The sequence below is a fragment of the Cinclus cinclus genome, chromosome 1 (assembly GCF_963662255.1).
Source record: "Cinclus cinclus chromosome 1, bCinCin1.1, whole genome shotgun sequence".
NCBI classification, from domain to species: Eukaryota; Metazoa; Chordata; class Aves; order Passeriformes; family Cinclidae; genus Cinclus; species Cinclus cinclus.
In genome coordinates, this window is record NC_085046.1 from 100,949,345 (window position 1) to 101,090,545 (window position 141,201).

At 40.8% G+C, this 141,201-nt stretch overlaps 3 protein-coding genes across 6 annotated transcripts; 1 reads left to right on the forward strand and 2 right to left on the reverse strand.

Annotated features, from left to right (window-relative positions):
* Window positions 1-8,887: 8,887 nt before the first annotated feature.
* Window positions 8,888-75,260, forward strand: PPP4R1 (protein phosphatase 4 regulatory subunit 1). 3 transcript variants are annotated; one of them, XM_062488101.1, is made up of 19 exons: window positions 8,888-8,940; window positions 23,543-23,627; window positions 30,735-30,841; window positions 44,367-44,509; window positions 45,876-46,022; window positions 47,607-47,714; window positions 48,467-48,532; window positions 50,646-50,804; window positions 51,979-52,109; window positions 53,240-53,760; window positions 61,046-61,221; window positions 65,311-65,406; window positions 66,692-66,877; window positions 68,352-68,513; window positions 69,079-69,179; window positions 69,601-69,721; window positions 69,822-69,956; window positions 70,976-71,117; window positions 72,754-75,260. In XM_062488101.1, the coding sequence occupies exons 2-19, from the start codon at window positions 23,569-23,571 to the stop codon at window positions 72,915-72,917; spliced, it is 2,724 nt and encodes a 907-aa protein (XP_062344085.1). In that variant the 5' UTR covers window positions 8,888-8,940; window positions 23,543-23,568; the 3' UTR covers window positions 72,918-75,260. The 3 variants fall into 3 exon arrangements, with proteins under 3 accessions (XP_062344085.1, XP_062344065.1, XP_062344075.1); XM_062488081.1 differs by lacking the exon at window positions 8,888-8,940 and having other exon boundaries at window positions 22,735-23,627; XM_062488091.1 differs by lacking the exon at window positions 8,888-8,940 and having other exon boundaries at window positions 22,735-23,627; window positions 53,252-53,760.
* Window positions 75,261-81,399: 6,139 nt separating this feature from the next.
* On the reverse strand, window positions 81,400-112,968 carry RALBP1 (ralA binding protein 1). 2 transcript variants are annotated; one of them, XM_062488115.1, is made up of 10 exons: window positions 112,830-112,968; window positions 96,129-96,422; window positions 88,546-89,004; window positions 86,415-86,764; window positions 84,833-84,994; window positions 84,232-84,363; window positions 83,612-83,719; window positions 82,789-82,910; window positions 82,254-82,377; window positions 81,400-82,018 (listed from the first exon to the last, which is right to left on the reverse strand). In XM_062488115.1, exons 2-10 carry the CDS (start codon window positions 96,370-96,372, stop codon window positions 81,755-81,757), a joined length of 1,965 nt encoding a protein of 654 aa, XP_062344099.1. In that variant the 5' UTR covers window positions 96,373-96,422; window positions 112,830-112,968; the 3' UTR covers window positions 81,400-81,754. The 2 variants fall into 2 exon arrangements, with proteins under 2 accessions (XP_062344099.1, XP_062344108.1); XM_062488124.1 differs by having other exon boundaries at window positions 96,129-96,380; window positions 112,830-112,921.
* Window positions 112,969-118,592: 5,624 nt separating this feature from the next.
* TWSG1 (twisted gastrulation BMP signaling modulator 1) lies at window positions 118,593-138,339 on the reverse strand. Its single transcript, XM_062500938.1, has 4 exons — window positions 138,028-138,339; window positions 130,965-131,064; window positions 127,092-127,358; window positions 118,593-119,691 (listed from the first exon to the last, which is right to left on the reverse strand). Exons 1-4 carry the CDS (start codon window positions 138,148-138,150, stop codon window positions 119,510-119,512), a joined length of 672 nt encoding a protein of 223 aa, XP_062356922.1. The 5' UTR covers window positions 138,151-138,339; the 3' UTR covers window positions 118,593-119,509.
* Between the last annotated feature and the right edge of the window lie 2,862 nt (window positions 138,340-141,201).

The window sequence follows — 141,201 nt, forward strand, 5'->3', positions numbered from 1 at the left end:
AAACATAATGTATTTAAACAACTTGATTTTTAATAACGGAATTCAGGACAGGATTTTCCCTCCTACCACTATGAAGCCCTCTAAGTAGGGCTCAGTTCCTCAGTGTTAGAGCTCCTTGTTCTCAGTACGAGTGGCTTCTTAGTCCCAGAAACAAAATCAGCACTGTGGTTTTCAAAACACTGCCTGGAAAGGAGATGCAAACAGGAAGAGTGCAGGGAGGGTGAGGTACATGCATGCAAATGTATAATCACAGCATACCCAGCTCAGTATGCTTATAGATGCTCAATTAACAGCAAAACTGCATTTAAATAAAAATGTTGCAGCCATTCTGTTAGGGAACATATAGAATTTTCTTCTGTGTTGCAACTGCAGACAGTGTTCCTTTAAATCAATGTTATTTTTATTAATTTTAATACATTTCCTGCCTTTTACTTCCAACAAGTCTGACTGTAGTCTCATTGCCAATGGAATATCTGAGGGCAAGTGATGCAGCTTTTTTAGTTTTACTTTAATATTTTCAAAGGGGGATTCACTGGAATAAATGACAGTTGGAAATATACTGAGGTTCTCATGGGCTGAATCCATCTTCATTCAGAAAGAAGATTTCCTGCATGCTGTACTTGACAAACACATTACACTAAATCAGTACTTTTATCCCACCCAAATTCCAATACCACTGTGCATACTTTGTCAGGCTTACTTTATGAATCACTCAATAAAACACACCCAGTTCAAGATATTGGCAATGCCACAGTATATGTACATTAAATCTCATTTTAAACAGAAACCTTGGAACCTGGATTGTTGCCAGTGCTTGAATCCAAGAAGAATTTGAAATGCATAATGTAAAGCTTCTTAATATACCTGACACCCTTTAACTGTTCCCACAGTTAAAAAATATTACAGCTTACATGTGTACCTCAACCAGGCACCCAGGAGGTCAAGCCCTATATGACGGTAAAAGAAAAGGAAGTAATCATTTTTATATCAAGTGAGCAAAGCTGATTTGGAAATTATTGAGAGAATCAGCCTAGTTGGGAGCTGCTTTAGAGCTGTAATTGCTCTTTCACATCTTAGCTAGTTTTATTAAACAGAGAAACTATTTTTGGACCAGACAGCTCTTGAAACTTTTGGTATCTTCTATGACAAACCATCTGGCCCTGTACACAGTCAGATTTCTTAACTCACACTTTATCACTGTCTTCTTCAGAAATTATACATGGGGTTTTGTGTGTATTCGTATCCCCTCTAGTTGTATGTGTATTCACTTCAGATAAAAAACTTAATTCTTTGGATTCTCTCCCAGTTCAATAGCTGAAAATTTTGGTGTAGGAACCAGCACGTCAAGAACCATCATTCAGTTCTTCTCTTTATTTTGGGTAGCTTTTTGGTTGTTGTTTCCTCTGTTATATAATCCTGTCCTCATAGTCTGTAATCCTTTTCTAACACTGTAAATAAGATAAGCATTGAGTCTTTTTGGATATTGTCAGCCTCCACTTTGAGAGGAACAACAGTTTCAGTTTTAATTATTTCTTCAGAGAAAGAACCTCTGCTCTGTTTTGCCTATATATTTAATTAGTCTCCAGATGTTGTGCCACAGTCTGTCTGTACCTCTGTCTGGGCTCAGCACTACATGAAGTGTAATAACACAGTTGCTGATTGAGTTGGAGCAGAGGCAGAATGTGTTCACGTTTGCCCTCAAAAGACTGTACAAACACACATCTGAAGGCTGCCTTCTCCAGAGGTCTAAAATACACGTGTGTTACTGACCCTGAAATTCAGTGTTCTTCCTGCAAGAGCCAGGGTTATCTAAACAAAGGGTTCTTAGGAAGTAACCTCTTGACTTCTCCACCCCTCACATTTTTAAGGATTGACATGTCCTAGTGATTGCACAGACCAGGATAACAAGCCGTGTCCCAAAACAATCATTCTTCTGACATGCTTCCCACTGGCACCTACCACCTTTCAGATCAGCAAAAAAAGAGCTTGGCTGCCTGCATAGGCATGTACAGTCCTCCCTGACTAAATGGATTACACCGTTGTTGGCTGAATAGGGTGCCAAGAAGACTTCCAGCCAGCTCGTATTCATAGGAGTTATGAAAGAGTGCTATTCCTGAGTCTGATCTAAGTCCAGTTAAAATATGACAAAGGTCTGCAGACAAGGTGCCAGACTCCACTTCTGCCAGGATTTAGGGGTTTTTTCTGTTTTATTTTGGAAAAATGCAATGAGAGTATAAGAAAATAAGCAAGAAGATTCAAAACCTGTCAGCAAGGACAATTAAATGTGCTGTACACAGCAGCTTGCTGAGAGGAGTTTGGGATGGAGGAGAGTGCTGAAAGAGAGCATGGAGAGAGATGGAGGAGAGCTAGTGCTGACGTAAGAAGAAAAAGGATCTTAGGAAGGGACCAGTTGGAGGGATGTGAAACTCATGGCAAAGGAGGTTTGGGAGTGGTGATAATTCAGTTCCATTTGTCTCTTTGAGATACGTTCTGGGATCTCAGTAAGTCATCTCTGGTTCAGAAGAATGTGAGCCATCAGCTTTCATGGGCCAATATCTAACTAGATCTAAAGAGATGCAAATTTCAACTCAGTAGACCAGGAAGCAAAGGAGTGAATAAATGCAAATATATTAATCTGAACATCAGGTTAGGTATTTCCGGGTAGGGACTAGTTGGGTGGGTAATGGAGACTGCGTGGGCTGAGGAAAGGCTGGAGAGCCTGGCTGGCCTAAGGGCTAATCTGACAGGGAGGATGTGACCTGGCATATAACTGAGAGCTGGCACATCAGGAATCGTGCATTAGATTGCTACTGTCATATATGTAATAGCATCAGATAGCAAAAAATAGCACAGATTTTTTGGGGGGTGTATTTTATGCACTAATGGCCATCTCGGGCCTCCAGCAATTTCAAGCAGATCACTTAGTTTCTTTTGTTCTCTGTTTCTTTACCTGTTAAGAGGGGAATAATTTATTTCCTTTCAAAACGGAGATATAGGATGAAGGATTGGGGGATAAATTTATCTACTACAATAGTGTCCCAGCTGCCCATATAGGCGGTTGCTGGAATTTCTTAAAGAAGGCAAATTAATCTATTTTTTTCTCTTATTGAAGCAAACAAAACCAAAAAAAAAAACAAAACAAACACAAACAAACAAATGCTTTCCCCCTGCCTCCCCAAATAAAAAAATCAACAAATTCCCTCCCCAGGCAATTTTGTTCCCTTCTGATATGACCATGAGATAGTAACATCTGAGAACAGGTAATCCAGAGCTAAGGTAGGGCAGGGCAGTAGAACCTGAACTTTTCGTTGTTTGATCAGTGATTCAGTCTTCCTGTAACATACATATGCATGACACTGTGACTCCTGAAGCAGAACATCTCAGAGCTGCAGCACTTTAAGTGCTCTTAAAGGAAAATTTTCTTTTAAATGCTCTTAAGGGAAAACCTATATCCAGGTGAGTGCTACTAAATGAGGAATCCTGCACACATGCTGCAGTCAAACTCTGAGACCCCTCTCCTTGAAACAGCCTCTGATGCAGTAATTCTTTGTGCTCTTTCACCATCAACTTCAGGTTGATGGTGAAGGGTCAGGTACAGACAGAGACTTTCACATCATTGCTATTGAGATGACAGACCCCTCTCCCTTTGGTCTTTGGCCAAAGGAATTGTGAATTTCACTACTGGCCATGGTCTTAATTGAAAAATGAGGCATCAGGACTTGTGTCCTGACTTGCATGCCTCTCTTCCTTTTGCCCACACAGCTGCCATCTCCACGCCACCAGTGCAAGAGATTTGCTTGCAAATTAATGCCAAGAGCCACTGCAAGCTCCAGGTGCAGCTTTAATTCCACACTGGGATGTACCTCAGGTGGGTATTTCCTAGTTTTAAGAGGTTTGAGCTTCACTTGAACTTGCTACAGAATTTGCTGCTGACCTGACATGATGAACCCACAAAGGCAAACTTTATATTAACCAGACTCTTTCTCAGCAAATTTAGGTGCTAATTTATTCATGGTTGGCATACTGTTGGTTTAAAATCCTTCTGCAAGGCCTTCTCTGAGAGCAGCGGTAGCTGAACTTTAATGCTGAAGTTTTCCAATAGTCACCAGCTCAAATTCTTGCCCAGGAAACAGGAAGAAATAAATAAAGCTGAGGGATGCACAGTTAAAAACTTTTGCAATCACAAGGAATATACATTAAAAAAGCCCACCCAAACCAAACAAAACCCCACCTCTCTTGAGAATTTTTATTGGAGAGGGAAAAAAGGAGTGGGGAAGAGGAGAAGAAAAGAAAGAAAAGGGGAAGGAGAAGAAAGATTTTGTGATGAACACCTCTTTTTAGCAGAAATGTTTTCCTATATTTTCAAATGCAAATCGACTGCAAATGCCAGAATTCAGCCACTGGGATTTCATATGTATCCATACATATTAAAGGTATGTGTGTGCTTATGTGTGTATATGTACCTTAATCTATATATTTAGATATGGGCCAAATTTGGTTAAACACTCTGTAAAGAACAAAATGATGGCCCAGAAAGCAAAGAGTAAATGGTTGAACCATCAAGGACAACACATACAGGCAGACAGAATCCTGGGGGTGGCCGAGAAGACGATGAGTCAGGATTACTCAAGAGGATAAGCAGTTGCCTTGGTGCACCAACAGTGTAACCCTGATCCATTTCTTGATAGGCTTTACAGGAAAAGAGAGTTTCGTGCAGGAATCCAAAGGAGGATAGAGAGATGGCTGCACAGATGTTTATATGAAACTCTTCCCACACATGAAGGTAGCCTGAGAGAAATGCGAAGTGATTTAATATATGGACATTGAAAGCTGACACTATCAGATCAGACCGGCTTCTTCAAGCAAATAAGCAAAAATAGATAATACCTTAGATAATAAATAAAAGAACATGCATGAGTTCCATGTGCAGCAGTGTTTTTGAGCCCGAGGTCCTTATACCCGTAACAGTTTTAATTGAAAAGATGTCACAAATCAAACTACAGAATAACCTGCTGTAAATATTTCTAGGTGGATATCTTGTGTTTAACATGCAGGTTTGCAAAGATTTATGTAGTAATTTATGTAAATACTACACTTCTACTTTATGGAAATGTCTTGCTGATTGCTATGGACTCTTCTGAGATACATCTTGTAGATAACAATGCAGGTGTCTTTTATCACATGAAAAGGATCTTGTCAAGGAGTCTTCCATTTTTATCCTTCCATCCCTACCTTGAAGGAGTGGTGTGGTGTTTGTAGTGTTTTTAACTTGAGACAGAGTGTGAGAATGTGAGTTCATCATTCTTCAGTTCTTTACTTCCCAGTGCCTGTAAGGGTACTTAAGCTGACTATGAGAATTCCAGCACAAAACCTGCTAGAACATTTTGGCAGGTGTTATATTCTTTGCTCCTTAACATCTAATAAAGCAAGTCTGTCATGAAAATTTTCTTCCATAATTAGGCGTTCTGGTTTGGAATGGCCACTCATCTGCAAGAGTCAGCATCTGTCCTACACTTAAAACGTTCTCTGTCTGCCTCATCCGTGAACAGTGGCAGGGAATCTTACCATCAACTTGAACTTTGGATGAGGCCATGAAGGACTACCTCTGGATTTACTGAGACCAACAAGCTTAGAAATACCTGGTTACTTATTCATTAAATGGGATTTTTCATTGTGTGTTGGCATGAAGACATTTTTTTGGTTTTAATTAAATTATTTCCCCCTCTACCATGTGTGTGCCACTGTATGAGCCAAAGGTTTTGCCAGAGTTCCTACTCACGGAGGAAGAGACCTTTCCTGATGGCTCCTAGTGACGGTGCTGGAACCAACTGTGCCTGAGGAGCAAAGTGTGATGTTCTACAGGTAAAACCAAACACAAAAACTCCTGCAATTCCTGAACAATTATAATTTGTAATGCACTGATCCTTGTTATCTGTGCTATTTAAAGACCACATGCTCCTGCCTACAGAGAAAGAGCCAACGACATGGAAGATCACATGCACATAGGAAGAATCAAAATTAATTTATATGATCTTATGTTCAGTATGACTGCTTGCAATGTCATAGCTTTATTCAATAAATTTTGCTTCCTCTCTTTAAACAAATACACACAAAAATTTCCTAAGTAGTCTAGAAGTGATTATATATGGGGTAATAATTAATTTATGACAATTAGCACTATTAATACACTTTTAAGAGCAGTAATTCTGGTCACGGTAAACCCAGTTAGATGTATCTCATTCAGTTCCCCTTATGATGATAACCTTAATAATGCTTAAGGTAGCTTTGATCTCAGACCACAGTCATCTGTGGCTTGTGAGTATTAGTGCCCTTTCCTAAATGGTTGGAAAATGGAATCAGACCCCTTGATTCATTCGGTAAAATGAAGTGCATCAAATTTTAGTTGTGAGAGAGATTGTTAGATTCACTTCTACTGAATTCTGGGAACAAAACTGATTGTGGTGAACAATGCAGAGGGGATGCAAGAAAATTTCCTGGAAATTATTTGCAGTAATAAAGATAATAAAATGGGATCTTGAAGTACACCTAACTTTTCTGTTCTAAGTCCATTGCTATTACATCCAGCATTGCCAGAGATTTGTGATGTCAAATATTTCCCCTGAATCTCTTCTTCACTTACACTGGCAGAGAATAGCATGGTTCATATAACTTAGTAATAGTGAATTTACTTGATTTACTCAGATTTTGAGGTTATATATCTGAATAATAGAAAATGTTAGGTAATCAGTATCCAGTAAGCCCCAGTGGCTCATGCAAAAATTGAACAGGTGTGAAATAGGACAGAGCTTGTTCTGCAAGACTGTAAGGAAAGGAATGTATGGACTTAAAAAGATAACACATTTTCATTCACCTTGGCAAAGAGAATGAATGACTATGGAGATTGAATCCTTGTACTATTGACCAAATAAAACCAAAAGTTGTTAAAAAACAGCTTACAAGACATATTATCAAACACACAGTTAAAAAACAGTGCTAATGAAATTGCATCTTTTTTACAAGCCAAAAATAATTTATTTTTTTTTTTAGTGTATTAACAACTTCATCAATTAATTATTATGGAAATTTAAAACAAGACTGTTGAAGACTCAGGAAATATTCCCAGGTGGCACTAGTACTAGCAATGGTCCTTTCCTCTATCAAGTGCCCTGGTTATCAACTGAATAGAGTATTTGTTTTATCCAACACTTCTAATATTCAAATTTACAGGGGTAAAAATCCATCGAAACAATTGAAATGAGAATCATCAGCAGAGACCAAAAGATAGAGCCAAAAAAGCAGAAAACAACATACACCTTTGTGGCTATGTACAACTAAACTGCCTGGCACAGCAGTGCAATGGGGCAATATCCTGTGTGTTTAACCCACGGGACCCCAGCTGCAGAAACTTGGCAGTTCACAGAAGGATGCTCGTGGGCTACATGGTGGTGGTGGCACAGCTGCCTGTCACAGAATCCTCAGGGTTGGAAGGGACCTCTGGAGATCATCTGGTCTAAACCTCTTGCAAAGGCAGGATCTCCTAAAGCAGGTGAGACAGAAACACATCCAGGCGGGTTCTGAATGTCTCCAGACAGGGAGACTCCACGACCTCCCTGGACAGCCTGCTCCAGAGCTCTGCCACCCTCAAGGTAAAGAAGTGAGGTTCATGAAGTGAAATTTCTTGTGTTTTGGTTTATGGCCGTTGCTCCTCATCCTCATCACCGAAAAGAGCCTGGAATCACCCTCTTACCACATGCCTTTGAAATATTTACCTCCATTAATGAGACCCCCTCTGTCTTCTCTTCTTTAGACTGAACATGCCCAGCTCCCGCGGCCTCTCCTACGAGAGACGCTCCAGACTGCTGATAATCTTTGTGGCCTCTGCTGGACCCTCTGCAGTAGCTCCTTGTCTTTCTTGTACTGAGGAGCCCAGAACTGGACACAGCACTGCAGACGTGGCCTCACCAGCGCCCAGCAGAGGAGGAGGATCGCCTCTCGGGACCTGCTGGCCACACTCTGCTCTCTGGTAGGTCACGGAACCTTTTCCCCAGGTAACCCCACGACGCCGGCGGCAAAGATTCCTGCGGCCCCGCTGCCGCGCCTAGAAGCGACCCTACGGTCACCAGGGCGAGGAGCACCTTCGGGGCCCTTCCTCCAGGTGAGCCCGCAACACCCAAACTCCAGAGCAGGGGAAGCTCCGCGGCCGTCGGCGGGCGGCAGGAGGAGCCCGAGCCCAAGCCCCGATTTGGCGGAGGAGCGCGGAGGGCAAGGTGAGCGAGCCGGGGCGTGCGGCCGAGCCCGGGCGGCTCCGGCCGTGAGTCAGAGCACGGCGATGGGAGGCGCGGCCGCCCGAGCGAGGGAGCAGTGAGCGAGCGAGAGCGGCTCCGCCGGGCGGAGGCGGGGGCAGCGTGTCCGGCCCAGACCCCTCCTCCCGCCTTCCTCCGCCCGCTCCCCGCTCCCTCCTCCCTCCCTCTCTGCGCGGCTCTCCCGGGGACGCGGAGAGGCGCCGCCGGGCGCAGGGCCTGGACCGCGCGGCTGCCCGCGCTCTCCCACCGCCGCTCCCACCGCCCGGCCGCGGGCTGGATGTAGCCGGGCGCCCCGCGGGGGCTGCAGCAGCAAGATGGCGGGTAGGCATCGCCCCCCTCCTCCTTCCCGCACACGCCGCCTCCCCGGCGAGGCGCCAGCCCTCCCTCCTCTATCCCCCCTCCTTCTCCTCTCCCCCGCCCCGGCTTCGGGAGCGCTGCCCGCCGCTGTCCGGGCTCGGAGCGCAGGGGCTGCGGGGCGGGTCGCATCGGGGGGGGCGCAGCCTCGCGGGCGGGGCAGGGTCACGCGTGGCACGGAGGGTCGGTGGGCGCATTGGCACATGGTGCGTGTGTGTGTGTGTCTTCCCCACCGCAGATCTGTCGCTGCTCCAGGAGGACCTGCAGGAGGAGATCGACGGATGTGAGTGGGGACGGGGGGGAGCGGCGAGGCGGCTTTGGAGCGAGGAAGTGGCTTCCGCGGGGGAGCGCCCAGGGTGCATTGTGGGAGGCGGCGGGGAGGAGGAGGAGGAGGAAGCCATGGCCATGCTCCGCTCTTCCCGGTGTCCATGACCCGGTCCCGGTCGCGCGTGGGGCTGCGCCGGGCTGTCCCGCGGGGTGCGTTGGGGGCTCCGTTAGCGGCCGGCCCGGCGGGAGCGAGGGACGGAATGAGGGAGGGAGAGAGGGATGGAGGGATGGAAGCAGGGGAGGCTCTGCCTGCGGGCGGCGTCCCCTCATGGCCCGGGCACGGCAGGGCGCCGTCGGGGAGGAGCTGGAGGAGGTTAAGGCTGCTGCATCTGCAGCAGCATGTGGCTTGCTCGTTCCTTTTATATCTCTGTATTTTGTATATCTTTTTTGTGTCCCCCATCCTTTGCGCCCCCCCCACCCCTCCCCCGCGGGCTCTTTTCCTTGTGAAGAGTCTGGAGCGCATGTCCTGTGAGGAGCGGCTGTGGGAGCTGGGGATGCTTAGCCTGGGGAAAAGAGGCTCAAGGAGAGACCTTGCTGCTCTCTACAGCTGCCTGGAAAGAGGCTGTGGGAAGGTGGGGGTCGGTCTCTTGTCCCAGGCAACCAACGACAGGAGAGAGGATATGGCCTCAGGCTGCGCCAGGGGAGGTTCGAGTTGGACACCAGGAGGGATTTGTGCTCAGAGAGGGTGATTAGATACTGGAATTCGCTGCCCAGGAGGTGGTGGAGTCACTGTCCCAGAGGTCTTTAAGGAAAGTGGATGTGACACTCAGTGTCCTGGTCCAGTTGAGGAGGTGATGTTCTATCACAGGTTGGAAGTGATGATCTCAGAAATCTTTTCACACATTATTGATTCAGTGAGTCCTGATCCCCTGGAGAGATCTATGGGGAAGAGTTAATGTCAGGGTGCAAAGTAGCAGAATAGTGGCTGGGGTGTTGCAAAAATTACTAACTCCGGGCTGAGAAGCCTTAGCATGGCGGGCTGAGATGTTACTCAGGTGAGAATGTGTCTGTTGATTGTGTTGATACTGAAGGAGGTTCTCGTAAGCAGGGGAGGATGAATTTTGGGTGGAAAGTGAAAATGGAGGTGGAGGCAGGCGCCTGCTGTGGGTGTGCAGAGCCCTGGTTGCTGCCTGAAGGTGTTTTGTCTGCTGTGCAATCTGCAGGGCATCCCCTCTCCAGAGCTGGAGTGCAGGACAAAAACCTTGTGTTTTGTGGCTTACGTTTTTAGAAGAGATCTATTTAAACTTTTTAGGATTTAACTGATACATCTTCTTTTTCATTTTTGTCAGCTGACATTTAGAAGGCTCCTATTGTGCTTTGCCTTGCACAAAGAAGGAGCATTTCCCTCAGGCTTTTTTTTTTTTTTTAATTCAGCGTGATAAGTCACTGTTTGAAAACTCTATGTGATTACAGAGGACTTTTTCAGAAGGGACACCCTTAACAAAAACAATGCATTTTTAAGTTTCCACTTAGATTATAGTTTTAGTTGACTGAAGGACGGGAATTGAAATTATCTGTAGTCATCAGAGGGGTGGCTGAAGCTGTGGGTTCTTGGTGCTGGTCTTCAAAAATGAAAAAAATGTATGCTTGGAGATATGACTCAGTCCAGATGAGAACATCCTGAAGGCAGAAGCCATAGAAATACAAAGATTTGAAACCTCATTAAAAATTACTGAGGTTTTGATGGAAGTAGATAAAAGCAAATGTCTCAGTACTTATGCATGGTATTTTAAGAGGAGAAAAACCAGGACTGTGTGTGAATCAGTATGTGTTGCATGGATGTAGTTCAGTCTCACAGTAGCTTCCATGGTTCTAAATTGTACGTGATTTTGTTCTTGGGTGGTGTCTGTGAGCCAAAGAAAAATAATACAGATCAAGGAGACTGTACATATCTAGTCAAAAATACTGTTTCTTGTAGTATTATTTGAAACAGCTGTGCTTTGTATCCATATACAATACCTTTTACACAACTATGAAAGTGTTTCCAATTGATTGGTTGCACCTATGAAACAAGACAAATAAGACAGAAAGTTGCAACTCCTGCCTGAACCCCACCCCACAGTATCCCTCTGTTGTAAATATTTCAAATGTTTGCAGCTCTTTCAAGTAGCAGAGTTAGACACTGGTTTAGAGGTGTATTACTGGAGCAGTAGAATGCAATAGTGATAAAACTGGAAGTGCTGGCAGCTTTATTCCTGTGTGATTCTGCCAGCTGCATTCTTGCTATTAAATGTACTAAGCTAAATTTAAGGAAAAATAAGAGAGAAATGTTTGCAGGCATACCTGTAGTCATGGTCAAATAATTTAGGAGGAAGAATTAGATAAATATAAAATAGTATGATTGATTGACTGGCTATTGTGGAAAGTGAACTATGTTTTCAGTAAATATTTGGGCTTTTAACTGATCTGATACCAAGCAATAGCAAGACGTTGTGAGGGTGTGCTGTCGAAATCAGGACTGTTTAAGACTGGATGCGTATGTCAAGGTCTGGATTGGACATCTGAAGCTGAGTCTGTGCATATGGCTTGGGGCATTTCACTAGATTAGGTATTCTGTAGCTCATCAGTGAGCCTAGGTTTGAGTTAGAATCATACAATTTCTTGCTATTGTTGTATTGTTTGTTTTTATTTTTTCCCCTTTGGTAATGAGAATTTTCAGTGTGATTCAGTGTTTCCCCCTAAAAAAAGGAATCATTAAGGTGACTTAAGAGATGTCTTTTGTTGGTCGTGTTCTAAAGTGTTAGGAGAAGGTCCTGGAGCTGAGCAAACAACCATACACAGTTCCTGCTGGAAGTAATGAACCAAGCATCTGTGCATATTTTAGATAGGCAGAGTGCAGAACAGCTGTTTTATGATCTTTGTTTTTTAAGGTTTCTGGAGTCAAGTGTTCTACTGGAAAATTGGAGTTTAATCAACAACTTGTACAACTGTACAATTTGTTCTTCTCATTCATTATGCCAACTTGCTGGGTGCTAATTAACCTGAAATATAGAACAGTAAAGTATTATATCTTTGGAGTAGTGTTTTAATAGCTGCTTGTGAAACAAAGTTTACCTTTTCTCTGAAGAAAACTTGATAAATATTTAGGTTAATGAAACATTCCTAGATTTCAACAGAGAACAGTAAATCTGCTGTTGGAGTAGTGGAGACCTTCAGAAGTTATGCTCTGGAAGGCATCTGTTTTAAAAAAATAACCTTCCTTTTGTTGATTTGTTTAAGAGGTCAGAGATTAAACAAGAGCTTTCATAAGAAAGGCTTTCAGAGAGTGGTTGATAAACCAGCTGAATTGACTTTTAAATAATTAATTTTAGCTTTGGTTTGCATTTCTGTTTTGAAAGCTTCATATTATTTTTCTGCTCTTGGTTGCTTGGTAACCACTGGAAAGCTCTGATTTTTTTTTTTCTTGAGGTGAATGCATACTTTACACCTGATATATTATGCAGATGATTTCTTTAAGTAGTTACATAGCTTGTAAATGGCATTTCAGTATTTTCATTTTAGCTGATATTTCACTTCTGTAGATGCAGCTCCTGATGTCAAAGGCTGTGATAATAATTGAAGAAATTCTGGTTCTTCCAGAATTCTTTAGCCAGTTGCTTTTCCTTGTTTGCTTGTTTGAAGTAAAAGGACAAATAATCCAAAACCAAGACAGTGAGTATACCCTGGCTAAATGTACAGAAGGCTGTAAAAGAAAAAATAATTCCTAGATGTTCTTATTGTGAAAGACAACTTAATTGACTCTAACCCCTTTCAAATAAGGAACATAAAATTGCATTTCATTTATGTGAAGATAAACCTAAGAGGAATCCTTGTGTGAAATTATCCATTAAAGGAAAAACAGAGAAACAAAGGCACCTCACTCTAAAAAAAATAGGGTGAAAATTTAAAAATACAAAGTGGAAGCCTGAAGAAAACTCTACATGCCACTACTTGTGTTGTTGGCTTCCTTGTTCTTCTGTCTAAAATCTTGTACAATATATGAAAAGTCAGGGAAAATCTGGCATTTATTCAGATCTTTTGTTTTGTGCATACAAAATCAAAGTAGAGTAACTGTCTAAGATAAGTATAGAACCAAAAAAAAAAAAAAGATAGGCAGCAAAAATGGTTGAAAAGCAAACGTGGGCTTGTGGAAAATAAAGTGTTCTTTATGACTCTTGCCAGACAGTTTGTGTTCCCCCCTCCCCTGGCTGTTTCTGAAGGCTGAACTGATCAGTACAGATAGATGAAATGAAACGTACCATGATGCTGAGGTCTTTCAGTCTGACCACTGATGTGTGCAGGATGTGTGCTCTAAAAAATAGAGCCATCTGCAATTAGAATTCAGATTTGGAAAGGGGGATAGCTTTATTAAGCTCATTATTTTAATTGTGATTTAAATCAGGAGAGAAAAATTTTGATCTGATAACTGGTTTTAATATTATTTTATATTTGATTTTAGAAAAAGTCTTTGTTAGTGATAGTTGACAGCTGCATTTGCATGCAACATCAGGACTTCTGGTAGTTGCAAGTATACGTGCTTGCTTTGGTGGTTATGTAGTTTACTCAGATTTTGAAACTTTACCTTTTGCCATGCTGACCATAGTGAATTTCCTTTTTCTGTATACTTAGTTTCCAGATGTTTCAACTAAAAAATGCAGAAAATTGAGTTTTAATATCACACATTGTTTAGACAGTTCTAGTTCAGAACTATTAGATGAGTTTTTACATATATATACACACCTATGGGTAAACTTGTTTTCTTTAACACAAGTGTTTAATGGTATGATAGATTTAAAATTTAGCCATAGGTGATTTTTATAATTGGCAAATCTAATGTTACTGTTTGGATTTTGATGGTGGATGAAAGAGTTCTAAAAACTAAAAACAGTAGTAATGATCCAATATAGGTCTGTTTTTGTCACTGAGTTATTTTCCATTGATTAAAGAGGGAGGACAGGTCTTCCTAGCCTCTCCTCCCAGCTGGCTTCTCAGTGAGTGAAACACTTATTTAGCTGAGCTGAAGAAAATTCTCTTTGTGCATCTGCAGATGTCAGAAGCTGTTTTGTCATTGATGCTATGTTCTTTTTCCAGGTGATGAGCAAATAATCTGGCATTAGCAGTGAGCTTGTGTTGGTTGAATTTTTTTAATTAAATTACTGTCTTAGACTTTGAGTAGGGCACAAGTCTCTTTCCAAATGGAAGCTAATTTAAATTTAATTTTTAAGCCTTTTTAAATAATAGTTTAAGTAAAAAGATGTTGTTTCTTGCTTTGTTGTTATTTTGTTTTTGTAAAATCAGTCTGTATTTCCCTGTAGTGTCAAATCACAGTCACAGCTTGATGCTGTGTTATAGTTTTTATTCTCTGGCACTGAATTATGCTGGCATAACATGTATTCAGTATGTTAAAATTCACCTTCCCTTTCCCACAGCTGTATGTAGCAATATCAGAAGCTTTTGCACTGTGGTTTCTTTGTTCCTTCATCACAGAATAAGAATTGACAGATTTTGTTATGCTGGTAGTTGTTTTGTGTAAGGCTGCACATTGTATCACTTCTTAGACTTAATTCCAGCTTTGAGCATAGCTCAGTTTCCAATATGATGTTCAAATGCCCTGTTGCAATACTGACCTTTTGGTCCCATCAGTGTCTGAGCTCTGGTGAAAGAGTGCTGAGATAGTTTGAGTTAATGGGTTGGCATTTCAGCATTTCAAAAAAAGTAATAACAGAAATTAATGGTAGATTTTCTCTGTAGTGATTGGAATCAGTTCTCTGGTGTTACTGAGATTCTGCTCTTTTGGGAATCCAATAACCATTCCTTAATGCTAATGAAGCACACGTGTTAAGTCTGTTGCTTTCCCTGGAGATCAGGGTTTAATTCTCCCAACACTTCAGTTCATTTCTTTGTCTTTTAATGTGGTGATTGACCCTCAGAAACTGGGAGACTCAGGTGGATGGGTGTTTCCCCGTGGAATTCTGGTGTTAGTGGTCTCAGGTGGGTAATGGTTAGTCTCTCCAGCAACCTCTTAGGATCCTAGAGAAAAGACTATGATGTGAGGAAAGGATTGTGCTTGATTTGATGTTGGCTAATGAACCTTCCTCATGCAGCTGCACATTTTTTCTCCATTACACCTAGAGGATTGAAGAAGTAATTTTCTAGGCTTTCAGCTTTCTGAGGCCACTAGCATCACTTCTGATGTGGGAGTGTGCTTTTCACCCGCCACCTTTTATTATCCCATCTCCGGCAGGGATCCTCAATTAAGGTTGCCTTTTTTTTTTTTTTTTTTTTTTTTCTTCTCCTTGTCTCATTATCTTCTAGGGCTTTGGGTATTCTCCTCCTTCTCTCTTTCCCATTTGCAGCTAAAAAACAGGGAGTGAAAGAGTCATGAAGGAGCTGAAAATGTTCAAAATCCTAGGCTCAAGATAGTGAAACCTTGGTGCTTGCAGTTATTTCTGACTGCTGACCTATTGTGGAGGTGGCAGACTGCAGTGTGTTGAAGATAAAATGCTTTTCTTTCCTGTGTGTGCCTTTTCCTGCTAAGACTTTTCCCACTGTGTGGGCAAGGAAGTTTTCATTGCAAGAGTTATAATATGAGCAGAACTGGATGAAAGGATAGCTTCTGCTTTGAGAGCTGGAGGGACAGTTCCCTCTTTGGAAGAGTGAGGCAGGGACAGCTGCCCCTAAAGGTTCCCAGAATATCAGTGCTCCTCTGTCTGCTTTAGAAGGTGCAGTATAAGAGAAACCAATGTGGCCGTTCTTTGGTTTGAGAGGGATGCTGCAGTTTTTTCTGGCAGTAGGGTGTTAAAACCCTACTGATAGGTTGAAAGTGTTAGGGTATGTTTGTGAAGGGTGTTTGTTTGCAGCAGCAGAACAAGTGCCCTGACAGTTGAGACCACTGCTTTGGTGGGTTTTGCTTACTGTTTTTAAGATAAAGAAAATAGAGAGATAAATAGTACTATAAATATGCGTTATTCTCTGTACAGTTTCTGGAAAAGCTGAATAGTTTAATGTATAAAATGGACATGGTATATGAGTGATATTGCAGACTATTGAAGCATTTTTCTCTGATAAACAAATCTGCTTAGGGAATTTTTTTTTTTGTGGTGTTGCCATAGTGCCTGAACAGTTCCTAAATATTTGAATGGAAGATAGATTACCTTTTCCTTCCTCCCTAGCCTACAGGACGAACAGCTTGATTAGTCTTTAGGGATGCTTGCTTGTGCAAGTAATGTAAACATGAAATTGCATTGGAATGAACACTCGTGACTTCTTACTTGTTTTAAGAGTGAATCCACTGCGTTCTGTACTTCTCAACCTTCTCCCATAGAGCAGTTTTGTACTTTATACTAAGCACAGACAGGACGAGTGTGGAGAGTTGAAGGAAGAATTTATCTGTACGCCCAGAAAACACGGAGATTTATCCCACTGAGAGTTTTGAAAGCTATCGAGCAGCATCTCAAGAACATTGTCTGGGATTTAAGTGGAGAAGAGGAAGAGTGCAATTAGGAAGTTGAAAGGGATTTATGTTGCAAAGCCATGTTTTACATCTTATGGATATACTAGTTGTAGAGGTTGCCTTCTCTGCTGTGCTTAGCCTAAATAAGTGTATTTTAGTTACTGCAGTGATGCCGTCCAAGTCACTGCACAGTGGAGCAACACTTGGTAGCTGATACATCATAACTCATGGTGTCAGATCAAGCATTGCCAAGCTTCCACAAGTCTTTGGGGTGTTTGAGCTTCAGCTGCTTGCTTCATATCTCTCTTCCTTCTAGTTAGTCCAGTGTTAAGGCACGTATAGTTTGAACTTGGTGGTTTTGTGTGTACCAGATATCCAGTTGTGAGGCAGAATGTGAGCATTGCCCAGAGCACAGTGAATGCATGTGTCCTATTGTGGTAGGTCCAGAGAGAATGTGTTGGTTGAAGATGGAAGCAGGATTTTCCTCAGTCAGTCATGAGGTCAGTTAAAAATCCCATGAATAGCAGTGCTCTGCAGAGAGGAAAGGGATACCTTTCTTTGATGGTAATGACCATGTAGAGGAGAAAAAAAAAAGTACCTTAGAGGAACTTCCTACTTGCAGTACCTGGCTTTTGCTTTACTCCAACCTCATTCCACAATTCTTGAGCACATGCGGTTGTTTGGAAAGGGTAGAAGACAGGGACTTAAATAGCAAGGAACTTGAGTGCCTTGGTGATGGGCGTGACATGCTCCCTCCAGGAAATAGGCAGGCAGAATATAAACTGTTGATTGTTTTAACTGGTAGCTTGGATGTCCTCTTTGTTTCAGTTTCCTCTGGAGCAGCATTTGTTGCAGGTCAAACTTTTAACTGGTAGAAGGTACATTCAACTATTGTGCAAATAAATGACTAGTGAGCAATATGAGATAGAGCTATTCCTTCTTTTTCAGAGCAAATTAGGATTTTCAATGCTGCTTGTGTATGCCTGCAAGGAACAAACTTGCGTATAGCTGCACCTCTTCTTGCTTGAAGAGTTTTGTATTGCCCCTTGTTTCCTCTGATGCTTAATGACAAACCAGCTCCTGGGGCAGCTTGATAGCTATCTTTATATGAAGGCCTTTGCTAAATGAAAATATTCTCATAGTCTGTTACATTTAGAATATTGAGTCTTTGAAATTTGCTGTGCCATGCTTGCATCAGCTCTGTGTGTAATCAGCTGCTGATTTTTTGATTCCTGTGTCTTTCATCTGCCAAGTGTTCCCTGGTCCTAGCCCCTGAAACCTGTACTAAAGCTTTATTTTAAGGGTTTTGCTGTCTGTGCTTGGAGGTGTTAGCAAGCTCTGCTGTCCAAATGCTAATTAGGGGCTAATGTGGTAATTGCATCAGAGCTGCATTGCATTTCCACCTTTCTTATCTTCTTCCTGCCTCTCTATTCCTGCCCCACCCCCCAACCCAGTCCTGACAAACTTGGAGTTCAGACAGCGGGGTCTGTGCATACAGGTGTGGTAACTTGACTTTCATAAGAGGCTCAAGTCTGATGGTACACCATAGTTTGAAGGGCTAATTTAGGAGGGAAATGAAGAAGAAGAAGGGTGGTTCTTGTTTCTGCTAATATGGTAGGTGGGCTGGATTCTAAGATTATCACTGGCAGTGATGACTTTTGCTGAGTAGAATCTCACACCTTGTGGCATCTCAGTTGCATTTCCAGTCTTGGACTACAGCAGGAGGAAAACAGAAGAAAGTTCGTAAGTGTCTCCTGGAAAAAACAGCTCCTACTTGCTGATGGTGGGTCCTGTGATGACCAGTGAATGATGCTTGGATTGGGCAGGCAGGGTGGTAGGATTCAGCATGACAAGTACATTCTGTAAAATTTGTGTGATTGCCATTGCAATAGCTGTTGGTTAATGTTACTGAAGCAGTGCAGTAAATATGTGGTAGCAAATGAATCTGAAATAGTGCCACGGATGCTTTGGTCTGTGTTGTTGCCACAGAACCAGAGCTGGGACATTGTGCAGTAGGAAAGGGTAAAGAGTAGTGAGTTCAGCTGTGAACAAATGCAGATGTTTGAGCATTAGTGCTCATGCTGAGGTGAATTTCTCTTTGCAGCACATCAGATGCAAAGTGATGTTTCTTACAGAATGTTATATGGAAATTAATGTGTTTACAATATTGAAGGACTGAAAATACTACTTGTGTTCTGCAGAATCGAAGGTGAATTTATTGTTTTGTAATATGGAGGGTAGTAATTTAGAACAAAACCTGCTGCTGTTATTTTGTGGTCATGATATCAAATGTCTGGGCTCATAAGACTGCAATTCTTGCTTTACAGTTAGGCAGAAAAATTACTTGCCTGAACAGCAGAACAGAATTCAAGTTTTTTCTACATATAAGTGCTGTATTATCCTGAATATCCATATGATAACAATTGATGTAGAGTGTAATAAGTAGCTTATACTATTGACTTAAACTTTTATTATTGAAAATATTTATTATAATTTTATTATTGAAAATTATTTTATTATTGACTTTTATTATTATTATTCAGTTACTATTGAATTAAACTTATTATACTTTAATTGAATAAAATTACTCCATTTTAGTAGATATATCTGCCATGTAGATTTTGCCATAGATCTTTGAAAGAGAACTCTTTGGGGATGCAGAAGATAAAATGAGAGAACTGTTAATATTAACTAGAAATCTTGAATCCTTAAAGCTGTTTGTTGCTCAGCTTTGAGAATTGAAAATTGCCTGTTTTTCTAAAATGCACTTCATGTCACTGAGTTTCTATACCAAAACAAAGAAGAATATGTTTCTGCTGCAGAGCTCGTAACAAATACAGACAAACAAAAAGAATACGTATAGGCCTTGTTTTTGCCCAGTCTATGGCAGAGAATTGTTCCTGCACTATTAAAAAAGAAAAATAATAGTTTGTTTTTTTTCAGATGTGATTCTGTGCACCTCTTTGTAAAAGATTCAGTATGAGAGACCTGTGTGAAACATACTGTGAGGTTGAGATATGTAGTAGAAAAACCAATTCCCTTGAAAACTGGCCTAGAGGCTGTGGTTTTATAGGGGACTGAGTTCTAAATGGACCTCTGTTTTGTTTTTGTATGCTCAGCCAAGCTTGGCAGTGGTTGACTAAACACCTCCAAACATAGTCTGCCTCAGCAAGATTGCTGTATAGTTTGTGTTAGTGAATAACTGTGTTAAGTCATTATTGTATCCTTGCCATAAAACAGAGGATAGCTTAAGGGAAACAGGAGATCTTAAAGCAGGGAATGTTAATATATGTTTTCATGCAGTACAGTATGGACCAGATGCAAGCTAGGCAAGCTTGAAGAACTTCTACAAAAAAACACTCAAAAAATGTTTTGATGGGAAAATAGAGGTACAGAGGGGAAGTTACTTGGCTTCTGTAATACAACAGATTAATGACAGGCATGGAGCAAAAGGTAGTGCCTGTCTTGTCAAAACACAAGGAAGCATCATGTAACATCATTGTGCATTTGCTGTTTCTCCTCCTGACACGACTAGTGACTTTAAACTCCTGGGATAGTATGTTCTTGTGGAAACCCCTGTTTTCTCTAGCTCTGCTTTTGTGTGCTGGTGCGAACATGCAAAACCAGATTAGAAGGTAGTTAATGCCCTGCACTTGCATTAGTTTTCAGTGATGTCTTGTATCTTGTATGCTTATATGCTTTCTGTGGATTTGGTCCATACTTGTACCTGTTGGAAAAAGTGGAGAAAAACAAGAAAATTGACCCATAGTTTTTCTGCAGTAGATAAGTAATACGTGGTCCTGTTGCCTGGGCTACATTCTGAAGTGGGAAGAAATTTGTGTGTTCTGCATTTGAGTTAGCAAAAATTTGTACTGGTTTTGACTGGCATGGAGTTCAATTTCTCCATAATACCTTGTATGCCACAATGTTTTGGATTCGTGCTGAAGCTAGTGTTGATAAATCTCTGATGTATTTCTGTTGGAGGCAGGGCTTAAACACTGGCATGCCTTTTCTGTTCTTCATGGTGCCTTCCCAGTAATTAGGCTGGAAATGTGCAAAGTATCCCCATGTAAGCTACTCTGAAGAACTTTAACTCTGTCCCAGCCAAAACCAGTACACTTGCGTTGTTTAAGGGTGTGTTTTGCATTTGTAAAATTTGAAGCAGAAGCTTCTGTGGTACTTACTCAAGTGCTCAAAGTTGGGTGGAAAGCTGAGTAGGGCTGAAGAGGCAATACAGTGTTCAGTTAACAGCCTTTTTGGTGTAATGTGGAGGGAATAGCAAAGTGACTTGGTTTATTGAATAATGCAAAGTGTGTCCTTTATGCATTTTAGATGAGGAGTGGTTAGATTTTGGTGATTCATGTTTGTGGCAAGTTGAAGACACACATCCACTTGAGGGTCTTTGTTACAATGGGAATTCTTTGTTAGAATGGACTGGCTCTTTTGACTTGGATAGGTGTCATGAAAGTGAAAATGAATATGTAACTGTAGCAGCACTTTACTAGAACTATAAACTGTTCATGTGCTGATTGATTTATTTTTACCACCCTTTTCTTCCCTGTATTATAATTGTGTTAATCGAGGTGCTGTCATTTGAATGATCTCTTCTGTAACTATGAGCTGAGATGCTGGAATTATTTAAATAATAAATGTTTGGTAGCAGGGGCATATTAAGATCAGTGTAGTGCTCAGCCTTATTTTACAATTCATAAACTCAGTAGAGTCAAATCCACACAACTCAGTGTTTGAACTAGTAGGATACATCAAATGGATAAATTGTAAGCAGATGCTTGTATTTTTATCATTGGTATTTACATCTGTATATATCTATATAGATATATACATCTTTATAGAGTGGATTTAGCAGTTGGGTTGACTTAACTGGTTTCTTGAGGCAAAAACTGTAGAAAAATAAATGTAGAGGGCACAAGGAGGAGCATAGAACAAAGCTGAGGTTGAGAAGAAAGAAATGGAGTGAGTAAATTTGGTGGTGCATTTAATTTTGCATTAATGAGTTTGATAGCTAAATAATTATTGTCAGCAGTATAGTAATTTTTATGTTGGCATTTTAACATAGCTTCTTCAATTTATGTTTTTAAATTTACAGTGTGATCAGCAGACACTGAAATAGAAAAATAGGACCGTCACAGAACTAATTTCACTGTTGAGTTTGGGGAGAAGTAGGCTGAGGGGTGACTTCATCACTTTCTGTAGATTCTTGAGAATGGGAAGTGGAGAGGGAAATTATTTAACTTTTGGTCAGCCCTCAGGTGGTTGGGCAGTTGGACTGGATGATAGTTGAAGATACCTTCAACTGAAATAGTCTAGGTGTGAGATGGCAGAACTAAACAGAAAAATCCTTGGTCTTAGTTGGACTGATGGGTTGAATTAAAGGCCTAGGAGCCTGTGAAAGGATGTAGCCTGTTCCTTGTTAACTTAACCTGGCTTAAAGTCCTGGCTTGCATTAGGAGTTCATTTTTACTCACCTCCCACTTCCTGTGAAAATAAAACTGATTCTTGCAAAAAGCCCAAACTAAACAAGAATAATTGAACCCAAACAAACCCACAAGCCCAAACCAAACACAAGTTCAAACAGTTATGTAAACCTGGAGTTGCTAAACACTTTCCCTTTGTGTTGCAATAGCTTTTTGCAGCTGATCTTTATTTTCAGCCTTCCCTTCCTCCCCCTGCAGTTTGTTATTCTATCCTCTACCTTAGACATATCTAACACCACTAATTCCTCTTCTCAGATTGCTCTTCCATTTCCTTTGGCTCCTCAAGTACACTTTTGTCCTTTTTCCCATCTCTTAGATTGTTCTTGCAACATGCTCTTTCCCCATAACTTTTTCACTTGATTTCTGTCAAGAATTTCGTGTTCTCTCAGCAACTGCAAAATCTGGTCCCTTGTGCATGGATGGGATCAGTTGATGTCCATGGATTCTCTATGCAGAAAATGGGAAAATTATTTTGTTGGTAAAAGGGTGCCATTAATTTAGTTTATGCCTAAAAATATAACTCTTCCGGAACTCGGTGTTTTTGACATTTTAAGTACAGTAAGGAAGATGTTAATGCGTCTGCTGTTTATGTATTCTGAATGTTGAAAATAATGAGACACTATTTGGCAAGCAATTTATATAGCACAGCATAACTGTATGCAAAGTAAGAGTACAGTAATCTTTTTTCTTCCATTTGTAGAGTTCATTTTAAAAAAGTAATTGTTGGACTTGTATACCTGTGTTCTGTTCTCTAATTGCAAGTTATGAAAAGGCATTTCAGAGGGATTTGGGTAGACTGAAGAATAGGGGTACTCTACTGTAGTGCTGTGTTTTCAGGATGATGGACTTGACTTTTCAAGCAGGTGATCTTATTTGCAGTCAGAAGTGTGTGTTTGCTATGGGACTGAGTTTTAGAGCAGTTTTGAGGGCATATGAAAACTGAAAAAGTGGTAATTCAAATCCTAATTCTTAAGCAGCTCTGCAGAACAGGACAGGACTTCTTTCCACTTCTCTGGTTTTATGCTGATAAAGCGGTCAGTATGTGAAGTTCCCTGATGATTTGCTGGTTAATAATTATGCAGTAGGTGAATTGCACCCATTTTATTTGGTAGTCAGATCTAGCAATGTGCTGATTTTTTTTTTTTTACATGCTTAATTTATATTTTTCTGTTTTAGAACAAAGTCTTTTTGGTCTGTGTGATCGTGTTGTATAAACTCTGGGCTACCTGCAGCTATGATTTGAGTGTGTGTCTTCAAAAAGTTGACTTTACAATTAGATAAAAGTCATTTGCTTGAGAAAAACATAAGTTATAAAAATACTCAGGAAGTTCAGTGATGACTCTTACATGGAAACTTAGAGAAAAGACTCAAAATCCATTTATACATCATCTTGTCAAGTCACACTTGTATAGAAAGGACTTTATGGGGGCTGGGGAAGCTGGTGGGAAGAATGTGATGCAGTTACTAAGTATGTTGTCAATGGGACCTTGCCTAGACTTCTGTATTTCAGACCAACAACAGACATCATTTTAGTGTTAAACTACTGTGATTATAAGGAATATTTCTGATGTCTCTGATAGTTGGTGTCGATGACTACAGCTCAGAGTCTGATGTGATTATTATACCTTCAGCCCTGGACTTTGTCTCACAAGATGAAATGTTGACGCCTTTGGGAAGATTGGACAAGTACGCTGCAAGTGAGAACATATTTAACAGGTATGCTTTTAAAATGTCCTGTCTGGCTAATGGTATGCAAACTATTAATCTGATTCAAATCTGATTCAAGTTAATTTGCATGGAATACAAATGATTTCAAAAAACGCAACACCTTTATGAAACTCCTGGGTTTCCACCCCTCCTTCTGTTTGCTCATGCACCTCCTACTTAGACCAAAATATTAATGATAACAGAAAAACACAAGTTCACCTTTTAAGCAACTGTACTAAAGGACTTCTTCATCAGCTGGAGCACATTGTTTAGGTTTTTGTGCAGATGCTAACATTCCTGTTGGCACAGGACTGTAAGGTGATAGTGAACTCCATCCATAACTGTGTGAAAGTGAGTTTAAGAAAATACTTCATGAAAGGTCAGGAGAGCATAATGAATAGCCAAGAGGTTGCCAAGAGAAACTCAAGAACTTTATTACAGAATCAATCTCCTCTGTAGTTTACAGTTTGAGTATTGCTGCTTCTGGTTATTGAATGTGAACTTGCCCAGTTAATATCGTGTTTTGCATTTTCCCCTTTTTATTTCTGCAATGCCACTGAGATGGTTGTTTCATTTAAAAGCACAGGTATTGTAGCATACCTCAGACAGACACACATCCCACCCTATCCCCTAGCACTCAGACACTGTGCTCAAATGGAGAAATTCAGACCCATGTTTTATTTTAATTGGAACCGTAAACAGTAACAGGATCACAGAAATGTATGAAATATGTTAACATTGAGATTTTCTGGTATTTTATTTGAACATGGTTTAGTTTGGACTTCAAGTAAGCTTTTAATGAAGTGTGTTTGCTTTAATGTTGAGTTCTTAGTACAGTAGTATGTATAGGCAAAGTCTGATCAGCCGCCCAATAGGATAGCCTCTGTTTTGTTGTTTGTGGCCTGGGTTCAGAAAGGATTTAACCCTGTTCTTAACTTTAGTCACGTGAACTGTACTTAAAATTCCATACTACGTGTGTGAACATACCACTGAATTGAAGCTGAAAATTGCAGAATGGTTTCTCTTGTTATAACCTGCATAAACCTGTATGCACAAATGAGTTCTGAAATATGCCTTGTTTTCAAATTTTGTTTTTTTTCCTGAAATCCAAAGTTTGCTGTATCTTACAACTTAAGATGAAATTGGCACTTACACTGCCAGGAGAGAGTTTTTGCACATTTTGACTTTTCATGGGGAGGGAGGGAGGGAAGAGGAGCCTTCAGGGAGGGCTCCAGGTCACAATTATGTAATAAAAGCCAGTAGGGAGGAGAACAAACTGAGAAGTTTGTGTGTCTTGAATTTTAATCGAGAATGTTGGTCCTAATATTTACTTGTCCACCTAAGCAAAAACTGTGTCTGATTTCTTAGTATGGATTGCATTGGATATGAGACATGCATAAACTTGGAATCTTTTTATTTGCTCTGTCCAGCTTCATGCATCCTGCAGGGCAAGGTGGTCGCAATAACTAGTTTTTCCTGATGTTTTTTTTCCCCCTGTGTTTGCTTGTTTGGATTATTTTTGCTGGTACAAACATGTTTTCTTAATCCTAGCTCTCTTTGTAGGCCTATTGTGTTATGTAGCATAAGAAAATACAGGAAATAGCAAATGATAATTGTTAGTGGTATAACTGTGAGTAACACATAGATCACAATCAATGATAGTGATTACTGCGTTCAGTTTATGATGATTCAGCATTAGTCTCAGAATATAGGAGGGATTTCTGCTAAGCAGAGGAACTGGAGCATTTAATAGGAAAAAGATTAATTAAATTACATTTGTTTATTCCTATGTCCTAGTATGGTATCAGCACATACAGTTACTAATGAGTAGTTTAAAAGTTTTAAAATACTATGATTGAGTTAATAATAGTTCGGTTGTTTCTATGACCTGGAACCTGCATTTCTGTGGAAGCTTCATGTTACACATTCCACACTCTTGAAACATGATCATTAAATCTGGGTAAATTAGGGTAAGATATTTTTTCCCTTTTAATTGGATGAATTTGCTTTTAATATGACATTTTTTTAATCTTCGAATTTCATTTTATGTATTGCTTCTTCACATTTGGTTTTATTATTGTTTTCTATCTGGTTAATCATCAACTTGTGCAGTCTGTTTGCAGTCTGTGCTAATGAATGTCTGTATTGAATGATTAAAGTGAAGGGATTTTTAACTACTGCACAAGTCTAGTCTCCTTTAAGTGGATTCCTTGATCACTCATGATTTCTCAGCCACTTGTTTTGGGATGGAAGTAGATTAGTGTCTGTGTCCTAAAACATTTCAAGAGATGGGGCTTGGAAATAGAAATGTCTTTGTTTAAATATGTAAGATTTTTGATATGATTAACTGAAAAGGAGAGAGGTAGGGAATCCTTTAACAGCTTCGCAAGTGGTGGAAACAGTTGCTTTGTGATAACTTTTGGTAAGTCATGGTTTACATTTTTACTGGTTTAGGTGTTGCTTATGAGAACCTCAGATGTTGCCTTAGTCTGTGAGAATGGAGGGGAACCTGACAAGTATTACAATAAATTACTCCTGTTGTGTCTGTAAAATAGGGCAAGTGGGAGTCTGGCTGTGGTGGGATTATTGAAGAAGCAGCTTCCAGACCAGACTTGAGAAGCATCTCTAGCATATGCCTTAATAATCCACCATCCATCACATTGCAGCAAGAATAGATGTTGAGCAGAAAGCCAAAGCCATCACCCTAAAACACAAGGTCTTGTGTCTGGTAGCAGTGGTGCGTGTACATACATATAGGGATGATGATTTCCTTTTGCTGCTTGCTTTAAAAACCAATTGCTAGTTGCTGGTGCAGTTTGGAGCATAGCTTTTGTCTCTTTCCATTTTTCATGTTAAAATCTCTTGTGGGTTTTTCTAATCTTTATTGCCATGAACTTGCTTTCATTCCTCATTAAGAAGGCTCAGAAGTATAGAACACTCACCAGTAAATCTGTTTGAATAATGAAGCAGTTCCTGAACATAGATCCTTCATTTTCATAGTCCTGCGAGGAATTATTGCTGCCTTTTCTCTTCAGACCAAAGCACGTCTTGGCAGGAGACTCTTGTTCATGGTCAGTCTTGGCTATCAAGACTGAATCTGCATATCGATGTGGATAATTTGAAGATATCCTCTTGCCAGACTTCTTCGTGTGTAGAAGTACATCTTTGCTTTTCCCTTGGGAGAATACCTGATGTCCTTTGAAAAAAGTCTTTTGGCAATAGTCAAATTTTAGATACTCAGAGAACAGCAGTAAATGAGGGTGTACTGGATCTCAAAGAGGGATTGAGCACATGTGTGTACTCACAGCCTATAAGTAACACTTTCACAGGAACTTCATTTAACTGTGTATTTAAAAACTGGGACTTGCATGCATGAAGCACCCCAACTAAAACAGAGAAATGCTGTAATTACAGGATCCCTGCTGTAATGTATATGAAAAACCTCCTTACGACAGTTTTGTAGAATGTTGAGACTACCTTGCCTTATTTTCATTTAGGTATGATCAGATGAAAGTGAAGTGATAATTTGATTGTCCACAGCTGTAGTTGTTTTTCCTCTTCCCTTCTGTTTCTGCAGCCTAGCTCAGTGTAGTTTCTTTTTGGGTATTTGAGTACTGACAGTAAGGAAATGCTAAAATCATGCTGAAGACATATGGGTGAAACTATACTGGCTTTGTTCTGACAGGGACATGTCTCATCATTTTAGTACAAATTATGTTATTTATCCTGATCTCTACCTTTACTCTGTTTTTGTCTCAGTGTTTCTGATCCTACTGTATGTCAAAAATTAAAATGTAGTGAGAATGAAAAAAACTCAAAAACAGGGTTTTTTTTCACATAAATTTGCAGGTCTGTGCATACCAAATAAATTACTTAAATATTAACAATACAGCTTGAGAAATTTTACCTTTTAAATGTACGTTAAAATGATTTAAGCTGAACTAACAAAGGACAGAACTTTTCCAAAGCACTAAGAAAATTTGTAATTACTTAACAATGTTTCAGTATACCTCTGCATGTTTAGCCTTTCTTCTTAAGGGTACAAAGATGTTGATTTTGCAATTGGGAGTTTATTGTGAGTATTCTGTGAGCTTGTTTGGTGAAAAAACCACCAAGCTCAGTTACTACTGCCAGTATTAATTTAAACACAAAATGTTATTGGTGCTCTCAGACACATGCTGTGACTCTTTGGGATGTCTTGTGCAGGGCTGAGAGTTGGACTCAATGATCCTTATGGATCCCTTTCAACTCAGCATATTCTGTGATTCTGTGAAATTTTGATTTACAAGTTCTGAAAAAATGGGCAAAGGAAAAAAAGTATCTTTTTTTCCTTTTATTTTTGTCTGGTTTTATTTCAGTTTTTTAAACATATGCTTATTATCTAAATGCACTCCTTGTGCAGAAGTAATTTGAATTCTAAAGTAGAAATTTATTAAAGAGCTAATGATATTCAAAGGAGTTTTAATAAGCAAAGCAAATATATTTATGGTTCTTCTCAGAGTATATTCTTGCATCCTTTATTCTGTGTGTACAGTCTTCAAAACACCTGTTACCTGCGTGTGAGTGTAAAAGCAGGGTGTTTGTAATGTATTCCCATTTTGTCCTGCTATTAATTGCAGTTAAGTGTACCTACAACGTCCATCAGTTTTTCCTAATGTTGGACAGGCTCCTGAAATTTTGAATTTTGCTAAATATCCTGTACTTCTGCACATAATACTGGAAGTGCTTGTGTACTGCATGCTACATTGCAGCCTTTGACCTCTGGCCTTTTTTGGTGTGTAAACTGTTTAATGGATTAATAGATGTATTGCTGCTTAGGTGGCAGTCAGAGACCAAGCACACCTGGCAGAACTAGATCACAGCCTGTAATGTTTGGAGAACATGAGTGGCCATCATCTCCAAGGATGGATGGATGGATGGAGTGAGTGAGTTTTGCATTTACTCTGTGATTACTGGCTGCCTATCCAGTTAGGTTTGCTAAAGTGAGTTTTGCCTACTTTGTTGTTTTTGCTTTTTACCAGAATTTGCTTGTTGTAAAAGTAGGTCCATTGATTCCTTTACAAGCTAAAGAGGGAAATACCATCTGGATGCAGGTGGGGGCCATCCTACATTTAGTGCATGGAGTAAGTTGGGTAGGTTTAATAGATAGGTCAAGTCTTCTTCAGGTTAGGATTTCTGTTTTCATCTCCTCCTCTTGAGCAGGTTTACGGCTTTGTGCATAGCCACATGTCCAACCCACAGGAATTAGTGAAGACACTGTGAGATTCAGCCACTGCAGTCCAGCTGTATGAGGAGATGAGAGTCTTCTTAAAACTCACAGCATAGTAGAGAGCCATTCTGTAGTCCCCAGGAGTCAGATGGGATTTTGAGCTGTTTATTTGATGGGTTGTAGTGCTGTTTACTGTGGTTCCTTACTTGCTGAGATTCAGTGGGTTAGTTGTCTTGTCTCTCATTTTCGAAGACTACATTTAATATGTAGGAGACACATGTCCACACAGGCTGGTTTATGAAATTGCTTCATCTGTTCCTCTTCTCTTTTCAGAGGTGTCCAGCCCTTTAAAAGACCAAGTCAACTCTGCTTCTAGGTTAGTGTGTCATGCAGTCTGTTTTGCTCTGCTAGGGTTTTGATGGCTGAATTTTAACTGCGTATCAAGATCTCTGATGAGATACCTACTTCTGTTGAGTAGAAAAGAGTGAGGGAGAGGAAATTTGTTAAAGGCAAAGTTTCTTCAGTTTGCTTTTTTTAGAAGATTTTATGCATCTGTATGTCGAAACAGTTTAGTTTAAGATAGTTCTGCAAGTGGCCAATGTGAAATATTTAAATTACTGATTTTCAGTGGGAGAAATTGTGTGCTTAGCTTTGGGAATTCATAGAAACCTCCTGCCTTTCTCTGATTGCATGGAATTGTGAAGTCCTTGAGCTTCCCTTGTGTACTAGGAATGTAACCATCTGTCTTCTTATCAGTTGTTGACCACTGCTGACATTCAGTGCTTGTAGTGAACGTAACAGAGTTTAGGTATGCCTCTGCTGTTGTCTACAGCACTGCTGTTTGTCAACAGTGCTAGGCTGCACCCTGGGAGTGTTTCTGTCCTTCAGTTCTGGAAATACCTGGTACTTGACACTTGCTGCTTCAGCATTTTGTTGAGTTGCTCCAGGGCATTACCAGATTTACCAGTGTCTTGGATGCTGTTCTTGGCCCATTCCCATTCCATTATTCAGGGATAATTCTGCTAGCTCTCTGAACTGACATGTAACCTATGTTATCCAATAGGGTGAGAAAAGAGTTATGCCATTGCAGGCTGTTTTTGAGGAGAAAGGTTGATTTCCACACATTCCCAGCTGCATTTAGGGCTATCTAGGTACCTGATGGGTATGGCTTTGTAGCATAGGCTGTGACACAAGCTCAGGGGACAAAATCCCAAATCTGACTATATCTCATCACTCATAAATTAATCCATAGAAAATTTTCTTGTGCATTTGAAGTAGTAACTGAGTTGATTATGATTATTTCATATTTTCTTAATGTTTCTACTTTGCTTAATGCATGTCTCAGGTACACATGGGTTGGGCAGTACATGTTATTTTCACAGTATGTACCCACCGCTCACAGTATATACCCATAGCATTCGTTTGACTTTTAAATGTCACCATTGGTATGAAAACCTTCAGCTTGAGTGTTCATGCTTTTGTGAAATAAATTCAGAATTTTGTTTATAAACCTTTTAATGATACTAGTGTTACTTTGCTTTGTATGGAACCAGTTAGGGACATCATGGATGAGGATGGAAGGCTGATTCTGATTTCCTAACATTCAGCTCCTGTTTCCCCACTTAGCAGATGATTACTATTTCTGGTCTTGGTGGCTGGTTTCTCTTATCCTTGTAAATGAAAGGAATACTTTTAATGTTGCATTTAAAGCTTACAATTCTTTGAGATTATGCCAGGTATCAGAAGTAAGAATTCCCAAAGCAGGGCTAACTAAATTTACAGACTTTAAAGTGAATATATATAAAATTCTGTTTGGTGTAAGAAACTTCTATGATTGCACAACTTTTTGATTTAGCTGTATTTCTGGACACAAATAATGCTGATTTTTAATCTTTCTTGTAAACTAGGCAAATGGTGGCTCGAAGTTTGCTGGACACTTTGAAGGAAGTCAGTGATGATGAAAGAGATTGTATTGCTGTGTTGGAGAGAATCAGCAGATTAGCTGATGATTCAGGTAGGTAGCTCTAAACATTTTACTGGGTTGATGTGGGAAAGTCAGAGGTGCTGCACCTGTGTTTAGCACAGGAGCAGTATGTTCTTTCTCCAATATTCAAACTAGGCTTCTGCAAATTCAATAAAATAGTGTAAAATGTAATTTTTTTAATCATCCCCCAAAGATGACTTTTTTCCTTACTCTTTTCATCAACAGATTTGCACCCCTTCAAAAGGTAGGACTGCAGCTTTCCAGCAGTACCTTTTTTAGTAACTTTTATTATGTACTTTTGCTACTCAAGAGATGTACATGATTTTTTTTGATTTGTAGATCAAGATTAGTTTCTTGCCTTGAAAATAAACTTGGAAACCATCTGTGCAAAACTGCCATAAGGTTTGATAGAATTTAAATGCTGAAGGTGTTCCTTTAGACCTTTTTGGGCAGCCAGGTGGGAAGGTAAGAGAATCAGCAAGAATTGGTAAAGGTGCAAATACAGAATCAGAGAATGGTTTAGGTTGGAAGGGACCTGCCATGGACAACAGGCACTCCTTCCACAAAACCAGGTTGTTCAAAGCCCCGTCCAGGCTTGAACTAGAACACTTCCAGAGATGAGGCATCCACATGTCCTGGATAACCTGTTCCAGTGCCTCATCATTCTCATAGTGAAGAATTTTGGCTTTGTATCTAATCTAAACCTGCCTTCTTTTAGTTTGAAGCCATTACCCGTTATCAAGTCACTACATGGCCTTGTAAAAAGTCCCTCTCCAGCTCTCTTCAGGGCTCCTCAGGTACTGGAAGGCTGCAGTAAGGTTTCCCTAGAGCCTTCTCTCCTCCAGGCTGAACAGCCCCAGTTCCATCAGAATTCTCTCATAAGAGAGATTCTCTGTCTCTCTGATCAGTTTCATGACCCTCCTCTGGACACACTGCTACAGGTCTGCTTCCTCCTTATCTTGGGGTCCCCAGAGCTGGATGCAGTCCTGCAGATGGGGTCTCACCAGAGCAGAGGGGAGGGGCAGAATCCCCTCCCTCGCCCTGCTGGCCACGCTGCTTTGGATGCATTTCAGGATGTGTTTGACTTTCTGGGCTACAGGTGCACATTGCTAGGTCATGGTGAGCTTCTCATAAACCAGCACCTTTGCATCCTTCTCCTCAGGGCTGCTCTCAATCCATTCTCTGCTCGCCCTGTGTTGGTACCAAGGTTTGTCCCAACCCAAGTGCAGGACCTTGTTCTTGGCCTCGTTGAACTTCATGAGGTTCACTTCCCAGGCATGTAAAGGTCCCTGTGAATGCTGCCCCTTCCCTCCAGCACATCAATCTCACCGCAGAGCTTGGTGTAGTGGGCAGACTTGATGAGGGTGCTCTCCATCCCACTGTCCATGTCACCAGTCAAGATGTTGAACAGTGCTGGTCTCAGCACTGACCCCTAAGGAGCTCCAGTTGTCACTGGTCTCTCCCTGGATATCAAGCTGTTGACCACAGCCGTTGGAGTGCAGTCATCCAGCCAGCTGTTTTTCCACTGAGTGGCTGTCTGTCAAATCCATGTCTCTCCAATTTAAAAACAAGGACATAACGAGATAGTGTCAAATGTTTTCCATAAGTCCAGGTACGTGATGTCAGTTGCTCTTCCATTATCCACCAACACTTTAACCCCACTGTAGAAAGCCAACAAATTTACCAGGAATGTTTTGAGCCTAGTGAAGTTGTGTTAGCTCTTGCACATCGCCTCCTTATCTTCTGTGTGCCTTCTCACAGTTTCCAGGAGGATCTGCACCATGATCTTGTGAAGGCACTGGGGTGAGACTGGCCCTATGTCTTCTTTCTTTCTCTCTTTGAAAATGAGGTGTTTGTTTTCCCTTTTCAGTTTGGTGGGAGCTTCACTGGATTGCCACAGTTCTCAAATACGATGGGTAGTGGCTTAGCCACTTTTTCCGCCAGTTCCCTCAGGACCTGTGGATGCCCTGCATTAGGTCCTCTGGACTTGTGCACCTTCAGGCTCCTTAGATGATCTTGAACCTGATCTTCTTCTGTGGGCAGTTCTTCATTCTCCCAATCCCTACCTTCACCTTCTGGGACACAGGTGGAAAACTTGCCACTGGAGACCAAGGGAAAAATGTAATTGAATTCTTCACCTCGCATCACCTCAGCCCTCTCCATGTTCGGGGTAACCACGTCTCCCACTTTCTTCTAGAGTGGGCTCATATTTTCCCTAGTTTTCCTTTTGTCACTGGTGTACCTATAGAACCTTTTTTTGTTGCCCTTGACATCCCTGAACCGGTTTTAATTCTTTGAGGGCTTTAACTTTCCTAACCCAATCCCTGGCAGCTTGGACAATTTTTCTGTATTCCTCCTAGGCTACCAGTCTTTGCTTGCACCCTCTGTAGGCTTCTTTTTTTTGCTTGAGTTTGTCTAGGAGCTTCTTGTACATCCATGCAGGCCTCCTGGTGTTTTTGCCTGACTGTTTCTTTGTTGGGATGCATTGCTCCTGCACTTGAAGGAGGTGATTCTTGAATATTAACTAACTTTCTTGGGCACCTGTTCCCTCCAGGGCTTTATGCCATGATACTCCATCAAGCAGATGCTTGAAGATGCCAAAAGTCTGCTCTTGAAGTCCAGTGTAGCTTGCTGTGCACCCTCTTTGCTGTGGGTAGGAGGGCTTTGTAGATCCAGTGTGTCTGTTGCTCATCAGTATACTGGGACTGCTGAATGTTTGGAATAAAAGGCAAAGCAAGAGAAAAATGAAAAATATGAAGAAAAGGAGTGCTTAAAAAATGATGGGGAAGTGGATGAAGGGAAAAATGCGATGGACAGAGCAGTGACAAAATTCTGGCTTAAAGATGCTCTAGAAAGAATTAAGGGCTTGATTTCAACATAGCTGATACATTTGACATACCAGAAGGAAGAAAGTCCAGCAGCAAAACATCAGAAGAGGTCTGGTCATTCTTTGTTATTTTTGGAGTGCTATGGAGAGAAATTTGTATTAAATTTTGAATGAGAATAAACTGTTTCTTCTATTTAATGCCTGTTAATTTTTCTCCCTTCTTCTGGAACTGCAGAAGATAATGCTTTCCAAGGATAAAAATACATTCTGCTGAGTTCTGTTGTTCTGCCATTACTGTCTTAATTTAAAATGCATGTTTTTATTTTCTGAGGGAATGTCCTTGTTCAGCCAGGAAAAGTAGCCTGTTGTAAGTAAGCATTACATAATTGTATTGAGTACTTCTCCAAGGATTATTTAAAAGGGAAAAATAGTCACTATTCACTTGCAATAAAATGTGTGTTTAATTGAGAACAGTGCCATGCTACTGTTTATAGAGTGCTTTCCTAGCAAAGCTCTGCTTCTGAAATCTGCATATACAGTTGCCTGTTTGTGTGGCCCTGTGAATAGTGTTGAGCATCAGAAGCTTTGTGAAGCTCCGCTTCAGTTTAGAAAATAGGACAGATGTGTCCAAGGGAAAATGGCCTCTTGCAGCAACTTGTAGCCTTAGGCATTTCATTGGTGACCAACTAAGTGTGTCAAATTGAAGTTTATTTAGGCAGAAATGTAGTGGAAGCCAAGAGTTGAGCTCAAATCAATTTGTTGCCTTTAACAAGGGTGGGGTACATTTTTAGTCAGGGCTGATATTTTTGTAGTGTCAGTAAAAGCAGCAGTTCAGGCTTTTCCTGCCTTGTAGAAGTTGTCTCAGATCTGCCAAACTAGTAGCGCTGGATTCTGCAGCTGCTCCACAAATTAAATTTCTGCAACTTAACTGTGAGTCTTGTGCCTCGAGCAGTTGCAGTATTGGACTTGGCTGGTTTCGGTAAGACAGGTTATTTGAATATCCTTGTGTTTTAAGCCATGTGAAAATTCATTAGGGAACTAGATGTGCTTTGTATCTGCTTAATAGATGAGCTTGACTATTAGTCATACTGCAGCACAATGTGTTTTTTGTTTCAGCATTTTGGTTTTATTGTGGGGGATTTGGTTTTTTTGTGTGTGTGTGTATGTTTAAGGTTATTACTGTTAGACTTGTTAGTTTTTGTTTTGCTTCTTTCCATTTAGAATATTTTTTCCCAATTTGTCCATAAAACGTAAAATCCCCTGAATAAGAAAGCTTTGGAATAAGAAAACATTGTAAAAGTAGCTGTGTATTTTAATTTGCTTGGTTCCAGCAAGATATTTGTATGGTTAGAGCCATACTGGAGTCAAACCTTCATGTTTAAATGTTTAAATAAATAAAAATAAAAACAAACTTGGAAGTCAAACTAAACTATGACTAAGTTCAAGTCTTTTAATTTCTAATTGTTGATACTTGTCAGTCTTACGCAGTTCTTTTAACATTTTGAACTCTTTGTCTTGTCAAATCAAGTCATAGAAAGCAAGGTAGTTTCACTTTTTGTTTTTTTTTTTCCTCTCAGTAGTTGGTATAATGAGGTTGGAATTGAAGAATATGCCCAAGATACACAATATTTCTTCTCTTTTTGGGCTACTGATGCTGATTTCTAAAATAGAGGTGCAGCACTAGAAATGCCAGCTATTCTGATGTTGCCACGGGAGTCCTCTGTCCTGTTAATACCTTGAAATTTCAGAAGTCTTGTAGTTGGGTTGATGTTTTTCAGACTTTTTTTTTTTTAATTCTTTGGGTTTGAGGTTTGCTTCTTTGGGTTTGTTTGTTGTTTTTTTTTTTATTAGGTTTTTTCGGGTTTGTTTTGGTCGGTTTTAACACCTTTTAATAAGCTGGGGCTATGCTGAGACAGCCATTTATGTGTTTAAAAGCAGGAGAATTTCCAATCATTTTCATTCTTCATCCAGTGTGATAAAACTTTAAGAACCTAAATGTCATCTTGGTTGTGCAAAATACTGTGTTAATGTGGAATAAAAATTAATCTTTACTAGAAAAATATCTGGGTCCAAATACATAATTGTAGGATGGAAGAAAATTATGAGAGTATGGTTTGCTATGATTGATACTTATCTTGAGATACCAACTCAAGACACATTTTTTGAGGTATCATGGCAAAAGCAAATATCGTCTCTAAAACTGGTTTTATAAAAGCGTTTTGTCAAAATAATCTGAAAGAAATGGCTTTTGATGGAAACTCATTTGGATCCTTTGAATAGAGTTGTGAATTTTATTTTGTGAGAGTTTTGAATACCATTGTGTCTGCACTTAGAAGTGATATAATGTGTGCCTTCTCCTGACAGGGTAGTTTGGACTCTTCCTAATTAATTAATTTTGTTTTATGTATGGGTAATCAGTTAGTTCCAGTTTATGCTTGTAGCCTTAAATTCACCGTTGTGTTTGTTCTGGGAAAAAATACCCACCTCAGATGGTACAGGAAAGGAGCTGCTCCCAAGTGCTGGCAGAACACAGGATTTGCTCTGCCCTGGTGTCATGTGCCACTGTTTATGTACATGGCAGCACAGAATAGCAGTTCCATGGAGGAAATCCATCAGTGGCATTTGGGGAATAATCTCCTACCTCTGAGGCACTTACTTGCTAAATAAAGTTATTCTCCAAATCTGAGTTCTTTGGAAGAATTTAACACTTGTCTTCATTGCTGTAGTTGGGTGTTGCTGTTAGGTCTGTGATTCTGCTGTGGAATTTGGATACTTTTCAGTTATAAATTAGACTTCCCCTCCTGTTTTTGGTACTGAGTTTCCTATAGTAGTGACTACTAAGAAAGATACCTTGTACTGCTTTTGAATCTGCTGTTCAACCACTTTGTGATTTCTCTGGTTTTTGGGGATGTTAGGTATGACTTCCCACTTAGATGTTTTTATAGTGTCTTTGAATCTATGCAAGCCAAGAAGTAATTTGGCATATAAATCCAGTGCTTGGCAAATCTTAAGTTATCCCCCATTTAATCTAACCCTTGTTAGATTAAACATGCTTATCTTTCTATTAAGACAGCTGTGTCTTCTTCATTCTCAAATGTGGACTAGGCACAGGCTTGTGAGAGCTTGAACAAGAGCCTTATGTCTGAGTTTTTCACGTAAATAAATTAGTATAATTCTATTTTTTTTTTTTGGTACCAGCTTGTGAGTGGCTTAGATAATACAAGATTTCATCATTGTGTGCTGAAGTGCAATTAATTTGCTTTGAAAATTAGCCCCAGCCAGAATTATTGCATTACTGGCATTTTGCTTAGTGTGCAAGAGGCTCCAGAAACTTTAAATCTTGTTTTCTGAAGTTTCTTTAAAAGTGAGAGTATCTTCGTTTCTAAAATGCATGTGTAATTTAGCTTCCTATGAAATAGATACCCATAGATAACTTTTTAAAGAAATGATGGGGGGAAAATAAAATTAGATCCTGAAGGGTCGATGCTTATTTGTCTGAATATAGCCAACAAGGATGTTTTTTTTCTGAATGAAAAGTAAACTCTTTACTGCAAATAATCAGTTGTAAATGCAGTTTCCAAAACAATCTGATTTTGGAAACAATTATTAGGCTAATTGGTCATTAAGTTTTGAAGCTCTATAATCAGGCTTAATGTGGATGGCCTCACAACCTTAATTACTTAATAGTGTGCTTAAATGGTTTTGTTAATGTAGCTTCAATTACTGCTGTTGGTTCTTTGAGACATGCCAACGTTACCTGTCAACAGCACATACTGCAGCATTTCATTTAACAAAAATCTTCATATGTAAGCAGTATTAATGGGATAGTTAATATTTGCCTTTCTCAGCTGCCAGTATCTCCAGCTGCATTTTCTTCCCTTCCCCACCTTCATGTTTCAGGATTTTCCGTACCTCATCACTCACCTCGTGCTACGCTAAGACTTTTTTCCTGTGCTTGATGTAAACCTCTTTTGTCTCTCCATGCATCTGATGAGTGACTAATGGTGACTTTACCCTCCCTTATTAGTCTGTGTTTCACTCATTGTTCTGCGAGTGAGTAATGAAATCCATTTCTGGTTAGTAGGAGAAAAGAGCCTGTCTACTGAAGCAGCTCATGCGTCAGACACATCAGCCTTTCTGCTGGACTCCTAAGCTAGAAGGGATATCTATCTCTGGTTACAGCATATTTCCACTTGTCTAGCTTTTCTTTTATCTTTGAAAGAGGTAGGAAAGGCAAAGGGAAAGAGGAAATGGGAAGTGGTAGAAATCAAAAGGGAAAATACATGTGTTTGTAGAAGGAAAAAAAGAAGGAAACGGGGAAAGAAGAGGATAGATAAAGCTGTGTCAGGGAGGTTTAGGTTGGACATTAAGAAAAGATTCTTCACCCAGAGAGTGGCTGGGTGCTGGAACAGCCTCTGCAGGGAAGTGGTCACAGCACCAGCCTGACAGAGTTCAGGAAGCATTTGGACAATGCTCCCAGGCACAGGATGGGACTCTTTGGGGTGGCCCTCTGCAGGGCCAGGGGCTGGACTTTGATGATCCTTCTGGGTCCCTTTCAACTCAGAATATTCTCTGATTCTGTGAATTACTCCTTTATAGAATGGAAGTGTTAATGCAAAGCCATGCAGTTGCACCTTTCCCTGTTGCTTGCAACCCTTAATAAGAACAAAGGGCAATATTGTTAATATTCAGATGTACTCAAAACAATCATAAAAATTGTCTATTAAAGCAGCTTTAACATCATCAGTGGTTGTTCTTCATATACAGTTTTACAGCACAAAAACCTTACAACCCCTCACGAATATAGTGGAATTTCACTGCTGCTTGTATTTCAGCATGGTCAGTGGGATAATGAAAGCATTGCAGACTTTTTTCTAAATACTGTACATTGCTGCAGAATAAAGCATTGTGAAATAAATCTAGCTGTGGGATGGCTCTGGAATAATGACTCAATTTAGAAATAACTGCTCTGAAGCAATTAGTTAGTATTGTACTGTGCAGTTCTAAAATAATCCCCTTTTAATTTCCAGCATGCAGCTGATGGTGGTGCTTTACTTCCTCTTAACTAAAGTGGAATAGAGAGTGAACTGAAGCCTCAGCAGGGTTGAAATAAACATTACATATTTATATATTCAGGCTGAGTGCATGTAAGTAGCCAAGTGAGCTTGCTGGCACTTTTCACAAGACATGGTATCAGATTTTAGGGGAAATGTGTTTTTTCATGAATGAGGAAGAAGTAGTTGATTATTTCTATGATTTTGGAGTCAATTTAGGATGTTGGTTTGAATGGTCATTTATGAAATAGCTAAAAATGAGGGTTTGTTTATGCAGAAAAAAAGGTCTACCCAGGTTCTGGAGATGCTGATTTGAACATATTGATGGCTTTGTGTGGTCTGGAAATGAAGAGGGGTAGAACCTCTCATTTTATTCCGGAAACTTATTTTTAAAATTATTTCATGAACAGAAGAAATTGAAGCTATTTTCACTGTCTTTTGTCATTCTTTTAATTTTGCTTGATTCCTGAAATTCAGTTCAGAGTAGTTCTGTATCTGTGTAATATACAAGATACGATAGAATGAAATAAAATTCCACTGAGTAAGGAAATCTAGTCTTTTACATTAATATTTATTTCCAATGTTTTTGTTTTAACAAATTGCAAGGTTTCATTTTAGTAGAATGCTACTTTAAGGAATAGATAGACTTGTACTTTCAAGAGATAGTCTCAGAAGATCAGCATTTAAAAATACTTCCTTTGCCAAACAGAAAAATACTGTTCCAGGCAAATGTTAATGTAGAACCTAGCTGTACACAGAGATTTTTCCAGACTGCCTAAAATAGAAACTTGATGTGAAGCAAAATTCTCATAATGGATTTTATTTATACTGTGTGAAAGCCTGCTCCTTAATTATGTTGTACAGTGCAAAAACCACTGTGCAGATGTATTCCCCAGCTGGATGAGCTTATGCTTATGTTTTAGGAAGCAGCATGTAACTGCTGTGCACTGAGTTGATAACTGTGCTGGTTTTGGCAGAGGTAGAGTTAATTTTCTTCAGAGTAGCTGAAGAAATCCACAAATCCATGTTTTGGATTTGTGCTGGAAACAGTGTTTAAGCTGCCTTAAATGTATGAGCAGGGAACATAACAACGCAGGGCAGTGCTCAAGTCTTCACTGCAAATGTGAGAGGAGTTCATACACCACTTCCCATGGGCAGGCAGCTGTTCAGCTATCCCCAGGACAACAAGGCTCCATCACACCTGGCAGTGACTTGTGATGATAAACACCACCATTCTGAACTTTCCCCCATTCCTCCTTTCCTCAGCTCTATATGAGCAGCATGACACCATGGTCTGGGGTGTCCCTGTGGTCAGTTGGGATCAGCTGTCCTGGCTGTGTCCCCTCTTTGTGCATCGCCTGACGATTGCTGGTGGGGGTGGGGTGAGAGGCAGAAGAGGGCCCTGGCTCTGTCAAAGTGCTGCTCAGCAGTCACTAAAACATCCCTGAGTTATCAACACTGTTTCCTGGAAAAATCAAAAACATGGCCCCAAACCAGCTACCACAAAAGTTAATGCTGTCCTGGCCAAAACCAACATAATGACCAAGCTGTAAATTTGGTTTTAAACAACAGGAAAGTTTAAACTGAAATGGCGGACACTGTTATGTATTGGAAGCCTCATGGAATCCCTGCTTGGAGCTGCTACCTGTTCAAGTTAAAGACAAAGCTGAGGAATAGATGAAGGGAATGAGAAGGCTCTCTGACTTCATTGGAGTTTTTTGGCGTTGTTGCTTGGTCTTAAAGGAAACATAATGCAAAAAAAAAGCTCTACTGTAACTGCATCAGACTGTGAGATTAGGCTCTATTCAGTACACACTGGAACATATGCTTCAGCCTTTGGAAGAATTGAGCTCTTATCTAAATTGGTAAGCTTAAGGTTCAGGTTCTTGCATAGCAGCAGTAATTCCCCAGACCAGCACAAATGCCTTTTGATGGTGAATTACGGTATTGTGTTACACAGCCAGTTCCCTACACAGTGCTCCTTGTTTGTTGCTTTGAATTGACCTGAGAAAGATCCAAGAGCCATGTACTTAAAAGTTAGGGAACATTAGAACTAAGGTGACTTTCCAGTTCTCATTCATTCCTGGGCATCAATGTTTCAAATCTTTAATGGCTTTGTCTCATCTGCCTGTGTTCTTCACAAAGCCAGGGCTGATGTCTGCAGGTCTTGAGTATTGTCAGGTGGCTGACATAAGTGCTGCATAATAGATGAACCCTGTTCTGAAGGAAGAGGACCTTGTGGCTTTGCTATGTCCTGAACTCTTACTGAAGTGCTTCATAAAGAAATGTATGAGTCCAGTTTCACAGGAATCCTTTTCAATTTGGGGAAAAGGGAGTATTGCCATTGCTTTACCAGTGGGTAGGCAGACTGTAGAGGTGTCAAAGAGTTACGGAAACAGTCTCCCCATTTTTAGTGCCTGGTGTCCAAAGTATGTGCACGGCTCTTGATACACTTAATATAGAGTTCTTGTTGGATTTGATTGCAGAGGTATTTCTTCAGCATCAAGGCTGAGTTCAGACTGCAATCAAATGAGCAGTGTGCAGTTACTCTGTGAAGAGCCTGGCTTGAACATTTTATACAGCTTCACACTAGGCAAAGGAATAAATTGTCTTTCTCAGCATTTTGCTTCTTTCCCTCACTTTTAGGACCTTCTTTTACCATTGCTTGCTTCCATCATCAGACAGTTCTGCTACTTAAGGGAACTGTGTGATTGCACACGGAGATCAATATTAAGTGCCAGTTCTTGCTGTTTAATGATGCTGCTGTGGTGAGGCAAAAGCTGCATCAGCTAGATCAGTTTGATAGGGTTTATTGTCTGGATGCATGAACAGTAACATTGGCATAAATGGAAGCTGTGGGTTTTGTGTCTGGGAGGGTGGGAACTGCCTGAAGCAAATTTAGAGGCCATGTAAGAAGCCTGCTTGCCAAGCAGGCAGCCTCAGTCAGATTGATTTTGCTTACTCTTTATCCCCTTTAACCTCTGCCCTCCCTCCCCCTTATGGCAGTCATCTTTTGTCTGCCACAAGAAACAAGGCATGGGATCCTAAGAAGGGAGAACAAGATCCTAGGGATAAGTGTTGTTAAAAACATCTCTTGTACTACTAGATCATGTCCTGGGCATGTCTTGAAGTAACAGCCTTATGGGAAAGGTGGGCATGAGGTTCTCCAGCCGTGGCTTTGGGTACTTGTTCCCATTTCTTCTCACCTTGCTCTGTTTGCCATTTACACCCTTTCCAAACAAATTGCTCTTGGGAGAGGGGCTGTGTACAGCCTGTTTGCAGAGATAATGTCTATCTCAAAATGTATTCAGCAAGGAAAGACTCTTCCGTTTTTAGTTGCTCTGCTTTCAGTGGATACTGAGTATGTTTGCCAGGCTCTTTAACTCAACCACCATTGGGCAGGTTGTCACACAAGTGACATGCTGATATGTCAAAGTTGGCATGTAAAAGGACTCCTGTCTCAGGCACACTTCAAGCCCTTCTTCCAGAACTGAAGAAGGCAGGGCTTGTCAGATAAAAGGACCAGAACTGAATTACATGTAGGAAGAAAATAGATATTTTTGCCAGCCTGACTCTTGAAAGCACCTGATCTACTTTGGTTGACCCCCCCACACCACCTCATCCTGATGAACAATTGCACCTTCTCATACTTGTGTTCTAGGGATTGCTCTGGAAAATGTTTATACGGAAGCAAAAGATGAGTTACTACAATAGGAATATTTTCTTTCTTTACATTGGTGTGATATGGAGACTTCAACTTTCAGAATTAATAATGTTATTAAATATTAGTTTGACCTAGTTACAGGTACATATATTGGTCAGCTGTTATATTTTGTGCTACAAATGTAGTGTTTGATCACTAGACTAGAGTTTAGCATTTTACTGAGGTGTGCATTTTTGTTAGATCTGCTAAAACTTGCACATAGTTTGTGTAGTGTTCTTTGGGATCTGACTTCTTCAATGCAAACCTCAGGATGCCTGTATTGCTTATGGAGTTCAACCTGCACATTTTTCGGAACATTTGAAGTTTAAATAAAAACATTTTTCTCCTGTGTGCTCATGATAACATTTGGGAAGAGATACAGAGCAAATTGGAAGAAGTTTTTTACTTTATTGTCAGGAACAGCAAACCTATACAATATTGATTTATGTGAGACTTCATTTTGTTTTTGCAACTTGGTCAGCAGCTCATAAAGTTTCCATAAGATCCCTGGAAGTGTTCAAGGCCAGGCTGGATGGGGCTTTGAGCAACTTGGTTTAGTGGAACCCGTACTCCCAGGGGTTGGAGCTAGATGATCTATAAGGCCCCCTCCAGCTCTGATTTTGGTGTGTTTTTCTATAGGAAAAGTAATTTAAGTCTATAGTGAAAGAATTGGAGTCCGTAGGCATTTAATTACTTTGTGCACAGTGATCTTTTCTGTTCTCATTGTCCTCAGTGAGGAAAAGACTGCACACAGTAGGGGACTTGCTTTGTCTTGTTATGTTTTATTCAGACCTGAGTTTACACTTACAGCCAATGTTCAAGAATGCCAAGTGCTGCACACGTTTGCCATGTTAAATACAAATGCATGTTGCATGCTTCTGCTTAACAAAAGGTTGTATTTTTAATGAATTATGATAATTACAAATATTCCAAGGAAGATGGTTCAGATTATACCATTAAGTTTTATCTGAACAACTTTTAGGTAAAAATTCAATAAGGCATATGTATCTATCCTGGGACATATATATCTTGCTATTTAAAATATTGTAAATCAAATTAGTATAATTTGAGAAGAATTGAATTTGGTTTGTTATGTCTTTTTGTAGGTAATCAGTAGACCAATGGTAACTGCATATGTCAGCAAATCCTCAATGGGCAGAAGTACTTAGTTCTGATTTTTTTATCCCCATGGAGAAGTTAGGCACCTAATAAGTCCTGCTTCTTAAACTGAATCTGTTTTTCTAATAGTTGGAATTAAATCCATGCCTGTATTGTTTTTCTTGCTTTTTCTCTCATCCTCCAGATGTACGTGCATGTTCTGTGGGGATTAGGATTCATGCAGGCAGTACTCCATTTCTTGAATTTAAAAATTAAATTAAGATTTTTTTTTAAGTAATCACCAACTTTGGTGAGAAACACATCTTGAGGTTGAACAGAAGCAGCTGGAAAGATGCAGGACCTTTTCCATCTGACAATGACATCAATAGCCTTAAAAAGCAAAGAATGAAGAACAGTATCTGTGGTTATGGCTGGTTGTCCTGCTCAGTGGGATCTTTCCCATCCAAGAGGCTGTGGACCAGACTTCTCCTCAGTTCCTTCCTTCTCACAGTGGTGCCAGTTCTGGGCTGACTTCCTGTGTAGGGGGTTTCTGTGAAGTGGGTGATGCTTATAGGGAGTTTGGACAATTCTGATACTTATAATGTTTGGTGGCTGGCTGTCTTGCACCTCTTCTTGTTTTATTACTAAGAATGTGCGATATGATTTTTTAGTAGTTTGGCAGCGCAGAATGTAATTTTACCTGGTTTTGTAAAAAGATGGTCAAAATGAAACTTGACAAGCACACTGACACTTGAACACTTGAGAACATACTTTGTATGTAGAGTACTGTAAGAAGCTTAGTCTGGCAGGATCTGAGAGAGTGCTTGTAAACATATATTGTGCCTATTTTTGGTTTTGTTTTGACCCTTACAGAGCCAACAGTGCGGGCAGAACTGATGGAACAGGTGCCTCATATTGCTATGTTCTGTCAGGAAAACAGACCTTCAATCCCTTATGCTTTTTCCAAATACCTGCTACCTATTGTGGTGCGATACCTCGCAGACCAGAATAACCAGGTGAGTTTCTTGTAGAAGTAGTTTACTAGCTGGTGAAATACTATTGTGATGCCAAATTACTTAAATTCAGCATCGTACAAATGTGTTATATTTTGGGATATAAGGATTTGGAATGGACATGGTACTGTGAATTTATTTAAAGAAAATATTAAAGAAAAACTTTCAAAGAAAATGTAATGACAGTTTTTACATTGATTGTGATTATCCTGATTTGGGGCCTTTTATCTGGTACTTCATTCATATGGACAAAATCAGTCATTTAGACAAGCTTACATAATTTAAATTCTGGAAAAAAGGAACAGTAGTAATGAAAAATGGAGTCATTTGTATAGTTCAGTTTTTTAGCACCGTGCTGTACCTTCATTACCAGTTATTCATATATCAGTCCAATGAAAGTTTTGGATTGAACTCATGTGGTTTGTTTCTCTGCATGTACAAGTTAGCTCGTCCTCAGCTTTCTTGAGGTTCTCCAGTCATTTCAGCCTAGACTAATGCTAGTTGATAGGCTTCTATTTTTAGGCTTCTTGAATTTGTAACTTTTTCCCTTGCCCATTTCAAAATTTACGTAGTTAAAAATTACTGCCCAAACCTATTTTTCTTAGTAGTTGTTTTACTAATTCATGTATAATACAACAACCCTACTTTTGTTTGATGTTGTTCTGCCAGAAGATTCAGTGATTATTTGCATTTTTTAACCTCTGCTGCGTAGTTCATTGGGCTGTGGATCTCTGAAACAAAGCGCTCAAAGGTGTTTCCAAAATTGCTGCATTGCAGTATATGTAGTCTCTTGCTGTATATAATGTTTTTCTCTTCTGATGAAATTGCTCCTTTTAGAGCCAGGAGTTAGCCATCTTATGAAGTCAATAAAGGGGTGTCTTATTTTTGTAATTTTTTTTAATGGGACTGAGCAAAATTGTATCTCAGAATTTAAAAGCATTGGAAAAAAACCACAATTTTTCCTTGCAAGCCTATTTCTTGTTAATCTCAGAAAAAGAGGATTTGTTTAGTAAAATTAATCTTCCTTAGAAATATGTTGCTCTCCATAAGTTGTGCTGCTTTTCCTTCACTCATTTGCATGTGATTTGCCATGACTGCTCTTTTTGATGTTAAAACAAATTGCGTGTGTACCCAAGAAACACCTGTACATTGTCAACTAAAGCAGGTGTCCTCCTCCATATTTCCCAAAACACAGGGCAGCAAATGTGAAGTGCTTGCAGAAGCACTTGTGGAGCACTTGTCTTTTCACTATGTGCAGTTAGTACTGCTGTGTGTTGGTATATAGGTACAGCTTCCAAAAATACAGGACACGTGTATTTCAACAAATAATTTTGAATTGCTTGGTTCAATTTTTGTCTTTTTATGGCAGGTAAGAAAAACAAGCCAGGCAGCGTTGTTAGTGCTGCTGGAGCAAGAGCTCATCGAGAGATACGATGTGGAGACCAAAGTGTGCCCTGTGCTGATAGATCTGACAGCTCCAGACAGCAACGATGATGTGAAGACAGAAGCTGTGGCTGTAAGTTAACAGCAGTATCAAATCACACTGCCAGAAGTTTGCCTGAGTGCTTGATAGTGCAGTGGTGGTGATGTGCTTCCAAGTTGCACAGACATTACTAAAAAGAAAACTTTATATTCCCTCTCCATAACAAATCTGTAATTTTTCTGTGCTGTGTCAGTGCTGTACACTCTGGTCAAGTTAAGATTTAAATTCATTAGCTTATACATGCTGTGAAAAAAAACAGCTGGACAAGACAGTGCAGGGGATTTGTTTTACCGACTTCTAAAGCATCTGCTGTGTTGGCTTTTTAGTTTTTTTGAACATTTGGCTGTTTATTTTATGGAAGTTTAAATTGCCTATGTGGAAAATTTCCATCAGTTCAAAAGCTTTAATGCCTCAGTTCTGTTCCTCCTTGTTGTTCATCTGTTCTCTTTATTGATTTTGTTGCGTTTTATTGGACAAAGTAATAAGCATCTGAGTTGATTAACTCATGGTTGGTTGGTTGGTGTTTTTATTTTTTCATTAGATACAACCTTCATAATTAAAATGTATGTGTTGAATTAAAATAGTAAGCAGATTAGTTAATTTGTGATGGAGAAATGGCAGATGTATGCCCTTTTGTTTCATTTGGGTTTTTTGCAATTTATATTGATACTTTCTGCTGGGTGATTTTTTTTTCTTTTCTTTTTGCTTGAGACCGACCTCATTTAACATTTTACTTTCCTACAGTGGCTAGACTGATAAAGAATAAAAAAGCATCAGCACTATTGCATTTGGCACCAAATTTCTAGTGCTTCTTGATGAAGCTTACAGCTACATAAAGGAATAAAGTATAAGCAGATTAGTTTTATCTGTCTTTATGGTTTTGAAGGTATTGAAACTTGACAGAAATTCCTGTACCTCATCAACCCCCTAGAGGTTAGAAAAGCCATCATTTGTTTTTATAGAGGAATGAATGTAAATAGTTCTGCTGACATGATTGGGAAAGGTAAACATAAAATTCTTTTTGCTTTCTAAAGCTAATATTTTTTTTAAGTTTCAGTAGAAATTAGAATGAAAGAGCAGTTAGAGAGAAGAGTTCTTTTTTTTGGGTGCAATACTTTTCTTTGGGAATTTTATGTTTTGGAGTTGCATATATGCAGTGTTAGTGTTGCAACTAATTTTAAACCATACAGGAGTCAGAAGTTTCTTAAGCATATTAATTGTCAATAATTTTCTGTTAATTGTGCATATATACATTTCATATTGAAATGTTAGAAGAATTATGTACTTTTTTTTTTTAGAGGTCTTTTGGGTAATATAGGAGAATAATTTCTGAGTCCAGTTATCTTTGTTAGCTGGGAATTTGATTCAGTTTATTGGAAGATCAACATCATCTATTACACCTGTGTCATGTCATGACAAGGAAATGGGAAACACAGTTCTTTGCTAAAGTGGCCAATCCTTTTCAATTCAAATGGGGGTTTTTTTTCAATATTTTTCACAGTTTTCAGTAAAATCATGTTCATCAGAATGAAGGATAGATGTAAAAGGCATGTACTTACCTGACACAGAATGGTGTGTTGTGCAATCATCTGTGATTAGTGCCTGTCTTGTCATTAGATTATGTGCAAAATGGCCTCCATGGTTGGAAAGGACATCACGGAAAGACTTGTGCTTCCCAGGTTCTGTGAGATGTGCTGTGACTGCAGGATGTTCCATGTCCGTAAGGTATGAATTATGAGCATCTGGTCTAGATTATCTATAAAAAGGTGTCATGTGCTTGGAACTTGCATGTGACTAAGCAGCTTTCCTGGTAGATATCATTTGTGACTTGTATAAGTGAAAGCTGTGGGGTTTTTTTTTAGTTTGCATTTCCACAGATTTTAGTATTTGATGCAGAGATTTCTTTCCAGAATCACTACCCTTATTACTAGAAACAAAGAAAGAATCTGCTTGTCTTTATGCTATAGATAGCTGCACTGTGATTTGGCTTATGTCCTTAAGGTTGTGTTGGCAGCCAGGAAAACATGAACCAGCTGTGGCTGATACAGCATTAGCCACCTGAGCTCATATCTCTGTGCACAGATGGAATTAAAGATGAAGTAAACCAGTATTCCATTGTGATGTTTAGGTGTGGAGGCTGCACTTTGGTCCCATCCTGCCATTGAATAGCTTATTTCCCTTGATAGCCACGTGTGTTATGTAATTTGACAGCACTTCAAATACATTTTGTCCTCTTTTCATGTAAGTTCTGGGGTTCTTCTATGATTAAAAAAGATTGACTCATTTTGAAGAAAAAGAAAATTACTTGTTTTTTGAAAACCATGGAAAGTGATGGAATGGGAAAGTAGCTCATAATGAGTTTGCACCAAAACACATTTATCTGATTTTAAAAGTTGTTTGGGTTTTTCTCCCCCCTTGGATTTTGCTGTATTAAAATCTGTAGTCTTAGTTTTTATTTCTTGCATTCTGTCTGCAAGGTATGTGCAGCCAATTTTGGAGATATCTGCAGTGTGGTTGGACAGCAAGCCACCGAAGAAATGCTGGTAAGCCATTTCTTAAAGGGTTTTTCTTCTTAATACAGTTCAGGAGTGGAGCCAGACAAGCTACAGAAAAAGGGCAGTTCATGAGAGATTGCAGATACAGAGGGAATGTGTAGCAGGGGGTATAAAGTGCTGGGAGTGGTGAGGCTTATGTATTGATTTAATCTTTTCAAGTCAGTTTTCCTGCCTCAAACAGCCTCCTAGAAAGGAGGGAAAGAGAGAGAAAGGTAAAAGAAATAAGCGAATCTCAGAAATAAAACAAATAAATAAAGGGAAGAGAGACAAATTCAAAATGGAAAAGCAGGGAACTGGATGGAGTGGTGAGAAGAGGATCCTTAACTGTGCCCACATTCCCATGGTGGGTCCAGGGAGCTAGTGGATGTTGATAGACTTGGGGACATGACAAGGCTAGGGAGCAGAAGTCAGCTTGGCAGTCTCTGGGATCCCTTTTCAAGCTTTCTCCTCATGGAAATGTAGACAGTGAGCTTGTTGAGGGCCAGCAGAGGCTGATGCATCAATGTCCTGAATTAATGAGGGGCTTACATGGACAGAGTATAAATGTAGGTATGACTTCAGCCAGAGGCTCTGCAGCTTTTTGCAGTTGTGGTGCTGGGACTGGTAGGCCTGTTGTGGTTCTCATGCCATTTCTTATGCTCTTAAAGCATTTACTACATTTTTCTCTAACTATTGAGTGATTCAAGTAATTTGGTAGTGAAGTTTAGTTGTGTGGATTTGCATCCCATATGCTTCCTGGTTTGGGATGTAAATTGATTTCCTTCATACAATTGCCTTTTTAGTGATTATCATAATGAATTTGGATTAAAACTTTGTAGAGGGTGCAATTAGAGCTACTATGAAATAAAAAAGTAATGATTATTTCATTTAAAAGCAGTAACGTGTGGTAGGACAGCTGGGGTTCTCTTTCTGTAACAGAAAATGCCATTTTCTGTTCTTCTTGGATTGTTGTTAGGAAAAAGGAGGGGTGTAAAAAGCTGAATGATAAAACTTCATTTTCTAACCTAAAAGCTTTTTTTTTTTTTGATTAGAGGCAAAATCCAGAATACTTGGCTGCAGAGAGTAGGAACAGCTGAGCATCAATAACTGTGAACAAGACTGTAACAACAGCCCATGGATTACTCATATTTTGTCACTGTGCCTGTTGCAAGCCAAGGCAGCCATGCATGCCTGTGCCTCACCTGCACTCTGTCCACCCTTACAATTACTGTTTCCAAACAGCCCAAGCACCTGAGCACCTTCAAAATGCTTCAGTTTTGTTAGTAAAACCACTGCTCTATTCAAACATGTTTTCTCTTCATGAAGTTCAGTCTTCTTCTCATTCCCCTGTTCTTCTTTGCAGTTCATGTCCTGCATTGTAGGATAGAGGGTGGCAGAGGCTGATAAATCTAACAATGAGAAGTGTAGGTAGAAAAGGAGATTTTTTTTTTTCTTTCTGAACATGCTGTTCCTTTTCATTTTACTAAGAATCTTACAAAAAAATTGAAGTGGTCTCTGATAGGTAAAATGTTAATCATAGCATCAAAAAATGTTAAGGCTTGGAAGGGACCTTAAAGACCATCTAATTCCAGCCTCCCCTGTCATGGGCAGGGATGCCTTCCACTAGCTCAGGTTATTCAGGGCCTTATCCACCTGCCTTGAACACTTCCGGGCTTGGGGCAATCATGATCTGCCTGGGCAATGTGTTCCAGTGCCTCACCACCCTCTCAGTAAAGAATTACTTCCTAATAATACACCAGCATTATTTTTCTTGTCCCTGCTTTAAAAGAATGGTGTAGGTATGAGGTTCTTGTTTTATGGTAGATTTGTTTGTCTTGGGAGTATTTTTGAAGTTGGCTTTTTTGGGGAATAAATCAGGTTTAAGAGTTAGTACTTCCTTGCTATTCTTCATACAGGTGAATTTTCCTGTAGTAATATGAAAGCAGCAGATTAGAAGCATGGTTCTACTGAATGTGTGTTCTTTGTCTTGCAAATGTTAAACTGTGCATCTGAGTAGGAAGGTGGACAACCAGATGAAGAAAATGAATGTGAAGAGAGAACTTGTTTTGAAACAAGTACTGCCTATTAAGACTTGCAAACTCACTCACTATATTCCTAACAGCTGCCGAGGTTTTTCCAGCTCTGCTCTGATAATGTGTGGGGAGTTAGGAAAGCCTGTGCTGAATGCTTCATGGCAGTTTCTTGTGCAACATCACAGGAAGTCCGGAGGACAAAATTGTCAACCCTTTTTATTAATTTGATTAGTGATCCTTCACGATGGGTAAGAATTGCTTTTTATTTTTTTTGAGTAGCTGTCATATTTGAAGCATTTTGCTGCAATACTTCATGTAGAACTTGTTATGGGTGTGGATAATCTAACCTGTTCCATGCACCTCAAACAAAATTATTCTTACACTGGTTAGTTCATTGGTGGCTGTAGAGAGTCCCTCACATTTTCACTGCAGCGTGTAAGAAAAACTGTCAGTGGAGTAGCTTTTTCTTAGCTACAGAATTGCCTATGACTTAACATTGCTGAGAATCATTAACAAAACTGGAAAATTGATTATGATATACCTGTAGTTCTTCAGGTTCCCTACCACCATGATGCTTTTTGGGGGAGGGTTGGTGGAGTTTGTGGTTGGTTTGGGGGTTGATTGGTTTTGGGGTTTGTGTGTGTTTTGGGTGTTGGTGGTGGTGAGTTTTTTATTAATAGAATTTTTCTTGTTTCTTAAGTGATGGGATTTTGTTTTCAGTATCTTTTTTGGGGGGTGGGGTGGATGGGATTTGTTGGGTCAGATTGTTTTTTTGTTTGGGATGTTTTTATTATTTGCCATCTTCAAGATTTACTCTAAACCTTAAGTTTGTTACTGAGCAGATGACTTCTAAGAGCCAAGGATCATCTGCACAGAAGCATGAGCTCATGGATCTTGGAAAGTCATGCAAGTTGTAGTCCAGCAGAATTAATCAAATAATAAAAATTGAGGAGAATGAAATAGGAGCAGGAGAAAGGAGGAGCAAATGCACATCGTAGCCAAATAGGAAAGGGAAAGAAATACGCTTATCAGTCAAATTTCTGAATGTGAAATGCCTGTTTACTGTACATTATTTTTTTTTCCTTTCAACTTGTTAATATTCTGAGATGACCTCTCAAATTTACCTGCTTCTATTATCTAAACAGATTCTTCCTCCTTTGGTTGTGGGGAGTAAGCCTGTCAGTTTGGTTACTTCTGATTTTACTGGTTTCATCCTGCTTTTTCATTTTTCTTAATATTTTTTTTTAAACTTGGCAGTCTGTATACATCTGGCTGATTCTTTCCGGACAACAGCCTCCACTCTTGATTTCCTTAGTAGGCTTATGACCCTTTCAATTCCTAGTAGCAGGCATTTTATGTTTTATAGGACAGCAAGATTTATATATATAATTTTGTTTTTTCACCTTGGACCCTTTCCACTAGGTTCGCCAAGCAGCTTTTCAATCTCTGGGGCCTTTCATATCAACTTTTGCTAATCCATCCAGCAGTAGCCAGTACTTTAAAGAAGAAGATGGTAAAAACCCAGAAGATGGTGATTCTGCACAGGAAAACAGGTACATTTGCTAAATCTACAAGTGTTTTTTAGTCTCCTTGTCCTTCTTCTGCATGAACTGCGCCTTAGAAAAGCTGACTATCTTGGATGAATTGAATATTTGGTAAATGGGAAGGTTTGGATCTTCTCATCTTCGTAGACTAGAATTAGGATCTGTGTTCTGTTGTGGGAGGACTGACTTGATAGACAAGGGAGAACAGTGCATACTGTGTACCTGGATTTCAGGTAAGCTTTTGACATGGTCTCCTGTAAGATCCATGTGGAGAAGCTGCTGAAGTTTGGGGTTGGTTGAGGTGTGCTGAGGACTGCCTGCCTGGCTGGGCCCACGGGCCCTGGTCAGCAGCGTGCAGGTGGAGGTCTCTAACTGATCATGTGTGAGAGGGGTCAGTATTGGGTCCAGTCCTGTTTAACATCCTCTTTAGTGGTCTGGATGGTGGAGCAGGGTATAGCCTCAGCAGGGCTGCTGATGACACAAAACTGGGAGGGAGGAGTGGCTGCTTTACCCACAGGGTCATGCTGCCATCCAGAGGGAGACCGGGACACACTGGAGAGAGTGCAGTGAAGGGCCACAGAATGACAGACTGTAACATCTCTCCTGTCAGGAGAGTCTAAGAGAGCTGGGACTTCAGACTGGAGAATCAAAGGCTCACTGTGGGGGGTCTTGCCAATGTTCATAAATACCTGAAGGGAGAGTGAAAAGAGGATGAAGTTGGACTCTTTCCAGTGATGCCCAGTGGCAGGACCAGAGTCAATGGCCACAACCCCAAACACAGGAGGTCCCCTCTGAACATCAAAACCTACTTTTTTTTTTACTGTGAGGATGACTAAGGTCTGGCAGAGGTTGTCTGTGAAGGCTGTGGAGTATCCATCCTCTGAAATATTCAAAACCTGTCTGGACACAAGTCCTGGGCAACTGTTCTGGTTGTCCCTGCTTGAGCAAGGAGGTTGGCCCAGGTGGCTTCTAGATCCCTTCCAACCTTGACCTGTCTATGATTCTATGATTTCTGTTTTGTTATGGTGTAAGTAAATTTGCTTTGACACATAACAAATTGACAGCACGGGTGTGAATGTTCAAGAGCATAAGAAGTCTATTTTGTTTTTTTAATGTCCATTTTCTTTGCCACTCAACAGTGGACAAGTCAGGATCGCAGAAAATGTCACAACAGATGAAGAGCACAACTGGACAGAGGATCTGTCTTCACATAGTGATGATAGTGATGATTTTGCAACGAAACTTGAAAATGTCATGGAAGATCAAATTACAATGTCAAATAACTCCAAGAGGGAAAGTGATTTCCAGACTGAATCATCCTTCCATTGCACTTTGCCTTCAGAATCTTGTGGGAAAATGGCAGATGAGAACAAGCAAAGTTCTCATTGCTGTACAACAGGTCTGCAGGAGGCTGGGCTGAATTCACAGGAAACCTCTCTTTCAGAGCAGGAATTATACAACTCTTTCCATTTCTGGAGGACTCCACTTCCTGAAATAGATATTGACTTTGAGCTTCAGCAGACTTCTGATATAAAACTCGATAGAGAAATTCAGGAACTCACTATGCCAGTGTCTCCAAGCATTCCTATGGCAACAAGGAAGGAATTAGAAGAAATGATAGAAAATTTGGAACCCCATATAGACGATCCAGATGTCAAAGGTATGGTAAAGATACTGAAGCATTTTTTGTGTTTGGAGATACGCATGTGTTGCTTCAGCAGTTTGGGCTTTAATTTCTTAGTTGTTTTTAAAGTCAGAAGTACTATTTTCTCCTGGTCCTCAAAGAGATTGAGGAAAATTAATAGTTAACTAAAAGGGAATTTGCATTTGTGTCAAGATGTTTGAAAGGAGTGAAATTCCATTTATAAACTGAATGCATGTGCAGTTAGCAGTATAAAGTTCTGACTGCCTGTTTTGACATGATAATCAAATAGATGGTTCAAAGGCATAAGCTGTTGATAAGTTTATTTCTAATTAGCGTACATGGAAAATAAGGCAGATTAAGAGGGTGGGTTTTTTTAATTATCACTGTGAATAATAGTTTTCTTTATGCACATTATCCGATTGATTTTGGATGAAATAGTCTTTTTTTCTGCAAGGGCTTTGTTATTGCAATCACATGTTGACAGCTGTAATGCGACAAGTTTGTTGGATCAGGCTGATAATTGATCCAAGCTGAGTTCTTGAAGTGAACACACATTCTCGATTTTAAAAGCTCTTGAGGAATGGAGAAGGGTTTCATAAGCGTGATGAGGTGGTGGAGCAGCACTTCAGAGACACCTCCTGAGCTAAAAGGACTTGGCTCTCCTACACCTACTTACTGGAAATAGTTTTTTCTTGGTATTCATATGCTGAATAAATTCTAAGGCACATCAGGCTTAAGTGTCACAGTCAGAAAGTCTGGAGGTACCACGAAGGAAGAAGCCATGTTATTTTGGAAATTAAGAATCTCTAGGGGGAAAGCATGCCTCTATACCAGAAAAAATAGGATGAAAAAAAGGGACAAGTTGGGGAGAAACATTTTAGAATAAACTGATACTGCTTTCAACTTACTTTTATTGTTAGTAGCTTGATATGCTAATAACTTTTCTTAAATCTATTTTGTACTTTTATTTAATCACTTGTAAAGTCAGCAGATAAAACTTAGTTTTAGGAGTGCTTTGGGAACTAAGGAAAAGAGGTAAGAAAAAAATTTCACCCTTGCTAATGACTTCAGTCTTCATATAACCCATCTCTGAAGCCAACTGCAGAAGCTCGTGTTGCTGTTAAGGTTTATTTTGTAAAACTGTTCTGTCTGTAGTTAGAGAACATATGTTAACACATAAATTACAGTGGTTCATGTAAACATGTAGTTGTACATCCAGAATTGTCCTGTGTTACGAGTTTATCATGTGTGTTCTTGTTTCAGAGCAGGTTTTTGAAATTCTTTTTGTTTGTAGTTCTCTTGAGGTGTCAGGAGGTTTTCTGTGGAGTAGTTGAGCAACATTTGCACATTTCAGCAGAAGGAAAATCTTACTAGGTTGTCAGTACCATGGGTTTCCCCACTCGGACTTGGTGAAGGCTGTGCAGTGAAGCCCCATACACTCCTCCTAAATCTTCTACTCTTCTTCCTCTTGCCTGTACTCTTGTTATTTGGTCTAAATACTTGAGAAGCTGGAATTTAACAACATGCCTGTTTCAATTTAGTAACGCTGCAAATTTAATTTTGCACAAAGTGCAAGTAGTATTAATTTTGCATGCTTGTCTCAAACACTGGCACAAATAGAAGTGCTAGATACCCAGACTTTAGTCTCAGAGTAACTGATTTAATGCCTGTGTTTTGAATCTTACATTTCCTAAATTGTAACAGAAGGTAGGCTTGCTCTGGGAGTAATCAAGAAGATCAGAGCCCTGACTCTTTGCTCACAGCAATATAATCTGAAACTGTTGTTGCAAACTGATGGTACAAATATTCAGTCAAAAGCTTATCTTGTTTTCATAGAAATTTTAGGAAACTACCTAATTTTGCAGATAATTTTGTTTCCAGCATACATGTCTTACAAATTTATGCCAAAGAGCCCTGGTCCCAAATGGTCCATAGGGTTTTTCCCTGCCTGTGCTTCCCCTCTCTGCAAAGCTGACCATTATGTGTTTGAGTCTTGTAGTGTGGGTAGGCTTTGCTTTGACAGCAGTGACTGAGCAAGCTAGGAGGGTTTTCTTCCTCTTTTAATTTCTTTTTAAATCCCTGTGATCTTTTTCTTGCACTTATTTTCTTCATTGGCTTGCTGTCACCTAAGTCCTGGACTCCTGCTTCCATGCTGTGCTCCTGTCTTTATTGCTGCATTCCCAGCCAAGGGATGGGAGTGGAAGATGCTGTGTTCTCTGTGGTGGGTAAGTGGAGGCCTGCCATACTGGAGAGCTTCCATGGGTACACATCTTCTGCCTTCTATAGCAAATTGGCCAAGCATCCTGAAGGCGTGACAAGATGAAGTGATGAAGTGTGGTTTGGGAATGAGACTGCGGTGTATGATGTTTTGCATGTGTCAATAAGATTAAGTTGTTCAGATGACCTTGTCTCTGGCTGTACCTTGCCTCTCCATGCTTGACTGCAAATTCAGCAGCCTTCTCTTAACATGGGTTTTTCATTGTTTGGTTTTTTGGTTTGGTTTTTTTTTTAACATTTTATAAATTTATGAGGAAGAGAAGAAAATTAATTCCTGTTGTGTGGAACCATAATGGCACAGGGTTTTTTGAAGTTTAAGATCCTACTGAATTTTTATTATTTGACTGTGCAGAATATCTAGTGATGGTAATAAGGTTCTTCACTGTTCAGTCAGAGGACGTTGATGATTTATATTTTCCTAGTTGGTTTCAGCCAGTCCCTGACAGCTGAGGCAGATGTGGGGATTTGGTGCTCAAGTTCAGGCAGCAATGATTCTTTCTGAGTCAGAAAAATATGTTTTTGTTGGGGGTTTTTGTTGTTGTTGTTCCTTCCTTCCTTCCTTCCACCCCACCCTCTGTTTTCTACTACATGTTCATCCCTAGCAGCTACTCTACCTTTGTACCCCTGTCCCCTCCCCTCCACATGTATTCCCCCTCCTATTTCCTTTGTTTATTTTCATTTTTCTTTCTTACTGGGTTTGGCATTCCTCTACTTCACATGTCTCACTTCACCCTTCTGTGTTTTGTGAGTTGCTTCTCCCCTCATCTGCTTGCATCATTATAGCTGAAGTATTGAGAAAGAATAACTCAGTTTTTACCTGAGTGTGCCCTGCCAATGGGAAGAGTCAAAGGAAAGTCATCCCCAGGTTGTGCAGTTTAGAGTATGGCATGTTCAGTGCATATCCCCATCTTCCAGATGTCTTGGATGCTAGACACTAAGGGGTTACTGTTTACATACACACTGGTCATGGTTAAGTGGTTTTGGTTATGTGTTTTGTGTTGGTTTTTCTTTTTTTTTTTTCTTTTTTTTTACTTTTTTTTTTTTTTTTTGAGGGTGGTGGTGGTATTGGTTTGTTTGGGGTTTCCTGCAGTGCACCTCAGTAGAGCAGTTTCTATTTTGAGCCTTAGATTTTGCTTCAAGGCATGGAGACTGATAAGATCTCCAGAAAAAAAAAGAATAACAGAAATCAGTAACCATCATAGAATATTTTTTTCCCTGATTCTCATTCTCACAAAAGGATGAACTGCTTCACCTGAATCTCACTCTTTACTTTGGGGCTTTCCTTCCAGAGCTATCTTATTGCCAAAGTGATAAATCTAAGTGAGAAATAGGTGGTTGAGCAGTCAGCAACCGAGATAAAGACAGCCTGTCTTCTCACAGGCAAACTGCTGGCTAGCAGAGCTACATGGGCTGTGCAAAGTTAAGCACTGCTGTTGTGATCCCAGTAATGTTAACAAGACCTTTCCAATCCACTGGCCAGACATCTGGAAGGTCTCAAACTGGGAGATGGGAGCCCGCACGTTCCTGTGAAGTACGCTAGCTTTTAAAAAATTTTCACAGGGTCTTCTTTCAGGTCACATTTTTCCAGATCCTTGAGGCTGCTGCTGTCTTCACATCCTTCAGAGATTGCTTTTCTTTCTTCAGATGTCTTTGCTTCTTTATTTTTCTTTCCACTGACACTTTCTTCAACTGGCTTTATCTTATGTTTTGCATAGAAAGGGCTAAATCATGCAACATCAGCTTTCCTTAATATTATTTGGGGGGAACAGAGGAAGCCTGACTTGCAGGCTACTGAGACTAACTGTGGCTTAAGCCAGTTACAAGCTGCTTTGCCAAAAATGAGACCTAACAGGGACCAAACCAGTCCAAATGTGGGGTCTACTGATCCCATTCCCTTAGAAGAACTATGTTTATGAGTTAGGTTACTGGCACTGCCTGCAATAAAAGTCTGAAATATGTTGTTAATGAAACAGGTGAGGAGTAAGTGGAGAAGAAACTCTCTGTTCTTACGTTTCAGTTACTTCATCTCTGTACCCATTATTGCAGCCCATAGCTTTTGCCTCGGGGTAAGAAGTGAGAGTAATGAAGGCAGCTCCTTTAGAAAAAAAGAAAGGAAGGAAAAAGAAAAAATATAAATGTAATATCAGTGTCTTCTAGTGAAACATCAGAAGAAACAGAAAACAACAATAATGTTTATTGATAGGACAGAAACTCCTGAAAACCAGGAAATTCAGTAAGACCAGAAAAAAGTGATTTAGAATTTACAGATTGTACCAGTTATTTTAGGATCCTGGTACAGTAGCCAAGACTAAATATTTACTTGTTTAAAAATACATCTCACCTGAAGCAAAAATTGAAGAAAGAGTTAATGGTCTAAGATCCAGTGAACATTGACTTTATCTGAGTCAACGAAGTTACCAGAGTTCTGTACTGTATGCAAAACTGACCTTTACGCTCCAGTTTTTAATGATGGTAGTTGTGAAAGCTGGTTGGCCAGCAGATTCCCTTTTTGAAGCATTTGTCTGTCATTCATGAAAGGAGAGCCTTATCCTTTACTTCAATTTCAAATTATTTTCTGGAAGCCATGCCCTGTCTCATGTCAGTAGGAAATGTCTTCATGAGCGATGAGGAGCAGCAGCAGTGCTTGACTCTTCTTTTAGCTAGCATCTTAAGATGTTTATGGACTTCAGGTCGTTCACCTTTCAGTGAATGGCAGCACTGAAGTCACAAATAAGGACTGAAAGAAGAAAGAAGGCACTTGCAGTCAGTGAAATCCTTAGGAGTTTGGCTTCTCTTGTCCTTCATTACCACATCTTGAGATTGTAGAATTGACAAGAAGCTGAGAAAATGCACATTTTTGTTATATTTCTTCTAGGGCAGGCAGAGAAAATCAGGATAGGTGTTGTCTCCATCCTGTTAAGCCCCTAAGCAAGTCCAGGCCTGCAGGCTGACAGCCGGGCATGGGTGGGGAATGGGTCTTGGAAAATTCACAATTACTGCTGTAGATACTTTTGTTACTAGAAGTAGTCTTTGAAGTTCTGTGTGGATTTTTCAGAAAATACATAAACAGTGTTGAAGCAGTGCATGTCAGGGTAAGCTTTCTGGACTTTTAAGTGAAGGTGAGAGGAATGCACGCTTTTCATGAAGTTGTCCTTCATGAAAGAGGTCTTCAAGAAAAGTGCAGCAGAATATAATCTCCTTAATGTGCAGCAGAATATAATTATTTTTCATTTTCTTGTTTGACTTCTCTAAATGAAAATTTGGGAAATAAGCCAGGCATTTCTTGCCCTAGCATAGCCACCTATTTTGCTGGTTTTGAGGGTTATTTATTTAACATTTAGGTTTTGGAGAAATTTATTAACCTTGATTTTTTTTATTCTCAGATAGTGTTAAAGGGTCTTAAAGTACACAAGTTTATTATTGGTGAAGTAATACTTGAAGAGTAAGGTTGTAGTAGTCTCTTAATAATCTTAAAAATTGTCGAATTCTTTATATATTTGGATGTAAATTATAATATATATTCTATATATTTAAACTGTGTTTCACATGTTTTATAGTGGAAGTATTAGTATAATGTTGGTTATACTTTTAAGTTTTTAACTGCGTGGGGTTTTTTCTGTTTCTTGTTGAGAAATGAAGTAATACAGCAAGAATATCTTTGGGTTATTTTATCAGAAATTGGACACAGAGAATTAGCATTGCATATTGTAAAGAATTGTCTTTATTCCTGTTCATCAGACTCTACTGACAAACTAGTGAAATCACAGTATTTTCCAGTTTTTGCTAGATTTTGCTAAGGCTTCTGATCTAAGATTTTGCTGAGTTAACAATTTTTGTTTCTTGTAACAGTTGCATTTCATATCCATTTCTTCTGTCTACAAATAAGTCCAACTTTCTTTGTTTAGTTCTTGTTAACAACCATGTTCAAAAAGCCAGAGGGTGGAATTCAGAATTCTGTAGTTTAGTATGGCAATATGGGATTAAAAACAAGCATATGATTTGCCATGTAATTTCACAGTGAACATTTAAGAAACCTTGGAAAAGATGAACTCTATGAGGAACAGACCTTTGGATGGCTGGGTAAATTTAATAAGTGAGGAGATTATTCCTCCTTGCCTTCTTGGAAAGAAGTGGAGGAGGAGAGTGGCAGAGTAGATTAATCTGCGTTGAATTCTGTGTCACTTGCAGCTGAGATTGCCTCTGATGCCTCATCTCAGGTCAGGCTATATCCAAGGAGCATTGCTCAACAGAGCTTTTTCTAATTGGCAGTGAACAGAGGGATGGAAACCAGAGCAGCCTCAGAACTGCTGGATCTTTTCCAAAAGAGTGGATAGCAGAGTATGAAGTGCTAATGCCTTCTTTAGATCAGTGAGAGAACATCAGACAGTACAACCTTCTTATTTGGGAGGATCCAAGGATGCTGAAGTATCGGGTCTGGCATCTTTCTATATAAATCTTGCTTTAGAGTTGCTTTTAGAATGTAAGAGTTTAATGAACATATATAGAGGGAAAAGCAACCTCTCAGTACTGAAAGCCTCTGTGAATTCCTAAATCTGTTTTCAGTCTTTATTTGAATTACTTTGTCCCTCTTTCTCTTAGGCCCACCTCCCACAAATGGCCCAGTCTCTTAAGTTAGTATTCATGGGCTGTTCTACCCCCCAAAAAAAAATTTGCACCATTAATATTTACTAAAATTGTTAAAGAACCGATCCTGCCATAACAGCAGTCTCCTTATTCCTCTTGGGTTATGGGGCTTGTTTATTTATTTTAGCTTTAGAAACACATTTCACTGAACTGTGGGTTGGTTGAGTACCCCAGGAAAAGAGTGAGGCATTAATCTAGCACTTAACTGGTCCCTAGTTTGGGATTCACCAACAGCTAATGATCTTGAGTTGCTACCTTTCCTGTGGTCTTTCCTGCCATCTTTCAGTTAATTAGTCACTGTCTAAAAGTTGATCTGTGGTCTTGCTAGAAGTTTTATTGCAGTTTAGTCTCTCATGTATTTATCTTTCACATACTGCAGCACAAGTGGAGGTGTTGTCTGCTGCACTCAGAGCATCCAGTTTGGATCCTCAAGAAGAGACAATGGCCAGTATTGGCAAGGGAACAAATTCACAGACTGAGCTAACCATCAATGACCAGCAAAGTTTTAAACCTATACTGGGTGATATTGTGCCTTTAATTGGTGACACTGTTGAGGTAAGAAAGAGTTTTGTACTTTTACTTTTTTCCCATTAGGATTTCCAGGGCTCCAGTAACAGAGCTGTAATTTGCATTCACGTGGGGATTGCAACCAATTGCTTTCTACTTTTGTCTGGTGTGGTGTTCCCTTTTGTTGGATGGTATTGAAGTGCTAGTAGCTTCTAAAGTAAAATGAGTTGTGTTGGGTGCCTTTGTTTTTGCCATTTCTGTGCTTGTCCATGTAAATTCTTGAAACTGTTTCTGTTAAAATCTCTGTTGTGACTGTTAAATTTGAAGATGTTTTAATACCAAATTTTATTAATGCTTAAAACAGCCCTTGGTGATAATGAGTGAATCTTCTTTTCCAGTGCCTCTCCCTGAACCTGGAAAAGGAGATACTTTGTTCCCTTTGCTCCCTGTTGAATTGATTTACTAAGGTTTACTGGTCAGGCTCAGAGAAGTTCTGGACCTGCAACTGAGATGTTGTCTGGGCTGCTGAAAGTTATTTTAGTAATCATAACATCTTGATTTTTGTTTTTGCACTTACTTCTTCAGCCCCCCTCCCTATTCCCTGTGGGCTGTAGTTCTGGCATGTGATACTCTTTTCTGTTCTTTGCTGTGTCAGGCCAAACCCACTACATTCACTTCCTATAATGCCACAAGCTCAGGTGATATTAAGTGCTGCTGCTGTTGCAGAAATCAGTGGTTCCAAAATAGGCTCCATAAAACCAGAGCAAGTGATTTGTTGAGTCATGCTACTGAAATTATGTCTTCCAGATGAAATTTTAACAAACATCTTTGAAATGTCTAAAAGTTAATATCAGTTCAGTGCAAACATTTTTATTCTTCTTTAATTAGAGCAGTGTTTCTTGATGACATTTAGTTAACTTTTTCTCTAAGCTGTTGGACTACCATCAAGACTAAAAACATATGAGGAGTTCAGGAATGTGACATTTACTTGGATACTGCTGATTATACAGAATCCTAATTTAACTCTACAAACGTGGCTTGTTTCAAAAACACTAGCCTGCCCCCAGTTCCTTTATGTCAGGCTCAATATGCTTTTTTTATTATAGGATCTCTTCTTTCTAATGCTAACCTAAAATGACAGTGTACATTTGTCTTCCATTCTTAAGCATCTTGGGGGTGGTGAGGGTGGTGTTTATTCAGAGGGACCTGTCCTGCATTTTATGTTTATGTTTTTGTATACGGAGTGTAGTGCTGACAGAAAATTTAAGAGCCAGTCACATACCTGTTATATATTGATTTTACATGCTTCAGTTTCATGCTTTAAAAGGATGCTCTTAATCTGTCAGTTTTTTTGTTTGTTACTTGGCACTGAGTCAAGTCCTCATTTTACAAGTGAGCAAATACTGTAGAGGTGACCTAGAATTCTGACAGTCAAGCTGTGTTGAGCAGGTAGCCTGCTGCCCCTAGCAGTGAAGAGATCTCTGATTTTCACAGGTGGTTCTTTGGGTTTTTAGTTTAGTGGGAGTTTTGTTGTTGTGGTGATTTTTTTTCTTCTTGTCTTTTCTTGGGTTTTTTAAGTCTCAGCATAGCAGTGTGTCAGTAGGGTACTGGACACTTGAGAGAAATCAAATTCTCTAGCATTTTGTTTTTGAATGCAGCCTGCACAGTTCTGCGCATAGACCACTAAGGAAAACCACAGTGTGCTTGTCCTTTGGCAGCTGTATTGGTTCACGAAGGAGTTATTGCTGCATATTAAAGAGAGATTTGCTATTCAAATGAAAATAAATGGTGTAATAGAATGGACCAGTAGGATTCTGGGACATGATGAAGCTTGTTTGTTGAGAGTAGCTGTTTAATTTTTCTTAAGAGGCACTGTTTTTGTTTTCTTTAGGTTGTATGTTCTCTGTAAGGTTTGATAAGGGGATGGGTATTGGAGTCTGTTTTTATTTGGAGGTTAGAGGGGTTAAAACTTTAAAAACTGGGCTAAAACCTTCCCACTCCTGTCTGGCTCTCTCTAAGAATAGGACAGATGCCTGGAGGAGATGGACCCCTGACACTGGCCTCTTCTTTGTTTGGACCAGCTGCCACATCAGGAAACACCAGCACCACCTGTCCAGGTGTGCAACCCTTGACACAGAGCAGAGATCTTGGGAGCACAACCCTGGAGCTCTTGATACACAGCCAAGGGAGTTACACTAACCTTAGAGATCTGTAAGGCCGTGATAAAGATTTTGCATTTGGTAAACAAGAAACTTTCAGGCTAAACTCTGTTGAATTTTCATGTCCTGGCTCTCTGCAATGCTCAGTTTGGTGTGTGCATGGAAGATGTACAGATGGAGTTTCAGTTTCAGGGGTAGAGATACTGCATAACCTAAATACTGGCTGATGGCCGTTGTTCTTCTCTACTGGAGCTCTTCCTCTCTGGAATGCATATTTGGCTTTAAAAGTGGCTAGATAAAAACGTTCCCATTTGTGGCACCCTCTGTTATATTCAGTTGTTTGACTTAGTTCAGTCCATAAAGTATGATTTTTTTTTTAAGCTTTTGTAACTGAGGTAGCAGGGAATGTGAGATGGAGTCGTTTGATTTTTATTGTAACAGAATAGATGACTAACCTCTGGTTCCGTGCAAACTGGCAACTCATAGGAACCACTGTGGCTAGGGTGTACTGGCTGCCTCATAATTCCTTGATTTGCAAGATAACAAAGCTGGTGACTGGCAAATTTCAGGGGGAAAAAATCCCCAAACAAACAAAAGGCTGAAAAAGAGTGAAGGAGGAATTGACTGGCAAACTAAAAATCCTGCAGAGATAGTTTTCAGAGCCTCCGGAGGTTTTATAGTTGGAGCTGTGTGCTGCTCATAACGTTTAGTTATGGAGTTTGCTTGCAAATCTGTTCTTGCCTTGGCTCTTTTTTTCCTTGGCTCTTCTTGCTACTGCTTCCTAAGCCTGACAGGTGACATGGACTGCTGTGCCAGAGATATGCAATTGCCTCACAGCTCTTACTGTTCTTTATCACCTGTAATTATACCTCAGCAGCTAAAATTACAGACCATAGCTTAGATGAAAGCAGCTCATGGAGAAGGAAAAAGCAACTGTTTGAAGTCAAACCAATGAAGACAGATTGTATCCTGGAGGCTTTTTTTTTAAGAAGTTTGTAGTTTGCTGGAAAATTCTCATTGACAAAATGATCTGAACAGCTGGTGGAAGTAGGCATGTTCTTGTTGCTTGTGTTGACCCTAGGAGCTCACCCTGCAGCATGTGTGAATAGATAGATACTTTGGCTCAAATCTAGCAGAAATGCCTTTGTCCTGTTCCACCACACAGCAGCCTGATCTGCTTTTCAGATAATCATCACATATTGCTTAAAATTCATGGTTTGTTATGTGAAGCCCATTGTATTTGGGGAGCTGCTCTTGTAACCAAAGGTCAGTGCTGCACGCCCCCAGGAGCACTGTTCATTGCAGCCCATCACTCCTCTGCCATTGTTCTCAAACAGCATCTCAGCCCTTATCCTCAAGGCCCAGATGTGTAGCCAGGGTGCTAAAGTGATTGCTGAAAATTATTTTAATAGGACTGCTGGGAGAGGTGATGAATCTTGTCAGCAACTAAGGCCAAATAGGACTCAATTTTATAAGATGAAGCTTATCCAGAGAAGATTATAGAATAATCACCCCCAGGAAGGGTGCGACAGCATGAGTCTCATGAGGTTCTACTCTTCATTGTGAGGTTGGCTTTATTTTGACTTTTTTCTTGTACAAATCCAAAGCAGCAAGTCCAGCAAAATCAGCTACAGGTGTTTTCTCATTTTCCATTCAGGGGAGAAGCAATGGGACCCATATGTTGGTTATATTTTCCTTAATGCAGTCTCAGAGGTACTCCTGTCCTGTGATTTTCATTCCATAAGAACCAAAGTGGAGCAGAGTAAGAGGAGCTTCTGTTTGAAATTGAAAGCAGCTTTATCTTGTGGACCTTTTGATTTTGGGCTGCAGCAAAATTGTGTTTGATATTAAAATATACATTCCTTTAATCTAAGAAATAGATTCTGAGGCAAGGAAAGCACTTCTTGATGTTGGTATGTCTTTCGTGTTTAATCTTAAAGTGTGTTTTTTGAGACCTTTTATTTTCTTTTTTTCACAGAGTATGGATTCTACACTTCACTATATTCATAATGATTCAGATTTGAGTACCAATAGTAGTTTCAGCCCTGAAGAAGAAAGAAAATCCAAAGTACAGGTAAATGACAGTGATTTCTGGTTTTCTTATATGTTGCAGATAAATGAAGTTTTTTAAATGTATATGGGGATTTCCTTTATCTCCTTTTTCATTCAGTCATTTCTGACATGATCCAGTTTCTATTAAATCTCTTAATTAAGTAGTTTTAAAATAGTCCTTGTTTCCGGTGCTAATGGCTTCATTTAGCAGTTGCTTCTGTTACATTTATGCCTGAGAGATAATAACATTTTTTTTACATGAGATAACAATTGTCATAGATCTTCAGGCTCTGTTTCATTTAGTGTAGTTTTCTATGGAAACAGTACTGGGAATTAGGTTATTGAGGAAACAGGATGTTTTTTAATTGCATGTTTTGAGAGAAACCACCCCCACCCCTTTTTGCAGAACAGTTTTGAAAGTGTTTCGTTAAGCTGGAACTGCCTCTGGTATTTTTTCCAAAAGGAATCAAATATTTGCTGTTGCATAGTCCAGTTTTTCATTGCCACTGTGCATCAGTGTGATTTCCTTGAGTGGGAATCTCGGTCCCTTGCTTGTTCTTGTCAGTGGAGCTATTCAGCAGCTGTGTTAGGAAAATGCTCTTGTGCACCCCTTAATAGAGACAGTCCCTGACACAGCTGAAGCAAAGGCAGTAGTGATGTCAGCACAAAGAAGTTTTCACAGAATTTTGGTTCAGACACGTTAATTCCTCAGTGGACAGAAGGATTGGTCTTCACCAGAGATCTCTTTGTCTCTGGAGAAGCCTCTTCCTCCCTCTTGACTGTTCAGGGAGTTTAGAAGCAATATTGAATACACTGTACTCTGGTCCCTCCCCTTCCCTGCCTCCCCAAGGCATTTTAACTTAGTTTTCTTCTCTTCACTGTCTCAAGATTTTGGGAGAATTAGGAAAGGCTTTTTTGAGCAAGTCTCATCATTTGCTGTTCTACCTGTCTTTATGGATGGTGCAAAATGGCCAACTTGCACAACACTTGAGCCTGAATGTTTGCAGAAAGGTAGATTGCAGTCTTTCCATTTCCTGGATTCCCTAAGAACACTTGGCCCACTTGCTCCTCTCTTATGTTGGTCTGTATATATTTTCAAATTGCCCCAAGTCACGTTATTGTTTCTTTGGGACCTTTTGGTGGAACTTAGCAAATCATTGTGCTGTTATTAAGACACTGTAATTAAATAACATTCTATAGTTGTGGGCGAAAAAAAAGTGTGGAAAAAAGAACGCCCTGGAATTACAGTGAGCCTTATGAGGAGTAAGTGGAAATAGTGTGGATGCTGTGCTTTTGTCTTGCTGCAGGATGTTGTACCTCAAGCCTTGCTGGATCAGTATTTATCCATGACGGATCCATCCCGCGCACAAACAGTCGACACCGAGATTGCCAAGCACTGCGCCTACAGCCTGCCCGGCGTGGCACTGACCCTGGGCAGGCAGAACTGGCACTGTTTGAAAGATACCTACGAGACTCTGGCATCTGACATGCAGGTGAGCTGGAGCGGTGAACAGTCTGAAATTCTGTGATGTGACAAAGACTAATTGGAACCTCTCTAGTGGTTTCTCTTGTTTACTGGCTATTGGGCTGCTGTGCCTTTTACACAGAGCCTTCCATCCCATCCTATAAGGAGTGAAGGTGCAGTGGTTGTTTCAGGGGAAGCAGGGGGTGTGTGGTGCTCAGGTAGTAAAGAAACGGGCTGGTTTGAGTGGGAGATGGATCTCCAGTAGGAAAATGAGAGGTTTCTGATTTCTGTGTGTGCTTGAGATCTTATGGCAGTGTCTGAGAGTCTCCTAGGTTTGAGAATTTGGGCTGTGCTGCTGTTTTGAGCAGACATGCCCCTTCAGGCATGTCTGGAGCTCAGTGACTCAGCCTCACACCAGGCCTTGGTGCCACATCCCATTAGTCATACAGGAATAACATCACTATCACCACGCAGCAGCACTGCTGCTTTAAAAACAAATCCTGGAAATAGCAGCATTTTCCTTGTTGTCAGGTGGTAAGGAGCCTTTTGAATTTTGCTGTCAGTTTACAGTTGTTTCCCAGACCTCCTTTGTTTCCTTTTTTGGAGATGCTCTTTTTATTTTTTTAAATATTCTCATACTGTTTCACCTCTCATGAACTTGCTGCTTGCTCTGTCAGAGCAGCAGTTCTCAGTGATAAATAGTGAGTAATTTTATACATGGCTATTGCTCATGTTTTCCAGGCTCCTTTACAGCCATTAAAAACAACCAGCTAATAAATTTAAGACATAAGTAAAAACAAATTATCCTGCATTCAGAAGTGTTCAGAATTTATCATCAGTCTTAATCTGAAATAAGATTGGATCACCAAACCAGGGCAAAGAAACACTGCCCATGCTAATTGGAAAGTGCTGGCTAAAGAATAAACACTATTTTATTTTTAAAATACTTACTTGAAATATTTACTCAAATTAAACAATTTGCCCTCAATTTAGGGTGTCTGAAAGCTCCACTGGTCCTTGGGCTGCTGAGCACTAAGTGTGGAAGAAACTTAACCTATTATGGAAGCTAAAATATCCCAGTTGAAATATTGTGGGATATATATATCTTACTCATTTAATATTAAAAACAGAGCATGAGAGTGGTAGCATGAAACTAATTTATGCAAAAGAATTTAAAGCAAAAATTAATGTGGGCAAGAGCATTGATGTCAGGAATACTATTTTGCTTCCTGGCACCTGGAAGTTTAAAATACTTTGACTTGCATTTGAATAGTTCCTTGATATTCTGGTAAAAGAAATGATACCTTGTCATTTTGTCTCCTCTTCCATTTTCCTTTTTCTTTTTAAATTTTAAATTTCCAGTGTAATTTTCAGTTGTAACATGAGATGCTGTAAAGATATTTGTAAGTAGTGGAATTTGCTGGGAGTCCAGCTTGAAAAACAAACCCTTAGGTTTGTCTGGAGCCCTTTGGATCAATAACATGGATTTATTTATGTTGCAGTGGAAGGTTCGGAGGACACTGGCATTTTCTATACATGAACTTGCTGTCATCCTTGGAGACCAGCTTACAGCTGGAGATCTAGTTCCTGTCTTCAATGGCTTTTTGAAGGACCTAGATGAAGTGAGGATAGGTGTGCTTAAGCACTTGCATGACTTCCTGAAGGTATGTCTGTGTTCAGCTCTGGTCAAGTGCAGTGACAGATTTTGCTTCATTTCTTTGTACGCACCTGCTTTTTAGCATAATACCCATGTAACTCTGTGGGAATCTCTGAAGAACTCTGTTGAATACTGGAATATATGTTGCAGGAGATCGGTGTTGTTTCTACTTCTTTTTCTCTGAAGAACTTTGTTCATGTTTATTCAGTATGTGAATGGGTTGAGGTTTCTTTCTGGTTTTTTGAGGGGTCTGATCTGCCTACACAAGTTACTTGTCAAATTTTTGTAGAAGTTTCTCTGTAAATGCCTCATTTCTGGAGCTGAGAGACACAAATTCTAAAACTATCTTTTCTGTTTATGCCTCCTTTCTCAGAGTAAAAGGAGAGACTCATCACATTTTCCTTTCAGTAGTGGCCTGTATGATTTTACAGCCTTAAGCATTACAGGGTTTAACCCAGGAAAGCAACACTATTGCTAAAAAAGAGTGTTTCATTAGTTGCATTTAAAGCTCTTGTTCTGTCTGCTGATTGTAGCCTGTAGTTCTTTATGTAAGTTTGTATTTACTGTTACAGCTTCTTCATGTTGACAAAAGACGAGAGTATCTTTATCAGCTTCAGGAATTCCTGGTGACTGATAACAGCAGGAACTGGCGTTTTCGTGCTGAGCTGGCTGAGTATGTGGCTTTCTGAATTTTTATTTTTATTATTGTGGATATTTAAAAATAAGAAAATCAGATAATAGATGTTTTGCAGTGATATTCTTAATTTCATTTCTGGTTAGTAGATGGTCCTTCTCCTCCTCTGCATGTCCCCCTTGTTCCCGGTAGCTGTATTGTCTTTATTGTGAATAAGTGGCAGTTTAATATTTGCAAGTGACCCACAGTCAAGCTGATGACATTGAAAAATAGAAGATTTTGCTTCCCAGTAACTTCATTATGGCCACATTGCATATTTGATAGTAAGTAATTTGATAAGTTATAATTATAAATAAGTGATAAATAATTTGGTAAGTATTGTTGTATAAATGATGGTACTGAGTTAAGCTGCTTTTTTTCTTACTGTGATGTACTCTTTGGTTCTTATTCCATCCTGTAGGCAGCTGATTTTGCTTCTGGACCTGTACAGTGCCAGGGACATCTATGACTACCTGAGGCCTATTGCTTTCAGCCTCTGTGCAGACAAAGTGTCCTCTGTCCGCTGGATTTCCTACAAGCTGGTAAAGCAGTCTAAATAAATTTATGATGTCAGACTTCTGCGTGGTGGTGGTCAGGAGTAATTTTTGTATTTACTTTTGTTATTGTTCTCATTTCTTCAAGGTTAGTGAAATGGTAAAAAAGCTGTACATGGCTTCAACACCAACGTTTGTGATAGACCTCATGAATGAACTTGTTGAAAAGTTCTGTAGATGCCACAAATGGTCTGGTCGGCAGACTTTTGTCTTTATTTGCCAGGTGAAATGTCTTAATTTTTATTCTGGGGTTTTGGGGAGGTTGGTTTGTTGTTTGTTTGCTTTTGTTTTTGTTTGGGGGTGGTGGTGATCAGAATTAAAGGGATCGGAACTCTCCAGCTGTCCACTGACACTATATTGGTGAATATTTGAAAACTTTGTTTCCAAGGGAATAGTTTCATGGCTGGTTTTTTTTCTCTGTTTCTCCATAGAGGAGCTTGAATGCATCTTTAGCTCAGCATATTGGCACTAGGTCATCAAATCTGATGTCTAGCAAAGTCTAGCAAAATAATCAGAGTTAGGAAGGTGCTTTGTTGCTCAGCATGAAGTGAGATTTGTACAATAAATCTTTAGAAATCAAACAGTAGGTGCAGCTTGTACCTCTTCAGCCAGCTTGTGCAGCTTAGTCAAAACCAATGCATTCTCAGCAAAACAAACAGGAGTTGAAACTAGCTGGGATCCCAAAGAAATGGTCAAATTTGGAGGCTGTAGCAGAGATGCAGACTGGGAACCACCATGGCTGCTGCCCAGGTGGACAGTTCTTTGAAGTATTTGGAAAAATGTGAGCTTTTACCTTGTTCAGAGAAACATGTTTTGGTATAAGAGCTGTTTATTGAGATGAACCATTTTTGTCTCAATATAGTATATCTAGTTTAAGCAAAGACTAAATTAACTGAGAAGGATTGTAAAGGTCTTCTGCTTTTCTCTCCTGTTTTTCAAGTGGTATACAGTGATTTTAAAAAAATAAAAAAGGGGAAAGGGGAGTTCCAGATTTCACACAAAATAAAGATGGCTTCTAACTGAGCCTGAATTTTCTCAACTCTAGTTTGCTTCATTGTGTCTGGGTTTCTGTTAGAAAGTGCTGTAAAAGTTTGTGCTAGAAAGTGTATGCTAAAACTTTGTGGACACTATCAACCGTATAGGTGCGATGAAGGTAATAAGATCTGTTAGCTCTGATTTTGTGTTGAGATTTCATCCTCCCTGTGCTGAAATTTAATGAAATGGCCTCTGTGTTCCTGCCAGACTATCAGTGAAGATGACTGCCTGCCCATGGACCAGTTTGCTGTGCATCTCTTGCCACACTTACTACACTTGGCATCTGACAAGGTTCCAAATGTTCGAGTCCTGCTCGCAAAAACATTGAAGCAAACCCTTTTAGAGAAAGGTTAGTGGCAGAAGGAGGTACAATAGGCTGACTGTATGGGGGTTTTTGTCCCTCAGTTTTCCTAAATTCAGCTGGGAAAGAAGAAACAACATCAGATGTGGGCTGCTGTTGCTTTTTACCATCTCTTTGGTGTGAGATGTTACCCTGGCTGACATAAAGCCATGACCCTGTTGTGGGGTCCAGCCTGCTGTTGTGTAGTGCTGAGGAAATGAGTTCTTGCTCAGCCAGCCTGTTCTTTTGGTGTCATTTTCCATGAGTGAGCTACTTCATAGAGGTGTTGTCAGAAAGCACAAGTGAGCAACTAGCAACTGTGAAGCTGTTGAACAGTGCCCTTTATCCAGTAAAAAAAAAAAAGAAAAACAGTTGATGTTCTGTATAATAAGAATAAGAAAAAAAAAAGTAAAAATACAAACCAGCATTTTTTTGTCAGTGGGGGAGAAGCTGTTGTTTGGGCTTTACATTTTATGGCAGCAGTGGGAAGAAAGCTTCTCTGGATTCTCTTCAGGGAAATAAGACATGCAGCTCTCGAACTGCAGACTTTGCTCAGAAAAGCATCCCTGGTGCATCACAGGTGCCAGGGGAGTCAGCAGTGCTCGGAGTCCAAAGCACTGTAAAGGAAGGCAGCATTAGAAATATCAGGCTATTTTGTAAAACAGCATAGTGCCACACTTGGAATACTTCATCTTCTTCTGGTCACTCCCACTCTCAACACCATGCAGTGGCTTGAGGACTGCTGTAGAAAAGTGCAAAATATCCCAGTGCCAAGGATGCCAACTCAGTGAGCACTGGGCTGTTGGGAGCTGCCTTGTGCATGCTGACTCTGAGGAAGCATATGGAGACAGTTGGATGGATCAGCTGATGGGCAGTGATTTATCCTCTGTTAACTGTGCCAAGGATGTCACTGTTCTTCCTGCTCTCATGTGGCATTGGTGTTTTTGTGCCCCCAATGTGGATGATGCACCTCCATTCTGCATTGCCACTATGTAAGCTTATGGCACAGGTAGTCACTGCCTCAGAGATGTTCTGTGTGGTTAGGCAGGGTGGATAGATTTGGAAAGGCAGATTGAAAAAATCAATTCAGGAGTTTTTAAACCTCAGATACCATCTAATCTGTGAGCCATTTGTAGCTACACTGCTTTTATGCACCTTGTGTTCTGTAGTTCATCAAAACTGTTGAATGTTGGAACTTCTTCCACTTGTATTTCATGTTATCTTAGCTCTATCATTTGATAATTTCTTGGCAAGACTGGTATGGAAATGGAGTGGCAAGACTATGGGTTAATGGATCTTTCCTCTGTCACAAATAAGCACTGTCATCTGGAGTTGCTTCCAGGCTTTTCCTTCCTCTTTGGCTATGCAGTTTTTCACCATTTTGTACTGAAGGGCTATAGAAATCCTGTACTTGAACAGCATCATTAGAACAACTGTGCTCTGAAACATGGAATGATTTTTTTAAAAGGTTAATTAATTCATAGATGTATTTGGAAGGTGTCTTGTGTGCCTGCTCCAATATTCCAATTTGACTGTAAGAGTGCACTGTCCTCTGAAATTTTATATCTCAAGGAGTATGCTGAGGTTGGCATTGAAGTATCTGCTTTCCTTTCTTACTATAAGTTTTGTGCATTTTCTCTTACAGAGTATTTCCTGAATTCTGCCAACTCCCACCAAGAAGCTGTAGAACAAACAATTATGGCTCTTCAAATGGATGGTGACAGTGATGTTAAGTATTTTGCAAGCATCCACCCTGCCAGTACCAAAATTGCGGATGATGCCATGAGCACTGCTTCATCAACTTACTAAGTTCTGAATGTGGCTATAATTAAAAAAAAAAAAATTAAGCTATTCTCAAATGCTTCTAAAATGGTTGATTTAGAGCAACCTCTTTGGAAGGAGGGATTTCTTGCCAGATTTAACAGGTGGATGTTATCTAAACCTGATAACCAGGGATTTTAAGTCAAGGCAAAGTAAACATACATGTGTCAGCTTGACTTTAGAAAACACTGCTCAGAGGATTATTTTTGCCACCGGAGCCTTAAATCTTCTGTCTTCCTGAACAAATGAAACTTGAATTGGCAGAACATTTTCATTGTAGAAAGGATGTGATGATTTCCAGAGACCTGCATTGTTTCTCCTGAGGAGTTAACTTAGTGAGTATTTTCTGTAGCAGCTGATAGGCAGGATGGCCAGAGAGGCAAGTTTGTACAGGGACTTGAGACCTCCAGTATTAGAGCTAAAGTTTTTATCAGTCAAGGACTTGATTTGTGTGCAGCTGGGCACACCCTTAAGTGGGAATAGCTTTGATGTTTGTAAATGGGAAAAAGTAGAAATTTGGATTTCTCTTAAGGGCTCAGTGCTAACACTAAACTAGAATCTGATTTTAATCCTTAAATGCAGCATATTGCTGTACTCATTAACAGAAAACTTTGCTGAGTACCTGTGTCCTAATTATTTTCATGCTGGTCATGACCTAAAGGAAATTTATTAGCACATGTACTTTAAGTCAGGTATTTTTAACTTGATCATGATCAGCTCTGAAGGTGCAACTTTTTTCTTCATATACTGTACATATCTGTGAGCCTCTTTGGAGTGCTGCAGTCTTTAATCATGTTGTTTAAAAGCTGTTGTGATACAAGTTGTTCTCTACTTGTCCAAATAAAATTTATTAATAAGATTGAAAGAAATCTTGTGACCTTTTTAAGACATTAAAAAAGTTTGAAATTTAAGTGGAGTTTTTCTTGCAGTTTTTTGCACTTTGGTGGCTATTTCAGGGGCAAGGGGTTTGCTTAATGACCATGAAAAATTCTGCATTTTGAGATGGAATATGCTACAGCACAGATTTACTTAGTCTATGTTGTTGAGGCTTTGCTGGATTCTTCAAGTGTTTCTTTTGCTAGGGAAGCTGTTGCCTCCAGTCTGAAATGGCATCTTGGCTGGAAGTAAGTCTGAATATCTACCTCAGTCAGATTTACAGAAAACTCTGAGTTCAAACTGCCCTTAACCTGCCTGCAGTCTGTTGACTGCTTTCCTTTCCTCTAATTTAAAATTACTGATCCAGTATCTCCTTCTGTGTCTTCCAGGGACAACTTCCTTAAATCACCTTTCTTCCAGCCTGTGGAACTCAAAGTGTGCGAAGATATTTTTCCCCCGAGGAAGTAGAAATGGCTGTGGCAGCTTATCTTTGATGTATTTTAGCAGAACATTTTCACTTATCAGTCAGGTACCTGATGCCCTGGCAGCTGAGCCTTAGGGAGATACCTTTATTTTCATCTCTTGTTTTTTTGGAAAACAGATTATTCTGCAGTTTCTTCTCTTGTAAATAGAAAGTTGCTATTTACTCCCCAGAGGCTGCTTATGTACTCCTTAGCACAGCCATGAAGGTGGTTAAGATGCAGAGTCATCTCTGTCTGCCTTGGAGTGTGGTGGGTTTGGGGTAGGTTTGATTTTTTTAATTTGAAGGGGTTTTTTCTTTTAGGCTTGAGGATTTTTGTGGGATTTCTTTATTAATTACATTTTGTAGGTGTGTGGTTTTTATCTGCTTTTTTTTGGTGTGGATTTTTTATAAATAAATATATATGTTTATTATTTTTTTTTTTCTATGCATGTCCCTTTTTCTTTCAAAATCAGCAAAATCCCTGGAGGACTAGGCAGGGTGACAGCACTGTGGATGGCAGCAGGCTGTGTGGAAGCAGGGAGAAGTGCAGCTCTCCCTCCTGCCCTAAGAAGAGCACCTGAAAGTGACTCATCTTCTCCCAGACCAGATGATTCCCATTTTAGCAATATGCATTAAGGTCCAGTTAATTTCTGCATTTTGTTAAGAGAACATAAATCCCTTCATCTGAGGGATATTTTGCCTGTCATGATGGTTAAATTGTAGTTGAATAATGTGTGCAGTTCCTGAGGTGAGCAGGAGCTGCTGAGGCCAGAGGATGGTTCAGGTCATTCTCTTGACTGTGAATGGAGCACAGTATTTGCTGGAGGAGTATTGGGTTTAAATCCCAATGTTTGGAGTCTGGGATTAACATGACCCAACCTAATTCCATCACTGCACTCAAGTACTCTTCCACTAGTCCAGTAAAATGAAGGATTGTATCTGATCCCTCTAGGTATTTTCTAGTTACTTAAAGGTAAAACATTTCTATGTTGAAAAACGAGACAGAACTTCTTGGGAGCTTTATTTATGCAGTAGTGGTGCAAGTCTAGGAATTTGAGGGAGAGTTTGAAGCTTTTCCTAAGGAAGACTCGAGTGTTTTCAGTTTCAGAGTGCCTGAATTCCCCTTTTATGTAATAACTGAGGATCATCTTCAGTGAAGAGGAGAAATGGCTTTATCCTTTCTCCTGCACCCAGGGTGGAGGAGAATCCATCCCCATGGATCCATCCCCTTTTCTGCTCCATTTGATGATTCCCAGGAAGCAGAAGGGGAGGAAAGACTTGCATTATTCTCAGGATTTCCCAAGAGCATTTGATCTACATCCTGAGGGATGTGGACTCTATTGCTGAACTTTGATACGGGATTTTCTCATGCCAGCAGTGTTAATAATTCAATTTTCATTATGTCTCCAAGGATATGGGCTTAGGGGGAATGTGCATCCTTGTTCTGAGTGCTTCTAAAGGGCTCTGTTTCTTCTGTGGGACAGTGTCTAGGGATGCTGCCAGAGATCCTGCTGAATTACCTCCTGGGTGCCTTGTCTGAGGAAAGATTTGAGCTCTGCACCTCAGTTCATTTCTCTTTCGGTCAGGATTTCCTGAGCAGAAAGGGAGGTGGCTCCCAAATTGTCATCTGTTGGTTCATGGTTTTCAAAAGCTGTATTATCACTCAACCTCCACCTGCTTGGTAGAATACCAGATTGGTTCTTCACAGGCAATTTTCATTGTTTGCCATTTAATCTTTTGGCTTACTCATCTTGCATCTTCCTTCATGAGAATTCTTCACAGGAAATCCCTTTTATTCCCATGTCCTGGTTGCAGCACTGCCTTACTCCCACTTGCTGTTTTCCACAGTAGGTTCTCTTCCTTAGGTGTTTCTCCCCAGGGACCCAATCAGGATTTGGTAAGGCCATTTCCTCACCACACTTTTCCTGCAGATTTCATGCCAATAAAACTGGAAAATGTCTGGATCTCTGTAGAGGGGGGGGGGGGGGGGGGTTTGTTTATAACCAGGACATGGAGCATGTTTTTTTTACTGCTCTGAATGTCCCAGATGGCTGCTGCACAAGTTCCTGGCCCCGTGGGTTCATTAGGACAGCAGAACAGCAGGGTACTTGTTACAGCCTTATTAGTGCTCGGCCCCTTGTCCCTGCACTGCCAGGGGATCGGGCTGCAGAGGTGCCTGATTGGAATTGAAGTGGAGGGGGCAGGAGGGCAAAGTCTGTCCCATGGCTCAGGCACTCTGACTGAGTTCCCTCCTGCTGGCAAAGTCTCCTGTTGGTCCCTTGTCTTTTGCTGGGGAAGCTGATGTACGGGTCACATTTTCTGACCTGGTTTCAGCCCAGGGACCCCTCTGTTGTGAAGGATGGGGAGTCTGAGGCAGGCAGGTGGGCAAGGGGTCTGTATTCCACTTACTCTGTCCTCCCTAATACTGATGGGAAAGGCTTGTCTCCCTGTCTGTGCCAGCAATGAAAGGATATTTAAAGTCATTAATCATTTCTTTATGTGCAGAGTTATGACTTACTGATAAGACTGCCTTAAAATATGAAAGTATGACAGAAAACCTCATTTACAGTGTGCATGATCTCCCTCCGCCTGAGTGCCTTCAGATTCTGCCTGTTACTTCTAATTAACATTCTATTTAGATTGGAAACATAAATAAAGAGCCCAAGATAATAGGATTATTTTAGGGTTCAGTTACTGTTGAGGTTGGACTACATCTAGCTGATTAAAATACCCTGTCACTTAGCAGAGATAAATAACCAAATGTTTAAACATCTTACAGCTCTGATCATTGTCTGCTTGAGATTCCATGACCCATTTCTGCAGACATGTAGTAATGTCTCTGTGTGGGAAATGCTTTAAAGAGATTATGTGCAGGTGCTTTGGGATTGTGGCTGTGGCAAGTGAAGGTACTGAGCACACTTCTCTGCATGTTTTCTGGCAAGGCTGAGAGGAAGAGAGATGCACTGTTTGAACATCAAAAGGAACTTCATTTATTTTTCAGTTAGTCTGGGTTCGTAGTATAAGAAGAACCCAAATAAACTCAGTTTGAGTAAGGTGCTGACAAAGGCACAAATGGGGGCTAGGCCATTTCTCTTCTATTTGTCATTGATCTCATGGCTGCTTTTAGTCTCTTTGTTGAGGTGGTTTTTTTTGTTTGTTTTTTTTTTGGTAGTTTTTTTGTTTGTTTGTTTCTTTTGGGTTTTTTTTTTATTTTTTTCCAGTCACTTTCTGGATCTTCTGTGCCTTACACTGTCTCCTATAGGCAGTGCTGTCAGCAGAAATGTCCTACCCTCATCTTCGTCAAGGCTCTGCACTGGGATAACACCAGGCAGTGGCTCTCAGTAGTGGGATTGTGCAGCAGCAGAAGCTCACTGGGACTCCCAGGCACATGTCCTGTGTGTCAGCAAGTGGTGTTCATTGGTGCAGAAATCTGGGATGCAGTATTCCCATCTCTCAAAGCAAAATGCTGGGATTGCAGACTTCCACGGTGTACTGCTCAGGTGTAGATGAACAAGGCTGTGCTCAAGGCTCCCTTCCCCCTCCAACAGGGAGCCTTAGGACCAGCTGTGGTTCCTCTCCTGGACTAGTGAGTTTGGGGAGAAAAAGGATTTGGAAAGGGGAAGGTTCATGCTAAGTAGCCCAGTTTGTAGGGTTGGTCTGCCTCCAGTGGTCTTGGTACATCCCTTGTGACCTACTGAGAATGTGTGGTTCGGAAGGGGAATTCTTCCAGGGTGTGGGAGTGGGGTTGTTTGGTTTAAAATCATATGTTTGTGCAGTGTAATCCTTTGGCAGACCTTCTAGCTCACGCTGTTAAGGCATCAACACAAGAAACTCCAGAGGAAACGTGGCAGCAAGTCCTTTGTGTCAGCAGTGACAGTGACAGTGCCAACGCTGAGTGCCCCGGGAGGGGCCTGTCCTGACAGGTCCTGTGGATATCCAGCTCAGTGACAGGGTGGGGCAGCAGCCGAAGCTCCGTCGGAGGGACAGGAAGGACAGACAGCCATGCTCTGGCACAGGGCACGGTGCTGTGGCTTCTGCTGTTTGGAGTGTGTTTTAAAGAACACAGTGGAGAACTTGTGCTGTTGGATATATGCCATGTTTGTTCTGGATGAGGCGTTTTTCCCTGTGCAGATGGGCGTTAGGAGTAAGAGCTGCTTGCTGAGAAATTGAAACCTTGATAGATGAAACTTGGACAGACATTTTTGGTAGAGGTTCAGGTTGAGGCTTTAATTGTTGTCTGGTTTTTTTTTTTTTTGTTTTGTTTTTTTTTTTTTTTTTTTTGTTTTTTTTTTTGTTTTTTTTTTAATTGAAAGAAAATAGCTTTACATAGTCAGGTGTCAAATTCTTGGCTTCAGTACATAGATTTTAAAATTACTACTTAACTCATTAATCTGAGGGGACAGAGAGATAAAAATGAATCCCCCCCAGTGCTACTGTAGGAATGGTGAATAGAGGTGGAAACCTTCTGTACAGGAGTCCTTTATGTCCTTTATGGTAAAGGACAGGGAATTTCTGGAGGCCCATCTGTGGTTTCCTGTGTTTCCCATCTGGGCTCTCCAAGTAGCAAACTGCACTGGGCAGGGAAACCTCTACACTCACACCAGCACAGGGGGCTTCTGCTTAGGTCAGGGTGAAGCTGAGCTGGTGTTGGAAATCTGTGGGTATACCACAGAGCTCAGGAAACCTGTAGGGCCTCGGACACAAGCTTGTTTTCAGACTTGTGGTGGGGATGTGATATGAGAGCAGCATTGCTCATTGTTTATTTTTTCTGATCTTTCAGAAAATAAAACGACCCCGGTTCTTTTCAGCTGTTCAGACAATATCAGTTCACTTCAGGCTGCTGTTTTTCAGGGGAAAAAGGATTATCAGGAGGGAAAAATCCTGCTCGGTGTGCCAGATGTTTGAGGCTGTTCCAAGTACAGCCACAGTATTTCAATATATAAAAGCTGTCATGATTCCAGTAACCTGCTGTGGGCAAACCCCAACTTTTGTGTCCTAGCTTACAGTGGCACAGGAGTCCTGATGATTTGTTCATGCAGTGCTTCCTGGTCCCTTGGGCTTCTGGCTGGCTGATGTGACCCAATCTGCTCCGGGCCTGTGCTGGAAAGAGCTGTCAAAACAAGCAAGGTGTGTTGTTGTCACCCGTCCCATCACCTGTGCCACCTGTAGTGGAAGTGCTTAGATTTTCAAGAATTAAGCCAACAGGCCAATCACTCTCACAAATGTTAAGTCCAGAACAGTGGAATTAACGTTGTGAGCCTGTTCTTCCCTCTTTTCAGTAAATGTAAATCAGTCTGGTATTTTGTCCAAAGGGTTTGAGAGATTCTGCTGTTGCACTTGGCACATACAGGCTCTGAGGTGTTGGAAAGAGGCTTACTTAATTTAAGTCAGCTAACCCAACGCCTTGATTTAGATAACCTGGTCCTTCAGGACATGTATGTGCTTCATGCAGGTGGCCAGGTTGCTCAGATTTTGTTCTACGTCCCCTGGGATTGAGAAATTTATAATGTGATCTGAACAGCACACTCAGAGAATTGTGCTGTAATTACTTTCCACTTTATTTGAAATAAGCTTTGGCTTTTTTTGGCTAATGATTCAAAACTGCCACATGCAGGCTCACAAATGGCTGCTGCTCTGGTTTTTCACTGCAGGCATTGGGGTGAGGAAGCTGCTTCTCTGCAGAGGAAGAGCAGGTGCCCAGCCCCAGCCCCACCTGGGCTGAGGCACAGAACAATTCAAAGAAACATCTCTCAGGTGGTTTGACACCAAGTTTCTGCTTACAGGAGCTGCACTGCTGCAGGGGCAGCAGCTCCACCTCTGTTTCAGACCTTACTTTGAGTAATTTTTCACAGAAACTTCTCAGCTGCAGGTGCCCACCCAAGAAGAGTAACTGTGAACATTTGTGAACACAGATGTGAATATCTGAAGTAGATGAAGGAGAAGCTACTTTCAAATGGCTGTTGAATTTATTTGCTTGATAAATACAATCCTAACAAAATAAAAGTTAACCAATATTAAGAGATTTGTCTGAAGAACATTAGAAAAATTCATGACAATTCAATAGGAATTAGTGTGAATTAAACAAACAAACAAAAAGTTTAAATATTGCCAGCAAATATAAAATGTATGTAACGAAGGCAAGGGAGAATGCTTTAGTTTACATTTGTAATGTGATCACATTTTCTGTGTTTATAAACTTTTTCCAAATTTTAAAAAAATACTATGCTGTATTTTTCTATAACATATCAAAGCATTATTTGTACAAAAATCAAATCATGGCCAATGATTCACAACAGTGCAATAGATAAAGAATACAACCACATCCAACAGGTGCTGAAAATAAATATCCAGATTAAAAAATAAGATAGCCTATATGCACTCTGTGGAGTTTCTATGGATTAAGGGCTGAGTCCAATGAGCGTATCCAAAACATTAAAGGGCCCTTAATTGCCAGTGTGGGCAGAGGATTTTGCAGGGCAGATGCATTAAGAACAGCCAAACCAAAACCAAGTCCCAGGTAGCAGTGGTTGGTTTGTTAAACACCAACAAAAAGAGGCTATTGCTGGAACCGCCGTGCCTCCTGTTGGTGTCGCTCTTCGGGCTCGTCTGGAATCACAAGTGACTGGATTGGTGCAGGGGAAATGCTGTATTGCTTGGTCAGGCAGATACATCCTAAAGACATAACAACTCCTGTCCCTGCCTACAAGCAGTGGCTTTTTCCAAGAGATGGAAACATTTAAAATGGATGAAGACGAAGCTCTTGGCTACATGGCAGCAGTGTGAACAGGGCCTGTCTCAAACAGGTGTGATGAGGGTGGTTAATGATGAGTCAGTGGGTTACCTACACTGCTAAAGGACATGGACATTGCCATCATATGGGGACATAAATAACATCTCTCAAGTTTTTACACTTACTCAGTACATCTCAGAACAGAAATGAAGCTTAAGGGCATGTTAGGTAAACACGATACCCCCCACACAGTCTCCCAACGTTTCAGCCAACTCAGAATAAATTTAAAGCTCCCTTGTATATAATCTGCATCAGAAAGGTATCAAAGGCACAAGCAAGAAGTGACTAGGTTAATAAGCAGAAATAATGGTGAATGAGGATGAACAGATCCACAAGGCAAATCATTAGTAAGTGTGGGTGGGTTTTGTTTTGTTTACTGAAAATAAGATCTTCCAATTCTGTTCCAGTGAATGTAAATAATGATTTTGGTTTGAAATAAAACTGTTACTGAATTATTTTGAATCACCTGAAGGAAACCAGTCTTGAAATAATCTAACTGGAAAACTCTTCTGGCCTCTCCAAACTCACCTGAGTCTGATGAGTAGAAGCCATAAGTATTAGAGACAAAAGTCTCCAGGGCTTAAAAGAAAAGTTTCTTTACAGAATGTACACAGCCACCAGTAATTTGTGCAGTTTGACTCAAATTACAGTAATTTGCACAGTTCGGTTGATTTTATGCATAGCCAAGGAACCGGATCAAATTGGAGTTTCTTTCCTGTCTTTACTTGGCGATGGCTTGACTTGCTGCTCCTTGCTTGCTTTTGGCTGCTCTTTGGCTGCTTTTGTATCCAGGACAGGGTCTCTCTGCTGTTGAGAAACGCCCCCACGCTTTTCCGGCTCCTCTTCCTCCTGCCCCTGCTGCTCGGATTTGGCGCGCTGCAGCAGGCGGAGCTGCACCCGCAGCTCAATGATGGCCTCACGCTCCTCGTGAATCGCTTGGTTCAGGTGATTGTTCTTGATCTTTTAAGGAAGGCAAACAAATGTCAGGGCTCCCTCTGACACAGCAGTGCTGTAGCTCAGGGGTGTTCAGCACTGCTGGCCCAGACAGCAACAGGGACTCACACACAGCAGTGATTTAAAAGCTGCACGTGGGTCACAAGCCTGGGCAAAACTGATGCACGCAACCAGTTTGCACCTGTGCAATCACGTAACCAACACGGGAGTGAACCAGTGAATGCTAAGAACCAAATCCTACCTCCAGTTCCTCATTCTGTCTCTGCAAATCCTCCAGGATCACCTGCAGCTCCTCCTCATCTTCACTCTCACTTTCACTCTCAGAAGAGTATTCCTCAGTTTCACTGCGGCCGTGCTGCTGGCGACTGAAAGACCAAGAGCAAATTCCACTTCAAACACTTCCTCGAGTCTGCTACAACTGTGGCAACATAAGAGACTTAACTTGCATCCCCTCAATCATCTGCCAGGTTTAAAGAGCAAAATCAGACTTTCCTTTCAAAGCTTAATTTTATAAAGCAGTGATTTCCTAGGGGGATTCTTCTAGTGCATAGGGCCAAGTTTCCTTTAGATCATAATTCCATTGTTAAAACAGTAGAGAATATCCTGTAAAATTCAAATTTGTGGAGACTTCAATAAAAACAAGTGGCTTTCACCTGTGATGTTCACTGGGTGAGCTTTTAAGTGTGGTTTAGAGTATTCTTTCAGCAAAGCATTTGTGTAATTTTAATCACAGTGTGCTGTCCTGGCTGGGCTCTGCTGTGAGCTGTCCTCTTTACCTTTGTATTTCAGCTATTTCTGCTCGGAGCCGATCTATTTCTTCCTTCTCAGAGGCAATTTGTCTCCTCAGAAACTGCTCCATGGCCAGCAGCTCTTCCTGTTCTGTTAAAATCTCGTTCTCCTGCAATGATCAGTTAGTTCACTTAAAGCATTGACTTTATTTCCTACAGGAATGTACTGTAGTTATACAACGATGCTGTTCTCTGAAACACTTTCAGTGGCAGTGGTTAGCATGTCTGCTTTGAACTTTGATCCATCAATACCTCAAAGCAAATAAAAAGTTCAAACCCAACAATGTCTGTTCTAAATCCTCAAGATAATTGCCATACTGAATAGTTGTGGAGATGACACACCAAATCCTGGTATGTTTGGCTGCCTTTCCTTAAATCACAGGGGAAAGCTCTGGCCAATAAAAAAACTAGAAAAATAGAATTATATGTCTTTGATCATCTCCCTTCTGTACTTTCCTCCTTACATTCAATTTTAAAGCTACTGGGGGAAGCAACAGAAGGCAAAAAAGCCAAAATAGTTGCCTTATTTTCTTTGATCAGCAAGAAAGCAGTTGACAGTACTGAACCTGGCTACATTGGGAAGTGGTGATTTCTATGTACATGAACAACAAAGGCCACTTTTTTCTCACTTCTGCAGTCAGAATTGCTTCCCTGCTTCATTGACCATTAAAACAAAGCCTTGTGGTTTCAATGGACACAGAGACCCCTCTGAGCCTGCAACGTCCCCTCTGCATCAGAAGGACAAAGGAGTGTTTAATAGAACTGAAATATAAAATACTATCAGGCAAACAGGTAAGTGCCTGCCAGCTACCTGTGCAAGCAGAATATTTATGACTTCTTCATTCTCATTCATTTCTTCTTTGGAGACATCCTCCTTTGAAAGGCTAGCAATTTCTTGTGCAATCTTTGTTTCACACTCCTGCCACAGGAAAAATACAACATTTAAAAGGACAGCTTCCCTGGTCACTGTATTTACTCTAAAAAAAATTTTTTTTGAATGCATTATTTTTCAAATTTTAGAACCACTATCACAGTTGTCTTCCAAATTTTGAGTATGGTCCGTCCCATCTGTGGGACATAAAATAGTTTAAAAAACAGGTCTCAGATTTGTTAACCTCGAGTCTTCCAGAAAGTCTTCTTGGTACTGTAGGACTTGATGTTTTAAGCATGTAATGAGCATGTGCCCTAGCAAACACTAAGGTTTTCATCACACACACATTTCTTTTGTGAACAGCTGTGAAGATCTCTCTGTCCCTAGGGATAGCCAACTAAGCAGAAAACACAACTGCTCGTCAGGCATGTAAGTTAAAATGAGAAAAACTGAAGCAAAGAAGATTGAAGGGTGTTTTGATCTAACTGGGTGCCTCTGCACTGTTATGAATTAGGATCTATGATTTAGATGTCTGGTCAATAAACAGGAAAGTTACCCACCTGTCTCTTAGCTTCTCTTAGTTTCCTCTTAAGAGCTGTTAAGATTCTCTGCACTTCCCAGAGTCTCTCTTCTTTGGATAAGTCTTTTATCCCTGCCTGCAAGTCTCTGTGTAAACAGTTCAGAAGGAACTCCTAGAAAGATTGCCAAAGAAATTGTCTTTAAATATATTGTGCCAGGGCAGATTGAAAAGGAAGTTCTTTCAGGCTTTGTAGCAATGGGCTAGGAGTTCTGGCTTTCAAACCTAGACATGTCCATGGACAAGTGTTAACACACACCCAGCACAGATCCACAGCCAGCTGAAGAACAGTACTAAAGAAACCACCCTCCCTAATGGGCCTTCCTGACCTTCCTCCCGCAACAAAAGTATTGACCTACATAGCAAAGTACTCCACAATGACACAACTATGAGCATCACAAGACCATAACAACTTTCCACACATGAAAAAGGAAAGGAAATCATCAAACTCTTCCCAGTGGTCTCCACCGATATGATAATTGTGGTGGAATTAGAGGGTATGTTACAAACTTAGGAGAATTTTCTACTGAATGTATAAAAGCCAGGGCAAAGATAAACAGAAAAACACTCAAGTAATTGCCAACCTGTCGCCTGATTTCTTCTTTGATGCTCTCTTGTGTTTCTGGAAGTGCTGGCATTGTTGCCATATTTGACCAGCGAAGAGGTTTTGTCACCTGCTTGAGGGTCACATTTCCAAAGAACTCTTGAACATGTGTAAAAAACACATACAGGACACGGTTGCTGATCTGCAAAGGATGGACAAACAGGATATTGGTTAAGATGATTTATTCATGCCATCTTGATCTGCAAAGCAATGTCCTGCAGAAACAGCAGCCTTTAGTAAACCTTTATATGAGTCACAGTCATGTCAGTTTGCCTATAGAGATTAAAATCTGGACTGAAAATTATCTTTACTTTCAACAGTGCAGTGTTCAATGGCCTCAAGGGATCACTTCACTGTTTCTCTTACCTGTGCATCTGAGGCATTTTCAGATTAAACTCAGCATCTTCACATCTCTTAACCTACCAGAATTATTTCCATAGCTGGTAGATGTAGAAATGCATTAAATCTCTTTGTACTCAGGTAAAGGTAGTTATTAAGAGGGAACATCAACCCTACTGTGTTTACCTGGTGGCTGGCTATACCTTCTCTCTCTTCCCCCAACCTTTAAGTATCCTCTACAGCTTCTCTCTCAGATGACAATATAGTAGAAAAAATGAGTATGAAAGCATCTTTCACTATATTCTTTGTTTTAACCTGAGACAGAAGCAAGCATATTTATTTTGATACTTTATTTTCCACTAAAATTAAAAAAATTATCCTGAAACAAATATTAGAGGTCTGTCACTACCTGCAATTGCTAAGATCTACCAACAAAACATGATTTGGCCTGCATTGTTTTACCCTAATTGTTAGTTATTTTCCTAGCTAGAGAGGTGTCTGGCACAGCAAAAGAGCCAGGAATAACACCCAGCCCTTCTGCTGCTGGGCCTCCACCTGGATTCTTAATTATAAAGTCAGGCTTTTCTAACCCGTGAGGTTTGCTCCAAAAGACCCACACCCAATAATGCCATGTTTTCATCATGCATAGGACTAATTCTGACCCATATTTAATTAAATATTTCCAAGATGTCTATTAAGAAATCAAGCAATCCAGAAACCACAAAATCTTACTGGAAAACTAAGTCACTTGTTATTTCCCAGCCATTTGGCTGCAAACAACAAAGCCATTTTACCTAAGTCACTACTGCACCAGTAAGATCTATGTGCAGGACAGGGTTCATTAGCTAGATATTAAATTTAAGCAACAATATTTTCACTAAACTATTACTGAATCAAAACCCCACATAAATTGTGTACCTGCATGAATTACTGAACAAATCCAACATTAAATGACTTCCCCTCATGACAGAATTGAAAGACAGCAGTCTTTGTAATACTCTGATGATAACCCAAATATAAGACCTAAAGTATGCAAGCCCACATGCAGAAAATATTTTGTTCCACCTTTCCCAACATTTCGGGTTCCTGAGGCACGAAGAAGAGCTGTAATTTAGCTAAACTGTATCAGGCAATACCCAATTCCCACCTGCAAAAGAATTCCCACAAAGAAGTCTTTCTTGGGCTGCAGTTCTGCTCTAACTCTTGCTGTGTGGTGCACGTACCTGGACAGTAGGGCTGAGTACTATAGAAATATTCTGGATATTCATCTTTGTTTCCAGTTCCTTTGCAATAACATGGTCCATATGCACAATCAGCCAAGAAATCAGGAGATGGTTACACTCTGGCAGCTCTTTCAGCAGCCTCTGGCACTCCTGAACTTTCTCAGCTTCTGTGCTCTTTCCACAAGCATCTTCAAAGCGGGGCATGAGCTCTTTGGTAAGCAGATTTTCGGGCAGTTCCCGTAGGTACTGTTTGAGCAAGCTGGCAACTGTATTGGGCTCATATTCTTCCAGGTTTGGAGATTCTTCGCGATCATAGGCTGCCTTCAGCTCGTCAACTTTTGATTTTATTCCTTAAAATAGATCAGCAGTTAAGAGAAATTCTGACTGTACGTATCTAATAGTTATATTTAAACTTTTTTTTTTTTGAGATGCGTTTATTTCACGTCTCCCTACAGTTCAAGATAAACACCTTTTAAAAGTTATCCACATGTAACAAAGTGAAAATTGAGACTCAAAATTACATGATCACTTTTTCTAAAAGCACTTACTACTCACTCCTATGAAGCAAAACCAAAGCACTGACAGAGCTCTGAATCAGAACTGGAGCCAGCATTCCTTTTCATCAAGGAACATAAAATAGGATGAAGTAAGTTTGGCGAACTCAAGATCAACTGTGTATTTGCTTTAAGCTTCTTTCTGTCTGTTGAATTACCCATCCCTAAGCCAGGCAGTAAATATGACTTCAGTTCAGATGCTGTGCAACAAGCTCTACCTATAACAGCTTTCCTTTGTCAAAACGAACCCCACACTTCTTAGTTTCTAGATTTCCAGCTGGCCTCCTCAGTGGAGGAATCTCACACAGGATCACTGATTTGAGGCTCTACATGAATAAAAGTGTGTTCACATAATTATTCAACGCAGCCAAGATTTTCTACAAGGTGTTTGTATAACTCAGTAACATTCCAATCTTCCTAAGCTTGGGGAAATTTCATTCTTGCAGCTCAAACACCCACTTGGGTTACACCAACTTGGTGCACCACCCTGGCTTGGTTCATACTCAGTGAGCACAACTGGGCACACTCGGCCCCTGGAAAATGCCAGGAAAACATGCTCAATTTCACGGCCAAAATGAGCCACAACAGCTGCAGGCTGCTAAGGCACAGCAATGAGCTCTCAATTTTCACAATCCTACATACGCAAGAGGGAGCTGTTGCACTGGACAACACCTACAAAGGTCACAGCAGAAATTAAGGAAAACATCCCTGTGAAAACCCCCAACACACCCTGTGTAAAAAAACAAGCAACCAAAATGTTTCACTAGGCAGGACTAAGCAACTGCTTAAGGTGCTGCAGTATTTCTGTGTGCCTGCCAAACACCATGCAGTTGGACAGCATGAAGACAGCTGATGAAGCCTTTAAAATAATTTCATTATTGGTTTACAGTGCTGGGTAACTTGATTAGTAATGCTTTTCCTGAAATTCCTTTCCTTGCTTGTTCTTGTCCCCTCCCATATACCCACAGAAGTACTTACAGGAGCTGCATTTCTGGTGCAGCTCACAGTTAAAGGGACTGTTTTGTCTAACATGACTAAAACTGAGGTTTCACTTATGTAAGCTGTTGTTACACAACTACCACAGCTAATTAGCTGCTCTTGCTAAGCTTAAGCAATGAAACTTGCATTTTCTACTTATTAGCAAACTTGTTTAAAGAAAAGAAGTTTTCAAGAAAAAAATATACAATGGGAGTAACTGGAAAAAGCAACTTAGTGGGAAGCATAACCAATAAAATAGTTATAGCTCATATTTGCATTTGCAATCAGATACCACTGCATTTCTAAAGCAGAAGAAAAAGAAAACAAGTTGGCCATACTAACATGTTTTCTTCATTGCTACCGTCCCATGACAAAAGACCAAAACAGGTGTGTTTTTACTGCCATTAAGCAGTACCATCACATTACCAATTTTTTCTGGTACTTCAGACCTGCAAGTTTGCTTAACTTTTGCTATCTGATTACATTTTGGATAATTAATGGAGCTATAAACAGTGTATCTAGATGTTGGCAGTGATAAAATAATAAGAAATTTGCAAGTAAAGACCTTAGGAATCTGCATGTCAGTGTGCCCAGGGTACCTGAAACTCTGTAGATGCCTTCACATTTCATGCCATACTTCTCTACGTAATCTATACATTCACGGAAAACTGCTGGCAGGCGGATGCCATCATACATCATGGTCCTGTCTACTGCATCAGATAAAGGAATGCCAAACACAGGCCTGTGACTTGGAACATCCACTTGAGGTATCTCTGTCTCTTGAACTGGCTTTTTCTTTTTCTTCTTCTCTTTCCACTGTTTTACAACATCTGCTGCAGTTAAGTCTTTTGACTTTTTCTCTTTGTGTTTGTCTTCCTTATGTTTTTCTTCCTTGTGTTTTTCATCTTTGGGCTTCTCTTTTATTTTAAAATCCTTCTCCTTCTTTTTGGAAAAGCTGGGTTTCTTGAAGACATGTATTCCCTTGGACCGCTTCAACTTGGAAGGACTTTCAGCTTCATCACCGGAACTGTCCTCTTGAAACGCAGCATAACCTTCCGCTGTTGGGCAAAACAGGACAAGGGAAGGGGACAGCTGTGAGTCTGTTTACTTTCCAGACAGCAACAACAACAAGTTGCATGTAAGGAGGAGAGGGGAGAAGCAACGTGAATTAAAAAATGTCCCGTCTGACTCCTCAGAAGGTTTTCTTTAGTTGTTACACACTCGAGTGGTTGAGGATTAAGTCAAGTTGTATAATTACATCAAAGATAAGCCACAGAGCTCCTGAAGGATCTAAACAATGAATACTTTATATACTTACTCATAATGGCAATGTCCATCTTATGGGCTAGATTCCCATCTAATAGTCAAGGAAATGCAAAATAAAAACAACTGTCTGGCAACTTCTCTATGTTCCTGTAATCAACAGTATAAGAGTTGCTGTTAAGGATCATCTACTGCATACACAGAAGTCTAACAAACTTCAATCAACAACAAACTAAACTCCAGCCACTCAAAGCCCCAATCCTTTTCCAGAATATTATGAATTTAAAGACAAGTATGAAATTAATAAAGTTTCAGCCTCAAATAAAATACAAAAAACTCACCCCAAACCAAAACCAAAAAAGCACTAGCACTTACTTTTCACTAGATGATTAACACAGTTCCTGTAAAACTAGAACAATACCTGCCCATGAAAGTGCAGATTAGCCTTAAAAAGCACATGGGAGAGATTCAAACAAGTCCCTGGGCTGAGCACACCATTCCAGCAGCAAAAGTCCAAGTGCCGTCTAAAACATGCATCAGGTGCTTTTAAGTCACTACGCCTCTGCAGCTGGCCCTGCCTCACCTTCAGGCAAGAACACAAAAGTCTTTAAAGGTGGATTACAAAAAAACCAACAAACACACCACCAAAGAAAAACAATCCACAAACAAACCCAGCAACATGCAATCCAACACAACCTTCAAGTCTACTAATTCTCATTTTACATACACAGTAACCCATGTAAGAAAAGCAAGCCTGAAACCTAGTCAACAAAGGTGCCATTTGACGTGCCATCTGCACCAGCCAGGTTCCCCAAGGCAGTGGGTGGCAAGCCCCCCATTAGAGAGTCCCTTTGAGGCTCTTCCACTACCTACAGGCAGAGCCTCCGCTCAAGTGAGGCAGCACTGACAGCCAAGTGCTTTTGCTGCCTGAATAGTTTTGGGTAGAGGAAAATTACCCCCTTAGATAACATATGAGCACATCATGCAAGAGACTATAGGCTATAATTTTTTCCAAGTGGAATTTCTGCAAAAGAACCAGGGTGCATTCAGTCTTTCATCCATCAACTTCTAAACTATATCAGATTGCAGAGTTTCTCAGCATTATTTCAGCATATAAAAGAAATGTCTCTATTTTGAAGCTTCCTTGACTGCTCTGTAGAAGATAGCTTGTAATAGTCAAATATAAGAAATTTATTAAAACATGGAACTACTATAAAATAATTGCAATTGTTGGATCAGCTCAGTCTTTGCAGCTGATACTCTTCCCTAGGACTGCCAAACACATGCTTTACTATAAGACTGAAAAAGACTCTAGAACTGCTCCTGTCCTAGTAGATTTTAACACAAAAAATGCAAACATTAACTGAAAGACAACCAGCAGCCAAGTCTTCTCCTCCCTGCTTACTGGCTATGTCTTTTACTGGTTTTTGTAAACTAAACCCAGAAATGGATAAGGATTCAAATTTCAATGCAGAATCCACCAGCTACAGGACAAATCAGGAGCACACATCTTCACTGTGTTTTATGAGAATGAGACGGGGCCAGCAACAAGGTTCAAGATGAACTAGAGAGATGTAATTTCCAAACAGAAAGCCAGATGTTCCCCAGACAGAGCCAGAACCATCTGCCCTCAAGTCTTTCCTCCTGGGTAGCTATGACAGCTCCCATTCACACACCGCAGGGTTCCCACATGCACATCAGGAAGTGTCAGCACTGGGACCCAAGCTGGGAGGTCGGTGACACCACTACTCACATGTCCCAACACTCCACACTGTAACACAAGCCCCAGTGACTTCCTAAATCTGTGCTAATGTAACGCCAGCAAGAGAACATTACTGAAACTGGTATTTCTTGAATTCACAAGAAGACGTGAAGGAGCAAGTTAAATACAAACTCAGCCTTTTAAAATTTGTCTCAGTAATGTAAGTCAACAAAGTTTAGAAATATATACTAATACAGATTCATGCAGAATATCCCACCCACACCAAGAGAGGGTTTGCATGTCTCTCAAGAGCAGCCCAATTTTCTTTCCTATACTTTTGGTTATAAAATTGCTGTATCCCTTTCACCAGTGATACAATATATTGAAATATAAACAAATTTATACAGAAGAAAAATTACCAAAAGTGCTTGACAAATCTGGTAGTTTTAAATATGGAAAGAGTACTACCTCGAGTATAGTAAACTGGTATTTCTGTTCACTGTTTCCTCAAGACTTCCAATACTAATAGTCCCCATTTTCCCATCACTCTACGTCACTGACATTTTCCTCCATCTATGACAACAGTACTAATGTAATAAATACTCCAATTTCACCAGCCTAATGACACAGCATAATCTGCCAGTTCCTTTTGTCAGACCTTTCTTCCATAAGCATGCTTTCATTGCAGTTATTTTAAATGTAGTGCTTCAAGTATAGCCTTTATCTTATTGAGAATTACAAAAAACCCTCTAAAAAAATTCCAGTGTTACTCTGGAAAAATCTAGTTTTACAGGCTTATAATCTTTGTCATGCAGCGAGTCCACTGTCTCTATCAGTCTGCATACTTGGGAATATTTCTCCTGTGTTCTCACAACAAAGCACTAAAGTCATGCTGTAGTATTTATTGTTAACTCCAAGGGTGGCATTATTCACAACTGCCACTTATAAAACCTACTGCAAGAGACATTTTGTCCATCAGGTCTCTGATGGGTTTTTAAGTAATTTATAACTCTACAGCTGATTTGGCTCCGCAGGGAAATCTGCAGCATCTGTAATTAATTCACTGAAAGAAAACACGGATGGCTTTTACATACGAAAGAATTAGTAGGTCAAATATGACTAAAGTGCAATGCAAGCATCAGTTACCTGATGTCAGTTTGTCAGAGGGATTGTCATCAGATTGTACAGCACTTCTAAGTAAAACCAAGACACACAAATGCAAAATGAGCTTGGATAGATGGCTGCTACTTCCTTTCCTTGCCCACAAGATGCATTTTTATCAACAGAAACCTCCACCTTACACACACTACCGACACTCACTATCCTACTTTCAATTAGATCAATCTGTCTTTAATATTCACTTGACTCACTGATGTCAGCACAGCACTCCCAAACAAATTCTGCATTCAAATTACTTCACAGCACTGTGCCAGCAGAGCAAATGAAGCTGAAAGAAGAAATTTGTCTCACTTTATTTTGTGTTAAAATAATCACTGACATTGAAAGGCAGACTTTTAAACTATCTGCAAATGGTGCTTTACTAGATAAACACACAGTGCTATATAGAGATACACAGTGATTTGTCAGCAGAACAGGATGCAGCAATGCACCTTATTTATCCCAAAGATAAATCCTGATATGAAGAGCCTCTAATTTTACAGGTGTACAAAATTCTAATAACTTCTTAGTCTGTAGATCTGAAAACTGTATTCAGAGCTTCTCCACACACCAGACAGTAACATAATGTTTTATTTGCAATAGCAGTGGTTTGGTTTCAGTCCTCATCTACATTCCAAAGGAACATACAGGACCCTCTGTCCAACACATTAAGGATCTGGTCTTCAGAAATATTTCCTGAAATTTCAAAGAGTTCATACCAATGTTCCTATTAACCTTTCTCGTGATACTTTAGTACAATTAAAACAATTCTCCATTCTCCTGAGAATCGTACAAAGAAAATCAAGATTCTTCTAAACAAAAAAATCCTAGCTGCATATTGAAGCCATCCTGCCCACTAGCAACAATCTCAGAAGTAAAATGAATAAGCAGAGTAAGATCTACTATATACAGACTCTTTAGCTACAGAAATTCTAATGGGTAGAAGAGCTTCTTCATAGGTATTTCATCTTTTATTTAATCTTCTACTTCTTTCAGAAGTATTTTATTGTTTTTCTTCTGCAAGGAACTGTGTATTTTACGGCTTTATCAACACATGATTAATGACAGGTGGTTAAACATTTTCAAAAATCAATTCCAGTGGCTGGTGTCTCACATAATCCATTACTGCTTAACACAGATCCATTTTTGCTCTCCTGATGTCACAGGACAAGTTCTGTTTGAGTCAGGCAACAGATCTGATTTAAAACTATGCCAGTAAAAAGAAAATTCCTTTTAATCCCTAGTAAGTCTCCTAATCTAACTCACTCTACAGCCAACCAACACCCAGTCTGTCACAGAAGAGGGAAGAAATCAGTGGCTGAAACATTTTTCCAGTAGCTGATATTCCACATAAAAACCAATACTCTACTGAATTTTCAATTAGTTCCAAAACATTTTCAGCACTTTTTCCCCAGGATAATTGCTGTGTATTATGAGGTCACTGACACTAACCTGAAAAAAGTCAAATAATTAAATAACTATATCTATTACAAAATATGGAAAAGGATATTTTGCTAGCATACAAAATGCTTTTTTGATATAGGTGATAATAATGAAGCTAAGAGTACATTACTCTTTGCAGAAATGATTTACCTGAAAAACCAAACTGAGTAACTTTGGGATATTTATCCTTCCCTTCCCTGCTGCTCTTCAAGCACTTCTGAAGTTTACATTTAGAGTACTATCAAAATAGCTCAAGATTTTTGTGGAATTAAATTCAGATATTCAGGTGTTAGAATGACCTTGTCATTAATTCACTAATATTGCAAGTTCACCAAGCACTCACTCACTCTGTCATAATGTAATGTTAACTTGTCTTTTTTTCACTGATAGGTTCAGTTATATTTGTTTATACCCCAAACTGCATGATCATGGCAGGCTGTGCACTGTTCAAAACCAAAGCAGGTAGCCAGAAAAAAGGAAAAGAAAAAATCTGAAGACATACAACAGAATTGAAAAGGTGACATAAAATGAAGAATCAAAAGGATGGGAGGAATAACAAAGGCCAAATCTGGAAGGAAAACTCTTAAAATCAACCATGATAAGCAACTGTGCAGCACACTTGCAATTCATATAGGTAAAATGTCTGCTGAGGGTATATTTACAATACTGATTATTTTTGGAGTGTATGAGATGTACTGAAAGCTTGGTATGTAACTTACTCTTCTATCTGACTGGCAGTTACATGACTGACATATATTAGGGACAAGAAATGCTGAATGCCTTTTACATTAGCACTGCAAGAGGTAATTTTGTTCTTCCCATGTTTTACATTTTTGTGTTCTTTGAGGATTTTTTCATACCTTCAAAGTTTCTTTCAGGTAACAGAAATTGCTTTACATCAGCTGTGAAATGTGTTGCAATCTCTTGTGGGAAAAACACACTTGCAGTGCCAATGTGCACAGACTTTTGTGGATTTGCTGAAGTAGCATTTTTCCTCCTAAAAAACAGCCTTCAGCTACACTATCACCATGAGACATCCTGAATTCCATACAAAGAAATCCACACAATGCAAAATGTTGGCATCTACCAGTTCCAGATTTCAAGGTGTGCAATGCAGAGCTCTAACAGAAAGCTGAAAAAGCAGCTACTGATAGCCTGAATTTAGACCTATCCAATCAATACCAAATTTTCATTGCGAATCCAATAATCTGTATCAGGTCAATATTGTTTACATTACAGAAAATCACTAAGAAATCACTTTTCTTGAAACCTGAAGGAATTTCAAGTGTTGGTTTTAACTCGAGGATGCATTTTTGAGTTAAAGCATTCTTCAGGCACACCGTTTTTAGTTAAAATAGCAACAGTCCTCCTTAACTGTGGTAGAAACAATTCTTGGATTCCAGGAAACTAGTTTGATTAAAAGCAGTGCAGTAACAGCAGATTCTTAAGGAATGATTATTTAAATATGTGCATGCATATTACAAATAGTCACCATATTAATTCTAACAGAATACTGTGTGCTGTCTCACTAATTCTGATCTTCCAAATTCCCCATGTAAGAAGTGGCAGGATACACTGGCATCAGAGATACAGACATTTTGAAATTTTGCTAAAACAAATGTCACTTAAAACGTACTAGCACTTGGGCTGTGATATTTAGGTTTCAGAGACTTGGACAGGAAGGGTCTTTCTGGCACAGAGAGTGCTCAGTATCAGCCTAATATTTCCAAGTGCTTTGTTCTTTCAGAGCATGTAGAAAAACTTTCTTGAATAAAAATTATTTCATGTTTCAAAAATTTTCTGCAGAAATCTAAAGGTAGGAAGTAATAGTTCTGTTATTTGGGAGGAGGAGTAAGTTTTCTAAATGAAATTTCCACTCCGGACACTGATACACTGACAAAGGATTCCACAGTCAAAGTTTTACTTTCTTCTAACCTTTGCTCTGTGATTTCTGGAAAACTCAGATCTCAGTGTTGGTTTGCACATTTTTGACCTCTGCAATAATACTTTGGCACTGCTGGAGGAAAATGCATGATCAGACTAAACGGAGAAGCTAGAGAAAAAAAAAGGACAGAGATTTTATGACTGCTTGAATAACGGTGCAGTGTGCTCATGAAAACTTGGGATAGTACACAAAAGGAAACACTGAATAAGGGAGACACATGGGAAAAGGGCTACAGTTGTTGAAACTGCTTCCTCCAAATGCACTAGTGTACAATTCAGATCAGACATGCAGTTTTATTCTAGCTAGCACCTCAGCTATGATTAAAAACGCACGTATTTGGAAACACTTTGAAAACCTCCACTTAGAATGCAAAGGAGAAGCCCATGCCAGGATTCACCAATGCATAATGAAAGTTTTGGATAAATGCACTTATTAGCAATTCTGGGCACCTGCTCGGCATCTGTATCAGGACAACAACAAAAAAAAGTTAAGGTGTAGAGTTTTTTGCAAGAGAAACAGGTGCTGCACAAAGTCTGTTTGTAGCAAGTTAACCTCCTCCACATGGAAACAAATATAAAAGAACCCACTGGGAATACTTAGCAATTTTTGAGAGAGAAAAAAGGAAAGAGAACTTGAAAGCACTGAATTAAAAAGACAGGTTGTCTACTCACTTCTTTTTTCTTTTTTCTTAAACTTTCCTTTCTTCTTCCCATGCTCCTTTTCATCATCAGATACTATATCTGGAGGCTCATGTAAGCTGTCGTGAGGCGGTGAAGGCTCACCAGTGCGGTACAGTCCAGGGAATTTTGTAGGACTGATTTCTTCAGAGCTGGGAGTACGAGCGAGTCCCCCACTGTGTTCTACCCGACGGTGTTCACTGGGGCTGCTCGTGGGAGGCAGGAAGCACTCGGTCATTCTGATACCTGGAAATCAAAGTGAAATCTTCTGCTACCTGTCCATCACACCTGTATCAGAAGAAAACAAAGTCCACACAGTTATAAGCAATGGGTTTCAGAATGCCTTGTTTAGAGCTCTACCCTGAAATCATAAACAGCCATACCTTCTACAATGAGAGTTCCAGCTTCTGTCAAGACTCAGTAACATAACACCAGGTCTTAAGCTCAGTGTTTGCAGAATTTGTTCATTAACTCTTGAGTCATATTAACATGAGATCTGCCACTTTAGCCATTTCTACTTTATGATACATAAAGCTTGTATATAAAGTATCTGAATATTTTAACTGTTGAAATAATCCTTACAAAATTCATAGGCAGCTTGCATATAGCGATTGGTAGTATTTACTACAAATTAGCTTGCCAACTTTAAATTTTTTTGACATCAAATAGATTTGCCTGGAAGTTCAGAGTGTTTGTGAGCTCTGCCCTTAAGGCAAAGATCATTTTCTTCTTTCCCAAGCATATTTTATAGATGCAAATAAGAACTCGCCTAGCCTGTTGCAATAAGGGAAGAAAATAAAATACATACACCTAAAGCAAATCCAGGTTTTAATTATGCTACTGCAAATTAAAGAAGGTAAAAAAATAATGATTATGCTTTCCTGATATACAACAATGTCCTCTGAAGAGGCTGTATCAGATCATCTGCACCCAGATGCTGGCAAATTGTTTGCTTGAGAGTTATGGCCAAATAAAAGCTTATACAAAAATTGCTAAAGGAATTCAGTGCATAAATTCTCAGCAGTGGAACTCACAAGCAAAAAACTCTTCCTAGCACAGATAAATTTCAGAAATTCCACAGAATGGATATGCTGTATGGGACACCACACCTCTGGAGTCCACTTGGCTGGATTTGGCCCCTTGTTTCTAAATGGTCACAAAGGATACATTCCACAGCACTCTTCAGCAGTATCACTCAATTCCTGGGTTTTTATTTACAGACTGGTAGCACACAGAAAAAATATGACATGGTATTTTATTCTGCCCAGTTAATAATTATAGATGAGTCCAATTAAGTGGGTTTTGGGAAGGGTGGTTTGTTCACTTTTTTGGGGGTTGATTTTTTTTTTCTCATCCTTCAGCTCTCTGTATGCAGATCAGAGTGAAATTTTAGAGTATGTATGCAACAGTATCTCCCTACAGGAGAACACTCACAGTGCTTATGGAAATTACCAGTTACTCAGATCAGAATTTGAACAGGACACAGTAAGACACAGAATTATGAAGAGAAAATATTCATGAAACCTTTATTTAATACTTCTCATTCCTTATTCTGGCTAAAGCAGAGGCACTGGCTAAAAATTAAAGCAACGAGGTATATTTGCAAATGCAATAAATTAAGACTGTACTTATGGTTCTTATTTTCTTATTTTACAACTTCAAGAAAGCATTACTTCCCTATATGTATCATTTCCTAGTCCTTTAAATAAGGGAGGAATTCTATGATGCTCAAATCATATAAAGACCTATCAGAAGAAGAGAACTTTTAAGCCTACTAAAAAACCTCTTCCACTTTTGCTAATGGATGTTAATGTTCTACTGCCATATAAATCTTTACATTCCCTCCGGCTTTTACCATTTTCTTCTGACAGCAATAAAAGGCAAGACTGATAAAATTATGGACCTTCTAGGCATTTTGAGAAGGAATATTTCTAACAGACTTGCTCTTCTGCCAACTTCTCCCTCTCAAGCTTTTTCTTCCCAGTCTGTTACTGCTTCAGTCCTGCTTTTCCTCCGCAGCAGGTCCCTTCCCTCAAACTGCTACTCTTCACCTGTGCAGTTCTCATCTGTCAGGAGATTCAGTAACTCACTGCTGCCACATGAGGAAGGTCACACTACTCCCCCCATTAACTCCCCTCTGCCTCCAGTTGCAGCAGTTTGCTCTTTTTGAGATGATTCAAGTTGCTAGCTGCTCCAACAGGTTTCTGCTGCTGAGCTGGCTTGTGGAACAGCTCAACAAACATGAACAATGAAAAGCAGAGAAGTGGCACAGCCATGATGACAGTGCAACCTTTCTCTTTGGGCACCTCTGTTTTGTCATACTGCACGCACAGCTTCATCTCCTCAGGTTTCAATTATTTATTAGTGTCTGTAACTTCAAGTTTTGATTTCTTTACCACCCAGTGTCAGTACTCCCATAGCTCTTGTGTTGATTTATTACTCTTTCACCCTCAGTGTATCATGGACAATCTGATCTTCATCTGCTTTGGTATCTGTGACTCAAGCCCAGTTTCCCACTTTCCCCTCATCTTGTTTCTTATTTGGGCAGTTCCTATTTTCCTGCTGCACACCACTTCCTTGCAGATAAAGTTCTCTCTCTTCTTCCTCTGTTCCATCTATCTTATTAGTTACCAGTTCCCACTTCTTCCTGAATGTTCTCTGCTGCTGTTTTTTGTTACCTCATGATTATCTACCTCATCTTTTTACCCTGTCCCCACTTCTCCCACTGGCTCTTACTTTCTCCCCAGTATCACAAGAAGTCCCTTCTTACCTCCCTGCCAACAGCAGGTTCCTTGACTCCCACCACTTCTCGTTCACTTGACATTTGACTTTTCTTCCACAGGAGCCACAAATGCTGTTACATGACAGCATCAGAGAGCTCCTCACAGTTCAAGCACCTTCTTAGATCTAGCTACTTTTTTCAGTACTCCCAAAATGCAGTTTCTTGAACCATCTTCCGGCTCACCACTGAGTCAAGCCTTCAGAATAACTGAATGTCAAATAGAAGCCTTTACTGACCATGGGCAGAATTGTGACCTTTCCTCTATCCCCCAAGGAAAGACTAAATTAAAAGAGATGTTAAACACAGAAAGAAGGTACATCGTTAACACAAAATCTCCTAGCCATCATTCCATTACCACCTTTCTAGGCTGTAAACTAAGCACAGGGAAGTGGGGTGGGGAAAGAAATGAAGATGCCTGCACAGGCAAAATAATGTAGCTTTTCAAGCCTCATTTTTGAAAGTAACTGAACTCTTCCCTAAAAAATTCAGTATGAGCGGCATATTTAGTAAAGATGAGTTTTGGAAAAACCGTAGAAAAGGGAAGACAGAGAGACACGAGAGACAGCTTTAACAGATCTCGCTTTCAACACTGTATCATCCAAGTGGGCATGAGCACATTAAAGAGAGGCACAGTCTGAAAGACCAAATTCACAGCTCTTTCATTCAGTACAGAAAGATTCATTATTTCTGTTTTGCACTGAGTCTGTACTGTGACTTTGTGCCTTGTAACCAATTGCAACAGCAGAAGCAAATTAGAGCAGGTGATTGCATGCACAGATGTTATTTTGTAAAGCTTCTGGGTGGAATGAAGGATGTGGAATTTTTCTGCAACAAGTATTATGCAAGACCACATCTGAAGCACAGTGGGTGTCCCCTGGTCATTCCATTTTGCCACAAACAGACACCCTCCGAATACCTGGGTGTTACACTGAAATCACTAATCAAAGGATGGAGGCAGAGCAAGGACGCTCACTCAGCCACCAGTACCTACTCTATCACAATTATCCAAAAGCAAGACAACAGAGCACAGCAGTACCTCACTCACCATAACAGACCTTCAGTCCAAAAGATCTGGACATGCATGAAGGACCTGATTCTCACAGAAATGAGGCACACCATTTTTGGACAAAAAATATCCTAGTAACAAACACAGCTCCATTTTGGAAAGTAATGAACCATAAGAAGAAAGAATAAAAGCTATCACTTGTGGGCTAAGTATGTCAAAACACTTCAGAAATCATGAGTGGTACTCATGTAACTGTTGAGACTTTTGAATAAGATGAGAAAATTGAGTTAGAATTTATCTACCGAGACTATACAAGGTCTGTGTCACATTTAAGTTCTGTATCTATTGCATTTTTTACAACATACTGAAAAGCTTAATACAAATCACTGCTTTCATTTGAATACTTCTTAGATGGGCTCTGATGTAATTTTGATGCTTGACTGCATGGCAGCATTTCAGTCTGTTTCATTTAATAAGCAGTGGCCAGGTATAAAATCAATGCCCTTTCCTTTCTTCATAAGGCAACACAGCCATGAAAGGAGAAGGAATAGGGAAGTACTTCATGTAGACAGGCAAAGCAAGTTTAAAATTTCACAAGTCACGAGTAATCACACAAACACAGCATTAAGTAACTCCCCTGTGAGTCATACACTCTTCATAACTGGCAAAAATTAAAGCCTCAAGAATGGACTTCACAAAATCTTCTCGATAAAAAGAATAAAACACAAATTGTTTAGTAGAATTCAGCTCCTAAACCTCAGATTACTTTACAAGATATGTGATGCCATAAGAATGTCAGAAATTTTACTTCAAAGGAGGGTGTATAATCATACAGTTGAAGTCACATAGGACCAAGCTGTACATTTTTCAAATAATACCAGCATCAACTCACCTCTAAAAGTAACAAAACCAGTTTTGGGGTGGTCTCTCATTTACCTGTAGATGGATAAAGTCTGCCAGCTACAGCTCCATCCAAAGCATTTCAAGTTCTGCTCTAAGAGTCCATTCCAGCTCAGGAGCGATATACAAACAGACAAAACTACTTAGCTCTCGACAATCAGTGAGCTACAGACCACATCCATAGCTGAGTGGGCTCTTGGAGGAGCCAGCACACAGTTAGAATATGCAGCTGCATCCAGAATACACCCTATAATTGAGGGTATTCCAGCTCTTCAATAATCTAATCAGTAGGGAGACAGCCTTAAATAATACCCTAGATATTTTAGAAATATCATAAACAAGGTTTCCAAACCCATTATGATAAAGTCTTGCAATTGCATGAAGATAAAATCTCCAGATATGTGGCAGCACGTGCTTTCCAGTTTGTTTCACTTCAGGGAAAACAGTACTACAGCTCCTAGCCTACAAAATTCTGTAGAGCTCCATCACAAAGCAATTTGTGGGCTGTTTCCAAGAGACACATTTTGGAAAAAACAAAAATTGGATCCCTAGAAGGGGATGGATGGTTGAATGCTTTGCTCCAGGAAAGAGCACATTGAAAACAGACGGACCAGAACTGCCTAGGAAAAGCCTCTGTCTCATGGTGCTGCCTCCTGCACTGGCTATACCATCACACTCCTGTTTTGCTGTAACAACCTACGTCCCTGGAAAGGCAGGCTGTGACCATTTATATCCCACTAACTCTCCAAAGCAAGCAGTCTACAAGAAAAGTCTGGGCACAGATACTTGTTACAGGGCAACAGCCAAAGCCCTATACAGAGGGTACACAAACTATGCCCCACATGTGACTCATTCCATCCTTCAAGGATATCCCAGCAAGTCCTCCCACATGTCTTTCCCTAGCTGAATCAACTGCCATGGAAGCAGTTTCAAAGCAGTGCACTATATTATGATCACAACCAAATATATAAGAAGCATTCTTGCAAATAACTGTCCAGCTAGCAAGCTGTTTAATTGCTTTGCATGGCAGCTTTCTCAAGTAACAAGCAGAAGTCCTGAACTCTGCACCACAAGGCAAATGGGCACTGCACCCAGACCACACTTCTGCAGGACTATCTTGACTAATCAATCATCTGCATTGCAACTGCTACTGCCTACCCTGAGAATAATTTCTCATTCCCCGAACTTCTCGGCAATGCTCAAACTTCAACTCCACTTCAGGAGGTCAGGATTCTCTGTTTTTATCCCCAGAAAATCCTGCTCTTGGTTCCCACGATCTTGTCAGCAGAAAGTGATCCAACACCTCTGGTATTAGCACTCAAGCCCAGTACATTAGTTTCTCACTCCATGGTTTAGTCACACTCTTCTTCAGGCTCTCTACATTTGCTTCCTCATTCCCTTTCCTGCAGCCCAGTTCCTCCACAACCAAGACTGCACTTTGTCTATCTCACAATGTTTTGTTCATCAAGCAGGTGTTCACAACCTAGATCTGTGCAACCCCAGTTTCACCATTCCTGCTCTCCACACCCAGTGTCTCATCTAACCTCACCTCTTGGCTGCTCACTGTTTCCCAGGTTTCCCTCACCACCTTCTATTTCTCCCACATTCAGTTCTCATGAAAACTTCTGCAAAGTATGGGCCACACATAAGCAAGGCAATCTGGGAGGTCTTCTCCAACCAAATTCAGGTTTCCCCTCTAAATTAAAAGTAGATCTAAAAGGGTTTGCATGATTACCAAAATATTCATTGTTCCAGGAAAGAGACATTTTCTTGCTAACTGAATTCTCAGGAACAGTTTGAAGAATTTGGTTAGTGCTTTTCAAAACAAAAATTAAGTACCAGCCTCTGAAAAAAACTATTCCATCCAAATTAAAATATGGTACCTTTTGATAAAAGCTGAATTACTGAGAATTGAATACTACAACTCTCTTGCTAACATATTGAACTGTCCTATACTTCTGAAAACCACCACATTGTGCAACATATGTAATACCCACTATTGCTTAGCCTGGCCTTGGAATTACTCCTGGTGTGACAACCCTGCCCCTTCTCTCTTGTCCACCTCTCCAAATTCTCCCTTGCACCAGTGCTAATGCTTGTAAAACAGAACGGGAAGTTTTACTACTTAACAGGAGAAGGCAGGAAAATACAACAAGAGGTATACATTTTACTTTCTTAACAATCACTACAAACATAGTATCACTACTGGTTTTGTTTGCTCTCAGGACTGTATACAAGTTTTTTTACAATTCAGATTTTCTGACAAGTCCTTCAAAGAGCTGTCTAGTTCCCAAAAGTCTGCAGCAAGTTGTACATTGATTATGATTCAGCAAATTAATATGAATGGTTATACTTAAATCAGTTCCTTGGCTGGATCTATTTAATGACAAATTCCCCTGAACAGAAATTTAAACTACAGGACCATTCAGTCACACTCCAGTACCTGAATGCAGCCAGCTTGAGAACAGCTGCCAATTTAGTGGAGTCAGGGGAAAAAAAAACAAACATCCTAAACCCATGACTAGTAGAGCTGAATGTACTACAAATGCTGTTAAAAAAACAAGTGCTATTCAGAATAAAAAATGCAAAATGAAGCAGAAGAAAAAACAATGGATTCAGCATAAAATATTTTACAGGAGTTTTAAGCATTTCTGCTGTTTTCTCAAGAGTATCTGCAGACTACCTGTGACAGATCAAACAACAGAGAACAGAATCTAGCTTTCCAGTGAGGCCAGAGCTCTGCACACTCAGTTCCAACACCCAGTAAAAAAACAACCAAGCCTATAAAAACTCCAATTTTGGGTTTCGTGGGGTATTTTTAAGAGTGCCTTAGCTAACACATTCTAAAATACTAGGAATGGCAAGGGCAAATGGCAATTACCAAAGACTCTTTGCTTTGGATTTAACAGTGGCAACAAATCTGGGAATGCCCACGCACCAGAAATGCACACTATAATGCACTGGCCTTTGCATAACAGCAGTAATTCACCAGGCAAATTCAACAGCAGCAGTGGAGATACAGTAAGGCACTGTGAGGCTTCTGCCAGCAGTAGAATTCAAGCTCTGTGGAACTCCTGGGAACACACTCAGCTGACATGTGCAGGCAGGTGCCACTGCTGCTGCACCACCATCCTCTTTTGTGCCCGTGCCAATTACAACAAAACCAGGACCGGTGTGTGCCCCTCTACAAACATCACTTCACTGGTGTCTGCTGGTTTGCCCTTCGAGAGCCACCTGCTGCCACCCTCAAACACAGAGTGCCACAGGGACAGAGCCTTGCCACACTCAGGCAACTGCATAAACCTGCTTAACATGTAGAGGGAACGGCAGAGCATGGGTGCTGCACAGAAAACTGCACATGGAGTCCAGATAGTGTGGCTTTCTAATCCAGTATTGAGATATCATCCTTCAGACTGGATGCTGGAAAAAAAATCAATTAGAAGCACCATGCTTCTTCACTGAATTGGGTGAATTGTGATCATTATTTTATTCACAGATTTTCAAATGGCATTAACCTTGCAGAAGTCACTTCATAATTCTTGAACTGGGAGGTCAATACAAATAATCCAGTTAACCTTATCAAAAGCAAAGAATATTCAACTCTATGGGCTTATCATTCCCAGAAAGAAGCAATTTCTGGAATTATATTAATGACACACAAACCTTTAGGTCTGGAACTGTGAAAATTAACTTTCTTGTGCTTTACATTAAATTTTTGCCACCATGTATTGAACACAGATGAAAAGACCTATCAATTACAGGATGTCACCTGAACTGACAACTCTGTAACATAAGAGGAAGCAAAGAAAAGCTTTGCTTGATCTCTTCATAGTGGTATACACAACACAGATGATCAATTACCAAATATGATTCTTTTCATGTTTGAAAGAAACATTTCATGTTTCATGTTTAAAACCCTGCATGTTCTAGTGCAACAGTGGCAAAACATGTTCAGCTTCTAGTGAATATTAAATGGGACTATGGTGGTTGAGATAAAACCCATTCTATCATAACATCAGAAAGGAAAAGTAAAAAACACTTTGATCCAGAAACACTGTTTATATAACAGCTTCTCAGATTATTTTTAGTGATTATTTAATAACTATGTCTATCAGCTGGTTATTCTTAGTGATTATTTGATAACTATGTCCATCTGCATCACCTTTTCTTTTGGCTTAAGAATCCTGCTTATTATCAAGCTAACATCAATGGCTATTGACCTGGAAATCAGCCTCCACTGGTTGCTTTATTAAGCCAAATTTGAGTAAAATCAAGCACAGACTGGGCTGCACGCAAACGTTTTCCCAATTTAACAATAATGGATTGATGTGTAACATTTCTGTGCTCCCAGCACAGCAGCTTTTAGCACAGCCTTACTGTAGATGCAATTCTACCCACCAAAAGGTTTTTTCTGATGTAGCTTGTTTTATTTTGAGATCTGTTTTGAGACATGCCAACAAAATAATTGTTTTGCTGATCCATGTTATGTCTGCAGCAGGAACCTGCGGGAATAGATGTCAATGTTTTTCAAACTCATATGAAAAAGAAAATTTTTATTTTTAGCATGGTATGTTAAGTTTCCATACAAGAGTATGGCTATACCATCTCTTCTTCCCAGACATATTCTCATTAATGCAAGTGACAACTCATCATCAACACCACATGATGGATTTGGCCTTTCAGCAAATTTCTGAATTTTTAGGGTTTTTTTCAGTACCATAAGTAGAGATGGGATTAATAAGTTCTGTTTTCCATGTCTGCCCCAGATTCACTCAATACCCAAGGGGAAAGTCAATTTAAATATTTACAAGCTCAGCAGATTATTAATTATGATTAACATCACAGCTCCAGGGCTGAGATGTTGCAAAATGTCATGCATGTGAGCACAGAAAACATTCACATACACATGCAAGGCAAGGTGCAGCACCACCCACCATGGGGCAGCTGTTGCTCTCTGCAGAGAAAGCAGGGATCTGTCATCCATTAAAATGCCAATTACCAGAACAGCAGCAGGACTCACAAGTTCACAGTATTTGCCTTGTCTTCTATGCCAATTTACCTAGTCAAACAGCCTTAGAAGAAAGCTTACATGAAACACCAGCCTTCTACAAAAAGGCATAAACTTCCTTAGAATTTAAAATTAAATTCACATATATTTCCTAAAACAGGCTTCATTTAGCTCAATCTGTAGCATCTACTGCAATCCCACGTCTTGAGAATAGCACAAAAAAAGCCCCACACCTTAAGAAATACACTGATGTTTTCAACTTATTTGGCAAATACAATAAAAATTAATGGACTGGTAACACAAATATAACATTAAAAATGCTGTATGCTTCACACATGGAGGGTAGCACAGGACCAAAGAAGTTCTGACTGCCATTCCCAAATCTGTTGTGTTGCCTTGTCTAAACATAAGTCATGCTGCTTTAATTAAAATTAGAGCAGATAGTTTAATGGAAGCCCTAATACACATTAGAACAAAGATGGCCTTTGTCCTATCCCTCCCTCAAAAGAAGACAAACTGCATCCATCAGTCTAAGGCAATTTTAAGAGTGGTGAAATCCTTGCATATAAGTACTAAAACCCACAAAAGGGAATTACCCTGTTGAAATAACCACCAACAACTGACTGTTCTAATGGTACACACTAGCTGCACACTTCTTTGACATGTTTGTGTATCTTTTAGATGTCTTTGAAGTTTGACTGAAATAACATTAAAAACTTACTTCCTAAAGGATTTATATAGCATGAGCAACCAAAAGAAGCCCATAGAAAACTGAAACAAGTATGATCGTAGATCAAATGAAATATTATAAAATTGCAGCACACAAACAGTGACACAGGTAAAACTAATGTGCCTTCTCCACTACTTTTTGGTGGTGTATACAGGTTCTGGCATATTCAAAGGTATATTTGTGAAAGCCATTGCCAGAAAATTATCTTCTTGATGGAACATGCATTTAAATAGACATCCTAGTATATCAGTCACACTAATTTACTGAACCAGCAAAGAAGTCCACAGGTTCATCACTTCCTCTTTCAGCTGGAAAGTTGAATTTTTTTTCCTCCAACAACGTTTCAAAAGCTGACTGCTTAAAATGCAGTCTGATCACCAGCGGTACACACTACATGTATTTTGGAGAACTGCAACCCCAAATTTCAGGATGAAAATTTCAGAAGCATGACCTGTGAAAGATCCTTGCATCTAGAATTAACAAGTGGCCAGCACGAAGAAAATTTACAGAATTGGTAAAGATTAAAACACCTAAAAGAACAAGTAAAGCTAAAAACTGGACTGAAATAATCCAAGGAGTTTCTGGGTAAATCTGTTCAATTACTTGGCATTTTCCCTCCCAAGCGCTTACATTTTTAGTCCATTCAATCAATTAAAAATATCCCATAAACTAGGAAAAGCTCTTTATGCTACCTTAAAACAACGGCATCTCCTTTTAAGCCACCACAATTGAAACTTAGAAGAGGAAATGACACTTTTTTTAAATCCGGTTTAAAAAAATTGTATTTTGGGTTTTGTACAAATTAGCATTACACTTTTATATACAGCATTTGGTTCACAATATTAAAAGCTACCGTAGTAGTACAAATACAGTAAAATATCTGCCAGCTTGATTATCTTTTATGAGTAATTATGCACTACATTAATATACTCAGTATTAAGTATGCAATAGCAGTATACTGGATATAGCAAAACAATAACTGAGAATTATGAACTTCCATAGTATTCATGGTAGAAAACCACTACTACTACCATGAAATGAGAGAACTTAACTGCTGCCATGTTTAGTGCTAGAACTTACTTTTAGCACTCAATTTAATTCATGCTAATAAAACTCACTGAAAATGTATTTTCATGGCAACATCCAGAAAAATTCTGCACCTGACTGCTGATCCTCATATTTACAAAACACAAATGGGCATGTTAAGGGAGCAAAGAAATGTTAAAGGAGCAACAAGTTTCACCACCAGGGTAAGCTAAATGTTAGATTTCCCAAAAGCAATTACAGGATAAACAGTAAATTATAGCTTCAAACTCATAGGTATAACTCCTATTTTCCAAAGTTAGGTATGATTTTGAAGAGAAGCAATTCTCTTGAAGAATTCTTACTTTTTTTTTGAGAAAGAGAAGCTGTAATTTTTGTCACTGTGATATCCTTTTTTGCACTAGTGTCAAGTTAACAGAATTATCATCATATATTGTGTTTTCAAAAATCCTTATTTGAGCTCTGGTATAGAGTTCTATCATCAGTTCCAAGAGCTCCTTTCTGCCAGATGTCTTGTCCTCTAATAATAGAAAAAGCCCAGAGAGCCTACCGAACTGTGAAACAGGAAGCAAACTTCATGAGCTGCTTTCACCTAGATAACAGACACCTGTGAAAATTTCATACTAGAGAGGATAAAAATGTACAAAAATACACTTTATCTATACATAACTACAGGAATCGACTCAAGAATTAGTCACTGCTAAGAAATGTACAAAACAACATGAAACTAAATTTACTTTCCTTAAAATAATTTTCAGTTTGGTCCAAACTTGCATTCTGATTTGGAATGTCAAACCTTACCACCCAGCACTCGCTCCTCTTTCTTCCTCTCCAGCAACCATCTGGCCATTCCCACCTCATGCAAACAGCCATCACTCATCTCTTGCTTTTCTTGTGTGCCTCCAGAGACCAGAATAGCCAGCCTAAAAAAGCTCTGTTCCTTGTGGGTGAGAAAGAGAATAAAGACAGCAGAGCGGATATGAGGAATCTGCTCCTACTGTTTGGGAAGCTGACCCTTCCACTGCACTGAAGGGTGGACCTTCTCCTATGAAATAGTATAGCCCCCAACAGGCAAAACAGGGCACCTCTGCACCTTCACACAAGGTCTGCCCCAGCACTGCGCTCCTGTCGGGCTGTAGCTGGCAAGAATCATTAACCATTCCCTGCTGCCTGCAGGGAAGACAGAGCCTGGGTGGAAGCAAGGCAGGGATCACCTACAAGGTCATATCACAAATTAATGTGTAACACCAAGGATCATAATCTTTCTTTTAAAGAAATTTTCTCTTTGAACTGACTGCACAAGGTCTATATTTCTGCCTATCTCCCTAGCACTTACAACAAATGGACAGATGCCAAGCTATTAACAACTAAGAGAACACCAGCATAGACGAAGAGGCATCACGTTCTTCAATTATTAGTATTCTATCAGAATAATAGCATTATTTTATTCTGCACTATTTCCTATTTCTGTAGAAAACAATACTAAATTTGCTTATATAAAATATAACATTCTCTCAAGTTTTTAAAAACTGGGCTAAATATCACATTACTATTAACACACTAACAATTCACTGTATGTACTGGTTTACATTTTTACTGTTTCAGCATCTGGCAAGCATGCTTCCTTTATTATTATAAAATTATGTGTTTAGTAAATAATTAGTTGCTATTTTTTAGTCAGGATCCTACACCAAGCTGCTTCTAGAAGAAACTGGGACATGTTCATTATCTGTGCTTTTGTTTACTTAGTATCACAGGACACAGACAAGGAAAAAATACCAAATCATGTTCTCTATTTAGACACACCTTAATTAATTATCAAAGGAAATACTGCTGGTAGGTAGTGAACTGATTGCTCTAAACGCTGTGATCTCATGGTTTTGAATTTGCAGATTTCAGTCTCTGATGTATACGTGGAATTCATCATTAGACAAGAAAAATAGATGTTTTCTGAGCTTTTTTAAACGCACAACTACTAATAAACAACACTAAGACCCAGTTATACATTCTAAATATTTTTGGTCAGAAGTACTTCATTCAGGTATTAAGTGATTTTTTCTTACCTTCTTATTATCCACTGAAGTCACTGTACCTCATATTTATCTTTTTCACAAATTCTTCCCTACTAGTTCAAAATTGTCACAGAACTTTACTGATGAAACCTAAATATTTTTTAGTACATTATGCTCTAATAACAGGACAGAATAAACTAGAAACTCCTTGGAAATATTTGAGCCAACTTAATGCACGAGTCAACTTACTGGATCACCACTCCTTACCTAGGCAATACCATAAATCCTCCACTTCCCAGCAGCTGCCCCAAGTAAGCAGTCATTCCCCAGTTTTTACTGCAGCCTAAAGAAAAAAATGGAAGCAGGGAGCACTGAATCCCTGCTGCTCTTCAGCTCTGCAGACTTGCTGTTGCTGCCACCATCAAAGTCTGTTTCACTCTACCATCACACCCTCAACCAAGTTTGTATTCCCTGATGTCAAACCCAAAAGGTGAGAGGTGGTTGGGATGAGAAGGGTAAGTATGGACAGGAAAGGAGTCATACCTTTCCTTTTTCCAAACTCAACCTGCATCCTTACCCTTCTCTTTTTGGACACGGCAAGCAGAAGATGTAAACCTTATTTGGACAGCATCACCCCTCAACACCACCTCCTCTGGGCATGCAGCCTAAGTAAAACTTCCTATTCCATAATGTACTTCCAGCCCAACTTTTGATATACTTTTTTTTTTAGCAACAATTTGAAAACTATGATCCGTGAGGCTTTGGGTAACAGCATAAGGAGTTGGTGAAGGGTAGTAAACCATGCACATAGAAAACCATGACTAGTTGTAAGGGTAGTGAATCATTCACTGATTCAACATGAACAGACACATGGGTTCAGAGACAAGCTTGGTAGATTATGTTACACTACACCGCTATAAACTGAAGGTAAATATTATACTATACTTTGGCATTTTGAGGCTAGCTACATGACACCAAGAAGGAAAGTAAATTAGCATTTGGTAGTATTTATTGCTGAAGAGCAGCATCTTCCATATTAGTCTAAAAACTGGCCACAAGAAAAAGCAGTGCTTAATCAGGAAATCTTGCAAACCTTTTCTGTAAGAAAATACAGCTAAAACTTACTGGGAAGAACGGCTGAAGGGTACAGTGGAGATGAGAACCCCAAAGAGCTAGATGTAGTGCTTGTACATGTCAGCTTTGCCTCAAGGACATCTACAGAATTGAGCCATGCAGCTCTGAAGCAGGAATGCAGTTATTGCAATTCCAGGATAATATATTCCAGTGTAGATGTGCACATACAGAAATGGAAATAATCTGCCCTACAGAAAAAGAACTTTCATCCCCACATAACTACAACCACACTAGGGATTTCACTGTGAAATCCTTACTTTGGGGAAAAAAATCCACCAATCCAAACTACAAAATATGTGCTCCTACTCCTGAATACACCTTAACTAAGACAGAGCAATACCAAAGTTGCATGTGGAATATTAAGATTTGAAGGCAGCTATGCCTATGTTCCATTTCAGATGTGGGAAGACTAAAGAAAACTTACTTTCTCCAAGCTAGAAATGAGATCCCTAGAGCAGCAATGTAGAATTCCCTACTTCAATATAATAGACAACCTATTCTTCATGTAGTTAGCTAGAACATTACAGTAAGAGGGATAATAAATTTCACACACTTAGAAGTACTAAATGCTCAAAACGACAGAAGTTCAGAAGGGTTTTTTTAAATTCTTATTTATTTCTCTGTAGAAAAGAGCCCCGCGAGAGCTTGTCACACTGACTGTTTGGATTATACACAGACCATGCTGAAATGAACTGAAGCACAGCACTATTCAACATGAGCTGTATGCAACACCTCAAGTAACATCAAAACCCAAACCTAAGGGACCTAAGGGACCCCTCTGACATTCTCCTGTAAGCTCATTAATAAATTTACATCCGTTACCATCCTGTGTCTTGTCCAACAGAGCCTTAACATCACCCCTGAAAGGGTGGGTTATGGCAATGTAGAGCACTCATTGTAAGCACTCCAAGCTGTTTCCAGACCAGAAACCCATTTAAGAACACAATTAGGGCTGTTTTCCTGAGCTGGAACAAGTGACTTGCACAAATCTCCGTGGTTTATGCAGCTGGCTAAAAGGCTTGAGCCTGTTTTTTTTTTTAATGATTATTTCCCCATCAACAATTATCATTAACCTCATGGACATTGGGGTGGGGGAAATCCAATTTCACACCATTCTCATGAACAGATACTTTCGGTGTGGATTGCTGGCATTTTCTTTGTCACTTGTTTGAACATCTGTTAGCACTTAAAAGTAAGATGCATTTGCTCATACATCACCCACTAACATATCCTTGGAAGTGTTCAAGGCCATCCTGGATGAGGCTCTGAGCAACCTGGTCCTAGTGAAAGGTGTCCCTACTCATGGCAGAAGGGGTTGGAACTACATGGTCCGTGAGGTCCCTTCCAAACCATTCTGTGATTCTATGATGAACAGTAGCACACACTTTCTAAACAACATTATCAGGTAGGAAACACGGCATCCTTAGAACTTGCTAGTCACACTAGATCCAGAATAATTAGTAACAGTACATTTTCTAGGTGTTAAGATGAGACCTCTAGGTGAAGGTAAATGAATAAAAATCCCTGGCCTCTCCCTCGCAACGAAAAAAAAAAAAAAAAAAAACACACAAAAAAAAAAACCTGACCCAAAACGACCTTGCAAAGAGCCTGCCCACAGCCCAGACTGAGCTGCAGCGAACCCCGCACGATCCAAAGGGAGTAAACGCCTAAGGAAACGGGGCGCACAAGGTGCCCGGCGCCTGTCCCCGTAAGGGCAGGAGTGACAACACGGCCCCTAAGTATCGCATACGAACCGGACAGCCGCCCGGAACGGGGAAGGGGGGAAAAAAAAGAAGGAAAGAAAGCAAGGAGAGAGGGAGTGAGGGCGAGCAGTGACCTGAGGGGAAATGGGCGGAGCCGCCCGAGGCCCCGCCCCTCCCGCTCGAGCAGCCCGCGCCGGCCCCTCCCCCACCCGGCAGCCGCGCGCGCCGCGGGGCGGTGGCGACTCGCGCCGCCTGTTATGTGCCCCCCCCCCCCCCATCCTCCTTCCTCCGCCCCCGCCCGGACCCGGACCCGGACCGGACCCGCGTCCCTCACCGGGATGTCGGGCCGGGCCGCCCGCCCGCCCCCCGTACTGACCGTCGAGGGGTCCCGCTCGCCCGCGCAGCGGCTCCGCCTCGGCCTCACGCGCGGCGGGCACGCCCCTCCTCGCGCCCCATCCCGCCGCCGTCGCCGCCCGGCGCTCGCAGGGACGGGCGGGGAGCGGCGCGAGCTCACGCCACCGCGCACGCGCCGCTGCCTCGCTCCGCGCGGCCGTGACGGCGGGGGAGGTAAGGCGGGCGGGCCCGTTGTCCCCGCGCGCGGAGCACGACGGGAGCTGTAGTTCCCCCCGGGGAGCGCTGCCGCCCGGCGCACTACAGCTCCCAGCGGCCAGCGCGCGGCTGGGGGGTTCCAGCTCCTCTGCCCCCCATCGCTGTTGAAGCCCCCAGGTCCGCGGGAGCGGGGTCCGGCTGTCTGAGGGGACCCCGGCGAAGATACGTATGTGAAGCTCCCTCAGCAGCCGAGAGCCGGTGGGCAGCAGGTCCATCGATGCTCTGTGAACACAAGGAACTTAAGCGTCCCTGAACCATGAACAGGCAGCGCCCAAGAACGCAAATTATATCCTGGGCTGCAGTAGGAAGAGCGTTGTTATTAGGTCCAGGGAGGTGATCCTACCCCTCTATTCAGCCCTGGTGAGGCCGCATCTGGAGTGCTGCATCCAGTTTTGGGCTCCTTGTTACAAGAGAGACATGGAGCTCCTGGAGCAGCTCCAGTGGAGGGCAACAAAGACAATTAAGGGTCTGGAGCATCTCTGTTACGAGGGAAGACTGAGGGAGCTGTTCAGCCTTAAGAAGGGACAACTGGGAGGGGACCTCATCAATGTCTGTAAGTATCTGAAGGAGGGAGAATGCCAAGGGGATGAAGCCTCTTCTCAACGGTGTCAAGCAATAGGGTAAGATGCAACAGGCAGAAACTGATTCACAGGAAGTTCCACCTGGATATGTGGAAGAACTTCACCATGCAGGTGACCATTCACTGGAACAGATTGCCCAGAGAGGTCATGGAGTCTCCCTTACCAGAGATACTCAAGCACCATCTGGACACAGTCCTGTGCTGTGTGCTCTGGGATGATCCTTCTTGAACAGGGAAGATGGACCAGGTGACTCACTGTGGTCCCTTCCAACCTGACCCATTCTATGATTTCAAGAGTCTTTCAGCAGTGATTAAAGATGGATATGGCCAAATGAGTTGTGAGATTACATTTGTCAGAGTGAGAGGTCAACAAACACCACAAGCCATCAGTCTCAGTGTGGGAGCTGACACAGCCCCTCAGGTGGAGGCACTTGGGCCACCTTCCATGTGATGTTACTGCTGACAGAATTCCACGTCCTTAGTTCACATGAGAACAGCCACTGGCTTTGGCTTCATCCCGCACAACAAACCTGACCTCCTGAGAGGAGTTACCCATTCCTCTCTACTGCTGTCTGGAATGCAAGGGAAATGGTGAAACACTCTGGATGCTGTTTAAGGTGACCTGTGCCAAGGAACAAAACCCCATCTCAAGATGCATCCTGTTTACAGTGATGTTATAAGGAATTTTGTGGGGTTTTTTTGCCTCTTACAATGCAAGTTTCTGTTACGTGGAGCACCTGCGTAATTTGAATCCCTTTCAGGATTGCTCATCAACAGCGGAATTTGTTTCAGTCAGAAGCAGGGCCGATTCATTCCCACAGCCTCAAGAATAATCCCCGGCCTATTGGACACATTAATACTGTGGCAGCGTGCCACCTGCTCCATTTATTCACTTGAGACTCAATGCTGCTTAGTCCCTGTCGAATGAGCTCTTTGTGCCACCTCCTGCGGTAATGTAAAAGGTCCCCCACAGGAATTCGTGCTATTCAGTGGTAGCTACAAAAGAGAGGGTTGTAAACACTCCGATTAGTGTTGGAGCACAGGGATATTGTCTTCAGCACCTATTACATAACCTCGCAACTTCCAGTCTTCCTGCTCCTGTCCAGAAGAAACAGTGTAACAGCAAGGGCTCACCAGCTATTTAAATTAACATCACAGCTAATGTGTTTCTTTTTTTGCTATGTATAAAGGTCTCCTTACTCCTGGCAAAAGAAGAGACCAGGGTTGGTTCTGTAACATCCGGTAGTAAATGGAGATGGTTGCCCATGAGGCTCTCCACTTGAAATGACAGTGGCCAGAGTCTCTCAGCTCTGAAGAAGTGTATTATTAGAGGCCACTGCCAACAAAAGTTCATGCACAATGGGCCCATCAGCTAATGAACCCAGAGTGAATTTTATCTCAGATTTTGAAGACAAACAAGTGTTTGTGTGTAGTGCTGGCCATACCAATTTACTGCCGTGTGAAACACATTTGGACGATTTCTGACTTGCAAAATTCACTGTGGCCTGGGGCAAACTTACACAGACAGAGGCGCTTTCTAACACCCTCAGCTTGCCTCCCATTCACTCAGTAAATTCTTACTGCTTTAAAGACAAAGCGAAGCAAGGATTCTGAGGTGGCAAACTCTCTGCTTGGAAAATCAGTCTCACTGATGTACCTGAGCTTCATAAAAGTAATAAAATAATAATGGATGGGAGCTTCAGAAAGCATTTGGCCCTCTTCTTAAAGGGAAAAGGCATAGCTGTGTTAATGAATAATTCCTTCTTCCTACTACTACTTCAAGAAAGCCAGTTCTGGGGTTGAGTTTGTCTTGGAAAGATGGGAGTCTACATGGGCTGAACCATTCTGGGATAAGTTTAAATATGCTGTGTAATTCTCCTTAGCAATAGAGGAATACAGCAGACATAAAAAGATTTAGCTTAGGAAAGAAACTAGTTGGCCACATACTGAAACAAACAAGTGTAACAATGAGAACCTGAAGATACAACAGGAAAACCTAGAAGTAGTAAATTAGTTAATGCCTTTGGGGTAGAAAGTATGTTGTTCATAGAAATTACCACAGAGCAGGAGAACAGAGCCAAAAAAAGGTGTATGATGCTGAACTCTGCCTAAGCAACTCCTATAAGCAGTATTATGGAGCCACAGAATCACAGAATGATTTGGGATGGAAGGGCCCTTAAAGACCATCTATTTCCAGCCCTTCTGCCCTGGGGAGGAACATCTTCCCCTAGAACAGGTTGCTCAAAGCCAAATAATTCCAAGTTCTCTGCGGTGGGAAGAAAATTTATAAATACTTAAGCAATTAAAAGGGTGTAAGAAAACTTGAGCCTTGGTCACCCTTATGTCCTAGATGAATTTGTCGGAATGAGGTTTGCTCTGTTTTGAGGAAGATTCTGTATCTAAGTGTGTTTTCCCATGCGAGTAGCACAAATTTTAATGATGTACTGGTGATTGGTGAAAGTTATTGTGCCTAGGGAATGTGTCAAATCTTGGTAGAGGTGTTCCTTTTGCCAAGCCCAACAGACATTACCATCTAACAGGAAAATTTAGGTTGCTATTTGGCTGTGCTCAGCAGGTGCCTCATCAGCATGGTCTGTTCTCTCTTCTCATTAAACTCCTCCCAGGCTACGAGCCTCCAGGCTTTGCCCAAGCAGGTGTAAGTGCCAGCCGTGGGACAGAGCACCATAGGTCACAGGGCTGGAGAGACTGGAGCGTATCCGTGCTGGGTGGGTCTGTGTGTCACTGTACAATCGCCAGCAAACTTCAAGTCACTCCAGCCAGCAGGGGCTTGGGAGCCAGGTATCAGAATAGCCATCATTTTGGGAGGGGCACTTGAGTGACCACAGATATATTATTATTAAAGATACAAGTAGGTGTTCTTATATTTACTTCTTGGGAATTAAATGTGAAATCTATCAAGCGTACTAAAAGCAAGCCAGGAACCTGAAGAAATGACAGGAAAGTGATGTCACATTATGGCCTTTGTACTCAAGTGCCTGTAAGGAAAAACAAACCAATAAACCCTGAACAAAACAAACCCAAACCCTAAAGCAACTAAACAAAATTTTTTTTTAACTTTTAAAGAAAGAATAAAAAAATGGCCTTCCACCTCTTTTGAGTCAGGCCCCCAACACACTAGGGATTTGTATAATTTCTTACTCTATGAATTCCCTCCTTGCTTCCCTTTACCTTCAATGATTTACAATTCTGTCCCAAAGGACAGTGATAAAAGTGGCCAATGCTTTACCTGGAGAACATTCCTAATTAAAAAGTTTTAAAAACATGTTCTTATGTAGGTGATGGTTTGCTGGTTATCCAGATGTAGGGTGAAATAAGATAAATTATAACTTTTCCTGTGAAATTAATAAGACTAAATAAATAACTTTCTAAAATGGTTAGGTTTTCCAGAAGGAACATTCTGAGTACTAATCATTTATGTACAGAAAAATACTTCAAAGCAACACTTTTAGGTATTGGAAAAAACTGCTGGAGAGTTAATTCTCTGTATTGTTCTATCCGTCTAGATCAGTAACTTTTATAGCATGCTTCCTGGTAACGTTTCCCTGAGAAACTCTTGAGAAAGAAAACACGAGAACCAGTAATGTCTTTTTATTAAAATACCTCTTAAAACACTCATCATCATAAAATACACTGGGTGTTGCTGCATGACATTTGTGTACACACAACACTTTCAGCAAACTCTAGACAGCTTCAGGAATTACAAAAAGTAAGGCAAGCCCCAAGTGCACTACCGTCTCTCAGGCCACTACAGACAACTGTGTTTACATTTTTATGCCATTTCCCACAGCATTTCCTGGACACCTGTTGGGCCACTCCCCCATCCCTCCCACCCCCCCTTGATCTGACCTCACAGTAAAATTCTGAGGATGTAAATGGAGACAGTGTCACAGATCCATGGGGCAGCAGGTGCCTGACCAGAAACATCAGCCCTTTTCCTCCCCCAAGAAGATTCTGAGCTACCCTCATATTTCCAATAATTTAAGACTGCAAAAATCTGAAGGACGCCAGTGACCTCCTGCTTAATTGATTGCTACGTGTCTCCTGTCTCGGTCAGGAATGTTGATGCATCACCCTCCAGCTACAAACAGTCACAGCTACTTAACTTACTCTTCCCCTCCATCCATTTTAAGAAATTATAGCGGAAGAAAATATAACATTAATTGTAAAATATAGGAAGAACAACTCCTCTGTTATAAGCTAAGTTCTTCATTCTTGTCTATGATCTTTTATCACTTGACTGTAAGTTTAAAGCATGAAGACATTCCATTATCCACTAGTTCAAAATAATAACATTCATCTTTCAAGTACATCTTTATAGCTGAAAAACACACTGAAGAAAGTAATATTATTTAACAAGGGTAGATTTTTCTTTTATTATTATCATCATCATCATCATTATTATTCCATCTTATTGAAAGAACTGTATAATAAGAAAAAAAATTGAAAAAAAACATTGAGGCAAATTTTTCAACAAAATAAATGTAATATGACTGCTTTCATTTGTACATGGTACAGATAGACAGGTGTAACTAGAAAACAGTTTAATCCCTCTAGACTGAGGAGTTTCAAGGAGTTAAAACCAACATTATTATAAATACTAAAAGCTGATCGTTAACTACTCATACACTTTATTCTTGTACTTAGTACCATTATCTGTGAAGCCCTTAAATGGGTCATAGTAACTGCTATATAACTGTCTACATATAAAACCTCTTACTTAGAAAAATGGACAATGTTCTAAACTCAAAACACTTTAACTTTGCCTTTGCAGACACACATTCCCTTCTTCATTGATAAAAATTTATGAGGGGGAAAAAAGAAATTCAATAATAATAAAAATGTTTAGGAATAAATATTCACAAGAAATTACTAAATGGGAACATGCTTGCTGCCAGCTGCTCAGCTGGTACACCTGTACTGTTTGCTTGTTCCTGTCATTTCATTCTTTACTCCTTTAGTCATTAAATCCATCATAGCCTGTCATGTTCCCTTTACTGGATTAAATGTACAGGGTGTAATAACCCTAGAGAACAGTGCAAAAGGTGGGAAATGCAACTACACTTAACAGTTTTATTTTGGAATCTAAGAGAAGACTGAAAAGATTATTCTGTGTAACACATAAATTATGCATCATAGGCCCCAATGAAAAGAGAGCAGGGCAAATGAAACTTGGAGGAAAAGTGTCCCATTCATGGTGTTTTGTTGGGCAGCCCTTCTAAGAAGTTAGGATTTTATCCATGACAGCCCATATTTTGAACTTGAAGAGAAAGCATGAATTTTTAGTTTTTTCCAAATACCACTTCCACAATAAAAAGCTAACCTCAAAAACTGGAAGGTAATAAAGTTAAAAAAAAAAAAACAACCCAGAAACCAAATACCAAAAACCCAGCCCCTAAACAACATCCACTCTCCCTCCAACCTAGCAGCCATTTATTTATTTGTTGAATTTAGATAATGCAAATCTCATTACCACATTCTAAGTTTCCCTACTCTAAACTACAAGATAGAGTACTATGTTCTGAAAACCAGTATAGCCAATACTTTCAAATCAAAGGAAAACAATCAGAACAGCAATGAGCATGACTGTACCATTTGAGCAGAAATAAAGAAAAATAAGTTTAAAACATAGTGTTTAAACATCTACTAGTTAGCCTCGCTTACATGAATTACAAAAAAAAAAAAAAAAAAAAAAAAAGTTCTCTGATTTTATACATCCTCTTTTCAACCAGGTACATTTAATTGCAACCAGCAGGCGCTCCACCAAAACGCAGTATTTGCAATCCCCGTCTCTTTAACCGAGAGAGATTACTTTGGCCTCAGTATTGCTATATTACAGTTTTCCTGCTTCAGAACATGCAGTTCATACATTTGACAGTTTTACTGCCGTAGTCGATGCATTCTGGCCCAATACACTCGCAGCAGGCGTTGTGAAACCATCGGTATTTGGAAGCTCCCATGGACTCGCAAGAGATCTTGCACTGATGTATTGACATGCAGTCATCAAAATACACCACAGTACACATGTGTTCTAAACCAAGAAGGGGAAAATTGGTTTAAAAGGTCTTAAAGTGTTTTTAAAGGTTAGTTAGAAATTAATGAAATGAGCAGCTTTAGAAGTATGATTGCAAACTGACAGGACTAGGAGGCATAAGGAAAAAAAAAAAGTGACAGTAAAAGCAGAGAGACAAGATAAAATCTATCAACTTCAAATTTTCAGTATCTACAACTCAACCTGTTGTCTGATCTCCCTCTGGATTAATTTACTTCTAAATTCACAGGCAAGAATGTTTTTGAGTTTTGTCCTCCAGTTATGAGAGCGTAAGGATGAGCTATGCCAAAATTACAAGCAGGAATGAGTCCTCTGAAGGTAATATTCTACCACAAAAAACTTCAGGTTTAGAGATGTTATTTAGAAAAAAACTTAGAGAATCCTTTTTTCATCAGCACACTTTTTCTTCCTTTTTTTCAACAACCACCAGCTTTACTGCTAATCTTAAGAAACCCCTTCTGTCCAAGTGTTGACTTCATGCTTCTAACACCCATGCAATTACTTGAAATGCCATGAAGTTTGGTGTTGCGACATCAAAATGGAGGTAAGGCATTCACCACAACTATAAAATAAAACTACCCTCCCCCTTCAGTTGACTTCCAATTCTCCAAGCTGGCAGATTCCACCATCTTTCTTCTGTACTGACCAGGGGATGATACCATGAAACTTTGTTCATCCTCCAAAGGACCATGATTACATAACATTTACCCAGAGCATAACTTGGCACACTTTGGGGAAAGCACAACTGGCAGCTGTCTGCAAACAGGAATATCTCCCTCATGCACATCAGACCAACTTGTGAGCAGGAGATGTCAAAGGGCTTTCTAGCCAATTACTGCTCATGGTGCACCTAGGAGAAACCCACTGGTCTACATTCCAGTGTGGATTAGAAAAAAATAATCCAAATATAAATAGTAAATCAAGACAGTAGATTTGGTTTGGGTTTTTTTAACCACTGTCAAATTATTTTGCTACTACCAAAACAGCTGCAAGAAGGTCAGAGGATGTGCTGCCAGGCCACTGAAAGCAACAGAGTATTCACTGCATTGATCAGGCTCCAAACTGATGAACATGCCTTGCAGACACCATGTACAGTGCAACAGGCAATAGGGATCTTGGGGAGGAGAGGCAGACCCAGAGCTGAAGCAGTTGCTGCTCCCAGAAGAGCTGTGCTGCAAGTAAAGCTACTATTGTCAAAAAAATTTTGCAGTACCTGAAGTACTGCTGGAAGCATGAACAAAGTACACTGTGGCTGTCTAAGTCCTGTCCCATTCTTGGCACTTCTGTTCCTCTAAGCCCTTATAATATATCCTGAGGCACAGGAACCAGAGGAATAGAGTTCCCAGAGAAAAAAAAACCTCTACCTGAAAAATACCAACACATCCACAGCTTCACTAAGGATGTTTGATTCACAGATAGGAAGAGGAAAGAGCTGAACAGAAGTGTATGCTATGGTACCATGTGCAAAGAGTGACAGGTATACACCTAAAGTGCTCAGCCAAAGCTGAAAAGCAGTAGGGACATGCAGTCACCAGTCTCAAAAACAAGAAGGCATTCAGAGGCCAGATAGCAGCTTCAACTTTTATGGGGAATGCACAAGGACTCGGCAACATTTCATCACCAGTGACAAAAAGCTCAGACTGCCATAGTCCCAAGAAGAAGCACACACCATCCATTCCCAGAAGGCCCAGACAGTCACTGTATCGGTTCCCTTCACTCTTTACAGGAAGTTTTTAGTGGAAGGGTAGGGATGAGAAAGTAGAAGCAAGCCTCCAGGCAGTATTCTCATGTCCTATCAGTCATCCAAGTCAGTGCTGGGGTTCAGGCACAAGAACATTACAGAAGCCTCTGTTGCACATTACTCATACTCTTTATTCAGTCCTTTTATACCTTTTTAGTAGTTTTCTGCTGAAATGTTACTACATTAAGTTTGATCTTAAATTCCATACATCGTCTTAGAAGGTGTCAGCTGGAGACACAGAACCTCTGCATCAAAACAGGCAATCCTGGCAATCCTGGCTAATCTAGAAAGATTTCTTCCTGCAAAATCACCTTTTGGGAGGCCATCTCCAGCTGACTAACTTAGTCTCTGGATAAGTCTGAGAAGGCAAAATGATTCATGGCTATCTCCGAACAGCTCTTTAAAGGAAGCAACCATCCAACAGGTTGCCAGAAGTGCTCACTGTCTGTTGATCGTGGCACTCCAGCTTGCAACACAAAAGGAAAGCCTAAGGTAGGTCAGGGAAGTTGACAGGAAAGCTGTGCACACTCTGAAGTGTGCTAATTGCTCCCAGCTCACAGGCTGTCTTCACACCAGATAATGTCCAATCCGTTTTGTGTAAGGAGACATCTGTGCCCACCTTCATGTAAACCTCATCTCTGACAGCCTCAGTAGTGTTAGAATTGCTTCACAAGTCCTGGTGAAGGCCTCAGTTCATCAGCTAATGCCTGCAGAAATGAAATAAACTTCCTGGGGAAGGAGAGCCTGTGATTTCTAGCATGTAAAGATGGATGACACTGAGCAGGAAGACATTTCTCCCAGGAAAGGATGCCAGAGGAGCAGCAGCACCTGGCCTATAACTCTGGCAAAACTAGGTGGGATCAGTCAGCTCCTGTGAGACCACAGAGACTGGTCGCCTGAATCACTCTCCCAGGACCAAAGCCAAAATTCAACCTTATTATGGTGGCAGCGACAACCAAGGACATTAATCTTGACTGACCGGAGAGTGAAGAAGAAAGTTTATTTCCACCTGCACACAAGTCAAGAGGGTTAGGTTCTTGAGAATGAGTACAAAAATGCTGCAAAGGGGAGAGAGCAGACTGCATGTGGCAAGCCAGAGCCAGCAGTAGATCCATCTGGTCCCAAGTAGCTCTTGTAAGCAGCTGCAGGATGTGCCCCATCTAGATGTTACCAAATTGTTTCAGAGGTCTTGCTCACTGAAAGTCTTGCCAGGTCTGAACAAGTCAGATTGTCCAGGGTGCACTTTGTCACAGGGCACTCCTGGTCCCCTCCTCAGCAATGCCTCTGTGCTCACGTAGAGGTTGAATTACTGAAAGAAGGCGAGTTCCTTCCTCCCCTCAAGCACTAAATCCTAATCTATAGACTGCAGAAACAGACTTAAACAGGGGGAAAAAAACACATACCTACAGGCTCAGCTGGGATCTGGGAGAGTACTTAAACTGTTTCACAAACCTAATTACAGAGTCATCACTTGGCTCCCTCAGTGCAGATAAAAAAATATTACTTAGTGCAGTAACAGCTTTCTCATTTGCATTTTGACAATTTTCACACACTAAGGACCACAGACTGCAGATGCAGGGAGAGAGAAGGATGCAGCAGTAAACTTTTTTTTTTCCCAGAACACTAATTTCTCACCTTTTTCCCCCCTCACACTTCATACTCAGTGAAGGTTGTGTAGGAGAAACAACAACCAAGTCTAAATTAAAAATGAACACAAGAAACTACCAGGCTTTGCTATAAAACTATCTGTATTGGTGTAGTATAGAAGAATTTAGCAACTCAGAGAATCTTACCAGTTAATGATAATTTGCTATATGGGATCTTTGAAGTTAAATGTGCTATGTAACTTCTGCTGTCTGCTGGGCAGTTTATTGGTAGCTCTAAGAGTTCTTTAAAAAGGTCACTGTCCATCCAGCAGTCATACCATTTTATCATACAATGGCTTGGTTTGGAAGGGATCTTAAAGATCATCTAGTTCCAATCCCCCTTCTGTTGGCAGGGATACACCTTCCACTGGAAAAAGCATTAGTCTAGTGCAGTAGTGAGAAGAGGGGAAAATAAGAACAAGGAGATTAACCTGCAACTGACTATGAACAATCAATTCACATAATCTACTAGCTTTGGACAAGTCAATTTTATGTCAATCAATTTATAAAAAGAAACATTTAAAAAAAGAAATCTTCCTAGACTACCTACAGACACAGATGTCTCTTCAGTGGAATTCTAGCTCTCCTCTCCCTGTTGCACTGGAGTGGAGCAGAATTGCAGAGCAGACACTATCCCCTGTGTCACCAAGCATTGTAAGTGAGAAACCCTTAACTACAACACAGATTTTGTTTCATCAATTGCCAAAAAATTATCTAGTTCCCCTCTCCCTCTTGCCAACCTCCTGGCATCATCTGAAACAACTAAGCTTATTTAAACCTCTGAACTCACAGTTCAGAGCTCTGAGGGTATCAGGTAGAAGTAAAGGAAAGAGAAATGTAGGTCCAGATTAATAACCATCACAATCCTTTCTGAAGTAGAGGCTCAAGTGCCAGAAACAACTGATACAAAGAACAGCAGCTCCAGCAGCGCATGCATAACTTTGGCAGCTAAAACATTACAAGTCCATTCACAGGAGGGAAGGGAAGACACTCATTAGGAAAATAATGGGGAAGTTCAAGGTCTGGCAGCTGGGTTCAGAGTAGGCTGGGAGAAGAAAGGAATGCTTTATATCCCACTGCACCCCACCTCCTCCTGGACCCACAGCTGCTCTCCCTGGCCATGGCTCCATGCCACTCAGGCACAAAGCTCGTGGTTCCCGTGGCTGGTGCTGCTTTTTCTGGCATTCACCCAGAATTGCATCAAGGAAGTCTGGCACCCTGGGCCAGCTTAATGGCGATCCCTGCGAAAACGTGCAGTAAAGCTAAAATCAGAGCTGTGTTACACCACGTGACAAGGGCTATTTGTAAACAGAGCTTTTCCAAATTTTGGAATGTATTCCAGAAGACAGCACAGAGGCCACTGTCCCCCTACAAAATCTTCCTCGCATTAGCCCCTCTCCCTTTACAGGTCATGCCATCAGCTGCTGCCAGCACACCATGTTGCAGGGAAGCACGCAAGGAACCACAGAAGAACCACAAAATGGAGGAGGCACAGCACTGTGAAGAAAACATAAGGCATCTGTGTTCCTGCTCACATGAATATTCCTTCAAATCCCTGATTGTCACTGTCCTGAAGACAACCACTTAGCACGTCACCTTAAGGGTATCTCCACTTGCAAGACCTGTCCTCAAGCCTAGCAGCATTTTTGGGGAGAAGGGTAAAGACATGGTCTGTTTTTCCCACTGCAGGCTATGCTTGTGTTTACTGCCACTGAACACACACATTCACAGACCCTCCCTCTCTTTCAGTGGCTCTAACACTTGCCAGCTTGTTAAAGCATAGTGAACTGACTGTGTGACTGAACTCTACCTGGGCAGAAGTCATCAGGAACTTCCTCAGCTACTTCACTGTGCCCATGTTCACAAGACTCTTCAGTCCCAACCTACTACCCCTCCACCTTTTGATTATGGCTTCCCCAATGAACTCAGCAAACAAAGTGTAAGAAACAGTGCTACCCATGGCTCACACAACACCCAACACTATTCCCCAGCTGTCCTGCTTCCACCAAAATAAACATCAACTGACCACCTCCTCTATTCTCAATGCTCAAATCATCAATTTTGTTATAAGCAAAATTTAATATGACTTTTGAGAAAGCAGAACACTATGAAGTTATCGACACTGCATCCAAGAAAAGAGACTCTTCGGCCAGCTTACATATTCAGACACTTGAAAGTATAGGAATAGGATATGGAAAGTAATTTTCTATCTTTTCCAGTTCTTCACTGGTCACTAAGATGGAGAAGGTATAGTCAGTGATTACAAGAACAGCTCTGACATTTATTTCTGTTTTAAGTGTCTGCTGAGGCCTGCAAGGCAGTGGTATTTGGTAACTATTTCCAAATAAAACTGTTGTTTTTGGACTGTCATCATTCCAGTAAGAGCTCTCTCAACCTAATCTCTAATATGTTCCTTGCACAAGAAATGAAGGAGACTTTTGACTAAGAAAAAATGGCAGTGTTATGTATTTGTCTGTGTTGTTGAACTCAAAACTGCTCCACCCTTGAGATGCAATTCAAATTCCAAGTTTAATCCAAAACTATCATTAGCCTGTCCTGTTGGTGCGGTAGTAAAGGACTGTCAGGGAACAGCCATCTGGGTTGCAGTACTTAAGTACAGTGGGATATATTCATGGCTGTACTAAACATAATTTTTTTTCCCCTGAGTTTAATTTATAACTGTATAAGTACTGTAGCCTTTGCACACAGGGCTTTTTGTGGCTTTCCATTTTACATGGCTTTGTACATTATTCTCATAACAGCAAGCAAGCATTTTAATAACATCAAAGACATATGAATGAGATGCTTTCTGCCCATCTGGTTTCCTAATTCTGGAATTAATTTATTTTTCTAATGTGCCTTAGCCAAAGGAAATTAGAAAAGTTGCCATTATGGTTCCATTTAATCAGCAGCAGTCCTACTCAGAAACACAACTAGGTCAATGGTTCACCCTGGTATGGAAAAGCAGCATGTCCATCAATTAGGGTATCTTTTATTGATATGATAAAAGGACCATCACAACAGCAACATATGGGGTTACAAATATTTAAAGTGTATGTTGGGAGGGAAGCAAAGCATTAATTGCACTAATAAAATAAATCAGATGCTCTTTTTCCCCTATTAAGCAGCAATTTCACGATGAACTGTTTATGAGATTCTTTAAAGTCCGACGTAATCATTTGCAGGGAAAAGTGTTACAGGTTTAGTATGGAAATCAAGAAACAGAATGTTTCTTTTATACCACTATTGACATTACCTCCAACTTCTCATCCTCCCCCCACAGCAAACAGTACCCTGAAGTCTCTCCTCTAGACTGAAGGTAATAATATAAAAAAATTCATATAAAACAGGAAGAATGAATCTGTAAGTTGAACCCCTACCACCAAGTTACCTATTTTGAAGACAGTCTGTCACATGTCCTCCCTTCATCAATCCTTCCAATCTTGCTTAGGTTTACTATTAATCCTGGATTTCATATAAAATATCCCTCTAAAGACCTCAAGTTATGCCAGCAGAGATGAAAGAAATAAACAACTGTTCCAGATAAAAGTGCTTATGGCACATGGCTTTCTCAGACCTCTTAAGCCATGTTTCAGTTGCCTACTGCTGCACTGAGACACAATTTCGATTCAGTTTCTGGTCTGTCCTGTCTCCTAAGCTACAGTAACTGTTTCCAGATCAGAGAACACACGGTGCCAGGGCACATGAAACAACATGAATAAACTGCCTCATGCCACTGGAGTAATTACAGAGATAAACTCTCGTGGTTCAGTGTCTCCTAAGAGCATCAGTCATTAAAATACCATCTTCCGTGTTCCTCAACACCTCTGCCTCACTCCTTCTGTTATGTCACACTCAAAATTAGGCTGAACCTTTCACACATTCTTATGGGAAAAGAAGAAGTGAACACAGAGAAGCATAGGATATGCACCAAAAAGACTCCTGGAAGAGACAAGAGGAGATGCTAGGGATTTAGACACTACACTCATTACCTTTGTCACTAGAGTAAGGTGTGTGGACATTGTTGTTTGGAACAGAGATGTTCTGATGCTGTGGCTGGTTCACTGTTTCTAAAAAGGAGACGAGGTTCTCATGGTGTGACAGTTCTTCTGCCACAGGGAAGGAAACAATATTCCAGTTCAGCTGAGTATCCCCTTCTGTCAGTGCTCGGAAAAGGGAAGGAATTGGTTCATGCAACTCCTCAACAGTGCTCTTGGATGTTGGAGGTGTGTCACTGTAATTGCGAGGATTACACATACCTGCAGAGGAAGGAAACAGAAAATTACACAGAACTACCTTAGCTCTTCTTGAAACAGGCAGGAATATAAAGAGAATTAAAATTGCTTCTTTTATTGCTGAACAGAACTCTTTCATATCTATCCCACTCTCAGCCCCATACCGAAGTGCTATCAAATATAGCAGGACAAGTTTTCCATAACAGCAGGTTTCAGATAGCTCAGTCTTCTACAAAACACACCTGTGACTTGTGAAAAGAAAAACTTCATCTAAGGAGCACTTTGCTTCCCTTTCAGTGTTAGCATTACAGCTTAGGAAATGAAAGGTTCAGTGGAAGGTTTGTTTTCCCCTGGGAGAAGAGACAAAGCACAGTATAATCAATAGGAGCATAAACCTGGAATGCAAGGTTAGGACTGAACAAAGGGAGTGTCTCGATAAGTCTGAGGTGTGTGAAACTTTTGATCACAATTCAAGTATCTCATCTGCTGTAGCAGTGCACTAGATATTTTTAGTCATCTGCCAGAGATGCAAAGATCACTATCAGGACAGAGCATGAGTCTGAATTAACTTTGCTTGTGTAGAGACAGCCAAGATGAACCTCATTTTGCTACATAGCTGGAGGGGCCACAACAGGCAAAGTCCTCATTTCTAGGTTACCTTTTCCTTATTTTTCAACATCTTCTGCAGTATCTGTTTTGAAACCTTGTAATCTTTTTTTCACTTCACCAATTCCTACAAAATATTTTGGTGGTATGCTATGCTGGTGCCAGTTTTTCGTTAACCATTTAAACACTAACATTTATTACTAGCAATGAAACCGAAGGGCATCTCAATTTAAGTCCAATCCATGGAAGCTACCAAGATTAAAAAGAAAATTTGTATCTGCATAGGTATTTTAATCTCAGGAATCATAAAAACACTGTTAGAAGTCACTTGTCAAGAGACAGGCAAATCCATTTTCCTCCTGTGCATCTGGATATAATTTTGGGTAGTTTCACAGATGCAGGTTTAGACAGCTACAGCTGCAAAGCACACCAATTCCTTAAGTATAAAAGTGATATGAGACATGAATATTCAAAGTCTACCTGCCTCACACAACCAGAGGAGTATCTCCTGCCCCACAGATCCACTAGGACTCCAGCTTCACAAATAATTGTGTTTAACTAGAGCCTTATACAGACCTATAATCTTTTCAAACTAAGCAGATGGATTTCCATAGTGAACAAAGCAGAGGGAAGTTTGTCCATGGTGATTAGCATGAGATCTAGCAAATCTTAAGCAAGTGGTTAGCATTACCAGCATTCAGCAATAGGAATGCTCCACAGCAGTCTGCTCCTATAAAAAGGTAAGCCAAGTACAGAATAGGAAAAAAAATAAGTCTCTTTTCCAAAAAACATCAGGTCATACTAAAAAATAATTCCACTTACACAAACATCCTACTAAGAAAATTATTGCTTTCCAACTTCTCTCAATTAGGTTTGTTCTTCATGGACCTTTCTAGACTCACAGCTTTAATAAAATTTCTGTACCTTTCTTACCACATTTAAAAAAGCACTAATATTAACAATACTTTATCAAGCACTGTATTAACCATGCAACTGCAATAAAGGATGACCACATGAAAATCAGTTAGGAAGAGATCAAACCAGGTAAGAGTTTTGTACAGGTACATGAAGAGATGTATGCTTTAGTTGATGTCATTGTATTAATACTGTGAAACAGAAACCTGTGGGTCTTTCTAGACCTGTCAGACCAGACCTCTGCCAGGTAGGATTCAGAAAATAAATTTCACTGATAAAAAGGACACACAAGTGGAAAAAATAACATCAAGATGGTTTACCAAAATCCTGCAGAACGTATACAAGTTTGTGTGCATATCAATGCAGTATGAAAATAATACCTTAAGATGGTACCAAAAAATCATTGCTTATAGTTTAATGGGTAAATGCTCATCCACAAAGATCCTTCACTCTTACTGTCTTTAAAAGCATTTGAATTATAATAATATTTCGATATAGTACATATTATAAAATAGCAGCTTTGGTTAAAAAGATTAAAAAGTTTAACTTATGAGCAACCTGTAAGGATCAAACATGTACTGCACTGCTTTGGAATGGATGGGAAGATGCAGAAATGGGCTGTTAAAATGATGGAAGCAGACAAGCCTTTACACAGGGGACTAGAAGAGCTTAACTCGAAGGCAATGGGGGACTTGTTGCTGCTCTCCCTCCTCCAGCCTTTTTCCTGTTTTTCCCTGTCAGAGAAGGGAGGACATACACAAAACATGGGGGCATCAACTGAGCACCAGGTACAGTTAGTGGTGCCTGACCTCAAGGCAGACATGAGCTGTAAGACACAACAATCTATCTGCTTCTACACTAGGCGTGATCAGCTTATAAAGAAATTTATGAATATCAGCTCAGGTATCAGCAGAGAATTAATTGTGTCTAGGGAGTCAGGTATGGCATGTATTCCTGTTTCCTCATTTGAATAAGGCTACAGCAAGGATGATCCTACACTGAACAGAATAGGACCATGCCATAGAATCCAGAAAGGTCTGAGGGACCGAAAGAACCATCAGGAGAAATTTTAGTTTGCTCAGTACTGGGAAACTGAACCTGAAACCTTGTTAACTCCTCTCCTTGAAAACACTATAGGAAAGGGCTGCAGAACAGTGAGTCACCTGCAGATTTATGAAAAGAAGCTCGTGTGGACTTCACAATCCCAAGAGGTAGGCTCTTCCTCTCCCTAGAGATCAGTACATTATGCCTTGCTTTCTACAGCAGATAATGGTTCTAAACTAGGGAAATAACCTGCACTGAAAATGGGCATTTTGACACTAACTACCTTCATGAAATCAGAGAAAACTGACTTAGAAAAGCTGAGAGCAGGTACAACACCTAAGATGCATCCGTTTCATGGAAGCCAGGATTTTAGATGGCAGCCCAGGGAGACTTACAACAACCACAGGAAGATGAAGCTTTTGTTACATATAAAACAAGAAACAGAACTAGAATGCAACCTCCTTAAACAGGTTCAGCTTACAGCACTCACTCACAAAGATCTGGTCACTCTGAACACCACCTGTCAGCAGCAACATGTTCTTTTTAAGACTGTCATCTAGTCCTACAGTAAGACCTTGTCTGCTTCTTTCTTACCCTTCACAAAGAGCTCTTTTTGTAAATAAAAGAACACTGGAAACACTGGGCTATGGATATTTACTCAATCCTAAAGGTGTCCCAGTGCTGTACCTGTCAGTGCACCCTTTACAGGCAGAAACCTTCGCACAGCATCCAACCCCACAAAGCAGGCAGTGTGCAGTTTCCTCAAGATGACAATTCAAACACGAGTTTTGTGTTTGAGAGACAAAAATTAATAATCAGCTGTGATGACATTTAACAAGCAATACCTGGACTACTGCTACCTTCAGCTCCATAGAGCAGACACAGCCTTCAGATGTTTGGGTCTCCACAGTAATTCATTCTGTACCCACACAACGAGCTGTAAGATGCTTAAAGCTCAGATTCTGTCCCAGTGTTTTACTTCTATTTTAAGACTGTGAGCTCAGCATGTGGCAGGAGAAAGCAATGTAAAAAAAGCAGGAAGTCCTCCCAGAAATGCAAACTTACCAACACAGTCACAGCACTCATCCCAAAGTGTGCCCAGGCAGAGCATACACTCTTTACAGCAGGAACAGTTCCCTTCCCCAGGGCGGCACTGACACAGCTCCTGGAATCAACAGACACTCATTACACTGCAGCAATCCCAGATGTAAAATAACTACACAGCAGAGTGATTTTTCCTCAAGCCACAACTCAAATTAGGGCATTAAAAAAGCTTAGTACACTTATACAGTGAGTAAACAGTGAAACAACTCCAGCTGAAAACTGATCCAAGTTTACAAAAGGATCTTTTGCAAGTTTGCGGTTTTTTTTTTCTTAAAGGTGACATTCTGAAGAGAAAATTGAAGCAAGCATTTAAAAGACAAAATATTCTATTCATGGGAAAGGTGCATGCACTTCTGTGTATGTGCATGCCTAAATCTACAAGTTCTTTGGATGTTTTTCCCATCACAACAGGAAACTTGGTGAAGGATGCTTCTTTATATAGAAACAGTGACCCTACATTATAATTTAGCTAAAAAAGAAAGCTACTAAGAGCCACATGTGCCCACTCAAGACATGCATGATGTCTGCCATCACACCTATCCCTGGATTCTAAGAGGAATTTACCCATTTAAGCCCTCTGACTGCAGGATTTTCTGCATCTCCAAACACTTGTTACAAATTGCTCTCTGTTTGCAACACTAGTGACCATATTTCCCCCCTGCCCCAGGTCTAGAGATAAATTTTTGCTATTATGAAAAGAACCTTAGGCTTTGTCCCTCCAAACTGACACCTTGGGATGCCTACAAGACTTCTATACATGTATTTTTCTTTAACCATTAATAATCTAAAAAGATGGAAAGGCATGGAAGCATAAAGACAAATATTTCTCTTCATACTACCTAAACCCAAAAGCACTGGCTTAGCAGTCCTGCTGGAGACACACACATGTGGACCTCAAAGCATGGAAAAAGTCTACATGGATGAAGAAAATCTAAAGACCAGGCGGTCTCCTTCCCTCTAACTTAAATCCATACTAGTAATTCTGGTTTGGCCAAAAGACTGTGGCTACATGACAATAATTCACAGCCTTGAATTACATCATAGCACAAAACACAGGCAAGCCAAGAAGTCCCTTTGGTTGTCCTGTCTAAGAATTTGGTTTTGATGACGTCTTTCTAACTATCACATTACACACAACTGGGGAGAAAACAAAATCCCATTACTGGAAATACTGACCACTGGAGCTTTCCACACCAGGAAGGGAGAAGATTATGCCCATCCCATGTCTTTGATCCCATTATCCATAATGGGCAGAGAGTGGACACATTGCAGGAGATGCTCATGGACAGGAGAGAAGGGCAGGAAGGTGGTTTGGTTTGAAATTCTCTTATCCTGGAGTCTCCACCCATGGCTCCACCCCAGCTGGGTCAGGGGCACCTCTCCTTACAGGCAGGCAACAATGTCACCTGCAAACTGAGGTTTCTTTCTGAAGAACCTCGGGAAGAAGCTCATGGGGCAAAATTCCACTTTTTAAATAATTCTTTGCTTGCTATTGTTAAGAAGCACAAGGTAGGGGAGAAAGGAGGCATTTTTATACCAAATGTCAAGAGCACGTTTGCAAGGCAAGGCAAGGCATGGTACAGGTTCGCACCTGATCATGTATGACCCCTGTTCTCTCTTTACTCTGCAAAAGTGAAAACTGCAAATATCCATGGCCTGTTGAGCTGCACAGTGGCCACCCCTCACTCACACCAACTCACGTGGGCACACAGAAGACCAAGGAGTGCACTTCAGAGTTGGGGGACAGAGCAAAGTCTGTCTGGGGACAGGCCTCCAGGAGCTGCGAGGCTCCCAGGTCTGCACTAAAACTGAACAAGCCCTAGAATGTGCTGCAGACCAGCTACAATGTACTAATGCAGTATAAATCTGCTGATTCCTTATTTTTCCATTCACTTCATCCCAGATCACAAGTCATCTTGAATCCAGCAAAGAAACAAAATTCACCAACTACTGCTTGTGATACACAATGCTGAGAAACACTGTGGTCTGCAGAGTTTATTGTGGCCTGTTGGCCCCACTGACTGATTGAGAGTGAGCCCCTGCTCCACATGCATTTCTGCAATAGGCAGCCCTTGTAAGTATTGAATTTTTACTTACAGAGTGGAAAACTACTAAAATTTATTACTTTTTCATCCTCAAAATTTATGAATGGCACCTATCACTGTTTCCACACAAACTGTGCTGTTTCCAAGTAAAAGATGAAAAACGGGCTGATAAACAAAATATGTACACTTTTCCACAAGAGGAGACACCACAAACTTAGAAAGATGACTTATTTGAATTAATGATGCATTTATAAAATATTTATCTTATCATTTGACAAACAGATTTTGTCAGCCTTTAGAATAAAAAGCCTGAATAAATCAACTTTAAAAATAACCACAACTACTGTTACTTTGGCCAGAGAATAATATTAATATGTTTTAGCATTAAAAACATCCAATTTATTCTTCAACAGTAAAACCGGGTAAACAACTTCTACATTTTAAAGACACTAACAGGCCATCATGTGGGAGGAGGCAATTCTCACAAAACTATTAAATGTAATGCATTAATAGAAGCCAGGAAGTTCACTAAACTAAAGTTGTTTCAGTTTTATAGAAGAGTATTCTCAGGGAATTAAATGCAACCTTAAATTCTGCACTTGCAACCTGTTAAAAAAATTCTGCTTAGCATTTACGTGTGTAAGCACTGACTTGGGGACAGCATCATTACACCTACCTGTATTGTAACAAGTTTGTTTTTATGGGAAGGGCTTATGAGCAATGCCATATTTTAGGGGTTCTTTTTGTTTGTTTGTTTATTTGTTTTGTTGCTATTTGGGGTTTTTGTTTGTTTGTTTGTTTGCTTTAATTATTATTTCTTTATTTTAAAGTTGGAGTGAGAGGAAGGAAGAAAGAACAACCTAATTAATTAGTCTTCTGCCACTTTAGGGCAGTAACTGTATGTTTTTCCATGTATCTTTTTGCACATCCATGGTTTCCTTAACCAGTTTTGAGTCCTCCTGCCTGACTCATCCACACTGGATGCTGGTACAGGATACATATTTTTAAAAGAATGCTTACATGAGACGTGGGTGAAGTAAGGCAGAATAAGGAACGTTCCTTGTTGATAGCTGGGGGTGGTGAGGCATCAGTGGAAGAAAATATTACTCATAAGTCAACTTGGCAACTTCCCAAGCTGAACTATTGAAGATGCATTGGAGAACGTATTCTGCTAGGCAAGAAATAAGCCTCACAGTTTAAAAACACAGTATTAAATAGGAAGTAGGCATGTTTGTACAATAAAGATACTCCTGCTCCAGAGAGCAAATAGAAATATTTGGAAGACGTTTAACATCTGAGTTTTTTCAAAGCTTTCTTGAAATTCCAGAGAGTATTTTCTTGGTGCAGGGAGAAGCAGGACCTGAAGGCATTGGAAACCTCTCTGCAAACTGGAAGGGGGAGTAAAAGAAAGAGAGCTTTTTTTCCTAGAACAGTTTAATAACAGAAAATGTCCTGGAAATGAACCAACCAGAACTGTTTTGTTAACCCAACTGGGTTACGTACTGCAGCTACAACACACACACTGGAAGTAATTTTTAGATGCTGAAGCCCTGAAGTTAAGGAGTGGCATTTATTTCATACCACAGGGCTAAAATGCCTTGGAAATCCTTTCAGGCAGACAAGTTTGTACACAAGATTAACAGGAGGCAAAAAAAAAGACATGAAAAGAGATTTCAATTGGAACGATACCACCAGCTGAGGTGGCTGGAGGTCTGTAGAGTTCAGGAGAGAAAATCCTGTTTTCTCCACAGAATAACCTCTCTTTAGAAGGATTGTAAAACCATGCCTGAATTATAATGCCATTTGTTTCCTATGCACAGCAACAGTTTAAAGCAGTGTTGCAGATGAGGCATCAAGCTCAGCTTCCAGCCCAACACTGACATTCCACACAAACCTGACTCCTGCCAGGAGCTCTGCACCTCAAGAGCCATCCTGGGACTTGCCTTATACCCCTTTGCTAGGAACAATTGTGGGAATGTCTCATCCTCGAGGTTTCTGCCTTCAAGGATTTCCTTCATGTTGCAAGGACACAATATGTGCCTCCCCTCCACCCAGCCTGGACTTTTCATCTCCTCCACACATGGAAACATCAAAACAACCCACACGGCCAAGTCAACAGCAGATGTGCTGCAATAAACACTGCAGTACATGCTCCCTGTGCACCCAGGGCTCCACCTGGAACGCACAGCAACAGTTGCTCATGGACTCCAATTCCCCAATCCCAGGGACAGGGGAAGGAGCTATGGCCAGACCCTTGGAGGGAACTAATTTTGTGGACTCCCTCTCTACAATCCCAAGTTTTACCCACAACTCGCCTCAACAACTACAGGAAGCCACAAAGTTTCTTAGCAAACGCTGAGCTTATGTAGAGATGCCTCAAGCTATTTTCTTACAGGCCTTTGCTTATGGAAAAAAACGAGGAGCACCAATGAAGCTAGAACCCAAGATGCAAAGGGAAAGCTGAATCCACGTGAGTTGTTGATCTCATGCACTGTTCTGGATCTAACAAAATAAATATTTATGTAGGGACCACCCTTAAGCAGAGCAGCTCTAAGGAGTGGCAGTAATGACTGTACTGACTTCTAGCCATGCTGGCAAAAATATTTATGTTAACTGTATGTTTTTTGATAGAGCAGGTCTCTTGTCTCTCTGTCTCCAGGACAGGCAGCCTCGCTCTCTGCACAAAGATGCAGATGACAAACATTCACAATCTGTTTGCTCCCCCAGTTGTCTCCGAGTAACATTATCTTGGCCTCAAGATAATTGGATTTTGCCAAACCTGAACAGCGATAAGAGCTGGTGAGGGAAAAATGTCACGCAATAGTCAAGCAACCTTCCTCAACGCGGTATTTTATTTTTAAGTTCAGATTTCTCCAGAAGAGTTTAGAGGGGGAAAAAAACTACATGGATATACTCTACTTGCATACCTATCCAGGAAAGAACATGCATTTCATATACCAGTGCAGCACTTCTGCCACAACAGCACTGAAGTTTTAAAACATATGAAAAAGCCAAGAAGAAAGATGACAATTGCTTTAAGTCAAAGCTTTAGGATACTTCCTATCCACAATCAGACTAGTCTGATCTGATCTTCTATAAAGAATGAATACTGACTGGTAAGTCAGACCTGTGTGCAGGAAGACAGCAGTCAGATGGTGGAAACAGTGTAATTCCCCTGCAACTCACACAACTCACACAGCCTAGGCTACTTCAGGGTCTCAGAGAATTGCATATGATTTTGATTTTTGGAAAATCCTTTAAAAAGGGACTCCACATCACCTGTACAAAGTAGGAGAGAGCACACCTACCACAAGTAAAGCAGTTCTGTGGTTTCTCTGCATGCACAGGGTTGTGTTGCTACAGAGATGCCAACATAGTCCAAGGAAAGCACAGTTGTATGAGCCATTTCCATGCACTGCTGAACCTCAGCCATTTATTGCCAGCTGAGTAAGGACTCCTGTAGCATTAACCCCACCCCTCCTGGGCTGTGCTCTGTTCAGACTAGCCCATAAAAATAAAGTTTAAATGCTTGCTGTCTCAAGCTTGACTCGATAAGAGATGATTACTCAAGGAGGAGATATCTGTTCTTTCATAGCTGGTGGACTCCATCGGTGGTGGCACCAGAAAAGGAGACACATCTTCCCTGTTCTCCCCTTTGCTTACAGAAAAGCAAGCAGCAGACCAACAGCTTCCAGGACTGAAATCCAGCACCTGGACCAACAACTTCCCCCTGAATGAACAAATCTGTACCACTGGATTTACTATTTAAGTGCTACGTGCATTCAATGCCAAAATTAGCATGTTACTTTTTACAGGTTTCAATCCTAGAGCAGATTTTTAAAAATGCAAGAGAAGGGGCTTAAAAGTGCATCAGTTTGTCAAAGTGCACAATGTCCAACATGCCAGCAAAAACACTGGAATTCGGTTTGAAAAGGTAAAAATCAGAAGCCTCATTCTTGTACCCCTATTTAACAACTCCACAGACTGTGGTGGGGCTGGAAGAAGCAGAAATTTCTTTTTTTTTTTAACATTTAAAGCAAAGGCAGTGCAGAACTCAGAAAGAAGATGGTTCACAGTCTACAGTCAGTCTTCCTTCCACAGAAACCTGTGAAGTGTGTGAACCTGGAATCTTCCATAGAATCTTGTGAATCTGGCAAGTGTTTTTATTTGTAACCCAGACAAATTTTAAACAGAAGTCATTGAAATTAAGTAAACATGGAAATGCTTGAGGCCACTTCTCTGAAAGACATACCTCTTTCAGGCTGTGACCATGCATTTACAGTAAGCACACTCACATGTTACTGCCATATGATGTTGGTGCTCTGTGTTATTGCATTTCCAATCTACAAAGAGCCAGTAGGAAACAGCTGCTTTTAAAGAAGCTGCAGCTGACCACATGAAGCCTCCCTCCTTTTTCAGTCTGGAGTCAAGAAGCATGCTCCGTTTACCACTATTAAACAAAAAAAAATATACTTGGTAGCTACCAGAACTGCTTGTCATTTTGCTAAAAAGAGCCCTTTCATTCTGCTGCACCCCGCATCTCTTCACTCCTACTCTAAGAAGAGCAACCTGGTCTTACTCTGTTTCTTTCACTGTACACACATGCAGTGAGTCAAAAGCAGCATCTGAATTTAACATCCATTTCCTACCAGTTCAGCTCATAAGTATTTGGGTTGGTTTTTAGGCATCTTTTAATTCACTGTACAAACCTGATGTTATGGAGAGCATCAGGTGTCAACTTCTAACCCTCTGCTTGAGATTTAAAGAACTGGTCAAATTGAAAATTAAGGGGAACATCACAGACAGATATAATCCTTGGCTTGAAAAATTTTCAACTAAAAAAAAAAAGAAACGTGCCCATACAAATACACATTTGGTATTCTCTGTCTATAATACCAGTTATTTGTATTGTTTCAGGATGCAGTTTCAGGACTGTTTTTTGAACGCTCCAAAGCAGACAGAGGGCACAGGACTTGTACCTGTATCAGGCATTTGCTGACGTCGCTGGCACACAGAGCCTTGTTGCAGCCTGTTGATGATGGGATCCACAGCAGGAACAGAAGGACAGTGACTGTGGGCGCCGCGATGTACTGTGACCTCATGTTTCCTGCAGGTGAGCAATTTTCACAAGGACTTCAACCAGCACTGAAACAAGAACCAGCAACTGAAAAGGCTGTTGGAGCACAAGTTAAATTCTATTCCATCCCCCCCATGCAATTCTTTAAACAATTATGAGTATTTAAAAAAAAACCAAAAAACTAATTGGGGTACTTAACAGCAAACCCAACCCCTCCTCCTCCAGCTAACTTGTTTATACAAAGCTTTCTGCTATTTCACCTTTGGATTAAAACTGCAACAAACTTGAGGTGAGCAATCTCAAGTTTGCAGTATCAAATATGACATCCTATAAGCAGCGATGACAAAAAAATGCCTAGATGAGAAAACCCACCAAAGGGGACCTGATTGTGTAAATGCCCAAAGTAGATGGGTTTTGTGCAGCATCTCCTCAAGGCCATACAGCAACCTTTTACAACAAGGTAAGTTGTCCCTGTCATCTTTAATGCAGACAGGCAGTTGTTTTCACATGGACCCTTAGATGTCACACAGGCTTTCAACCCAAACACAAAGTTGTTAACTTCTTTTTCAAGAATATACAGACAACAATATTAAAAAAAGAGAAGCACCAGACACTTTGAACAACGTAACTTCCAAGAGCCAAGCAAGTGTCTGAGGTCAACCAGAGATGAAAAGTATCTGCTACATCAAACACACAGGGGAACCGGGTTTGTTCAAAGCATTCCACCTTTCTCCCTTTGTGAAAACCCAGCCTGTCGGCAGGTGGTATTTTGCGACAAATATATCAAGATTAGCAGCGTGTCACTCAGTTTTTACTTGTGCTTCGCATCTGAACCCGGCCAAAAGAGGACCTACTGCACCAGGCACTGTACCAATATATAATAAAAGGCAGCCCATGTTTGGGCAAGCTTACAGTAAGCCTGTATTGTTCTCCTAAGAGAGAAAGAATGCTAACTGAGCACTGGCCTGCTTTATTTTGGTATCTAGAAATTCTTTTCTGTTTTATGAACTACAAAACCCAACACCCTCAATGAGCAAAGAAGTGGAAAATACTTAAAAGAAGGCACGATCTGGACATTCAAAGTCTGCGTCCGATTAGCTCTTCTTACAATGGCTGTTAAATGCCTCTGAATCTAGCTGTGCTGGGCACGCCGCCATCTGTACCAAGCAGGGCTGGGGAGACTCCCCTGCAAGACCCGGGGGCAGGCACGGAGAACACGGGATCTTTTCCGTCACCGCTTTCCCTCCCGGCTCTCCGGAGCCCAGAACGCTTCTTTCCAGCAGCTACGGCTGCCGGCCCGGACCCGGCGGGTGTCGCATCCCGGGCGCGGGAGCCGAAGGGAGCACGCTGCCTGGCGAGGGGAGCGATCCGGTCCGGGCGTGCTCCCTCCCGCGGGGCTGCCTCACAGGAAGGGTCCCGAGCGGCGGGGCCGAGCGACGCCGTCTCCAGGCGCACCCCTCGGATGGATGCGCAACGGGGTCCGGGCGCCCCTTCCCGGCCTCCCCCCGCCGCTCCCGTTCCGATTCACCGACCGCTGCTTCCCCAGGCTTTTATCCGGCGTGGCGTCCCCCCGGAGCAGGACCCCCGCCCGCCGCCTCTCCTCTCCTCTCCCACAGCCCACCCCGGCGGCACCGGCTCAGCATCGCTCCCGCACCCCGCCGGGATCGCACCCGGGGTGGAAAACACCCCAGAAATCCCCTCCGGCCGATCGACCCGCCGCAGCTCCCGAGAGGCCCGGGCCCCAAAGATGGCACTGCCAGGGGCCGGGAGGCCGGTGACAGGGAGGGAGATGTGGGAGAACGCCCCCCCGCCGAAGCGGCCCGGGGCAGGCGGGGCCCCTCACGGGGAGCGGGTCTCCTCCTCCCCCTCCTCCGGCAGGCACGCAGGCAGCGGGGCGGCCGCGCCGAGACGCACCGAAACTTTCCTGCCACAAAGAAGCGGCCACGGCTCCGCCGCCTTCCCCACCTCCTCCTCCACCTCTTCGCCAGCCACGGGCCCCATCTCTGCGCGTTCCCCGCCCGCTCTCCCCGCGGCGCTCACCGGGCGGCCCCGGGTCGGGCACCCCGCGCTCCGCCGGCGGCTCTCGCTGCTCCGGAGGCGGCGACGGCGGCGGCAGCAGCAACCCCGCGCCTCGTCCCACTGCTCCCCCCTCGGCCGCAGGCAGCGCGGAGGCGGCGGCCTCGCATCATCGCCCCGCCTCGGGGCACCGTCAGGCGCCGGGACCCTCCCCCCAGGACCCTCCGCCCCGGCGGGCGGCGGCTGCGCGGAGCGGGGCGGGAGTCGGAGGAGGAGGTGGAGGACGAGGCAGGGGCCGGTGGATGGGAGCTGCCGCCGGACCGTGCCTAGCGGGACGGGACCGGAGACACGGCCAAGCCACTGCTTCCGGAGGGGCTTCCTCAGGGAAGCACGAGGGAATATTCCCCTTCAACCCGAGTGCGAGCAGGGAGAAACTCGGGAGTTCTGTAGGCAGGAAAGGCAGCCCGGGGAGGCCGGGGCGGGAGGAGCGGGACTGCGGGAAGCACAGGGCGGCCGGGACAGCACTGCCGTGCCGGAGGGAGCCGGGAGAAAAGGAACCGGGGAGCAGCGCCGCTGGAAGCACCTGCGGGGAACGAGATGAACTTCCCCGAAGGCTGAGAAGGTGCAGGTGCCCGGGGAAGGACAGGGGCTGCCTGCATTGCAAAGGGACCCTGGGCTTCGGACAGCCTCTTCTAGGACCTCTAAAACACTGCCGGGCGGCGGCTTTATCCTCCCACGTGCCAAGTTCCAAGGGACCAAGGTAACAAGTCTGGTCCCTAGAAGAAAAACAAGAGGATCCTGACTGGGTACCCAGAAACTTAAGCGTAGCTCTCGGGCTTCCCAGGAGGCAGCTAGACCCTGGCGAGGAAATAGGGCCATCATGCCAACGAGTTACTAACCGTATTTCATCTCATCGCTTCTTTTCAGCCCCTGCTACTCTCTTGAGGGAAATCCAAGCCCGATGTCCTTTAACAACACACGAGGTATCACCCCAGAGAGTAAACTCGAGGCAAAAAAAAAAAAAAAAAACAAAAACCAAAACAAACAAAACCCAAAAAAA

Excerpts from the sequence above, each read along its gene's own strand:
- PPP4R1 (XM_062488081.1), top strand. The coding sequence starts at position 23,479 with ATGTCTCTGATAGTTGGTGTCGATGACTACAGCTCAGAGTCTGATGTG. Across the intron at positions 48,533-50,645 it reads AAGCCACCGAAGAAATGCTG|CTGCCGAGGTTTTTCCAGCT; the intron begins GTAAGCCATTTC and ends TATTCCTAACAG. Across the intron at positions 65,407-66,691 it reads AAAGAAAATCCAAAGTACAG|GATGTTGTACCTCAAGCCTT; the intron begins GTAAATGACAGT and ends GTCTTGCTGCAG.
- RALBP1 (XM_062488115.1), bottom strand. The coding sequence starts at position 96,372 with ATGACCGAGTGCTTCCTGCCTCCCACGAGCAGCCCCAGTGAACACCGT. Across the intron at positions 82,911-83,611 it reads TAAATATTCTGCTTGCACAG|GAGAACGAGATTTTAACAGA; the intron begins GTAGCTGGCAGG and ends TGATCATTGCAG. Across the intron at positions 82,378-82,788 it reads GAAATAGCTGAAATACAAAG|TCGCCAGCAGCACGGCCGCA; the intron begins GTAAAGAGGACA and ends TTGGTCTTTCAG.
- TWSG1 (XM_062500938.1), bottom strand. The coding sequence starts at position 138,150 with ATGAGGTCACAGTACATCGCGGCGCCCACAGTCACTGTCCTTCTGTTC. Across the intron at positions 127,359-130,964 it reads TGAGTGCTGTGACTGTGTTG|GTATGTGTAATCCTCGCAAT; the intron begins GTAAGTTTGCAT and ends CTTCCTCTGCAG. Across the intron at positions 119,692-127,091 it reads ACCTTACTCTAGTGACAAAG|AACACATGTGTACTGTGGTG; the intron begins GTAATGAGTGTA and ends TTCTTGGTTTAG.